The sequence below is a fragment of the Ranitomeya imitator genome, chromosome 1 (assembly GCF_032444005.1).
Source record: "Ranitomeya imitator isolate aRanImi1 chromosome 1, aRanImi1.pri, whole genome shotgun sequence".
NCBI classification, from domain to species: domain Eukaryota; kingdom Metazoa; phylum Chordata; class Amphibia; order Anura; family Dendrobatidae; genus Ranitomeya; species Ranitomeya imitator.
The window spans coordinates 549,244,769-549,356,096 of NC_091282.1; the positions used below are offsets into that span (position 1 = coordinate 549,244,769).

At 45.6% G+C, this 111,328-nt stretch overlaps 1 protein-coding gene and 1 long non-coding RNA gene across 2 annotated transcripts; both read right to left on the reverse strand.

Moving 5' to 3' along the window:
* Nucleotides 1-11,665: 11,665 nt before the first annotated feature.
* On the reverse strand, nucleotides 11,666-69,362 carry NDUFA13 (NADH:ubiquinone oxidoreductase subunit A13). The gene is made up of 5 exons (XM_069767692.1): nucleotides 69,159-69,362; nucleotides 52,325-52,403; nucleotides 50,680-50,751; nucleotides 25,048-25,117; nucleotides 11,666-11,833 (listed from the first exon to the last, which is right to left on the reverse strand). Exons 1-5 carry the CDS (start codon nucleotides 69,250-69,252, stop codon nucleotides 11,714-11,716), a joined length of 435 nt encoding a protein of 144 aa, XP_069623793.1. The 5' UTR covers nucleotides 69,253-69,362; the 3' UTR covers nucleotides 11,666-11,713.
* An 11,074-nt stretch (nucleotides 69,363-80,436) lies between these two features.
* Nucleotides 80,437-88,007, reverse strand: LOC138657929 (uncharacterized). The gene is made up of 3 exons (XR_011317257.1): nucleotides 87,878-88,007; nucleotides 82,319-82,405; nucleotides 80,437-80,562 (listed from the first exon to the last, which is right to left on the reverse strand). It is a non-coding gene; the product is annotated as an uncharacterized lncRNA (long non-coding RNA).
* Nucleotides 88,008-111,328: the final 23,321 nt, after the last annotated feature.

The window sequence follows — 111,328 nt, forward strand, 5'->3', positions numbered from 1 at the left end:
CGCAGGGGTTTTGTATGGATCCCAAGAAGGTGCAAGCTATTATACAATGGGTCCAGCCTTAGGAACTTAGTGGACTCCAGCGTTTCTTGGGACTCGCAAATTACTATCGCAGGTTTATCAAAGGTTTTTCTCAGATTGTAAAACCACTCACGGATCTCACATGTAAAGGGGCAGTTGTCAGGAACTGGTACCCAGCAGCCAAACAATCTTTTTTAACTTTGAAAAATTGTTTCACATCTGCTCCTGTTCTGGTGCAACCTGACTCATCCAAGCCGTTTGTGGTTGAGGTTGATGCTGCAGAAGCGGGGGTGGGGGCAGTGTTGTCGCAGATACCTAGTTCTCTGACTAACTTCCAACCTTGTGCCTATTTCTCGAAAAAGTTCTCTCAGGCTGAGAGGAATTATGACGTTGGGAATCGAGAACTCCTACCAATCAAGTTTTTCTAGGGGGCGGATCACCCCATCACGGTCATCACTGACCACAAAAAGCTAGAGTATATCAAATATGCTGAGACTGACTCCTAGACAGGCCCGTTGGTCACTTTTTTTTTCTTCCAGATTTCAGTTCTCAATAACTTTTCATCTGGGGTCTAAAAACATGAAAGCTGATGCTTTGTCACGTAGTTTTGAGCAGCTATCCGCCCCTGACCTGCCGCCCCCTCATTCTTCAACCAAATATCATTATAACCGAAGTGTTGTCGGAATTGGAGCAGGAGATTGTGGGGGCTCAACAGTAACTGTTTGTTCCTCAGCAGTTACGCACCAAGCTCCTGCGAGAGTTCCATGATTCAAAACGGAGTGCTCACCTGGGCATTTTTGCCACACAAGAGGCTGTAGCTAGAGTCTTTTGGTGGCCTTTAATGGCTTTCGCTATAAAGAAGTATGTCGCTGCGTGTGGGGTATGCGCCCGTTCTAAGAGCTGTCATTGCCAGCCTGGGAATTGGTGCCTTTGCCAATTCCAGGGAGACCATGGACCCATTTTGTCCATGGACTTCATTACCAACCTTCCTTCATCCCGGGGTAACACGGTAATCTGGGTAGTCGTAGACAGGTTTTCTAAGTTAGCGCATTTTGTACCTATGGCAAGTCTACCTTCAGCAGAGACCCTCGCTAAGCATTTCCTCTAGCAGATTGTAAGGTTACATGGGATACCTATGAACACTGTGGAGCCCCGAAGGTGCCAGAACAAAAGAAAAAAACAAGTGACCCCATTGTAGAAACTGCACCTCTCATTGAATTCATCTACGGCTACAGTGACCATTTTGTAACATCCACGCCAAGCTTTTTTATGGAGAATTGCAAAAATAGCTCCCCCATAGATTTTTCAAACACAAAATGAACAAAAACCAGCAATTCAGTAAAAGTGATAAGACCCATTTGTTCGTCAGGTCGGTATGATTACACCGATACTGTGATTTTTATACTTTGCTATTTTTACACACTAAACAATATTTAACAAAAATGAATTTGTTTTGCATCGTCATATTCTGGAAGCTGTAACTTTTTTTATTTTTTACCGAATTAGCTAATATTAGGGCTTGTTTTTTTGCGGGACAGTTTGGCACTTTCATTTATACTTTTTTTTTTACATACTACTTTTTGATTGCTTTTACTCACTTTTATATGAGTCACTGTCATGAAAAAATGACATTTTTGGCATGTTTTTTATTTTTTTACAGCATTCTCCAAACTGAATCGGCGATACTGACGGTGTTTTTTTTGTTTGTTTGATCACAAATGCTGCGTCTTGTGTGGTTAAATGGATTTTCGTGATTTCTCTGCACTTTTTACAAATTGTATTTTACTTTTTTCTTCTTTTTCACTAAGCCTTACTGTAGAACATGTATAATTTTCAGTTTGATCACTGGTCTAATACAGCATTCGTGTACTACAGTGCATGAGATTGTCAGTGTCTCACTGTCACAGCCTGTCATACCCAGTTTATAGCTGGATCTCACAGACCCCCGTACCCTGGGGTCATCACATGACTTTAGGGTGCCATGGTAATCATCGGGACATGTGATTCTCATCTCATCGTGACCCCCCTTTCAACAACTTAAATACCACTGTCGCGATTGACAGTGGTATTTAAAGGGAACCTGTCACCTCAAATTGGCGGGATATTAAAATTATGTTACCGGTCCGATGGGCGGCATATCCTCTTCATTTCTCCACCCAGTCTGTCCTGTTTTCCGCAATATTTTAGGGAATAAGAGTATGCGTGCGCCATGCAGTCTTCGGTGACGCATGTGCAGTATGCTTTGCCCTACTGCGGGCAAACCTGAAAAGCATTACTGCCGGCAGTAGGGCAAAGCATACTGCACATGCGTCACCGAAGACGCATAGCGCACGCGCCAACTATGGCGCACGCATACTTATTCCCTAAAATATTGCGGAAAACAGGGATGGATGAGGTGGAGAAATGAAGAGGATACGCCGCGCATCGGACCGGTAAGAAATCATTTTAATATCCCGCCAATTTGAGGTGACAGGTTCCCTTTAATGGAATACTCAGCCCTGATTGGTCACAAACCCCACAAATTCTGATACTACAGGGTGTCAGCTGTTATATATATCTGGAATTCTCAGATCTTATAGCAATCTTAGCTAAACAATCTTTTTGTTTCAACCTTTTTAGTTTTTTTCAAAGGCATCTTTTATAAACTGATTGGGGTATCCCTTTTCCAAAAATCTTCTCCTCAATATCCTGCGTGCATTATAAAATGAATTCTGGATTTTTAAATTCTCCCCATTAGTTCCTGAAGGATTGAATGAGTGTATGGCTGAATATTGATAGATTGTTATCTGTTTGTTATTGTTAATCGTTCTGTTTAATATTTTGGGGTATATGTTTATAATCATGTGTGATTGCATGGTAAGGGTTAAATAATTAATTTAAAACCCTACACCTAGTCTATGTGCTTATAAGAATCCAATTGACTCTCTATGTATGTTTTTAGTTTTATTTGTACCTGAGGAAGGGAATGGTCCACTCTAGAAACGCATTGTTTTATTCATAATAACAGAATGTTATACTATATCCGGTGAGACAGCATTTTCAGATCATCATGCTTTTCCTTCCTGTTCACTGGTTAAAAAAAAAAAAAGTAAAGGTGCAACACAGTAGTGTGGCACTACGTCCAGAGCCAAAAAGGGTCTAGTCTTCATGGAGGTCAGGCTAGGTAGAGACGACAGGTAATGTCAGGCAACTCCATCAAAGGGAAAAGATGCCAACAATGAGCTATTATTGGTAATTATTGTTTATTCTGCTTATGGTGGATTCACTTGTAAGGCCTGCAAGGTAATATTACTATTATATGGAAACTACTCACAATTTGTCCTTACTTTTGTTCAGGAAATACTGAAAGCCAGTTTGATCATGCCATTGGGCCCAATTAAGACTGTTGTTTTGTATTCCACTCTTAGGCCGGCGTCACACTAGCGAGTTTTACGGACGTATGAGCGCATAAAATACGTCCGTTAAAAACCTCCTAACAAACGTCCCAATTATTCTCTATTCCCCTGCTCCTATCTGCTGTATTTTACTGATCAGTATTATACGGCTTTCTACGGCCGTAGAAAATCGCAGCATGCTGCGTTTGTCACCGTGTTGCGCAAAAAAAAAAAACGCCAATGAAAGTCTATGGAAGCCAGAAAAATACGGATTACACACGAACCAGCAGTGTGACTTGCGAGAAATACGCAGCGGTGTTAGAGAGAAAAGCCGGCAATTCAGTGCGGTGTACAGTAAAATCACACTGACAGCTTACAGTAGAATAGGTAGAATAAATGTGTACACATAGAATAGGTATATATATATATATATATATATATACACAGTTAGGTCCATATATATTTGGACAGAGACAACATTTTTCTAATTTTGGTTATAGACATTACTGCAATGAATTTTAAACAAAACAATTCAGATGCAGTTGAAGTTCAAACTTTCAGCTTTCATTTGAGGGTATCCACATTAAAATTGGATGAAGGGTTTAGGAGTTTCAGGTCCTTAACATGTGCAACCCTGTTTTAAAGGGACCAAAAGTAATTGGACAATTGACTCTAAGGCTATTTCATGGACAGGTGTGGGCAATCCCTTCGTTATGTCATTCTCAATTAAGCAGATAAAAGGCCTGGAGTTGATTCGAAGTGTGGTGCTTGCATTTGGAAGGTTTTACTGTGAAGTAAACATGCGGTCAAAGGAGCTCTCCATGCAGGTGAAACAAGCCATCCTCAAGCTGCGAAAACAGAAAAAACCCATCCGAGAAATTGCTACAATATTAGGAGTGGCAAAATCTACAGTTTGGTACATCCTGAGAAAAAAAGAAAGCACTGGTGAACTCATGAATGCAAAAAAGACCTGGGCGCCAACGGAAGACAAGAGTGGTGGATGATCGCAGAATAATCTCCAGGGTGAAGAGAAACCCCTTCACAACAGCCAGCCAAGTGAACAACACTCTCCAGGAGGTAGGCGTATCAATATCCAAATCTAACATAAAGAGAAGACTGCATGAAAGTAAATACAGAGGGTTCACTGCACGGTGCAAGCCACTCATAAACATCAAGAAGAAAAAGGCTAGAGTGGACTTTGCTAAAAAACATCTAAAAAAGCCAGCACAGTTCTGGAAGAACATTCTTTGGACAAATGAAACCAAGATCAACCTCTACCAGAATGATGGAAAGAGAAAAGTATGGTGAAGGCGTGGTACAACTCATGATCCAAAGCATATCACATCATCTGTAAGACACGGCGGAGGCAGTGTGATGGCTTGGGCATGCATGGCTGCCAGTGGTACTGGGTCACTAGTGTTTATTGATGATGTGACACAGGACAGAAGCAGCCGAATGAATTCTGAGGTCTTCAGAGCCATACTGTGTGCTCAGATCCAGCAAAATGAAGCAAAACTGATCGGTCGTCGTTTCATACTACAGATGGACAATGACCCAAAACATAAAGCCAAAGCAGCCCAGGAGTTTATTAAAGCAAAGAAGTGGAATATTCTTGAATGGCCAAGTCAGTCACCTGATCTCAACCCAATTGAGCATGCATTTCACTTGTTAAAGACTAAACTTCAGACAGAAAGGCCCACAAACAAACAGCAACTGAAAACCACCGCAGTGAAGGCTTGGCAGAGCATCAAAAAGGAGGAAACACAGCGTCTGGTGATGTCCATGAGTTCAAGACTTCAGGCAGTTATTGCCAACAAAGGGTTTTCAACCAAGTACTAGAAATGAACATTTTATTTAAAATTATTTAATCTGTCCAATTAGTTTTGGTCTTTTTAAAAACAGGGTGGCACATGTTAAGGAGCTGAAACTCCTAAACCCTTCATCCAATTTTAATGTGGATACCCTCAAATGAAAGCTGAAAGTCTGAACTTCAACTGCATCTGAATTGTTTTGTTTAGAATTCATTGTGGTAATGTCTATAACCAAAATTAGAAAAATGTTGTCTCTGTCCAAATATATATGGACCTAACTGTATGTCATTGAGACACACATATGTATATATATTAACATTTCATACAGCGCTAGATAGCTTTAAAGCCGGTAATTCAATTGCCGGCTTTTGCGATCTCCTTCCTAAACCCGACATGATTTGAGACATTGTTTACATGCAGTAAACCATCTCTTATCCCCATTTTTTTTGCATATTCCACACTACTAATGTTAGTAGTGTGTATATGCAAAATTTGGCCGTTCTAGCTATTAAATTAAAGGGTTAAATGGCAAAAAAATTGGCGTGGGCTCCCGCGCAATTTTCTCCGCCAGAGTAGTAAAGCCAGTGACTGAGGGCAGATATTAATAGCCTGGAGAGGGTCCATGGTTATTGCCCCCCCCCCCCCCCCGGCTAAAAATATCTGCCCCCAGCCACCCCAGAAAAGGCACATCTGGAAGATGCGCCTATTCTGGCACTTGGCCACTCTTCCCATTCCCGTGTAGCGGTGGGATATGGGGTAATGAAGGGTTAATGCCACCTTGCTATTGTAAGGTGACATTAAGCCAAATTAATAATGGAGAGGCGTCAATTATGACACCTATCCATTATTAATCCAATACTAGTAAAGGGCGCCTCACCGCAAATGAAGGTAAATATCGGTCATTGACCTACTTTACCTTCATTCCCCGGGGTTTTGCAGCCACGAGCACCGCTGCATTAACAGAGCTCCTGGCTGCAAAATATTTTAACCCCTTCAGATGGATTTACATCGTGGGACCTTACAGATCTTCGGAAAGTATGTATATTGTTGGTTTATTATTTTTTCTTTGTTACAGAGCGAGGGTCTTCAGATGGATTGAGTGTAGAATAAATTATTACAACCTTTGTTTTTAATTAAATAATTTTTAATGTGTTGGTGTTTTTTTTAACCCTTTACTAGTATTGGATTAATAATGGATAGGTGTCATAATTGACGCCTCTCCATTATTAATTTGGCTTAATGTCACCTTACAATAGCAAGGTGGCATTAACCCTTCATTACCCCATATCCCACCGCTACACGGGAATGGGAAGAGAGTGGCCAAGTGCCAGAATAGGCGCATCTTCCAGATGTGCCTTTTCTGGGGTGGCTGGGGGCAGATGTTTTTTAGCCGGGGGGGGGCAATAACCATGGACCCTCTCCAAGCTATTAATATCTGCCCTCAGTCACTGGCTTTACTACTCTGGCGGAGAAAATTGCGCGGGAGCCCACGCCAATTTTTTCTGCCATTTAACCCTTTAATTAGCTAGAACGGCCAAATTTTGCACATACACACTACTAACATTAGTAGTGTGGAATATGCAAAAAAAATGGTGATATGAGATGGTTTACTGTATGTAAACCATGTCTCATATCATGTCGGGTTTAGGAAGGAGATAGCAAAAGTCGGTAATTTAATTACCGGCTTTAAAGCTATCTAGCGCTGTATGAAGTAATAAAATATATACATATATATATATGTCTACTGACAGATATATATATACTAGCTATTGAACCCGTTCTACGCCCAGGTGGCGAGCATTTATATTGGTATATGGTCTCCATCATGTGCTGCTGCCATCCTGCGCCTGTTCTGTCATGCGCTGCTGCCATCCTGCACCCATTCTGTCATGCGCTGCTGCCATCCTGCGCCCGTTCTGTCATGTGCTGCTGCCATCCTGCGCCCGTTCTGTCATGCGCTTCTGCCATCCTGCGCCCGTTCTGTCATGCGCTGCTGCCATCCTGCGCCCGTTGTCATGTGCTGCTCCCATCCTGCGCCCGTTCTGTCATGTGCTGCTCCCATCCTGCGCCCCCGTTCTGTCATGCGCTGCTGCCATCCTGCGCCCGATCTGTCATGTGCTGCTCCCATCCTGCGCCCGTTATGTCATGCGCTGCTGCCATCCTGCGCCCGTTCTGTCATGCGCTGCTGCCATCCTGCGCCCGTTCTGTCATGCGCTGCTGCCATCCTGCGCCCGTTCTGTCATGCGCTGCTGCCATCCTGCGCCCGTTCTGTCATGCGCTGCTGCCATCCTGCGCCCTTTCTGTCATGGGCTGCTGCCATCCTGCGCCCGTTCTGTCATGTGCTGCTCCCATCCTGCGCCCCCGTTCTGTCATGTGCTGCTCCCATCCTGCGCCCCCGTTCTGTCATGCGCTGCTGCCATCCTGCGCCCGTTCTGTCATGTGCTGCTCCCATCCTGCGCCCGTTATGTCATGCGCTGCTGCCATCCTGCGCCCGTTCTGTCATGCGCTGCTGCCATCCTGCGCCCGTTCTGTCATGCGCTGCTGCCATCCTGCGCCCGTTCTGTCACGTGCTGCTGCCATCCTGCGCCCGTTCTGTCACGCGCTGCTGCCATCCTGCGCCCGTTCTGTCATGTGCTGCTCCCATCCTGCGCCACTATTGTATTATATGCCCCCCATAAGACGCTCCAGTGTGTATGCCCCTGTATGCTGCGGCCATATAAAAAAAAAAATACCATACTCACCTATCGTCCGGCTCCACTGCAGGTGTGTCTTCAAGAAAATGGCGCCGGAAAGCGCGGACTGCGCAGGCGCCGATTCCGGCAGCAGGAATCGGCGCCTGCGCAGTCCGCGCTCTCCGGCGCCATTTTCTTGAAGACACACCTGCAGTGGAGCCGGAGTGTGTCTTCAAGAAAATGGCGCCGGAAAGCGCGGACTGCGCAGGCGCCGATTGCGGCAGCAGGAATCGGCGCCTGCGCAGTCCGCGCTTTCCGGCGCCATTTTCTTGAACACACACTCCGGCTCCTCTGCCTGTGACTGGACTCTGTCACAGCAGAGGAGCCGGGAGACGGAGCCGCACGCAGCGCTGGAACGGAGGACAGGTGAATATACTTACCCTCCCTCCTGGCGCGTCCACGGTCCCTGACTCTCCGGTGGGGATCGCGGTATGCGTTTCAGTGCTTACGCATACCGCGATCTCCTGGGAGCGTCACTCTGTGGGGGCCAGACTGCGCCGGCGCTTGCGCCTGCGCAGTCTATAAAGGCTTCGGACAGAGTGACGCTCCCAGCGTTATATTATAGATATACACAGTGTATATGTTTTGTTTTTTTACACATGGATCCCTTGTATAGCCGTATGTCGGTTTTGCAAGCCTGCAAGAAAAACACGCAGTACGGATGCCATACGGATTACATACGGAGGATGCCATGCGCAAAATACGCTGATACACCCTGCCTACGGAGGAGCTACGGACCACTATTTTGGGGACTTTTCAGCGTATTACGGCCGTAATATACGGACCGTATTGTCTTACGCTGAGTGTGACGCCGGCCTTAATGATGGGCGTGCAGGCTTAAGGCTCACCCAATTCATAACATTTAATGAATTAGGCACATCTTGGTATTCCAGTCAGGTACTGGAGTTCATTTCTGGCATAAGTTACGCCATTGAAACTTCTGAAGAATTTGTCGTCAGGTAGGCTTCATGCTCCTGCAGGAGATGGACATTACAACCCACACAAGTGGCTCAGGTAGTGCAGCTCATCCAGGATGGCACATCAGTGCGAGCTATGGCAAGGTTTGCTGTGTCTGCCAGCGTAGTGTCCATGGGCGCTATCAGGAGACAGGCCAGTACACCAGCAGACGTGGAGGGGGCCGTAGGAGGGCAACAACCCAGCAGCAGGACCGCTACCTCAGCCTTTGTGCAAGGAGGAACAGGAGCAGCACTGCCAGAGCCCTGCAAAATGACCTAAGGCAGGCCACAAATGTGCATGTGTCTGCACAAACTGTTAGAAACCGACTCCATGAGGATGGTCTGAGTGCCCGACGTCCACAGATGGGGGTTGTGCTCACAGCCCAACACCGTGCAGGACGCTTGGCATTTGCCACAGAACACCAGGATTGGCAAATTTGCCACTGGTGCACTGTGCTCTTCACAGATGATAGCAGGTTCACACTGACGTGAGTCTAGAGACGCCGTGGAGAGCGATCTGCAGCCTGCAACATCCTTCAGCATGACAGGTTTGGCAGTGGGTCAGTAATAGTGTGGGGTGGCATTTCTTTGGAGGGCCGCACAGCCCTCCATGTGCCCGCCCGAGGTAGCCTGACTGTCATTAGGTACCGATATGAGATCCTCAGACCCCTTTGTGAGACCATATGCTGGTGTGGTTGGCCCTGGGTTCCTCCTAATGCAGGACAATGCCAGATCCGATGTGGCTGGAGTGTGTCAGCAGTTCCTGCAAGATGAAGGCATTGAAGCTATGGACTGGCCCACCCGTTCCCCAGCCCTGAATCCGATTGAACACATCTGGGACATCATGTCTCGCACCATCCACCAACTTCACTCTGCACCACAGACTGTCCAGGAGTTGGCGAATGCTTTAGTGCAGGGGTGTCAAACTGCATTCCTCAAGGGCTGCAAACAGGTCATGTTTTCAGGATTTCCTTGTACTGCACAGGTGATAATTTAATCACCTAAACACATAATGATTACAGCACCTTGTGCAAAGCTAAGGAAATCTTGAAAACACGCATGGTTTGCAGCCCTCGAGGAATGCAGTTTGACACGTGCTTTAGTCCACGTCTGGGAGGAGATCCCTCAGGAGACCATGCACCGCCTCATCAGGAGCATGCCCAGGCGTTGTAGGGAGATCATACAGGCACGTGGAGGCCACACACACACTACTGAGCATCATTTGTCTTGAGGCATTTCACTGAAGTTGGATCAGACTGTAACTTCATTTTCCACTTTGATTTTGAGCATCAGTCCAACTCCAAACCTCCGTGGGATATTCGTTGTGATTTACGTTGATCATTTTTAGGTTTTATTGTTCTCAACACATTCCACTATGTAATGAATAAAGATGTACAACTGGAATATTTCATTCAGTGATATCTAGGATGTGGGATTTTAGTGTTCCCTTTATTTTTTTGAGCAGTGTATATCCATACTTCAAGCGGGTGTTGTGCCTCAGTTTGCACAACCGCATCAGGTGAGCAATTTCCTTTACTCACATTTTCAATTGATTGAATCTTACTATGCTTTTGATAGCGCCACGGTTTTTCTCCTTTAAGAACTTTATCACTGCTTAGATCTATATCTGTTTGTTTTTAGGCTGGGCTGCTGTCAGTCACTAAGGAAATGCTTTTCGTAATAAAAAAAAAAAAAAGGTTTTGCATTGCTATATTTTGAGAGCTAAATTTTGGTATATTTCTGCTGACCGTTACATGACAGGTTGTCTTTTGCAGTATGAATTGACGTTTTTATTGGTACCATTTTTAAGCACATTACATTTTTTGATCGCTTTTTATTTAATTTTTGGGTGGCAGAACGAAATGATACGACAACTGTTTTGCGGCTTTTACACAAAAACTTTTTATAGAAAAACATTTTTTGCTTTGATACATTCTGAGAGGTATAGCGTTTTTATTTCTCCACTGACTCAGGTGTATGACAGCTTGTTTTTGTATGACAAGAGAATGCTTTCAGTGATATTTTTATTTACATTCTTCTACTGAATTGCATTTATCACTTTTTTAGCGGTATAATGAAAAAACCTTAAAAAAAAACGAATGTGGCAAAAAGAATGCTTTTCTTTTTGCCACGTTTATTTTTTTTACGGTTTTCATTGAAGTGGTTAACTACTGTCAGTTTTATAGATTACATCGTTTGGAGATGGAGATAGTAGATACAAAAGGTTTTTTTGTTTTTACATAAATATATGTATTTATTGGTATATTTTTTTAATTCTGTGATTTTGTTTTATATATTTTATTAACTTTTGTGTATTTCACTGGTCTCATGCATTGCAATACACATGTACCGGAATGCATGAGACCTGTCAGCCTTATACTGGCAGATCATCTGTTAGACCCTACTTCTGACTTGGCCTAACAGGCCACCATAGCTGGCAGACCTACAGGTCATCATTTGACTTCCGGCTGCCAAAGAGGTGAGATAGGGAGCCACCTCCCTCTAACAATCTTGTAGCTATTGATTGTGGCCATCTAGAAAATTAGACAGGGATAACATCATCGGAAACAGTCAATCAGATCCCGATAATGTTGTGGGTCAGAGCTAGCCTTCTGCACCGGAATCCCAGCGCTTGCAGGACTCTGGGGGTCCATAGAGCAACATAAGGGCTGCACAAAGCCCAGCAAATTCCAACATTTATTTACAGTCAGTCATCAGTCGGGAACAGGTTAAACTGATTATTTGGAAAGAGATTATTTTAATTGCAAGAAAAAAACAGTTTAAAGGTGGTTTTATTTTTAAATACATTTTCCAGATACAGCTCAAACATGCCAGTTAAAATCATATGCTGCCTTATTCAACTCCTTCCGAGGACGGAGGTTGTAAAGTTCATTTAGTATAGGAGTCACCCAGCGGTCTGTGTGAAATGTAGATTCTCCAACCTGGCAAAACAAAACAGAACACACATTATGATATGACTACAAGCATGACGAGGATGACAAGTACTGAAACAATATTAAAAACAATTTAGCATAATGGGAAAGAATAACAAAAAAATTGAACAACATCTACCAGAATAAATTCATACAAGGTTGTGGAAGACGCTATTTTTATTATAATGGGATATGAATACTTTACTCCTTAACCCCTTTACCTCCAATGGTGGTTTGCATTTACAATGACCATTGTCCCTTTATGAAATAACTCTGGAACGCTTCCATGAATCCCAGTGATTCTGACACTATTTTCTTGTGACATATTGTACTTCATGTTAGTGGTAACATTTATTTGATATGACTTGCGATTATTTGTGTAAAAAATGGAAATTTGGTGAAAATTTTGAAAGTTTCACAATTTTCCAACTTTTCATTTTCATGCCCTTTAATCACAGCGATATGTCACACAAAATGCAATAAGTAACATTTCCCACATGTCTACTTTACATTAGCACAAATTTGGAACCAAAATGTTTTTTTGTTACGAAGTTATAAAGTTAAAGGGAACCTGCCACCCCCAAAATCGAAGATGAGCTAAGCCCACCAGCATCAGGAGCTTATCTACAACATTCTGTAATGCTGTAGATAAGCCCCCGATGTATCCTGAAAGATGAGAAAGAGGTTATATTATACTCGCCTGGGGGGCGGTCCGATCCAATGGGCGTCGCGGTCCGGGGCCTCCTATCTTCATAGGATGGCGTCCTCTCCTGGTCTTCACGCTCCAGCGCAGGCGTACTTTGTCTGCCCTGTTAAGGGCTAGAGCAAAGTACTGCAGTGCGCAGGCGCTGGGCCTGTCTGACCTTTCCCGACGCTTGCGCACTGCAGTACTTTGCTCTGCCCTCAACAGGGCAAAGAACGCCTGCGCTGGAGCCGCAGTGTGAACACAAGAAGAGGACGTAAGCGTAAGAAGATGGGAGGCCCCTGAACAGACAGCGACGCCCATCGGACCGGACCGCAGCAGCGGGACCGCCCCCTGGGTGAGTATAATCTAACCTCTTTTTCTCATCTTTCCGGATACATCGGGGGCATATCTACAGCATTACAGAATGCTGTAGATAAGCCCCTGATGCTGGTGGGCTTAGCTCATCTTTGATTTTGGGGGTGACAGGTTCCCTTTAAACAGTTAAAGTTAAACAGCGATCTCTCATTTTTACAACATCATTTTTTTTTATGGACCACCTCACATTTGAAGTCACTTTGAGGGGTCTATAAGATAGAATGGTGTCACTTTTGGGTATTTTCTAACAACGGCACCCCTCAAAGTGCTCAAAACCACATTGAAGAAGTTTATTAACCCTTCAGGCGCTTCACAAGAATTTTTGTAATGTATATAAAAAAAAAAATGAACATTTAACTTTTTTTCCCAAAAAATATAATTCAGACCAATTTTTTTTCATTTTACCAAGGGAAACAGGAGAAATTGGACCTCAAAATTTGTGCAATTTGTTCTGAGCATCCTAATACCCCATATGCGGGGGGGAACCACTGTTTGGGCACATAATAGAGCTTGGAAGGGAAGGAGCGCAGTTTTATTTTTTCAATGCAAAATTGGCTGGACTCAAGATCCGACGCCATGTCGCGATGGGAGAGCCCCTGATGTGCCTAAACAGTGGAAACCCCCCCCACAAGTGACACCATTTTGGAAACTAAACCCCCTAAGGAACTTAACTAGATGTGTGGTGAGCACTTTAAGCCCCCAAGTGCTTCACAGAAGTTTATAACAGAGCCATAAAAATAAAAAATTATTTTTATTTATTTTTTTCACAAAAATTTATCTTTTTGCCCCCAATTTTTTATTTTCCCAAGGGGAACAGAAGAAATTGGACCTCAAAAGTTATTCTGCAATTTGTCCCGAGTATGCCGATACCCCATATGTGGGGATAAACCATTGTTTGGGAGCATGGCAGAGCTCAGAAGGGAAGGAGCGCCAGATTTTACTGTTATGGTTTACAGGTGCCATGACCCAGTGGGAGAGCCCATGAGGTGCCAAAACAGCAGAACCCCCCCATAAGTGACCCCATTTTACAAACTACACTTCTCAATGAATTCATCTACGGGTGCAGTGATCATATTGACACCATGGGTGTGTCACAGAATTTTATACCATTGGGCAGGGAGGACAAAATATCTACATTTTTACCACCATAAGTTTGTTTCAGCCAAAGATTTTACATTTTCACAAAAGAAGTGGGTAAAAATGACAACATTTGTCCCACATTTTTTACTGAATGTGGCAATACCCCATATGTGGCTGTACAGTGCTACTTGGCCATGCGGAGAGACTCGGGAAAAAACGGAGAAGCTATTTGCCTATTCAAGTGAATTGGTCTGTGCACATGTCCGTGTGTTTCCACAGACCGTATGTCAGTGTGTTTCCAGGGACAGTGAGCAAAACACGCTGACATGTCCATTTTTTAACGTCAGCACGGGCCATAAAACGTCCCGCACACCTGCATACACAACACACATGGATGTCATCCATGTGACACGCATTGGCGCCGGGGAAGAAGCATTACAGTAAGCGCTGTTCCCCGGCGCTGGGTGCTGATCGCGGCTCTCCTTATTCTTTTACTCGGCATGAGCAGGAAAGAATGATGAGTTACACTTAAGTAATAAAAGAGACAACAGGCTCTTACTATTACTCCCATCCAGCCTACACCTGCTGCTGCTAATAACAGTGACAGCAGGAGCGGCAGATGGGAGTATTCATCTGCTTCTTCTTGACTGTAAATAAATATGGTAATCTAGAAAAAAAAATGGTGTGGGTTCCCCCCTATCTTTGATAACCAGCCAGGCAAAACTCACAGATGAGGGCTGCAACCTTCAGCTGTCAGCAAGGTTGGATATCAAGGATAAAAGGAGACCCTACAGCATATTTTTTATTTAAACAAATAATTAAAAAAAAAAAAAAACTGCGTGGGGTCCCCTACATTTTTGACAACCAGCCTTGCTAAAGCTCACAGCTGAGGGCTGGTATTCTCAGGCTGGTAAGGGGCCATGGATATTGCCCCTCCGCAGCCTAAAAATAGCATCCTACAGCTGCCCAGAAAAGGCACATCTATTAGATGCGCCAATTCTGGCGCTTTGCTAGACTCTTCCCACTTGCCCTGTAGCAGTGGCAAGTGAGGTAATAGTTGTGGGGTTGATTTCACCGGTGACATCAAGCCAATGGCTTAGTAATGGAGAAGCGTCTATAAGGCACCTATCCATTACTAATCCTATAGGTGTATGGTAAATAAAGACACAGCAAGAATTATTGGTGGCTTTCTATTTCGATTTTCGGGAGGCACAATCAACAAAAAACAACAGTTAAGGAACTCCTTTTCCGTTCACAGAGTGGTAAAAGTGATGACAGCTTTATTCTTCAGGTCAGTACAATTACAGCGATACCACATTTATATACATTTTATATTTTGAAGCTTTTACCCAATTTAAAACTATTTTATCGAGAAAAAAAAAGAATTGTTTTTGCATGAATACATTCTGAAAGCTAAAACTAACTGAAGGAGCTCTATGCTGGCTTGTTTAAGGAGTGCCAAAATTAAGTTTTTAGTGATATTTTTATTTCCATTCAACTTTTTGATCGCGTTGTATTCCACTTTTTGTTCAGCGGTATGAAGAAAAAGTATAGTTTCTTTGCCACATCTAAATTTTTTTATGGTTAACTAATGTAACAGTTTTATAAGTTAGTGTTTTTATTTTATTTTTAAAACTTTTTTTTTCCCTTTTACTTAGTCCCTCTATGGGCTTTATACCTGTCAAGTGATGCACTGACAGAAACCTCTTGAGCATGGTCTAACAGGCTTGCTGTACCTGGGTGACCCGGAGGTTGTCCCCTCCCTCTATCAGCCTTTTAAATGCTGCAATCTAAATAGATACTTTTCCAACCACTGATGCTGTTACTAATAGGGATTTCTGCATTAGCCTCTTGAGTAGCTTGTCAAGCACCAGCGGCTCTCTGTACTCTGGAAATACCCCTCACCACTGCTCAGCCCTTTTGGTTTTCTTTCACTATACACACTATGTATATGATAGCTCTGTAAGGCGGTTTATTTTACCTGTCACCTCAGTCAGCAAAAAATCTTCTGACAGCCACACTTGTATTCTACAGAATATTTATACTCTGCCTTGGAGGGGGATCCATTTCATGCGGCATATATACCATTGTGTAACATTCCTTATTTATTTGATTGGCTCTTCTCTCCCTTTACCACTTGGAGGTCCCATTTATGTCTTTTTGTGTCCCCTTTGTTTTTTATTAATTTTTTGTACCAATAAATAGTTATTTTAATGTTTACTCTTGTTCTTTTCACTTCTTATCCTCTGCCTGGTATACCCCATAGAGGATTATGGTTGTTGTGTAATCTAAATAGATAACAGCATTTAAGGGGGTCAAAATTCCAGGGGCGATGCTCCTGGCAGTGACTGCCAGATCTCGGCTTTAACCTAACCGGTGGTGATCGCACGGGCGAATCGCTGAAGAGAGGTCCAGATTTATAATTTCCTTCCTATTTTTAAAGGGAACCTGTCACCCCCAAAATCGAAGGTGAGCTAAGCCCACCAGCATCAGGGGCTTATCTACAGCATTCTGGAATGCTGTAGATAAGCCCCTGATGTAACATGAAACATGAGAAAAAGAGGTTAGATTATACTCACCCAGGGGCGGTCCCGATGCGGTCTGATCCGATGGGCGTCACAGTCCGGTCTAGGGCCTCCCATCTTCTTACAATGACGTCCTCTTCTTGTCTTCACACTGCGGCTCCGCTGCAGGCGTACTTGGTCTGCCCTGTTGAGGGCAGAGCAAAGTACTGCAGCGCGCAGGTGCTAGGCCTCTCTGACCTTTCCCGACACCTGCACACTGCAGTACTTTGCTATGCCCTCAAAAGGCCAGACAAAGTAAACCTGCGCCAGAGCTGCAGTGTGAAGACAAGAAGAGGACGTCATCGTAAAAAGATGGGAGGCGCTGGACCGGACCGCAGTGGGACCGCCCCTGGGTGAGTATAATCTAATGTCTTTTTCTCATCTTTCAGGATACATCGGGGGCTTAGCTCACCTTCGATTTTGGGGGTGACAGGTTCCCTTTAAGGTTGAATCCCTCCATATTGTACCCACAAAAGTGGCAGTCATCACTTAGATTTTGCAGTTTCTTCCAGTTCATACGCCAAAATGAAAGCTCTTTCTTTCCTTTAGAGCACTTTTGTAGTTGTTCTACACCAGTGTTCCCCAACTCCGGTCCTCAAGAGCCACCAACAGGTCATGTTTTCCAGATTTCCTTAGTATTTCACAGGTGATGGAATTATCACCTGGATAATACTAAGGAAGTTCTTAAAACATGACCTGTTGGTGGCTCTTGAGGACCGGAGTTGGGGGACACTGTTCTACAAACAACACACTACATGTGGAGCCCACAACTTTTCCTGATCACCTAGTTTTACTCCAAAGTACGCATAATACACTTTCCTAACGAAATCCGTAATGTTCCTTTGTTGTGTCTTCTCTACAAAACAACCGCAAATATAGCAAAAAGTTGACGGGTGAATTACGACACCCACTTATAGCAATTTTGATCACGTTGTTAGAAACAGAAGCTTAATCCACCACAACTACTAAATACTGGAAGGAATCATAGTAAGCACACCACCACACTTTTATGAACTCTGTTTAAAAGAAAATCTGCCTTTTCTCCCCAAAGCCACCAATCACAGTGCAGCTTTCAGTCCTTAAACTGCTAAGGTAAAATGGAAGATATGCCATGATTGGATGCTATGGACACCACCACACTCTTTGGAAGCTGGGTTAAAAAGATTTTTTTTTCTGCCCACAGCAGCCAATCACAGCACAGCATCGATTAATTTCTAATTTTCTAATGACACCAAAATCATCCATAAAAGGTCACGCAAAGGGGTAAAAGTATGGTGCAAGAAAAAGTCTATGGAGTTAGTGTTTGAGAAAAAAAAAATCTGTACGTCATTTTTTTGGAGTTCAGGGATCAAAAGTATAGAAATCACCTGTTACTTTTCAAAAATTTACCCTTGCAGACCTGCGCTATTAGGGTATGTGCACACGTTACGGATTCCCTTGCAGATTTTTCGGTGCGGATTCTGCAGGTAAAACGCCCTTTGTTTTACCTGCAGATTTCGTGTGGATTTCAACCGTGTTTTTACACCTGCGGATTCCTATAAGGGAACAGGTGTAAAACGCTGTGGAATCCGCACAAAGAATTGACAGGCTGTGGAAAATAAACAGCAGCGTTTCTGCGCGGAATCTTCCGTAGCATGTGCACTGCGGATTTGGTTTTCCATAGGTTTATATGGTACTGTGCACCGCATGAAAAACTGCTGCGAATCCGCAGGGCCAAATCCGCAACGTGTGCACATAGCCTTAATCTAATATATAAAGCTGAATATGTGTATGTGTGTGTGTGTGTGTGTGTGTGTGTGTGTGTGTGTGTGTGTGTGTGTGTGTGTGTGTGTGTGTGTGTGTGTCCGGGATTGGCATCTGCACCGTCGCAGCTACAGCCACCAAATCTTGCACAGTCACACGTCTGGACCCTGAGAGCGTCATAGGCTATGTTGTGAGGCGAAATTTTAACCCCGCGCGTTCCAATTCACCAAACAATTTTGCCCCTATTTACATAATGGGGAAAAAAGTGAAAGGAAAAGTGTTGGAGGCGTCGCAGCTATAGCTACAAAATTTTGCACAGTCACACGTCTGGACCCTGAGAGCGTCATAGGCTATGTTGTGAGGCGAAATTTTAACCCCGCGCTTTCCAATTCACCAAACAATTTTGCCCCTATTTACATAATGGGGAAAAAAGTGAAAGGAAAAGTGTTGGAGGCGTCGCAGCTACAGCTACAAAATTTTGCACAGTCACACGTCTGGACCCTGAGAGCGTCATAGGCTATGTTGTGAGGCGAAATTTTAACCCCGCGCTTTCCAATTCACCAAACAATTTTGCTCCCATCTACACAATGCGAAAAATTGAAAGGAAAAGTGTAGGAGGCAAATTGACAGCGGCCAGATGTGAACAAGGGGGACTTAAAGAATGAGAGCGATGGCGCCAAAGAGTATATACCGTACAGTTGCTAAGGTGGGGCCCCGACATGGGATACTCACCACACACGGGGATATAAACACACACACAAAATGCGCCACACACTACCACTTGCTTGAACACATTACCCTCAGCACACATTTCACCACAAATACACCAATCTCGCCACATAAAAGTCGAAACACAAAAGTCGCCACTCAAAACTCGCCACGTGCAAAAACTAGGCTCTTGCAAAACTCGCCACAAGTGCAAAACTCGCCACACGCAAAACTTGCACACGCGGAAAAATTGCCACATGCACAAAAGTTGCAACACATGCAAAAGTTGCCTCACACAAAACTTTCACATACTCAAAAGGCACCACACAAAACTCGCCACGCGCAAAACTTGCTGCACACAACTTGCTACACTAACCTGTCACATGCAACTCGACACACAAAAAGTTGCTACACGCATGTTGCCACACAAAACTCATCTCACAAAAGTCGCTACATGCATGTCGCCACACGCATGTCGCCACACGCAACTCAACACACACAACTTGACAAACTAAACTCGCCCTAAAACACACACAAGTCTGGTATTATCCTTCAAAAATAAAAATCTGATTAATAAGCAGACAAACTACAACAAATCTACCATATAGGAAATACGGCAGCTGTCAGTCACATGACCTGTCTATTATGTGTATGTGTGAGCTAATATATACTGCCAGGGGCAGGGCTTCCTGTTGGCTGGGGATTTATCAGGCTGCCAATTTAGCTTACAAATACTGAGGTAAAAATACTGAGCAAATAACGTGTGAACGAGGTCTAATACAGGAGGAGATGACACACAGGTATATACTATATACAGGGGAGATGACACACAGATATATACTATATACAGGAGAGATGACACACAGGTATATACTATATAGAGGAGGAGATGACATACAGGTACATATATATACAGGAGGAGATGACATACAGGTATATACTATATACAGGAGGAGATGACACAGGTATATGCTATATATAGAAGATGACATGCAGGTATATACTATATACAGGAGGAGATGACACAGATATATACTATATACAGGGGAGATGACACAGGTATATACTATATACAGGAGGAGATGACATACAGGTATATACTATATATAGAAGGAGATGACATTCAGGTATATACTATATATAGGGGAGATGAGACAGCAGGTATATACTATATACAGGGGAGATGACACAGGTATATACTATATACAGGAGATGACATACAGATGTATACTATATATAAGGGAGATGACAAACATGTATATACTGAGGTGATGAGGTGAAAATGAGAGGTGTGAGGTGAAAATGAAAAGGTGTGAGTGCAAAATGAGAGGAGTGAGGAAAAATAGTGGAGTGATCAGAAAATGACAGATGTCAGGTTGAAATGACAAGTGTTAGGGGGGAATGAGAGGAGTGAGGGAGAAAATGAGAGGTGGGAGGGGGAAAATGAAAGATGTGATTGGGAAAATGAGAGGCGTGATGGGAAAATAAGACAAGTGAGGTGCTATAACTAACCACAGATATTTACTATGCCCAGGCAAAGCCGGGCTCTTCAGCTAGTGAGCAAATAAAAACCATATAATTTACTGCTTTTTATAAAGATTATAAAAAGAATAAATTACACTGCTGCTGTTATTCAGCCTTTGCACCATGACGAACAGCTTTCCCCATACAGTATGCTGGGTCCATAGCTCCCTACAGAATATGCTGGACCTCACAGCATAATGCCCACACACTATGCTGCCCAAAGCCCCCCAACACAGTAAGACTGCCATCATAGCCCACCACACAGTATGATTCTACACAGTTTTATGGCCCTCACAAAGTATGAATGCCCCACAGTAAACCACTCAGAATGATACCCCACGGCCCTTTAATACGATATGATGGCTCCCACAGCTCCATACACAGTATGATGAGACCCCAACAGCCAACCAAAAAGAATGATCCCTCACATAGCATATTCCCCTATAGCTGAATATACAAAATGATCCCCCATAGTCTCCAACACAGTATAATGAACACCACAGCCCCTATACACTGTATCGTGGTCCCAACAGCCCCCAAAGTGTGATGGCCCACGCGCACAATATAATGGCTCCTAAAGCCCCTCCACAGTCCCCCCCCCCCCCGATAGTATGATAGTTCACAAAGCTTCTCAACAAAGAATAATTATGCATATGTGAATGACTTTAAAAAAAAAAAAAAAAGTACTTGCCCCTGTAGCTCTGGCAATCTGCTTGCAGTATTTGCTCTGTGCACACACACTCCACAACAGGCGCATTCTACTGACATAATCGCACCTGCGGTGCCGAGAGGTTCTGTCAAATAAGCGGACTGGCGAATTAGGGACCAGACTGCGCTCTCCTCCACCTTTATACTCACCGGGTGTGTATTCGGTTAAAATCGAATCAATGTACAAGGGAGGACAGTGGCCATGACATGCATCTCATTGGCCACAGTTTCCGGATCTTTTGCTGCCCTAGTGAGTGAGCTAAATACGAACTGCCAAAGGACCAGATGTGGCCCTTGTGCAGTAGTTTGCCCAGGTCTGATGTATAGGGTTTTACAGCAGTCATTAAAGTATATATGTCTGTCTTTTTATGGCAGAGCTTCAGACAAGTGGTCTATGGTGCTCCGCGCAATCCCACTGGAATCAGAAGCTGATTCCCCAACCTACTGTCTCCTTCCCCATAATCCTGTAGAATGTAAGCCCGCAAGGGCAGGGTCCTCGCCCCTCTGTATCAGTCCGTCATTGTTAGTTTGTTTACTGTAAGTGATATCTGTAACTTGTATGTAACCCCTTCTCATGTACAGCACCATGGAATCAATGGTGCTATATAAATAATAATAATAATAATAATAAGATACCAATAAAGTTGGTCTGTTATCATTTAACCCAGGTGCATGGAGCAAGATCAAGACCTGAACCCGCTCAGTACAGCTGTCAGTCATTGACATTGGATTTTAAAATGGTTCCATTGCTGATGTACACAATCCGGAACCCATGTTCCCACCTCACACTAACGCAATCAGCAGATGAGTGCCTACTGAAGTTCTTCATGATTGCCAGATTTGTACGCACATCAAGCCCAGCCTGCAGCAGAGCATCACATGAGACTGTTGTATTGCAGTATGTAGCACTAACAGTTTTATCCAACTCTTTATAATATACCACCATATACAGGGTTCTCCGAGAAACGTACATTGGATCCACTGGAATTAAAAACCATCCCAAGGCACTTTAAGTTGACCCCCAACTGAGATCCCACAGAATTTATGGTTTGAGGGATAGACATGGGGGAATACGCTGTGGGAATATAAAGCACCTCCTTGCAAGATGGGAATTACAATGGATCATTAGGCTGGGAACCATGAAACCTGATGGTTTAAATGAATAATTGAATTTTGCACCCTTTTTTATGAAGTAGCTGTAAGTGGTCACCCACTCCATCTGTATCTTTTAATTGTTTTTAATTTATTATTTTGCTATATGTTAATTTTTTTATATATTTGGTTTATCTAATTTTAGTCTCCTGAGGATTGATGGACGGATATTATCTCCATTGTCAAATGTCTAAAATGTTATGTGACTACCATCTATGGCTAAGAAGAACTTGTCTCAGCACATGATATTGATTACCTGTGAAGAGGAATATTTGTGGGGCTTTTATACTGTAATTGTTTTAATATTATTGCATTGACTAGGTATATGTTTATAGTGTCATACACAGGTGATATCTCCCACACATATATTCTCCAGGCTCCATGGTGGTGGTGCACGTGCGCCGGCTTGCCTAGCGCTGATGCCCCTTGCTATCCAGCAGCTTGGCGTCTCGGACACCTGACTGGGGACTTTAGCAATTGCCGCGCCCCCACTCGTGGGTCTGGGACGTTTTCCGGGTGGCATGGGTGAGGCAGTGTTTTGGCCGCGGGCGCATGCGCCGTTAATACATTACCACGTAATGCCGGTCATGTGATTATCACGACTTGTTGCTATAGAGATGAAAGATCCTGCAGTTAATACATTACTATGTAAGGCCGGTCATGTTATCACATGACTTGTTACTATGGAGATAAAAGGTCCTGCAGCCTGCTTAAGAATAGTACTCCCCCTTGAGGAAGCAGAGTCAACGGACAGCGAAACGCGAGTCTGGGTTTGGGTGCTGGTGTTTTTGTACCAAGTAAGATGATTTTATGACTGTGTATCATACAAATGAATTTGGGGAACCTTTGATGATTGTAATGTCAGATTGGTTTTAGACCTTGGGCTCTTGACCACAAACCATGCAACCCTGGGCATTAGTATAGACATAGGAATAGAAGCAATGGGATGAAACTGAATGGGAGGAGACACAGATTAGATATTAGAAAACACTTTTTGACAGTTAGGGTGATCAAAGAGTGGAACAGGCTGCCACGAGAGGTGGTGAGTTCTCCTTCAATGGAAGTCTTCAAACAGAGGCTGGACAGACATCTGTCTGGGATGATTTAGTGAATCCTGCTTTGAGCAGGGGGTTGGACCAGATGACCCAGGAGGTCCCTTCCAGCTCTACCATTCTATGAATAGTATAATGACCGATGGCACTTTTTGCTTACAGCAGGGGGCATTGTAACGTGACTCTCTGACCTCAACAAGCAAGTCCTCATCTTACGATTACCAAGTATGTTACTGTGATTTCAGATATACTTTGTACTAAACGCCACCACTTTTTGTGGTGTCCTTTATAGCACATCTTTTTATCTGTTTTTTATCTGTGTCAATAAAGATTTTTGTACATTTAAAAAAACAAACTCCACGCCCTCCTTTTTGAGATCTGTATATACAATGTCTATAGACAATGAGCTGCTTATCACAGTGGGAGGGAGCGTTGCTGGACTAGGTCCAGCAATGTTATCTCTGCGTGCTAAATCCTTCACAGTTAGGGTACCGTCACACAGTGCCATTTCGATCGCTACGACGGTACGATTCGTGACGTTCCAGCGATATCCATACAATATCGCTGTGTCTGACACGAAGCAGCGATCAGGGATCCTGCTGCATATCGTACGTCGTAGCAGATCATTTGGAACTTTCTTTCGTCGCTGGATCTCCCGCTGGCATCGCTAGATCGGTGTGTGTGACACCGATCTAGCGATGCGTTCGCTTGTAACCAGGGTAAACATCGGGTTACTAAGCGCAGGACCGCGCTTAGTAACCCGATGTTTACCCTGGTTACCAGCGTAAATGTAAAAAAAAACAAACAGTACATACTTACATTCCGGTGTCCGTCAGGTCCCTTGCCGTCTGCTTCCCGCACTCAGTGACTGCCGGCCGTAAAGTGAAAGCAGAGCACAGCGGTGACGTCACCGCTGTGCTGTGCTTTCACTTTACGGCCGGCAGTCACTGAGTGCGGGAAGCAGACGGCAAGGGACAGACACCGGAATGTAAGTATGTGCTGTTTGGTTTTTTTTACGCTGGTAACCAGGGTAAACATCGGGTTACTAAGCGTGGTCCTGCGCTTAGTAACCCGATGTTTACCCTGGTTACCCGGGGACCTCGGCATCGTTGGTCGCTGGAGAGCTGTCTGTGTGACAGCCCCCCAGCGACCACACTACGACTTACCTACGATCACGGCCAGGTCGTATCGCTGGTCGTGATCGTAGGTAAATCGTATAGTGTGACGGTACCCTTAGTAAACACTAGCACACACTTTGACAAGTCACACATCCCCGAATTCTGTGTTTCAGCCTTTATCTCCTGCTATCTTCAGATTACATAGCAAAAATCTGCAGATTCCCTTTAACCTTATACAGGTTGATATGCTATATTTTATGGTCCTCAATGCGTAGACACATCTCTCGACTCAAGCTTCTGACAGTGTAACACATGCTTTCTACTGATTTGGGGAAACTAACATGTGTAATATCAAGAGAACTCAATACATGATAAGTTCAGGTTCACTGCAGAATGCATTATAAAAACACTGATCTACATACCAACACTCATCCAATTACACATATTAAAGCATCTAATTATTTGATTTTATATTTTATCATAAACATTTATTGGAACTATTGCATGTTCTTACCTTCCAGTCTGGGACATCCTTCATGATAATGGCCTCTTGCTCCAAGTTCTCTCGCAAAATACGTAATGTCCTTTTAAAAGATGAACAGGCAAGTAAACTATGCTGGACAGATTGAATAGTATAAGCTTTAGGAGCTGGCTGGCAAATTTTAACTTGGGGAGAAGGCAATCAGAAAGCAGTGGTTCATTTTAATCTTACTTGCCTCTGGCTGCTACATAAAAGCAGTATAAGTACAAGAGTTTAATAAACGGGGCCGTTTTGATATTGGGATCACATGCATATGTACAATCCTAGATACATCATCATCTGTATGGCTTATGAGAGGTCACTGATCCCTCAGTAGCCTGTCCCTCATGTTACATACTGAATATTTAAAATAAAAACAAAGAACCCCATAAGTTCACATTCATCAGGCAGGTGCCGGTACATGATAATATGCATATTTTTAGCTTCTGTCGCAGTCCAATATATGCGACTGCACAGATGCCGCCACCAGCGCCATTTTGGCAGAGAAAAAAAAAATTAGGCTTCATCAAGATAGCTATCAGAACGATGCTACTGCACAGGTGGAGCTGGTGCCATCCTGATGAAGCCTATTTTTTTTCTCTACCAAAATGGCGCCGTCTGCACAGTAGTATGAATTTAAAAAAGACCAAGCAATAAATGGTTTGCACTCAATGATCAAATATATAAAATCACAATTTATTAGGGAAACAACACTTAAATCTTAAAAACCATTTAAAAATACATGCAAAATCAAATCACAACACCCCTGGTCCAATATGCATGTGTAATGATAATACAACCTCCAATTGCACTAGAACACTGGTATATGAGAACATGATTCGGGTCGGTTTTTGCCGACGCCCAAGTTAGGCCGGCGTCACACTGGCGTTTTAAACGGCAGAGTGCAATACAATTAAAAAAAAAAAAAAAAAATCGCATTGCACTCGGACCAATATTAAGCTATGGGGCAGCTCCCAGCAGCTGACTTTTTATCGTCCGTTTTCCTCAGTCCGAGACAATCGCAGCATGCTGCAATTGTCTCGGACTGAGGAAAACGCTCGGCTCACTCGCACCCATATAAGTCTATGGGTGCGAGTGAGACAGCGCACACCACTCGGATATCATCCGAGTGATGTGCGTTATAAGCGGACCCCAGCAATGGAGGAGATGGAGAAATTCATTTCTCTGCCTCCTCCGCAGCTGTGCTCTGATCCTCCCTGTGCGAGAGAATCGGAGCACACACGCATGACACTCGGCTCCTGCTCTGCTGCGAGCAGGAGCCGAGTATCATTAGCATATCGCATCCGATGCTCTCGCCAGTGTGACGCCGGCCTTAACCGTTTACCGGCGACCGCAAGAAAAAAAAAAGCGCGATCTGCCATTTAATTTCTCTGTCCTCTGATGTGATTGCATCTAAACCCTTCCCCCCCCCCCCCCCCAGCCACCCCCCGATACTTACCGGTGGCTCCCAGTGTCTGTGGGTCCTCCCGCTTCCTCCCCTATGGGCGCCGTCATCTTTTCCTGCAAAAAGATGGTGGGTGCATGCGTGGGGGATAGCCGAGACCCCAAAGAACATAATTCGGGTCGGTTTTTACCGATCCGGTTTTGCGATCGCCGCTACTAACAGTGTAGCGGTGGCCGCAAAAAAAAAAAAAAAAGTCTGATGTGCCATGTCATTTCTCTCTCCTGTGATGTGAGGGTTGGAGTTAGAATTGGGGGTTTCCACTGTTTAGGTACATCAGCGGGTCCCCAAACGCGCAATGGATCCACAATTGATTCCAGCCAATTTTGCGTTGAAAAAGTCAAATGGTGCTCCCTCCCTTCTGAGCTATGCCGTGCACCCAAACAGTAGCTTACCCCCACATATGGGCCTACAGCATACTTAGGAGAAATTGGACAACTTTTGGGGTCCAGTTTCTCCTGCTACCCTTGGGAAAATTAAAAAAAAAAAAAAAATAGGGGCTAAAAAAAAATCATTTTTGTGGAAAAAAAGTTTGTTTTTTATTTTCACGGCTCTGCGTTATAAACTTCCGTGAAGCAATGCATTCTGCATTCCAAAACATTACTACATCCATTTCGAGCTCTGCCATGCACCCAAACAGTGGTACCCCCCCCCCCCCCCTCTCATATGGGGTTTCAACGTACTCAGGACAAATTGCACAACAACTTTCATGGTCCAATTTCTCCTGTTACCCTTGTGAAAGTAAAAATTTGGGGGTGAAAAGATCATTTTTGTGGAAAAAAATGATTTTTTATTTTCACGTCTCTACATTAAATTCTGTGAAGCACTTGGGAGTTCATAGTACTCACCACACATCTAGATAAGTTCCTTGGGGGGTCTAGTTTCCAAAATGGGGTCACTTGTGGGGGATTTCTATTGTGTAGGTACATGAGGGGCTCTGCAAACGCAACATTACGTCCGCAGACCATTCCATCAAAGTCTGCATTTTAAACGCCACTACTTCCCTTCCGAGCTTCGCTGTGTGCCCAAACAGTTCTCCCCCCCCCCTTCCCCACATATGGGGTATCGGCGTATCCTGGACAAACTGGACAACAACTATTGGGGTCCAATTTCTCCTGTTACCCTTGTGAAAGTAAAAAATTGTGGGCTAAAAAATTATTTTTGAGGGAAAAAAAAGATTTTTTATTTTCACGGCTCTACGTTATAAACTTCTGTGAAGCACTTGGGGGTTCAAAGCGCACACCACACCTCTAGATAAATTCCTTAAGGGGTCTAGTTTCCAAAATGGTGTCACTTGTGGGGGAACTCCTATGTTTAGGCACATCAGGGACTCTCCAAGCGAAACATGGCGTCCGATCTCAATTCCCGCCAATTCTGCATTGAGAAAAGTAAAACGGCGCTCCTTCCCTTCTGAGCTCTACCGTGGTATACCCCCACATTATTGGGTAACGGCGTACTCAGGACAAATTGAACAACAACTTTTGCAGTCTAATTTCTCCTGTTACCCTTGTGAAAATAAAAATTTGGGGGCAAAATATCATTTTTGTGGAAAAAATTTGATTTTTTTATTTTAACGGCTCTACGTTATAAACTTCTGTGGGGTTCAAAGTGCTCACCAAACATATAGATAAGTTCCTTAAGGGGTCTACTTTCCAAAATGGTGTCCTTGTGGAGGGGTTTCCACTGTTTAGGCACATCAGGGGCTCTAAAAATGCAACATGGCGCCCGATCTCAATTCCAGAAATACATCTAGTGAGGCTTTGCCCTTTTTAGAATTTGTTGTTTACCATATTCATGACCTTGCGATTTTAAGGTTTTTGCACTTTTAGTTTTTTCCTCCCCTTATTCCATAACTTTATTTTTACGTCCTCATAACCGAATGAAAGCTTGTTTTTTTCAGGATGAGTTGTACTTTTGAATGACATCATTTTATCATATGATGCACTGGAAAGTGTAGAAAAAAAATTCCAAGAGCGTTGAAATTGCAAAACACCAAGGTTACTTACCGATAGCCGTTTTTTCCGGAGTCCATGACAGCACACCTGAGACAGGGATCCGCCCAGCCAGGACAGGCGACCTACTGAAATAAAAGGGCGGTACCTCTCCCTCGCTTTAGTTGGTTTTCAGAGCATGAGAGGCCCCCCTGGTTAGTACACATGGCAAACTACCACCACATCATAATAATAAAAAACAAAAAACACCCAGCTAAAAGTGCACACCAAAGGGTGAAAAAAAAGGGGGGGAAATATACAGAGGAGCTGTCATGGGCTCTGGAAAAACCGGCTACCGGTAAGTAACCTTGGGGTTTTCCCTTCCCCCATGACAGCACACCTGAGAGATTTTTGGAGAAAGGAACACCTTAGGGAGGGACCACCGCTTGCAGCACCCTTCTACCAAAAGTAAGGTCAGTCGAGGAGGATAGATCAGTCGGTGGTGTTTAAGGAAGGTAGACGGTGAGGACCAGGTAGCAGCTTTGCATATCTGATCAATTGATACCTCTGCTTTCTCAGCCCAGGAAGTAGCCACAGCTCTGGTGGAGTGAGCCTTGATGCCTTCGGGGACCGGGGCGCCACACGCAGCATAGGATAAGCTAATGGCCTCCCTAATCTATCTAGCAATAGTACTTTTAGACACCCCATATCCTTTCCTGCTACCCTGGAAAGCTACAAATAGGGACTGATCCTTCCTCCACTGACTGGTTAAAGATATGTACTGTAACATAGACCTTCTTACATCAAGTATGAAATTTTTCCTCTCCTGGATTTCTAGGATTATCACAAAACGAGGGTAATACAATCTCCTGACTCCTATGGAATTTAAGAACTACCTTAGGTAGATAAGCCGGATTTGGTCTTAGAACCACCCTGTCGTCATATATCCATGTGTATGAAGGGCAAAAAGACAGGACTTGCAAGTCACTCACCCTACGTGCTGATGTCAAAGCTACCAGTAGCACTATTTTAAGAGTGCAAGAATTATCAGCAAAACTTCTCAAAGGTTCAAAAGGACCCCTAGTTAGAGCTTCTAAAACCAGATTCAAATCCCAAGGGGGAATTTTCTGAATTACGACTGGTCTAGATCTACTACATGATTTAACAAAACCGGACACCCACCTATTGGAGGCTAAATTACAATATATAATGCTCATAAAGCCGATACTTGTACTTTGAGTGTATTGGTTGCCAACCCTAGTTGTAAGCCTGCTTGTAGAAACTCTAAAATAGCACCCACAGGAGCCTCGTCTCCCAAAGGTCCCAAAAACTCCAGGAACCTCTTCCATGTCCTACTATAAATTCTTGATGTGATCGGTTTTCTACTTTTCAACAGGGTGGAGACTAGCCCTGGTGAGAATCCCTGCCAGCTTAGTAATGCCCTATCAAATTCCAGGCTGCCAGATGGAAGCCCTTCACTTGAGAGTGGCATACTGGTCCCTGGGTAAGCAGGTCCAGAACCTCTGGTAGAATCCATGGATCGGTTACCGTCATCTGTCTTGGGAGGGAGAACCATGGTCTTTTCAGCCAAAATGGAGCAATCAGAATCACCCTCGCTTGCTCCATTCTGATCTTTCTTACTACTACAGGAATTAATGCTATTGGTGAAAACACGTAAGAGAGGCTGAATTTCCACAGTATTTGAAGGGCATCTACCGTAAACAGGTTCCCTCTTGGGTCTAACGAGCAGAACCTACCTTAACAGTGGCAAATAAGTCTATTACCGGTTTGCCCCAGGCCTGTACTATCTGTTGGAATACCCGGAGATTCAGTGACCATTCTCCCTGTCTTAGGGTACCGTCACACAGTGGCATTTTGATCGCTACGACGGCACGATTCGTGACGCTCCAGCATCGTAACAATATCGCTCCAGCGTCGTAGACTGCTGTCACACTTTGCAATGTACGACGCTGGAGCGATAATTTCATGACGTATGTGCGATGTAGAAGCCGTTGGTTACTATGCGCACATCATATACAATATCGTGCACACCTTTGTTACACCATGCGATCATGCTGCCACAGCGGGACACTAGACGACGAAAGAAAGTTTCAAACGATCTGCTACGACGTGCGATTCTCAGCGTGGTCCCTGATCGCAGGAGCGTGTCAGACACAGCGAGATCGCTGGAACGTCACAGATATATCGCTCGAACGTCACAAATCGTGCCGTCGTAGCGATCAAAATGCCACTGTGTGACGGTACCCTTAGCCTTTTGCAACTTAGGTAGTCTGCTTTCGTGTTTTCAACCCCCTTTATGTGCAGAGCTGTGAGGGACAATAGGTGACTTTCTGCTAACTGGAGAAGGACAGATGTTGCTCACATAACGGAAAAGGACCTTGTTCCCTCCTGGTGGTTGATATCAGCTACCACTGCAAAATTGTCAGACATAATCCTGGTATGACGACCCTGAAGGATAGGGAGGAAATGTTTTACAGCCCTTTCTACAGCCCATAACTCTTACGTCTGATGTGTTTCTGGTTGGGACCAGGACCCCTGTATCGAGAGGGTCCTTAGATGTGCCCCCCATCCCGTACCGCTTGCGTCCGTTGTGATCACGTCCTCTATCGGAGTTAGCCACTGAACCCCTGACACCAAATGATCCCTTACAGACCACCTGATTAGGGAATCTCTCACGCCTACTGAAAGGTGTACTTTTCCCTCAAAATGCCCTTTTAACAATTTTTGTGTTGACAGGACCTCCCACTGTAATTGTCTCAGGTGAAATTGTGCCCATTTTACAGTGGGTATACAGGATGTTAGTGATCCTAACAGGGACATTGCCTTTCTTAGTGTCATTACAGGCTGCTGTATTGCCAATTCCACAAGACTCTGTATTTTGATTATTTTGTTCTCCGGTAGGAGACAGAGCTGGCGTGTGGAATCTAGAACCAACCCTAGGAAGGACTGAACTTTCTCTGGTGTTAATCTTGACTTGATGACACACCTTTCCACCCCAATACTGCTAGAGTCGTAGTTACTTCCTCTATTTGTGCAAGACAGTGATCCACCGATCTCCCTATTATAAGGAAGTCGTCTAGGTATGGGACAATGACTAGGTCTCGAGAACGGAGGAAGGACATGACTTCTGACATTAATTTGGTGAATATTCTTGGCGCTATCGAGAGACCAAACTGGAGGGCAGCATACTGGTAGTGCCTGAGTTGTCCTTGGACAAATACTGCTACTATTAGAAATTTTTGATAGTCCCAATGGATTGGGACATGATAATAAGCGTCTTTTAAGTCTATAGCTGCCATGAAGCAGTTCGGAAACAACATCTTAATCGCTGTATTTACCAACTCCATTTTGAAGGAGTAATTTATCACTGACGGATTGAGTTTCCTCAAGTTGACAATAGTCCTTAGCGAACAGTCCGGTTTCCGAATCAAAAAGAGAGGGGAATAAAAACCTCTTCCTTCCTCTTCCCTCGGAACTTCTACTAGAACCCGCTTTAGTACCAACTCCAGTACCTCCGCTTCCAAGGCTAATTTTTCCTCCGGAAATTTCCTGTGGGGGTCAACACAAAAGTCTGTTGAGGTTGATGAATAAAGTCTATCTTTAGGTCATCTTTGATGACACTCAATGCCCAACGACTGGGGGAAATATTTACCCAGGTGGGGAAAAAGAAAGTCTTCCCCCTACTTCTGGCCCGGTGTCATTGGGAGGGCTTTTTTGCTGATGTGGAGGGTCCCTTAAACATGTACCCAGATCCTTTTCTGTCTCTAAAGTCCCAGTTTCTTCTATCTCCCGGGGGGGGGGGGGAAGCGACCGCTATTATACTTTCCTCTCCGAAAATAAGGCCTTCTAATATCCCCCGGAAAGCGAGGGAAACCCTTTTTCCTATCGCCTGCTTTCTCTAAAATGTCCACCAGCTTCTGAAGAGGAATTTGCCCTCACACGGGATGGAACAAAGTCTATTTTTAGAGGGCAAGTCACCCGGGCACCCCTTTAACCACTAGACAAACCTGCTGCCCTAGCAGCTAGTCTTACAGAGTCTGGTGAGGAATCTGCTATGAAAGCTGCCGCTCCTTGTACCACTGCCATGTTGGCTAGGACCTTGTCTCTTGGCACCTTGGATTTTAATTGAGCCTCTATTTGTTGCAGCCAGACTATAAGGGAGCGGGCAACAAATGTCCCAGCTATTGCCGATTTTAGACCTCCTGTGGCCGCCTCCCAGGTGTGTTTTAAGAACGCATCTGCCTTCTTGTCTAATGGGTCTCTTAACATGTTTGAGTCCTCTAAGGGTAGGGATGACTTTTTAGAGGATCTAGCCACCGCACCATCAATTTTAGGGACTTTATCCAACACTTCTGAATCCTTCTCCTCGAAGGGATACCGTCTCTCCTTCTCTATAAGGGCCTTTACCCCAGCATTTACTGGGAAAGTACGCTTCCTTTTCTCCTCCAAACATAACATCTTCTACAGATTTAGTCGCTTTTTCATCTTTTAGGCCCATTGTAGCCCTGACTGATTTCACCAGTTTATCTGTGTTTTCAGTTAGAAAGCATGGACGGCCCCCAACATCACTATCTGAAGAGGAGCCAGAGGACATGGAAGAGGAGGGAAAGGGAGACAGAGGTTCCTCCGGATATTCCTCGCCAGACTGAGAGGCATCAGAATCTGAAATAGGCTCTAGACTTTTGCTACTCCTCTTCTTAAGGACTGATTTTAAAGAGTCCTTAACCTCTGCTCTAATCATGGCCCTGAGGCTAGAGGCAAAGTCAGGTGATTCATCCTGTATAGTCTTTTGAATACAGTCCGTGCAGAGGATTTTCTGCCACTGGACTGCTAGCGGGACCTTACAGAGGGCACATTCTTTATTCTTTGACTTGGTACTAGCCTTCCTCGGCGCCTGGCAAGTAAGCAGAAAATGTAGCCCATTACCACCAAGGTGACATTCATGAAGATCATTCACCACCCGCTGACAATAAGGCCGGCGTCACACTAGCGAGTTTTACGGATGTATGAGCGCATTAAATACGTCCGTAAAACACGCATTACACACGGCCCAATTATTCTCTATGCCCCAGCTCCTATCTGCCGTATTTTACTGATCCGTATTATACGGCCGTAGAAAATCGCAGCATGCTGTGTTTGTCACCGTATTGCGCAAAAAAATAAAAATAAAAATAAAAAAAAATAAAAAAAAATAAAAATCGCCAATGCAAGTCTATGGGGGCCCGAAAAATACGGATTACACACGGACCAGCAGTGTGACATGCGAGAAATACGCAGCGGTGTTAGAGAGAAAAGCCGGCAATTCAGTGCGGTGTACAGTAAAATCACACTGACAGCTTACAATAGAATAGGTGGAATAAATGTGTACACATAGAAAATATATATATACAATATATCCCCTATCATTGAGACATATTATATATATATATATATATATATATATATATATATATATATATATATAAATATTTCATCCAGCGCTAGATAGGTTAAAAGCCGGTAATTCAATTGCCGACTTTTGCCATCTCTTTCCTAAACCCGACATGATATGAGACATGGTTTACATACAGTAAACCATCTCATATCCCCCTTTTTTTTTTGCATATTCCACATTACTAATGTTAGTAGTGTGTATGCAAAATTTGGCCGTTCTAGCTATTAAATTAAAGGGTTAAATGGCGGAAAAAATTGGCGTGGGCTCCCACGCAATTTTCTCCGCCATAGTAAAGCCAGTGACTGAGGGCAGATATTAATAGCCTCGAGAGGGTCCACAGTTATTGCCCCCCCCCTGGCTAAAAACATCTGCCCCCAGCCACCCCAGAAAAGGCACATCTGTAAGATGCGCCTATTCTGGCACTTGGCCACTCTCTTCCCATTCCCGTGTAGTGGTGGGATATGGGGTAATGAAGGGTTAATGTCACCTTGCTATTGTAAGGTGACATTAAGACAGATTAATAATGGAGAGGCGTCAATTATGACACCTATCCATTATTAATCCAATTGTATGAAAGAGTTAAAAAAAAACACAAACACATTAAAAAGTCTTTTAATGAAATAAACACCGTTTATTGTAATATTTTATTGTACGCTCAATCCACTGGCTGAAGACCCTCGCTCTGTGACAAAGAAAAAGTAATAAACCAACAATATACATACCTTCTGTAGATCTGTAACGTCCCACGTTGTAAATCCATCTGAAGGGGTTAATTTTTTTTACAGCCAGGAGCTCTGCTATAATGCAGCTATGCTCCTGGCTGTAAAACCCCAGCGAATGAATGGAAACTAGGTCAATGACCTGTAGTTACCTTCATTCGCGGTGATGCGCCCTCTGCTGGATGTCCTTCGAGCGTGGGAAAAATTCAGAAAAGTTCCGAGGCTCGAGTTCATATGAGGACAACCAGGAGAGGGTGCATCACCGCGAATGATGGTAACTACAGGTCATTGACCTAGTTTCCATTTATATATATTGACCTAGTTTCCGATATATAGATAGAGATATATAGATAGAGATATATCTCTCTCTATATTATATATATACACACATATATACACATATATACACATATATACAGATATATACAGATATATAGATATATACACATATATACAGATATATAGATATATACACATATATACAGATATATAGATATATACACATATATATATAGATATATAGAGATATATACATATATACATACATATATACATACACATATATACACACATATATATATATATATAGATATAGATAGATAGAGATAGATAGAGATAGATAGAGATAGATAGAGATAGATAGAGATAGATAGAGATAGATAGAGATAGATAGAGATAGATAGAGATAGATAGAGATAGATAGAGATAGATAGAGATAGATAGAGATAGATAGAGATAGATAGAGATAGATAGAGATAGATAGAGATAGATAGAGATAGATAGAGATAGATAGAGATAGATAGAGATAGATAGAGATAGATAGAGATAGATAGAGATAGATAGAGATAGATAGAGATAGATAGAGATAGATATAGATAGATATAGATAGATAGATATAGATAGATAGATATAGATAGATAGATATAGATAGATATAGATAGATATAGATAGATATAGATAGATATAGATAGATAGATATAGATAGATAGATATAGATAGATATAGATAGATAGATATAGATAGATAGATATAGATAGATAGATATAGATAGATAGATATAGATAGATAGATATAGATAGATAGATATAGATAGATAGATATAGATAGATAGATATAGATAGATAGATATAGATAGATAGATAGATAGATAGATAGAGATAGATATAGATAGATATAGATAGATATAGATAGATATAGATAGATATAGATAGATATAGATAGATATAGATATAGATAGATATAGATAGATATAGATAGATATAGACATATAGACAGAGATAGATAGAGATAGACAGAGATAGATAGAGATAGATAGAGATAGATAGAGATAGATAGAGATAGATAGAGATAGATAGAGATAGATAGAGATAGATAGAGATAGATAGAGATAGATATCTATCTATATCTCTATCTATCTATATATCTATATCTATATATACAGTATATATGCTTTTATTATTTTTTGAGCACATGGATCCCTTGTATATCCGTATGTCGGTTTTGCAAGCCTGCGAGAAAATCTCGCAGTACGGATGCCATACAGATTGCATACGGAGGATGCCATGCGCAAAATACGCTGACACACCCTGCCTACGGAGGAGATACGGACCACTATGGGGACTTTTCAGCGTATTACGGCCGTAAATTACGGACCGTATTTTTATACGCTGAGTGTGAGGCCGGCCTAAAGGGTACCAGATTTTTAGGCTGATCAGGAGCACGGACAACGTCCCTCCTGGAAGTTGAGGAGTCCCGCGACCTCCGGTCAGGGCGACTGACGCTTCTTCCACTTGAGCGGCTACTCCTCTTAGTATGCTGGTGACCAGGCAGAGCACCTGGTAAGGGTTCTTGCGGCTGCTGCTGCTGCTCCTGCAACATACAATCCTCCATCATGGAGAGCTCTGTTATGTTTGCTAATGACAGGTGTTATGAAGGCAATCCAGAAACACAGTGTGCTTAGCGATCAGAGCGCACACAGTGATCTGACAAATACCCAAAAATACAAGAACGAGCTCTGAGACGTGGAAACTCTGTAGACTGCACACCTGATCCTATCCTAAACACAACTAAAAGCGGCTGTGGATTGCGCCTAACAACTACCTAGGCAACTCGGCACAGCCTAAGAAACTAGCTAGCCTGAAGATAGAAAAATAGGCCTGACTTGCCCCAGAGAAATTCCCCAAAGGAAAAGGCAGCCCCCCACATATAATGACTGTGAGTAAGATGAAAAGACAAAACGTAGGGATGAAATAGATTCAGCAAAGTGGGGCCCGATATTCTAGGACAGAGCGAGGACAGTAAAGCGAACTTTGCAGTCTACAAAAAACCCTAAAGCAAAACCACGCAAAGGGGGCAAAAAAAAACCCACCGTGCCGAACTAACGGCACGGCGGTACACCCTTTGCGTCTCAGAGCTTCCAGCAAAACAAAAGACAAGCTGGACAGGAAAAAAGCAACAAAAAGGCAAAAAGCACTTAGCTATACAGAGCAGCAGGTCACAGGAACAATCAGGAGAAGCTCAGATCCAACACTGAAACATTGACAAGGAGCAAGGATAGCAGCATCAGGCGGAGTTAAGTAATGAAGAAGTTAACGAGCTCACCAGAACACCTGAGGGAGGAAGCTCAGAAGCTGCAGTACCACTTGTGACCACAGGAGTGAATTCAGCCACAGAATTCACAACAGAGCTCTATACATGTGAGCACTTACTCTGGATCCACCACATTTTAAGGGGTGATCCACCCTGCTCACTGCCTCATCCGGTAGTCATTTCGCTCCTCGCCCCCCCCCCCAACCCCTCCCCCCCCCGCACCCCACCGAGAACCGCCAAAAGGCCCTGTATCCCAGACGGCGTCTGTACATGGGCACCGCTATCTTGGTTCCAGCGCGCAGCACTGACGTCACGCGGACACGCCCATTCCCAGTGTGCCTTGCACGTGACACCCGCCGTGCACCCGGAAGCTAGGCCTGGAGCCGAAGGAGGCCGGCAGAGGGGAGAGAGAGCAGCGTGGCAGCTGCAGAAGAGCCCCACGACCCTGGACTGCGCTGAGCCAACGTCCGCACGTGCGCGAAAGCCCCACAGGACCTGCGAACGGCGCTTCCACAGCCTGAAGGACGGCATACAGGCACCCTACCTGTTCTTCCAGTGGCGGGACAGGAGTGGGTGAATGGAAATCTTCATATATAAAACCGCCGTGATTCCAGCACTAGGGCTCCCATCAGGACAGGAAACCCAACTGAAGCGAGGGAGAGGTACCGCCCTTTTATTTCAGTAGGTTTCCTGTCCTGGCTGGGCGGATCCCTCTCTCAGGTGTGCGGTCATGGGTGAAGGGAAAATAAAAGTGGAATTCCACAATTGTTTTTCTGTACTTTTATTTTCCATGTTCACTATATGGTAAATCTGCCCTGCTAATAGGATTACCCAGGTCAGTACAAGTATAGTTTTTTTTTTACCCAATTAAGAAAAAAAAATTTCACTTATGTTCGCATTTTCCGAGACCCCTTTGTGGTTTTATTTTTAGGGATATCGGGCTCTGCGATTGGTTATTTTTTGAGCTCTGAGCCAATGTTTTTATTGATAACATTTCAAAAGTAGATACAATATTTTTATAGCCACTTATTGCATTTAATTACAATGTTGCTGTAGACAAAAAAAAAAAATTCTGGAGTTTTGATTTCTCGTTACATCGTTTACCTATCGGATTAATTTATTTTATATTTTGATAGATCAGACTTTTATGAATGCAGTGAAACCAAATATATGTTTTTAATTGTTTTATCTTTAATGGGGCAAAAAGGGGGGAGATTTGAACTTGTGCTTTTTTCTTTTCCATATTCTTGAAAAAAATTTTTTTTTTTTACACTTTTCACTGAATTAAATAGTCACCCTAGTAGACTTGAAGCTGCAATTGCTTGTGCTATACATAGCAGAAATCATGATTTCATATGAAGGCCGGCCACAGGCTGGCGCTCAGATGAGGATGGCAAAATGACAGGCACAGGGTTATCAGCAGACCCCCAGCTGTCAGGCCACGATCACATGATGGGCGCAGATGGGCGGGATAAATGACGAGCTTCCGGCATGTTAAATCCTGAGCTGACATCAAAAGCAGGGATACAACCTTTGACGTAAATAAACGTCAAAGGCCGCTAAGGTGTGATTACTAATGATTTTTTTTTTTGCTTCTTAAATACCTAACAATTTTTTTTTTTTTCAATCTTATACAGGATGAATTTTGCATGCCAGCCATGTGTGCCGAACATCCCAGACTGGGATTGAAACACATTAACAGATTGTTGTTGTTTTTTTTTATTTATTTCCTATCAAAGAACACTGGGAGGGAGATTCTCTGGAACCATAGTCATCAGGACCAGGTTTCAAGACGTTTTAAGGTACCTTCACACATAACGATATTGTTAACGATATCGTTGCTATTTGTGACGTAGCAACGATATCGTTAATGAAATCGTTATGTGTGACAGCGACCAACGATCAGGCCCCTGCTGGGAGATCGTTGGTCGCTGAACAAAGTCCAGAACTTTATTTCGTCGCTGGACTCCCTGGAGACATCGCTGGATCGGCGTGTGTGACACCGATCCAGCGATGTCTTCACTGGTAACCAGGGTAAACATCGGGTAACTAAGCGCAGGGCCGCGCTTAGTAACCCGATGTTTACCCTGGTTACCATGCTAAAAGTAAAAAAAAAACAAACACTACATACTTACCTACCGCTGTCTGTCCTCCAGCGCTGTGCTCTGCACTCCTCCTGTACTGGCTGTGAGCCGGAAAGCAGAGCGGTGACGTCACCGCTCTGCTTTCCGGCTCCCAGACAGTACAGGAGGAGAGCAGAGAAGCAGAGCGCAGCGCTGGAGGACAGACGGCTGTAGGTAAGTATCTAGTGTTTGTTTTTTTTTACTTTTAGCATGGTAACCAGGGTAAACATCGGGTTACTAAGTGCGGCCCTGCGCTTAGTTACCCGATGTTTACCCTGGTTACCGGCATCGTTGGTCGCTGGAGAGCGGTCTGTGTGACAGCTCTCCAGCGACCAAACAGCGACGCTGCAGCGATTCGGATCGTTGTCGGTATCGCTGAAGCGTCGCTAAATGTGAAGGGGCCTTTAGTTTTATTGTCTCTCAGTGATGCATTTCTTCACAGATAAGATCCCAGACACGTCAGCAGCTATTCCAGTCCAAGGATATTGGTATTGTCAACAGGATATCCTAAATTACCAAGCCCACTCACTATACAATTGTGTTATATGTAGCACAACTCTTTCAGTTTAGTAGATTTTTGGTAACCTGATTGTTGGAACCAGAAATGTCATGAAATTTTGCTCTAGGGAGCTGTTCCTTACTGTATTTTATCATCTTATATTTATTAATATGCCAGAACAGTCGTGGCCAAAAGTTTTGAGTCTGACGTACATTTTGTTTGGTTTTTCACAAAGATTGCAACTTCAGTAACATCTAAAAGATATAAAAAGTACTAGAGGGACAACATTTTATAAGTAGTTCTTATACTGACAAATACATCAAGTTTATGTAGAGACTCAATATTTATAGTGTTGTACCTTATTTTTCAAGATTTTGGTAATTCGTCCTGTCATGTTGGGTATCAGCTTCTGGGTGAAATCCTGACTGATGACAGCCCATTCTTGTCTAATCAGTGCTTGTTTGTCAGAAGTTCTGTGTTCTTGTTTGCCCACTTGTCTTTGAGGATTATATCATATCTAACGTCATATTTAAAGGGACACTGTCACCTGAATTTGGAGGGAACTATCTTCAGCCATGGAGGCGGGGTTTTGGGGTTTTTGATTCACCCTTTCCTTACCCGCTGGCTGCATGCTGGCTGCAATATTGGATTGAAGTTCATTCTCTGTCCTCCGTAGTACATGCAATCTTGCCTTGTGCAGGCGTGTACTATGGAGGACAGAGAATGAACTTCAATCCAATATTGCAGCCAGCATGCAGCCAGCGGGTAAGGAAAGGGTGAATCAAAAACCCAAAAACCCCGCCTCAATGGCTGAAGATTGTTCCCTCCAAATTAAGGTGACAGTGTCCCTTTAAGAGACAGAACATTCAGTGTCTCCCTCTCCAACACCGCCTCCTCACCTCGCCCCCTGTCTGTCGGTGTTCCTCAAGGCTCAGTTCTAGGACCCCAACTCTTCTCCATCTACACCTTCGGCCTGGGACAGCTCATAGAATCCCACGGTTTGCAATATCATCTCTACGCCGATGACACGCAGATCTACCTATCTGGACCTGACATCACCTCCTTACCAAAATCCCACACTGTCTGTCTGCTATCTCAGCCTACTTTTCTGCTCGCTTTCCGAAACTGAACATGGACAAAACAGAATTCATCATCTTTCCCCAATCTCACTCTACCCCTCCACCCGACCTATCCATCAATGTCAATGGCTGCTCACTTTTCCCAGTCCCACACGCCCGCTGCCTCGGGGTGATCCTCGACTCTGCCATCTCTTTAAAGCCACATATCCAAATCCTTGCCTCCTCCTGCAAACTACAACTCAAAAACATTTCCCAGATCCGTATATTCCTTAACCAAGAAACGGCAAAAACGCTCATGCACGCCCTCATCATCTCCCGCGTTAAATATTGCAAACTCCTACTCTCTGGCCTCCCCTCTAACACTCTCGCACCCCTCCAATCTATCCTAAACTCTGCTGCCCGACTAATCCACCTGTCTTCCTGTTATTCTCCAGCCTCTCCTCTGCCAAGCCCGTCACTGGCTTCCTATAGTCCAGAGGCTCCACTTCAAAACTCTTACTATGACATACAAAGCCATCCACAACCTGTCTCCTCCATACATCCGTGACATGGTCTCCCGGTACCTACCTACACGCAACCTTCGATCCTGTTAAGATCGTCTTCTCTACTCCCCTCTTATCTCTTCTTCCCACAACCATATACAAGACTTCTCCCGTGCTTCCCCCATACTCTGGAACTCTCTACCCCCAACACATCAGACTCGACTACCACGGAAACCTTCAAAAGGAACCTGAAGAATCACCTCTTCCGACAAGCCTACAGCCTGCAGTGATCCTCAACCTACTGAATCGCCGCACAACCAGCTCTACCCTCTCCTAGTGTATCCTCACCCATCCCCTGCAGACTGAGTCCTTGTGGGCAGGGTCCTCTCTCCCTCTGTACTTGTGTGTGACTGGTATTGCTCATGTTTATTGTACTTGTCTATTTATGCCCCTTTTTTCACATGTAAAGCGCCATGGAATAAATGGCGCTATAAATAATAATAATAATAAATAAATTATCCACAGGTTCTCAGTGCAATCGAATCTGGGGAGTTTCCTGGCTATGGACCAAAAATGTAAATGTTTTTTTTCACCAAGTCATTTAGTTATCACTTTTGCTTTGTGACATGGTGCTCCTTCATGCTGGAAAGAGCATTGTAACTCAGCAAATTGCTCCTGGATCATTAACCCCTTAACATCAGCCAATAGGCATTAAAACAGCATTTGTTAAGGGGCCTTAGTCCTCACTGCCGTTTTAAAACAGCAATCAGGAATAAGTGAATAGAGCCCCCCTCCGCGGGCGCAATTCCCATGAGTAGCAGCTGACAGTCTGTGGTATCAGCTCCGGACGGTTTTGGTACCAATTGGGGCAGATTAACCCCTTAAATACCTATGTCAAAATGTGACAGTGGTATCTACGTAGGTGAGAGGGGTTAAAAACCCTCTATGGCAGGCTTGAACCCCCGCAAGAGTAATCGCCGATTGTTGCCATCTGATTACAGTACCGTAATGCACGAGATCAGCGATAAAAAGTAAAAGATATACATGTCCCACAGTTGGGACTAAGTGAAAAAGTAAAGAAAAAAAAAATTACGTAAAATGTGTAATAAATCACGAAAAGTCATTATTCTACTAAAAATGTAGCCAAAAAAAAGCGATCAGAGTCATATGAAACAAACAAAAAAAACAAAAGCTATAAATCTGGTATCACTAATCTTACTGACCTGACAAACGAATCAGTCTTATCACAAGGTGAACCGTGCATGAAACACTACACTAATTGAAGTGTATTTTGTTCATCCTGTGTCTAAAAGAAATCAGAAGTGTTGAAAAAAAAGTTATGATCCCAACAGTAGCGTAGCTACCAGGGGGGCAGAGGGGGCGGACGCCCAGTGCTCTGAGGGGGCCCACTCAGAGCTACGCTACTGTTCGGGCCGGCGTTAGGGGCCCCTGCCTCCGGTCAATGTTTATCTTTAGTTTCCCCTGCGTTTGTACTGTGTATGTAGCTAAAGTCCATGCACGGTACAAACGCTCACAGGGAGTCAGCAGAGAGAAGGAAGAGAAGGCCTCCAATTAGAGTGCAGGGAGTGAGTCATGTGACCGCTCTTCTGCAGTCTGTGGAGGATAGGGGAAGGGAGGTCACTCACCACTCACCCAATCCTGGCTGAGCGCGCTCTGCTTCAAAGCTCCTGTGCTGCAGAGAAGTGATCAGCTCCAGCAGCAGCCGCCGGGGACGCAGGGGGACTCTGCCTCTGCCTGTGACCTGAGCTCACTGCCTACACATGATGTCTGCATCTGACTGGCAGGAGCCGGAGGAGCAGCCCCCAGGACACTCTCCACACAGCATGATGAGTATCTTGGCACTTGTCATTTGCTATTTGATATGTCTGATCTGTTGCCTTGAATACATACATACAGGCACAGTATATAAAGCAATGAAGGTTCTTAAACTTGTAGGTCTTGTTTATCCTGCAATCTGGACAGACACTGAAAACTGGCATGTGATCGATAAGTTTCTTGGCACATAATTTATTTACTGCTGATTAGCTTATGAGAAGGAGAATGATTATTTTCTTAGGGTATGTGTCCACGTGCAGTAAACACTGCGAGTTTGACGCTGCGCAGAGCCGCAGCGTCAAACCCGCAGCGTCCAGATGTTACAGCATAGTGGAGTTGATTTTATCAAATCCTGTCTCCACTATGCGTGGTAACACGCACCCGGCGGCCCTGCGCATCTTTTAAGATCGCAGCATGTCCGTGTACCTTGCTGCGCCGCCACAAGGTAAAACACAGGGCCCTATGTGTGGGGTGCGATGATGCCGGATTTGTGCAATGAACACATCCGGCATCATCGCATCACAGAAGAGGGCGGAGTGGGTTTTGCCGCTCCGTCCAAACCACCGGCCATCCTGAAGGTGGACACGTACCCTTAAGTTTGCTAGCGGCTGGAATCTTGCAGGACGGCTTTTACATGTGGAAGCCTGTCACCATATAAGGTCCAGCATCTGTACGCCCTCACATAGTGTTCTTGAATGCTCTCTATGTCCCCAATCCTCTATGCAAGGCACAAAAAAGAGCTTTTATTATACTCACAGACAGCGCAGTCCGGGCGTCACTAGTCTTGATCCAGCACCGTCCCTCTTCCTGTGATCGCTGTCCCGCTTTGCGTGGAACATGCGTCCTACATCATGCATTCAGTGTCCTCTATCGCACTCCCGTGCAGGCGCACTTCTCTTTGCCCTGCTGAAGTCAGAGCACAGTATTGTAGTGCGCATGCGCCGGCTTTATTTCCAGGTCATAAGCGCCCTTTGGCCTTTCCCAGCACATACGCATTACAGTACTTGACTCTGCTTTCAGCAGCCCAGAGAGAAGTGCGCCTGCACAGGAGCGCGATGGGTAACACTGTGTGGATGACGTAGGATGTGTCATCCAGATGAAGCCGTAATGAAGGATGGCGATCTTAAGTCAAGACCAGCTATGCCTTGGTGAGCGCCGTTGGTGAGTATAATGAGGTCATTTTTATGCCTTGCGGAGGGGATTGGGGACACATTTACAGCCTTCCTTATAGAGGCTGCCCATGGGAGCTGCATTATACTATATGGGGAATGTATTATACCATATTGAGGACTATCTCGTGTATTTTGCTATATGGATGCCATCTAGAGGGCCATCATTCAGTGTGGAGATTACAGTGACGGGGCCATCATACAGTGTTGTGATATTAAGGGGTCAGTATATACAGTGAGGGGGCATCATACTGTGCATAGGGGAGCTGTACAGGGGGGAGACTCTGTACTTTATTAAATGTAAAGTGGGCACTTAGTCACAGTAAATTGAGTTCCCTTATAAGAATATCAAAGGGTTACACACAGAGGGCATTATTACTTTGTAGGGGACAAAATGTGGGCACTGTTTTCTAGGGCACTTGCACCCGTCATTACTATATTATAGAGGGGTGCTTTAGAATTTAGAGGGTACAGAGAACCACACAGCAGTAATAGGGACACATACGGCAGCAGTGGCTCAGTATTGGAGTATCAGGTGCAGTAATAGGGACACATACGGCAGCAGTGGCTCAGTATTGGAGTATCAGGTGCAGTAATAGGGACACATACGGCAGCAGTGGCTCAGTATTGGGGTATCAGGTGCAGTAATAAGGACACATACGGCAGCAGCGGCTCAGTATTGGAGTATCAGGTGCAGTAATAGGGACACATACGGCAGCAGTGGCTCAGTATTGGAGTATCAGGTGCAGTAATAGGGACACATACGGCAGCAGCGGCTCAGTATTGGGGTATCAGGTGCAGTAATAAGGACACATACGGCAGCAGCGGCTCAGTATTGGGGTATCAGGTGCAGTAATAGGGACACATACGGCAGCAGTGGCTCAGTATTGGGGTATCAGGTGCAGTAATAGGGACACATACGGCAGCAGCGGCTCAGTATTGGGGTATCAGGTGCAGTAATAGGGACACATACGGCAGCAGCGGCTCAGTATTGGGGTATCAGCAGGATGAGGAGTTTGTGCAGGTTGGGAATAGATGGTGATGGCTGGAATGTGAGAAGTGAAATGTGTCTTTGTTGTATTCTCTGCAGATGAGTTATAGCTGGAAGAAGTTGTTATGTCGGTCTGGGCCAGATGGAAAAGACGGGAAAAATGAACAATTCTATCAGAAAGAACATCAGAGGTAAGTCATTATCTGTAACTGTGCAGTGATCTGTTATATGTTCTGTAGGACTGGTATCTACCACTGACCATATGGCGGTAATATCAGTGTTGGTCTTTATATAGAGATTATCTTCAGTAACAGTGCTGTCATCTGCTGAGGTTCTCCTCTACTATTAGGGCGCATCACCGAATTGTAATGAAGCTTACATGGTTAGGGGCCCACTCAGAAGCTTCGCCCCCCCTGGACCAAAACCCTAGCTACGCCTCTGGATCCCAACAATGATACCAAAAAAACTCTCCAACTTGTCACACAAAATGTAAGTCCCTATACAGCTCTGTTTACCAAACATAAATAAGGTTACAGATCTCAAAATATGGTGACAAAACAAAAACAAACAACTTTTTTTTATTAAAAAACTAATTTTTTTTTACTGTGCAGCAAAAACAAAAAAACCTATCTAAATCGGGTAATCGCACAGACCTGAAGAATAAAGCTGTCTTATTACTTACACTGCAAGGTGATCCATTCAAAAAAAAAAAAAAAAAAAAAAACTACTCTTGCACTGCTGTCTGCATGTTCATTCCACCCCCAAAAATCAAAATAAGGCTCGTTTCACATTTATTGTGCAAACTCAACTGAATGCTAGGGTCAGGGTTTCCATGTAAATCCCCAAAACCACGATTCAGACAAAACCCCCGAGGGAACCACTCACTTTAACATCAAAAGACTGACCAGCACATCCAAACAGAAAACAGGTGTGAACAGGTGCTTACTAAGAGTAGCCTTCTGTTGGTATGTGTTGGTCAGTCTTTTGTTATTTGTATACAGTTAGGGCCAGAAATATTTGGACAGTGACACCATTTTCGCGATTTGGGCTCTGCATGCCACCACATTGGATTTGAAATGAAACCTCTACAACAGAATTCAAGTGCAGATTGTAACGTTTAATTTGAAGGGTTGAACAAAAATATCTGATAGAAAATGTAGGAATTGTACACATTTCTTTACAAACACTCCACATTTTAGGAGGTCAAAAGTAATTGGACAAATAAACATAACCCAAACAAAATATTTTTATTTTCAATATTTTGTTGCAAATCCTTTGGAGGCAATCACTGCCTTAAGTCTGGAACCCATGGACATCACCAAACGCTGGGTTTCCTCCTTCTTAATGCTTTGCCAGGCCTTTACAGCCGCAGCCTTCAGGTCTTGCTTGTTTGTGGGTCTTTCCGTCTTAAGTCTGGATTTGAGCAAGTGAAATGCATGCTCAATTGGGTTTAGATCTGGAGATTGACTTGGCCATTGCAGAATGTTCCACTTTTTGGCACTCATGAACTCCTGGGTAGCTTTGGCTGTATGCTTGGGGTCATTGTCGATCTGTACTATGAAGCGCCGTCCAATCAACTTTGCAGCATTTGGCTGAATCTGGGCTGAAAGTATATCCCGGTACACTTCAGAATTCATCCGGCTACTCTTGTCTGCTCTTATGTCATCAATAAACACAAGTGACCCAGTGCCATTGAAAGCCATGCATGCCCATGCCATCACGTTGCCTCCACCATGTTTTACAGAGGATGTGGTGTGCCTTGGATCATGTGCCGTTCCCCTTCTTCTCCAAACTTTTTTCTTCCCATCATTCTGGTACAGGTAGATCTTTGTCTCATCTGTCTATAGAATACTTTTCCAGATCTGAGCTGGCTTCTTGAGGTGTTTTTCTGCAAATTTAACTCTGGCCTGTCTATTTTTGGTATTGATGAATGGTTTGCATCTAGATGTGAACCCTTTGTATTTACTGTCATGGAGTCTTCTCTTTACTGTTGACTTAGAGACAGATACACCTACTTCACTGAGAGTGTTCTGGACTTCAGTTGATGTTGTGAACGGGTTTTTCTTCACCAAATTAAGTATGCGGCGATCATCCACCACTGTTGTCATCCGTGGACGCCCAGGCCTTTTTGAGTTCCCAAGCTCACCAGTCAATTCCTTTTTTCTCAGAATGTACCCAACTGTTGATTTTGCTACTCCAAGCATGTCTGCTATCTCTCTGATGGATTTTTTCTTTTTTTTCAGCCTCAGGATGTTCTGCTTCACCTCAATTGAGAGTTCCTTTGACCGCATGTTGTCTGCTCACAGCAACAGCTTCCAAATGCAAAACCACACACCTGGAATCCACCCCTGACCTTTTAACTACTTCATTGATTACAGGTTAACGAGGGAGACGCCTTCAGAGTTAATTGCAGCCCTTAGAGTCCATTGTCCAATTACTTTTGGTCCCTTGAAAAAGAGGACGCTATGCATTACAGAGCTATGATTCCTAAACCCTTTCTCCGATTTGGATGTGGAAACTATCATATTGCAGCTGGGAGTGTGCACTTTCAGCCCATATTATATATATATAATTGTATTTCTGAACATGTTTTTGTAAACAGCTAAAATAACAAAACTTGTGTCACTGTCCAAATATTTCTGGCCCTAACTGTATATAGGTCTCTCTGACTGAGCACTCAATCCCTCAGCATGAGGCATTTTTTAATTACAGCAGGGTCCTACCTTCCCATAGAAATGTAGGCTTTAGCCTAAAGGTACCTTCACACTGAGCAACTTTACAACGAGAACGACAACAATCCGTGACGTTGCAGCGTCCTGGATAGCGATCTCGTTGTGTTTGACACGCAGCAGCGATCAGGATCCCGCTGTGATATCGCTGGTCGTAGCTAGAAGTTCAGAACTTTATTTGGTCGCCAGGTCGGCGTGATTCGTCATGTTTGACAGCAAAAACAACGATGCCTGCAATGTTTTTACATGGAGCTAACAACCAGCGAGAACGAGAAGCGAGTCGCCGTTACGTCACTGGATCGCTCCTGCATCGTTATGGAGTTGCTGTGTTTGACGTCTCTATAGCGACCTAAACAGCGACGCTCCAGCGATCTAGTTTAGGTCGGCTCGTTGTCTATATCGCTGCAGCGTCGCTGAGTGTGACGGTACCTTAAGAGACGTTTCACACAGGCAGGTTTCTCAGCAATGAAAATCGCCTAATCATGGCAGCTGGGTACACATAAATTGACCAGTTTATGGGCTAAGTATTTCAGTTTTTCCTACTTTCTAGAGCAGTAATGCAACTCAAGTTTCATGTTTGCATGCTATAGGGCTACAGAGTGCTCACTCACTATAATAAGGCAGACAGTCGCATTGCACTCGATCTGATCTCTGGTGTCCTATCATTTTATTCAATTTAGTGCACAAGTGTAGTTGACCACAGCTTTGTGCACAGCTTAAAAAAAAAAAAAAAAAAAAAAGATGGACACCACTAGAACCGAACGGTAAGCAGAGTTCAAAGTGTCTCCATCTGCCTCATTATGGTGAGTGGTTCGTCAATCTCATTTGTGGTATTTACATGGAAACCCCATTGTAGAACACAAGGATGTCATCCCACCCTTATACTGGAAGGGATACAAAAAAGTTATGTACTCCAAAATGTTACCAACAAAACCCCTTACATACTCTGCACAAAACCAGCCCTATTCAGCACATCATCTGTAACTGGAAATTATAGGGGGTTCCCACATTACTAGTAGAACAAATACACGTCTCCAAGACCCCCTCAAATAAAATCCAGTGAATTCTGTGCTCCCAAATTCAAATCCCCCCTCTCCTGAGCCCCACTGTGCCTAAACCACAGGAAGCGGCCACATATTTGGCATTATTGGAGACGGGAGAGCGCACTTCATTTGCGTGTCGCCAGAAGCACAGGCTGGGCACAATGTTTCGGGGCACTACACTGTATGGGAACACAATGTATAGGCACTAAACGCCATATTTGTAGTTCTCCAGATTAAAGCCTGGCATGGAGGTTACCAAATAGACACTGCAGCCGTAGATGACATCATTGACAGGTACAGTTTCTACAATGCCGTTATGGCAACTATGTGCAAGTATACCTAGAAGAACTGATGCGGGTATGAAGGCAATGGAAGTCACACAAGCTAGTGACTTCATTTAGATTTCTCTTTAGTTCACCACTTAACATTTTGGTAATTGATAAACACAGACTACTAACACTTCTATTTTTGAACACGTTCTTACTTTCCAGCATTCATTCCACACCTGCCGAGGTACTCAATCTTAGAAATGTCTAAAAGATCTAAAAATACATAAGCTGCAAACTTTGTGAAGACCAAAACTCGCGTCAGTCTCAAAACTTTTGTTCAGGTACATCAGCTATTAGATACATTAGCTTGTATAGTAATATTACACAGGGACCAGAAGAACCATGAGCAGTGACACTTATTTAAAAGTTCAGTATGGGTCACATCCGCAGTGTCATAAATCTCTGTAAGGCCACGTTGACACTACCAGTAAGCCAAAACCAGGAGTGGGTGATAAATGCAGAAGTGGTGACGCGTTTCTATTATACTTTTCCTCTATTTGTTCTTCTCCTGGTTTTGGCTTACAAATACTGATGTAAAATACTGACCAAATACTGATAGTGTCACCGCAGTCTTAGGCTACTTTCACACTAGCGTCAGTACGGGGCCGCCGCCATGCGTCGGCCCGACGTACCGACGCAAACTGCAAAAATAATGAACAATGGGGGCAGCGGATGCAGTTTTACAACGCATCCGCTGCCCCATTGTAAGGTCCGGAGAGGAGGGGGCGGGGTTCCGGCCACGCATTCGCGGTTGAAAATGGCAGACTCGACGCACACAAAAAAATTACGTGTAACTTTTTTGTGCCGACAATGCGCCAAAACACGACGCATCCGTCGCACGATGGATGTGACGTGTGGCCATATGTCGCAATGCGTCGCTAATGCAAGTCTATGGAGAAAAAACACATCCTGCAGGCACATTTGCAGGATGCGTTTTTTCTCCAAAACGACGCATTGTGACGGAGGCCAAACAACGCTAGTGTGAAAGTAGCCTAAGTAGCCGCTTTGTGTAACCCACCAGCAAACTAGTTTAGTCTCTACATCAGTTGAAAGTGTGAAAATGTGTATTTTACACATGAAAATAAAAAGGCAGAACAAACTGTACATATTTTAGCAAACTCCAGTACAAACAGATCACTCAGGTGGCCCGGCAGAATTGTACAAGAAATATAAAGAAGTAATCTTGTTACCTTCGATCTGACTCAGCCTGCAAGAGGGGTAGCAATGCCAAACGGGTCTCTAAGTCTTCAATAAGTAGCCGCCTGTAAAATAATGGAAACCATAAGAATGTTATCCTTAGTAAGTGACAACACTATTCTTTTAAGATGTCAAATATAAGTAAACAAGCTGGAAATTAAAAACATTCAACATTATAGATATAAAGGCAAACAAATTGTGTTGTACCAATTACATGTACACTGATTTTTTGTCCCCTTCTTCCAAGAGCCATACCATTTTTATTTTCCCATCAATATACCGTATGTATGCATGACATATGTATTTTTCCATGAATATCTTTTTTGTGAAACGACTTGTAGTTTTGAATGACACAATCCATTATTCCATATATTAGACTGAAAAATGGGTGGGGGGGGGGGGATTCCAAGTGGGATGAAATGGCAAAAAAAATGTATTTCCAAAGCATTCATTGTGATGTAAAAATGACCTAGAAATATGATTTGCCACCACAGCCATCCAATTACAATGGTAACAGCTAGGCATGGATGAAAAAAAAATGTTTTGCTTTGTGTCATCCCATTTTGTGAGAACTAACACTGTAATTGTTCTGTTGGTAGTTCTGAATGAAGGCTTGAATTTTGCCAGGTGAGCTGCAGTTTTTATTGATACCAATTTCACGTGCTTTGGTTGCTAATTGCATTTTTTTTTTTAAAGGAGATTAGGAGTTGACTTCCAGCTGAATGGTCTCCAAAATATCAACCAAGGGTGAACACCTCCCCCAGGATATAAAACGATTCTTCCTGCAGGAGTGGAGGCAGAATCTGTATAAATACAAGACCCACGGTCATGTGGTGAAGAGACTAGTACTCGGACACACTGAGCCCAGTCACCAAGACACGGCAGCGTGATCCTGTTTGCATCGTCTGACAATCTATCCGTGATACAAGATTCACTCCCCTCTTCAAACAGTCGTCTCATTTGGTGAGAACGTTCCTTTTACTATATTCTCACATCTGACTATGTGTCTATTAACTATTACTGGTGGGGAGTGACACATTGTTGCTATAGATGGTATACCAATTTGTTTACATGCAAACAGGATCACCCTGCCGTGTCTTGGTGACTGGGCTCAGTGTGTCTGAGTACTAAATTCTTCACCACATGACAGATTCTGCCCCCGCTCCTGCAGGAAGAATCAGTTTTATATCCTGGCGGAGGTGTTTACCCTTGGTTGAAATTTTGGAGACCATTCAGCCAGGAGTCAACTACCCCCTTCAGAGATGGCACTTTTTTTATTTGTTCTTTTTTTTGTAATAGGTATATTAAGAGTTCTAGTTTAATGCTAGAATTCTCACTTTATGCTAAATTCCTTATTGGTGAGATCTGCATCTTAACGTCTTGCTGATTGACAATACTCCTGCCACTTGCTTTTTTCATCTAAGGAGATTAGGACCAAAACAATGCAATTGTTGTATTTTGATTTTTATCTCTTAAAGACACTTACAGATAAGATTAATACCATATTTTAATAGACTTTTGTAAACATGGTAATACCAAATATTTATTTTTTCCTTTAAAGGGGAAAGGAGTGGGGTGAATTAAAAATGTTTAATGTTTTTTCCTTCACAATTTTAATATGTCACAACATTAAGACACCTTCTCTCTCTGTTCCACATGCCAATTCTCCAGTAACCAAACAGCATCGCACCGATCCCAACAGCGAACATGGTGTACCCTGTAACAAAAGAAAAGAAGAAAAGTCACTTTCATTACCAGAGTTTCTAACTATAAGGAACCGGTCAATTTGGAAATTCCGTGCAATCTACAGGCACCATTTATAGAGTAGGATAAGCTTAGCAGATTGTTGTATAGGTTTATGGAAAAAAAATAATGGTATTTTATTCATCAACATCCATGCTCATTTTGGGCTTGGAAGTCCACTGAGGGGCCCTAATCCGTGACTGACGGTTAATACAGGATAAAATTTGCCCAGAACAAGCTGGGATATCAGTGAAGAAAACACAAGTTGGCCCCTAGGTGCACACTTAGTCTAGAATGTATGTCGGGAGCTTTTCTGGAATTATACAGCAGTCACCATAGGCCTCCACTCTCCAAACTGGGGCCAGAAGTGTGCTCTTTCGGCTACCATCTGGCAGATATGTGCATCTATACGGATTGTTAACCCCTTAAGCCCCGAGGGTGGTTTGCACGTTAATGACCGGGCCAATTTTTACAATTCTGACCACTGTCCCTTTATGAGGTTATAACTCTGGAACGCTTCAACGGATCTTGGCGATTCTGACATTGTTTTCTCGTGACATATTGTACTTCATTTTAGTAGTAACATTTATTCGATATAACTTGCGTTTATTTGTGAAAAAAACGGAAATTTGGCGAAAATTTAAAAAGTTTCGCAATTTTCCAACTTTAAATTTTTATGCCCTTAAATCACAGAGATATCTCACGCAAAATACTTAATAAGTAACATTTCCCACATGTCTACTTTACATCAGCACAATTTTGGAACCAAAATTTTTTTTTGTTAGGGAGTTATAAGGGTTAAAAGTTGACCAGCAATTTCTCATTTTTACAACACCATTTTTTTTTAGGGACCACATCTCATTTGATGTCATTTTGAGGGGTCTATATGATAGAAAATACCCAAGTGTGAGACCATTCTAAAAACTGCACCCCTCAAGGTGCTCAAAACCACATTCAAGAAGTTTATTAACCCTTCAGGGGTTTCACAGGAATTTTTGGAATGTTTAAATAAGAATGAATATTTAACTTTTTTTCACACAAAATTTATTTCAGCTCCAATTTGTTTTATTTTACCAAGGGTAACAGGATAAAATGGATGCCAAACATTGTTGTACAATCTGTACTGAGTACGCTGATAGCCCATATGTGGGAGTAAACCACTGTTTGGGCGCATGGCAGAGCTCGGAAGGGAAGGAGCGCCATTTGACTTTTAAATGCAAAATTGACAGGAATTGAGATGGGACACCATGTTGCGTTTGGAGAGCCACTGATGTGCCTAAACATTGAAACCCCCCCACAAGTGACACCATTTTGGAAAGTAGACACCCTAAGGAACTTATCTAGATGTGTGGTGACCACTTTGACCCACCAATTGCTTCACAGAAGTTTATAATGCAGAGCCGTAAAAATAAAAAATCATATTTTTTCACAAAAATGATCTTTTCGCCCCCAATTTTTTATTTTCCCAAGAGTAAGAGAAGAAATTGGACCTCAAAAATTGTTGGCCAATTTGTCCTGAGTACGCTGATACCCCATATATGGGTGTAAACCATTGTTTGGGCGTATGGCAGAGCTCGGAAGGGAAGGAGCGCCATTTGACTTTTCAATGCAAAATTGACTGGAATTGAGATGGGACGCCATGTTGCGTTTGGAGAGCCCCTGATGTGCCTAAACATTGGAACCCCTCACAAGTGACACCATTTTGAAAAGTAGACCCCTTAAGGAACTTATCTAGATGTGTGGTGAGCACTTTGACCCAACAAGTGCTTCACAGAAGTTTATAATGCAGAGCCGTAAAAATAAAAAATCTTATTTTTTCACAAAAATTATCTTTTCGCCCCCAATTTTTTATTTTCCCAAGGGTAAGAGAAGAAATTAGACCACAAAAGTTGTTGTGCAATTTGTCCTGAGTGCGACGATACCCCATATGTGGGGGTAAACCACTTTTTGGGTGCATAGCAGAGCTCGGAAGGGAAGGAGCGCCATTTGACTTTTCAATGCAAAATTGACTGGAATTAAGTTGGGACGCCATGTTGGTTTGGAGAGCCCCTGATGTGCCTAAACATTAAAACCCCCCACAAGTGACACCATTTTGGAAACTAGACCCCATAAGGAACTTATCTAGATGTGTTTTGAGAGCTTTGAACCCCCAAATGTTTCACTACAGTTTATAACGCAGAGCCGTTAAAATAATTTTTTTTTTTTTTTCGCAAAAATTATTTTTTAGCCCCCAGTTTTGTATTTTCACAAGGGTAACATAATAAATTGGACCCCAAAAGTTGTTGTCCAATTTGTCCTGAGTACGCTGATACCCCATATGTGGGGGGGAACCACTGTTTGGGCGCATGGCAGAGCTCGGAAGGGAAGGAGCGCCATTTGGAATGCAGACTTAGATGGATTGGTCTGCAGGAGTCACGTTGCATTTGCAGAGCCCCTGATGTACCCAAACAGTACAAACCCCCCACAAGTGACCCCATATTAGAAACTAGACCTCCCAAGGAACTTATCTAGATGTGTTGTGAGAACTTTGAACCCCTAAGTGTTTCACTACAGTTTATAACGCAGAGCCGTGAAAATAAAAATTCTTTTTTTTTCCCACAAAAATGATTTTTAGCCCCCCAAATTTTTATTTTCCCAAGGATAACAAGAGAACTTGGACCCAAAAAGTTGTTGTCCAATTTGTCTCGAGTACGATGATACCCCATATGTTGGGGTAAACCCCTGTTTGGGCGCACGGGAGAGCTCGGAAGTGAAGGAGCACTGTTTTACTTTTTCAATGCAGAATTGGCTGGAATTGAGATCGGACGCCATGTCGCGTTTGGAGAGCCCCTGATGTGTCTAAACAGTGGAAACCCCCAATTATAACTGAAACCCTAATCCAAACGCACCCCTAACCCTAATCCCAACTGTAACCCTAACCACACACCTAACCCTGACACACCCCTAATTCTAATCCCAACCCTAATCCCAACCGTAAATGTAATACAAACCCTAACCCTAACCCTAGCCCTAACCCTAGCCCTAACCCTAATGGGAAAATGGAAATAAATACATTTTTTTTAATTTTATTATTTTTCCCTAAGGCTAGGTTCACATTGCATTAGGGAAATCCGTTTAGCACTAGCGGATTGCGCTAACGCAATGTCTTTTTAGGTGTCGTGTTTAGTGGTCGCGTTAACGTCCCCGCTCTGGAAGATCGGGGATCGGACCTCGGGCGCGCCGCGGACGCTGCAAGCAGCGTCTGAGGCGCGCCACAAAAGAACGGCACCTTGCTAGCGCGAGCCGAAAATGGCACGCTCTAGCGATGCGCTACACCCGAAAATCACATTGCTGTCAATGGTTGTGCTAACGGACCCGTTGCACGGCGTTAATTGTGACATTTTCGCCGTGCAACGCTGTCCGTTAGCGTTAACCCATTAACGCAATGTGAACCTAGCCTAACTAAGGGGGTGATGAAGGGGGGTTTGATTTACTTTTATAGCGAGTTTTTTATATCGGATTTTTATGATTGGCAGCCGTCACACACTAAAAGACGCTTTTTATAGCAAAAAAGTTTTTGCGTCTCCACATTTTGAGACCTATAATTTTTCCATATTTTGGTCCACAGAGTCATGTGAGGTCTTGTTTTTTGCGGGACGAGTTGACGTTTTTATCGGTTACATTTTCGGACATGTGACAGTTTTTGATCGCTTTTTATTCCGATTTTTTGTGAGGCAGAATGACCAAAAACCAGCTATTCATGAATTTCTTTTGGGGGAGGCGTTTATACCGTTCCGCGTTTGGTAAAATTGATGAAGCAGTTTTATTCTTCGGGTCAGTACGATTACAGCGATACCTCATTTATATCATTTTTTTTATGTTTTGGCGCTTTTATACGATAAAAGCTATTTTATAGAAAAAATAATTATTTTGGCATCGCTTTATTCTCAGGACTATAACTTTTTTATTTTTTTGGTTATGATGCTATATGGCGGCTCGTTTTTTGCGGGACAAGATGACGTTTTCAGAGGTACCATGGTTATTTATATCCGTCTTTTTGATCGCGTGTTATTCCACTTTTTGTTCAGCGTTATGATAATAAAGCGTTGTTTTTTGGCTCGTTTTTTTTTTTTTTTTCTTACGGTGTTCACTGAAGGGGTTAACTAGTGGGCCAGTTTTATAGGTCGGGTCGTTACGGACGCGGCGATACTAAATATGTGTACTTTTATTGTTTTTTTTGTTTTTTTTTTATGTAAAGAAATGTATTTATGGGAATAATATTTTTTTTTTTCTGCTTTATTTAGGAATTTTTTTTTTATTTTTTTTTTACAAGTGTGGAAATTTTTTTTTTTACTTTTTCACTTTGTCCCAGGGGGGGACATCACAGATCACCGATCTGACAGTGTGCACAGCACTCTGTTAGATCGGTGATCTGACATACAGCCGGGCAGGATTAGAGCTGCAGCTGCAGCCTGATCCTGACCCGGAAGTGCTCCCTGCAGGACCCGGATGCAGCCCGGCGGCCATTTTGGATCCGGGGACTGCAGGGAGAAGACGCTCGGTACACGGTGAGCACATCACCGTGTACCGATCGTCTCAGGGAAGCCCGCAGGGAGCCCCCTCCCTGCGCGATGCTTCCCTGCACCGCCGGCACACCGCGATCATCTTTGATCGCGGTGTGCCGGGGGTTAATGTGCCGGGAGCGGTCCGTGACCGCTCCTGGCACATAGTGCCGGATGTCAGCTGCGATAGGCAGCTGACACCCGGCCGCGATCGGCCGCGCTCCCCCCGTGAGCGCGGCCGATCGCATATGACGTACTATCCCGTCCATGGGAATTAAGTCCCAGGTCACCTGGACGGGATAGTACGTCATATGGGATTAAGGGGTTAAAAAGTACATGAGTGAGCAGCAGTGAGTATACAAATATTAGTCCATAACACATTGACCAGGTCACACTCCGTACATTAGATACCGAAACAAGAGCCCAGATCAAGTCTGGAAAAAGGAGTGTCTATATCCATATGTGAGACCTCTATTCTACGTATGAATGTAGACACTCCTTTTTTCCAGACTTGATCTGGGCTCTTGTTTAGGTATGAATGAGCAGCAGTCTGTGCTTTTCAATAATGCTGGGTGCCCACGATCCGGCACAAGCAGCACTTTGGACACATGGCATGTTCGCTGCATCCAAAGCACTGCCTCCTACTGAACGCAGGTAAATCAGCTTGTGTTCACATTTTATTGAATAAATGATATTGCTTTAAATTAAGATGCTGCAGTCTTGATAGACGCGTCGCATGTCAGTGTCCGCGGGTGATCTGCAGGCGCACAAATCCCATCCACCATGCTGTAATATCTGGCTGTTGCGTAAATATAGTTATACGCAGAGGAGCTCGAATTAAAAATAAAAAAAAATTAGAGAATATATATATATATATATATATTCTCTATCACACACTGTACATATACATAGTGCTGTGTAAACATTTTAGGCAAGTATGTAAAAATGCTGCAAGGAAAAAATGCCTTAAAAATAGAAATGTTAATAGTTTATTTTTATTAGTTAACCCCTTTCTGACCTCGGACGGGATAGTACGTCCAAGGTCATATCCCCTGCTTTGATGTGGGCTCCGGCGGTGAGCCCACATCAAAGCCGGGACATGTCAGCTGTTTTGAACAGCTGGTATGTGCCCGCAATAGCAGCGGGGTGGAATCGCGATTCACCCGCCACTATTAACTAGTTAAATGCCGCTGTCAAATGCTGACAGCAGCATTTAACTAGCACTTCCAGCCATTGGGCCGGAAATGCGAGCATCGCCGACCCCCTTCACATGATCGGGGGTCAGCGATGCATCGGCATGACAACCAGAGGTCTATTGAAGAACTCTATGGTTGTTGATGCTGGATTGCTGTGAGCGCCACCTTGTGATCGGCACTCATAGCAATGCAGCAATTCTACTACATAGGATAGATCTGAGCTTCGCTCCTAAGTAGCTGAGCCAATCGAGTTGTGCCAGCTTCTAACCTCCCATGGAGGCTATTGAAGCATGGAAAAAGTAGAAAAAAAGGTTTTAAAAAAATGACAAAAAATAAATAAAAACTTTAAATCACCCCCCTTTCGCCCCATTCAAAATAAAACAATAAAAAGACAAATATACACATACTTGGTATCGCTGAGTCCAGAATCACCCGATCAAAAAAAAAAGGATTAACCTCAGCGTAGAAAGAAAAAAAATTAGAAATGCCAGAATTACGGTTTTTTGGTTGCCGCGACATTGCATTAAAATGCAATAACGGGCGATCAAAAGAACGTATCTGCACCAAAATGGTATAATTAAAAATGACAGTTCCGCACGCAAAAAATAAGCCCTCACCTGACCCCAGATGACGAAAAATGGAGACGCTACGGGTAACGAAAAATTGAACATTTTTTTTCATAGCAAAGTTTGGAATTTGTTTCACCACTTAGACAAAAAAGAACCTAGACATGTTTGGTGTCTATCTACTATATAATTGTCTAAGGGTCACTTCCGTCTGTCTGTCACGGGAAATTCATTGGTCGCGGCCTCTGTCTGTCATAGAAATCCAAGTCGCTGATTGGTCGTGGCAAAACAGCCACGACCAATCAGCGACGGGCACAGTCCAGCGGCAAAATGGCCGCTCCTTCCTCCCCGCAGTCAGTGCCCGCTCCATAATCCCCTCCAATCAGCACTCACACAGGGTTAATGGCAGCGTTGACCGCGGTGTAACGCACTCTGTTAACGCTGCTATTAACCCTGTGTGACCAACTTTTTACTATTCATGTTGCCTATGCAGCATCAATAGTAAAAAGATATAATGTTAAAATAAAAAATAGTTATATACTCACCGTCCGTCGGCCCCCCGGATCAGGAACAGGCCTTTCCCGCTCCTCGCGACGCCCCGGTGACCGCTCCATGCATTGCAGTCTCACGAGACGATGGATGGAGTTGATGGATGAAGAAGAAGAAGAAGAAGAAGAAGAAGAAGAAGAAGAAGATGAAGTCTCGCGAGACCGCCATGTCATCATCTCGCGAGACCGCAATGCACTCTTCAGACCGGAGCGCGTGAGGAGCGTCGGTAACCGCTTCGATCCGGGGGGGGCCGACGGAGGGTGAATATATCACTATTTTTTATTTTAATTCTTTTATTTTTTTTTTTTAACAGGGATATGGTGCCCACATTGCTATATACTGCGCCGGCTATGCAATGTACTGCGCTGGCTGTTCTATACACTACGTGACCTGTGTTATACACTATGTGGCCTGTTATATACTGCGTGCGTGGTACTATGCGGGCTGTGCAATATACTATGCGGGCTGCGCAATATACTACGCGGGCTGTGCAATATACTATGCGGGCTGCGCAATATACTACGTGGCCGGCCGCGAACAATCAGCGACAGGCGCAGTCCGGCTGCAAATTGGCGCGGGATTTGAACCATGCTTCGCTAATTGGTCGCAGCCGGCCGAATCCTGTGTATTCAATTATTCTAAAATCTTCATAAATAAACTACATACATATTCTAGAATACCCGATGCGTTAGAATCGGGCTACCATCTAGTGAACTCACAATGACCTAGAGAATCAATGGCAGGTCAGTTTTAGCATTTACTGAACCTAGGAAAAAAGCCAAACAAAAAAACAGTGTGGGATTGCACTCTTTTTGCAATTTCACTGCACTTGGAATTTTTCTCCCATTTTCTAGTACATGACATGCTAAAACCAATGATGTCGTTGAAAAATACAACTTGTCCCGCAAAAAATAAGCCCTCACATGGCCAAATTGATGGAAAAATAAAAAAGTTATGGCTCTGGGAAGGAGAGGAGTGAAAAATGAAAAAACTAAAATACCCCGGGTCTTGAAGGGGTTAAGCAAGTGCAAAGTGAATGAACAAAACAGACATATCAAATCAATATTTGGTGTGACCCTCCCACCATTTGCCTTCATAAAGCTTCAATTCTTCTAGGTACACTTGCACAGTATCAGGGCTTTTGTAAGATTATTGTCAGGTGTATGAGTAACTAATTATACCAAACAAGTGATAATGATCTATTTTCATATGTAGGTTGTGACAACAGACAGAAGTCTGGCCAGAAATGGTCTCAGTAAAAGAAGATTGTCCAAAAACCATACTTTCCACACAGAAACAAGGCCAAGTGTCTCAACCATGGACGAAAACATAAGAACTGGGACTGATTTGGAATCTTAGGCTGTAACAGAAGGCAATTTGTTCACTTGCAGACGGAAAGTGGTACAATAATGAGTGTCTGCAGGCAACAGTGAGGCATGGTGGAAGGTCCTTGCAAGTTATGGAGCTGAATTTCAGCAATTGAAGTTGGCAATTTGATCAGGATTAATGGTGTTTTCAATGCTGAGAAATACACGCAGATACTTATTTATCATGTAATATCAGAGAGGCATCTGATTAGCTCCAGATTTATTTGGCACTAAGACAATGAACCAAAACATAACAGCGTCATTAATATCTTCACTGTAAAGAACAAGCAAGGAGTCCTAGAATTGATGCTATGGCCTGAACAGAGGCCTGATATCATCGGGTCTGTGAGAGATTTCATGAAGATACAGAAGGATAAGCACAAGTCTACATCTACAGAAGATCTGTTGCTAGTTCTCCAAGATGTTTGGAACAACTTCCCTGCTGAGTACCTTCAAAAACTATGTACAAGTGTAAAAGAATCAATGCAAAGTGTGATTACACCAAAGATTGATTTGATTCTTTCTCTTTTCACTTAATTTGCATTTTGGTAGGTGATAAAAAATAAACTAGTAACACTTCAATTCTTCAAAGCTTTCACAACTGACTCGAACTTTTACACGTGCACCGAGATTTTAACATTATATATATATATATATTATAATTTGTCTAAGGGTCATTTCCGTCTGTCCTGTCTGTCACGGATATTCATTGATCGCGACCTCTGTGTCATGGAATCCAAGTCGCTGATTGGTCGTGGCAAAACAGCCACGACCAATCAGCGACGGGCACAGTCCGGAAGAAAATGGCCGCTCCTTACTCCCCGCAGTCAGTGCCCGGAGCCCGCATACTCCCCTCCAGTCACCGCTCACACAGGGCTAATGCCGGCGGTAACACACTCCATAACTGCTGCTATTAACCCTGTGTGTCCCCAACTTTTTACTATTGATGCTGCCTATGCGGCATCAATACTATAGCAAAAAAAATGTAATGTTAAAAATAATTTAAAAAAACTGCTATTCTCATCCTCCGTAGTCCGCCGAGCCTGCCGCCATCTTCCGTTCCTCGCGAGACCACTAAGTCATCTGGGTAATTTCGCAATGCATCCTGTGAACGGTCATCTGGGTAATTTCGCAATGCATCCTGTGAACGGAAGATGGCGGCAGCTGTGCGCGTATCGCCGGAGCTTCGCTGGATCCCAGGGGTGAGTATATAACTATTTTTTATTTTAATTATTTTTTTTTTTTAACAGGGATATGGTACCCACACTGCTGTATACTACGTGGGCTATGTTAGATACCGCGTGGCTGCTATATACTACATAGGCAGTGTTATATACTATGTGGGCAGTGTTATGTACTGCGTGGGCAGTGTTATATACTACCTGGGATATGTTCTATACTGCGTGCTATATACTACGTGGCCACTGTTATATACTACGTGGCTGCTATATACTGCGTGAGTAATGTTATATACTACGTGGCTGCTATATACTGCGTGAGCTGTGCTATATATTACGTGGCCAGTGTTATATACTGCGTGGCCACTGTTATACATTGCGTTGCCTGTACTAACGCATCGGGTATTCTACAATATGTATGTATATAGCAGCCACATAGTATATAGCACAGGCCACGTAGTATTTGTCTGCTATATACTACATGGCTCCTATATACTACGTGGCCTGTGCTATATACTATGTGGCTGCTATATACATACATAAATACATATTCTAGAATACCCGATGCGTTAGAATTGGGCCACCATCTAGTATATATACACACATACTGTCCATAGAGCCTCTCCCCCCCCCCACGTGTTGCTGTAATTGGAGAGGGACATTTTAGAGGAGCTCGAGTGCGGCGTAATTGGGGGGGGCGCTCTACACAGGAGCCTAAGTGCGGCGATAAATGGAGGGCCGCTCTACACAGGAGTTCGAGTGCGGCAGTACTTGGAAGGCCGCTCTACGGGAGCCTGAGTGCTGCGTTAAATGGAGGGACGCTCTACGGGGGCCCGAGTGCGGCGGTAATTGGAGGGGCGCTCAACGGGAGCCCGAGTGCGGCGGTAATTGGAGGGGCGCTCAACGGGAGCCCGAGTGCGGCGGTAATTGGAGGGGCGCTCAACGGGAGCCCGAGTGCGGCGGTAATTGGAGGGGCGCTCAACGGGAGCCCGAGTGCGGCGGTAATTGGAGGGGCGCTCAACGGGAGCCCGAGTGCGGCGGCAATTGGAGGGGCGCTCAACGGGAGCCCGAGTGCGGCGGCAATTGGAGGGGCGCTCAACGGGAGCCCGAGTGCGGCGGCAATTGGAGGGGCGCTCAACGGGAGCCCGAGTGCGGCGGTAATTGGAGGGGCGCTCAACGGGAGCCCGAGTGCGGCGGTAATTGGAGGGGCGCTCAACGGGAGCCCGAGTGCGGCGGTAATTGGAGGGGCGCTCAACGGGAGCCCGAGTGCGGCGGTAATTGGAGGGGCGCTCAACGGGAGCCCGAGTGCGGCGGTAATTGGAGGGGCGCTCAACGGGAGCCCGAGTGCGGCGGTAATTGGAGGGGCGCTCAACGGGAGCCCGAGTGCGGCGGTAATTGGAGGGGCGCTCAACGGGAGCCCGAATGCGGCAGTAATTGGAGGGGCGCTCAACGGGAGCCCGAGTGCGGCGGTAACTGGAGGGGCGCTCTACATGGGAGCCCGAGTGCCGCGGTAACTGGAGGGGCGCTCTACATGGGAGCCCGAGTGCAGGGGCGGTCTACATGGGAGCCCGAGTGCAGCAGTAACTGGAGGGGCGCTCTACATGGGAGCCCGAGTGCAGCGGTAACTGGAGGGGCGCTCTACATGGGAGCCCGAGTGCAGCGGTAACTGGAGGGGCGCTCTACATGGGAGCCCGAGTGCAGCGGTAACTGGAGGGGCGCTCTACATGGGAGCCCGAGTGCAGCGGTAACTGGAGGGGCGCTCTACATGGGAGCCCGAGTGCAGCGGTAACTGGAGGGGCGCTCTACATGGGAGCCCGAGTGCAGCGGTAACTGGAGGGGCGCTCTACATGGGAGCCCCAGTGCAGCGGTAACTGGAGGGGCGCTCTACATGGGAGCCCGAGTGCAGGGGCGGTCTACATAGGAGCCCGAGTGCAGCGGTAACTGGAGGGGCGCTCTACATGGGAGCCCGAGTGCAGCGGTAACTGGAGGGGCGCTCTACATGGGAGCCCGAGTGCAGCGGTAACTGGAGGGGCGCTCTACATGGGAGCCCGAGTGCAGCGGTAACTGGAGGGGCGCTCTACATGGGAGCCCGAGTGCAGCGGTAACTGGAGGGGCGCTCTACATGGGAGCCCGAGTGCAGCGGTAACTGGAGGGGCGCTCTACATGGGAGCCCGAGTGCAGCGGTAACTGGAGGGGCGCTCTACATGGGAGCCCGAGTGCAGCGGTAACTGGAGGGGCGCTCTACATGGGAGCCCGAGTGCAGCGGTAACTGGAGGGGCGCTCTACATGGGAGCCCGAGTGCAGCGGTAACTGGAGGGGCGCTCTACATGGGAGCCCGAGTGCAGCGGTAACTGGAGGGGCGCTCTACATGGGAGCCCGAGTGCAGCGGTAACTGGAGGGGCGCTCTACATGGGAGCCCGAGTGCAGCGGTAACTGGAGGGGCGCTCTACATGGGAGCCCGAGTGCAGCGGTAACTGGAGGGACGCTCTACATGGGAGCCCGAGTGCAGCGGTAACTGGAGGGGCGCTCTACATGGGAGCCCGAGTGCAGCGGTAACTGGAGGGGCGCTCTACATAGGAGCCTGAGTGCAGCGGTAACTGGAGGGGCGCTCTACATAGGAGCCTGAGTGCAGCGGTAACTGGAGGGGCGCTCTACATGGGAGCCTAAATGCAACGGTAATTGAAAGGGGCGCTCTACATAGGAGCCTGAGTGCAGCGGTAACTGGAGGGGCGCTCTACATGGGAGCCCGAGTGCAGCGGTAACTGGAGGGGCGCTCTACATGGGAGCCCGAGTGCAGGGGCGGTCTACATAGGAGCCCGAGTGCAGCGGTAACTGGAGAGGCGCTCTACATGGGAGCCCGAGTGCAGCGGTAACTGGAGGGGCGCTCTACATGGGAGCCCGAGTGCAGAGGTAACTGGAGGGGCGCTCTACATGGGAGCCCGAGTGCAGCGGTAACTGGAGGGGCGCTCTACATGGGAGCCCGAGTGCAGCGGTAACTGGAGGGGCGCTCTACATGGGAGCCCGAGTGCAGCGGTAACTGGAGGGGCGCTCTACATGGGAGCCCGAGTGCAGCGGTAACTGGAGGGGCGCTCTACATGGGAGCCCGAGTGCAGCGGTAACTGGAGGGGCGCTCTACATGGGAGCCCGAGTGCAGCGGTAACTGGAGGGACGCTCTACATGGGAGCCCGAGTGCAGCGGTAACTGGAGGGGCGCTCTACATGGGAGCCCGAGTGCAGCGGTAACTGGAGGGGCGCTCTACATAGGAGCCTGAGTGCAGCGGTAACTGGAGGGGCGCTCTACATAGGAGCCTGAGTGCAGCGGTAACTGGAGGGGCGCTCTACATGGGAGCCTAAATGCAACGGTAATTGAAAGGGGCGCTCTACATAGGAGCCTGAGTGCAGCGGTAACTGGAGGGGCGCTCTACATGGGAGCCTGAGTGCAGCGGTAACTGGAGGGGCGCTCTACATGGGAGCCCGAGTGCAGCGGTAACTGGAGGGGCGCTCTACATGGGAGCCCGAGTGCAGGGGCGGTCTACATAGGAGCCCGAGTGCAGCGGTAACTGGAGGGGCGCTCTACATGGGAGCCCGAGTGCAGCGGTAACTGGAGGGGCGCTCTACATGGGAGCCCGAGTGCAGAGGTAACTGGAGGGGCGCTCTACATGGGAGCCCGAGTGCAGCGGTAACTGGAGGGACGCTCTACATGGGAGCCCGAGTGCAGCGGTAACTGGAGGGGCGCTCTACATGGGAGCCCGAGTGCAGCGGTAACTGGAGGGGCGCTCTACATAGGAGCCTGAGTGCAGCGGTAACTGGAGGGGCGCTCTACATAGGAGCCTGAGTGCAGCGGTAACTGGAGGGGCGCTCTACATGGGAGCCTAAATGCAACGGTAATTGAAAGGGGCGCTCTACATAGGAGCCTGAGTGCAGCGGTAACTGGAGGGGCGCTCTACATGGGAGCCCGAGTGCAGCGGTAACTGGAGGGGCGCTCTACATGGGAGCCCGAGTGCAGGGGCGGTCTACATAGGAGCCCGAGTGCAGCGGTAACTGGAGAGGCGCTCTACATGGGAGCCCGAGTGCAGCGGTAACTGGAGGGGCGCTCTACATGGGAGCCCGAGTGCAGAGGTAACTGGAGGGGCGCTCTACATGGGAGCCCGAGTGCAGCGGTAACTGGAGGGGCGCTCTACATGGGAGCCCGAGTGCAGCGGTAACTGGAGGGGCGCTCTACATGGGAGCCCGAGTGCAGCGGTAACTGGAGGGGCGCTCTACATGGGAGCCCGAGTGCAGCGGTAACTGGAGGGGCGCTCTACATGGGAGCCCGAGTGCAGCGGTAACTGGAGGGGCGCTCTACATGGGAGCCCGAGTGCAGCGGTAACTGGAGGGGCGCTCTACATGGGAGCCCGAGTGCAGCGGTAACTGAAGGGGCGCTCTACATGGGAGCCCGAGTGCAGGGGCGGTCTACATAGGAGCCCGAGTGCAGCGGTAACTGGAGGGGCGCTCTACATGGGAGCCCGAGTGCAGCGGTAACTGGAGGGGCGCTCTACATGGGAGCCCGAGTGCAGAGGTAACTGGAGGGGCGCTCTACATGGGAGCCCGAGTGCAGCGGTAACTGGAGGGGCGCTCTACATGGGAGCCCGAGTGCAGCGGTAACTGGAGGGGCGCTCTACATGGGAGCCCGAGTGCAGCGGTAACTGGAGGGGCGCTCTACATGGGAGCCCGAGTGCAGCGGTAACTGGAGGGGCGCTCTACATGGGAGCCCGAGTGCAGCGGTAACTGGAGGGGCGCTCTACATGGGAGCCCGAGTGCAGCGGTAACTGGAGGGGCGCTCTACATGGGAGCCCGAGTGCAGCGGTAACTGGAGGGGCGCTCTACATGGGAGCCCGAGTGCAGCGGTAACTGGAGGGGCGCTCTACATGGGAGCCCGAGTGCAGCGGTAACTGGAGGGGCGCTCTACATGGGAGCCCGAGTGCAGCGGTAACTGGAGGGGCGCTCTACATGGGAGCCCGAGTGCAGCGGTAACTGGAGGGGCGCTCTACATAGGAGCCTGAGTGCAGCGGTAACTGGAGGGGCGCTCTACATAGGAGCCTGAGTGCAGCGGTAACTGGAGGGGCGCTCTACATGGGAGCCTGAATGCAACGGTAATTGAAAGGGGCGCTCTACATAGGAGCCTGAGTGCAGCGGTAACTGGAGGGGCGCTCTACATGGGAGCCCGAGTGCAGCGGTAACTGGAGGGGCGCTCTACATGGGAGCCCGAGTGCAGCGGTAACTGGAGGGGCGCTCTACATGGGAGCCCGAGTGCAGCGGTAACTGGAGGGGCGCTCTACATGGGAGCCCGAGTGCAGGGGCGGTCTACATAGGAGCCCGAGTGCAGCGGTAACTGGAGGGGCGCTCTACATGGGAGCCCGAGTGCAGCGGTAACTGGAGGGGCGCTCTACATGGGAGCCCGAGTGCAGAGGTAACTGGAGGGGCGCTCTACATGGGAGCCCGAGTGCAGCGGTAACTGGAGGGGCGCTCTACATAGGAGCCCGAGTGCAGCGGTAACTGGAGGGGCGCTCTACATGGGAGCCCGAGTGCAGCGGTAACTGGAGGGGCGCTCTACATGGGAGCCCGAGTGCAGCGGTAACTGGAGGGGCGCTCTACATGGGAGCCCGAGTGCAGCGGTAACTGGAGGGGCGCTCTACATGGGAGCCCGAGTGCAGCGGTAACTGGAGGGGCGCTCTACATGGGAGCCCGAGTGCAGCGGTAACTGGAGGGGCGCTCTACATGGGAGCCCGAGTGCAGCGGTAACTGGAGGGGCGCTCTACATGGGAGCCCGAGTGCAGCGGTAACTGGAGGGGCGCTCTACATAGGAGCCTGAGTGCAGCGGTAACTGGAGGGGCGCTCTACATAGGAGCCTGAGTGCAGCGGTAACTGGAGGGGCGCTCTACATGGGAGCCTGAATGCAACGGTAATTGAAAGGGGCGCTCTACATAGGAGCCTGAGTGCAGCGGTAACTGGAGGGGCGCTCTACATGGGAGCCTGAGTGCAGCGGTAACTGGAGGGGCGCTCTACATGGGAGCCCGAGTGCAGCGGTAACTGGAGGGGCGCTCTACATGGGAGCCCGAGTGCAGCGGTAACTGGAGGGGCGCTCTACATGGGAGCCCGAGTGCAGGGGCGGTCTACATAGGAGCCCGAGTGCAGCGGTAACTGGAGGGGCGCTCTACATGGGAGCCCGAGTGCAGCGGTAACTGGAGGGGCGCTCTACATGGGAGCCCGAGTGCAGAGGTAACTGGAGGGGCGCTCTACATGGGAGCCCGAGTGCAGCGGTAACTGGAGGGGCGCTCTACATGGGAGCCCGAGTGCAGCGGTAACTGGAGGGGCGCTCTACATGGGAGCCCGAGTGCAGCGGTAACTGGAGGGGCGCTCTACATGGGAGCCCGAGTGCAGCGGTAACTGCAGGGGCGCTCTACATGGGAGCCCGAGTGCAGCGGTAACTGCAGGGGCGCTCTACATGGGAGCCCGAGTGCAGCGGTAACTGAAGGGGCGCTCTACATGGGAGCCCGAGTGCAGCGGTAACTGGAGGGGCGCTCTACATAGGAGCCTGAGTGCAGCGGTAACTGGAGGGGCGCTCTACATAGGAGCTGAGTGCAGCGGTAACTGGAGGGGCGCTCTACATGGGAGCCTGAATGCAACGGTAATTGAAAGGGGCGCTCTACATAGGAGCCTGAGTGCAGCGGTAACTGGAGGGGCGCTCTACATGGGAGCCTGAATGCAACGGTAACTGGAGGGGCGCTCTACATGGGAGCCTGAGTGCAGCGGTAACTGGAGGGGCGCTCTACATGGGAGCCTGAGTGCAGCGGTAACTGGAGGGGCGCTCTACATAGGAGCCTGAGTGCAGCGGTAACTGGAGGGGCGCTCTACATAGGAGCCTGAGTGCAGCGGTAACTGGAGGGGCGCTCTACATGGGAGCCTGAGTGCAGCGGTAACTGGAGGGGCGCTCTACATGGGAGCCTGAATGCAACGGTAATTGAAAGGGGCGCTCTACAGCAGTAAGAATGTCGCTGCTTTAATTGCGTCTCTATGGGAGTCTGAGCACAACTGTAATCGTTCCATAAAGTCCCCCAGTTACAGGAACACTTGGACCCTGCAGAACCACCCCACATTATTACAGGACTCCCCTAATTACAGCGGGACTATGGAGTCTTATAGAGCAGTAACACTATGGAGTCCTATGTGTGCTTCCTGTGATGGCTGGGAGTGACATATTATTCATCAGCAGATACTCTCCATAGAGGAAGCATTTAGATGGCCGCGCACCAGCATGGCAGCATAACCCGGCTCTCTATCCCCAGACACCCACCGCTGAAACCACGACGGGGAAGGTTCCTCTTATAATCCACCGGACCGTAACCCCCGGGAGGAGGCATGTCCTGCTTCACCTTGGACGCCGCCATCTTCCCTAGCAGCGGACCGGAGTCTGGGCAGTGGGCACTGGAAGTGGAAACCTTACGCTGACGATGACGCAAACAAGGATAGAGCGTCCGTACGTATCCGCCATCTTTTGTGTGGCACTGTGCAAAGCGACGCATCCAAGAAACAAACGTGTGTTCCACATGTGACCACCAGAGGGAAGCAGTTTATTCAACTCGTGCACTCAGAAAGGTGACATAGACGTGGACTGAGGGATACAGAGAAGGTGAAGAAATGGGAGCAGTAGCAGCAGCCATAGTGAAAGCAGATGATAGACAGTGTGAGCGACTCTGGTGTGGTGCTGGAATACAGGGAGCATCAGTGCTAAGCAAAGCCACAGCGTCATCTAGTGGCCTAAAAGTAAAATGGCCTTTACTTATAATAATTTTATTTCTATAGCGCCAACATATTCCGCAGCACTTTACATTTTAGATTTTGGGGCAGATTTATAAAGACTGGTTTTCGTTGTCCATAACAACCAATCCCAACACAGCTTTCATTGTGTACTGTGCTCCTGGAAAATATAAGCTGTGCAGTGATTGGTTGCTATGGACAACGAAAACCATACTTTATAAATCTGCCCCAATAGCCATGTCAGGTTTTAGGTCTTGGCCGGGTAAGTGTATGTACACACGTCACCTTCCCCAGACGGGCGCGCCTGATGAGTTTTTCCAAGGGGAAGAAGTTTCAGGATTTCAGAAGATCTATTTTTTAACGTTTCCTGATTGCTTTTTCACCACATTTTTGACAGCGCAGTTTTTTAAGATTTTTTTTGTATCTTTTTCTTTACTGGTGTTTTTTTCTGTTTTTACTCCATCACACAAAGAAAACAGGAAACCCTCAAGATGTCTAGGTGTCTTCCGCGCCTTCCTGCTGACCTGCATTGTAAAGTATAGAGTCTTCGGTGCGGTAAAAATCAGCTAACTTCCTTGAACTGGTTGGCTTCTTTGGTTATAAGACGTTCAAAAGCCTGAACACATGGACGAGTGTTCCTTCCATTGAACATATTCATGTCTTTCTGTAACGGGCTTCGTTAGGTGACGCTACGGACCCCCTGAGGCGGTCGCCAGACTTCATACAGGCGGATCACAATCACCTCATGTTCCGTATTGTACATTTTTTCCTAGCAGCATTAGACCAATGTTTGCATTCACCAAGTACAAGAAGAGAGCACGGCACTCATCGTCCCGCAATGTCCTTTTATTTTGGATACATGTAAAACAGAGGCAGGGAGGCTTTCAAGTGGAAACCGTGTAAGCAGGTTGCGCGATGCAGTGACGGACGGGAGGCAGAGCAAGGGTTAACAGGTCTATTTACAGGGGATTACTCCACGCAGGGAGATAGAGGGTTAAACAAGGATAACAAGGGTACAATGAACATAGGAGAGTCCAAGAATAAGAATGACGGCTCAGGTAACAACAGTTCCTGTGACGAAGTTGTCAGAAGCTCCACAGACTATAACTTCTACTGAGGACTCAATGGCGCCAACAATGGCTGGCGCGGTATCTTTACTAGTGGAGTTCAGCAAACAGCAATACCTCGTATTTTGGTGACAGTAGTCGGTCTCTGGTACCTTTCACTGCCCCTAGTCCATATACTGTAGTGGCTACTTTACGGTGAGGGCCACAGTCCTGTACGAGCCCAGCGTGGCTCTGCTAGCATACGCTGGCGAAGTCAGGTCACAAGTCTCTGGGCCGACATTCTCTACTACGGTCGGGATGTAAGTAACGGTCACGCTCCGAGTCTCCTTCAGGTGGCACACGCACAGTACTCATGATCCTAAAGCGTCTGGCAACTGGCTTTACAACGGTCACCGGGCACACACTGCCCGTCTCTCTCTCTGTTCCCCGCTGTTGAGGGGAGGCGGTAGCGGTCACTGGTCTGTGTGGCTCTGATGCTCCTCGGACAGAGCACACCTCTCTCTGGCTACTGCAGCACCCGGCTTGGCTCTGCTCTGCGGGCACGGCTCTGTTCCTTCCATACAGCCTGTTGCCACGCCAATACTCTCTGATGAGGGAAGCAGAGCACGCCACTCACCGTTCTGCACGCTGCACCCTAAGCTGCACTCCTCATTGCTCTGAGCCGGCGCCTGACTGACTTGCTTCGCGCGCTTTTTCTTTTTACGTCTCCGTCGCTGCATGCCCTTTACTGGCTCCGCCCACCCTCCTGCGTTCAAGGGTTGGTCTGGCTCCCTCAGCCTTCCCCCAAGCAACCAGGGAAGGTCCGGCTCTCTTAAGCCTTCCCCCGGAAACAGAGGATGCAGCCCCTTCAGTTCCAGACCCGAACACAGGTACCTTCTGCCTCGTCGACCCCCTTACAACCGCACCAGACAACGGCCGTTTCACGCTCAAGTTGTGCTTCTACGGGTCCCATAGAAGCGCAAGTTGAGCGCGCAACGGCCGTCGTCCGGTGCGGTTTCCACTTGAAAGCCTCCCTGCCTCTGTGTTACATGTATCCAAAATAAAAGGACATTCTTTGTGGAACGGTGAGCGCCATGCACTCTTCTTGTACATGGTGAATTTGGACACATGCTTGATTTTCTGCTGATTGGCACTGTGTCCCCGGAGTTTTAGGTTATGTGCACACTTTGCGGATTTGCGTGCGGATTTTGAAAAATCCGCAGGTAAAATGCCTTGCGGATTTACAGGGGTTTTCATGCTTTTTTCGTACGGATTTCACCTGCGTTTTACCACCTGCGGATTCCTATTGAGGAGAAGGTGTAAAACGCTGCGGAATCCGCACAAAGAATTGACATGCTGTGGAAAATAAACCGCAGCATTTCCGCACTGTATTTTCCACACCATGGGCACTGCGAATTTGGTTTTCCATAGGTTTACATGGTACTGTAAACCTGATGGAAAACTGCTGCAAATCCACAGCGGCCAATCCACTGCAGATCCACAGGCAAATCCGCAACGTGTGCACATAGCCTTAACAAGGCCTCATGTCCTCGAAGTTGCATAGTGGTGCTGTTTATCTTTCTTTTTCTGCATGCATGAGACCAATGTTTCAGTTTGGGAGGTGTGGACCCCATCTTTTTACCTACAGTACTGCATATCCCATGGTCTGTACCCTCTTTTTCACTTGGCCCAGCACTCATCCTCACATCAAAGGGGCTCACAGCCTGATGACTTTTTCACATGTCCATGTTTATCCCCTTCCTGACATTTGAATTATATATACGTCATGGAAGGGAAGGACTTCCTGACCAATGACTTTAGGCATGTCATGTGTATTCATGCGATCACATTGACTAAACTCATGGTGACCGCATGAAGGTGCCTGCTGTTTCTGACAGCAGACCACTGGGACTCATGGGGGGGGGGGGGTGTCCCCCTCCCAACTACAATTGCTGTGATTAGTTGTTCCATTCTGGACATCCAATCACAGCGATTACAGTGTTTCAGGCAATGAAATTGTCTGAAACACTGATGTCCAGCCTATGATCGTTGCTGTAATAGCACCGATCATAGGCTGGAGCCTAGCAGGGCCAGCTGTGATTGGTGCAATTAGACGATGACGTTGATTGCACCAATCAGACTGCACAGAGTATATATGACCTCAGTATGACCACCCTACACTTCCTCACTCTACCTTCATACGTGTGCAGTGTGGTCATACTGTCGCTCTGTATGACCACACTGCACAGCTGCTGCTGTTGAAGAAAGAAGACATTCCTGATTGTTCCCTCATCTTTCCTAATCCTCCTCTCCCCTTTTCCCCCCTCCACCTCTCTCTAACCCACTCCACACCCACCCCGTTCTGCCGTTGAGCGCTGATCTGTACTTGATCGCTCTATTTTTGGCAATTTTTTGTTTGTGCGTAGTGATGAGCGAGTATTCTCGTTGCTCGGGTTTGCCCGAGCACACTCAGGTGGTCTCCGAGTATTTGTGAGTGCTCGGAGATTTAGTTTTCGTCGCCGCAGCTACATGATTTGCGGCTACTAGTCAGCTTGATTACATATGGGGATTCCCCAGCAACCAGGCAACCCCCACATATACTCAGGCTGGCTAGTAGCCGTAAATCATACAGCTGCGTCAACAAAAACTAAATCCCCGAGCAGTCACAAATACTCAGAGACCACCGGAGCGTGATCGGGAAAATCCAAGCAGCGAGTATACTCGCTCATCACTATTTGTGCATTCTGCAGCAGACTAGCGCTGATCAGTGATGCAAATCACTGATCCCCTTCCATGTTTACTGTTTTCCAGAACTTTTTTCGTTCCTGAGCTCTGATCAGTGACACAAATCATTGACTAGCATCTTGTGCTCACTATTGGACTTTTTTTTTTCTAACTCTCTATGCACCACCTCAGAGCATGCATCTTACAGCTGCTGAGCAGCTGATTTGACACACATCACCAATTGGCACCCGTGCTCACTTTTGGCCCAGACATCTGTAAATGTACGAACGTACGTACACACACACACACAATATTGCAGCCCCCCCACACACACACAGTAAAATGCAGTCCCCCACACACACACAGTATAATACAGGCCCCACACGCACACACAGTATAATACAACCCCCCCTCACACACACAGTGTAATGCAGCCCCCACCACACACACACAGTATAATGCAGCCCAAACGCACACAGTATATTGCAGCCCCACCACAAACACAGTATATTGCACACACAGTATAATGTAGCCCCCCCACACAGTATAATGCAGCCTCCACCCCCACCAGTGTAATGTAGCCCCCACGCACACAGTATAATATAGCACCCCCCACACACAGTGTAATGCAGCACCCATCACACACAGTATAATGCCACCCCCCACACAGTATAATGCATACACACACAGTATAATGCAGCCCCCACACACAGTATAATGCGGTCCCCACACATACACAATATAATGCAAGCCTACACACATAGTATAATGCAACCCCCCCAAACACAGTATATTGCAGCCCCCACACACATAATGCATCTTCACACACAAACACAGTATAATACAGCCCCCCACACACAGTATAATGCAGTCCTCACACACAGTATAATGCAGCCTACACACACACAATATAATGCATACACACAGTATAATGCAACCCCCACACACAGTATATTGCCCCCACACACACACAGTAAAATGCAGTCCCCCACACAAACACAGTATAATACAGACCCCCACACACACACAGTATAATACAACCCCCATACATGCACAGTATAATGCAGCTATCCTCACACACAGTATAATGCAGCCGCCACTAAACACAGTGTAATGCAGCACCCAACCACACACAGTATAATGCAGCCCACGCACACACAATATGATGCAGCCCTCCATGCACAATATAATGCAGCCCCCCCGAAACACACACATAGTATATAGCAGCCCCCACCACACAGTATAATGCACACATGCAGTATAATGTAGCCCCCCCACACACACTGTAACACAGCCCCCACGCACAGTATAATGCAGGCCCCACACACACAGTATAATGAAGCCCCCACCCCCCACCACACAGTATAATGTAACCCCCCATGCACATACAGTATAATACAGCACCCCCACACACAGTATAATGCAGCACCCATCACATACACAGTATAATGCAGCCTCCCACACACATACAGCATAATGCATCCACACACACACAGTATAATGCAGCCCCCCACACACATAGTATAATGCAGTCCCCACACACAGTATATTGCATCCCCCACACACAGTGTAATGCAGCCCCTCCACGCACACACAATATAATGCAGCCCCCACACACAGTATAATGCTGCCCCCACACACACAGTATAATGCATCCACACACACACCATATAATGCAGCCCCCACACACACTCATTATAATGCAGTCCCCCCACATATACACACAGTATATTGCAGCCCCCACACAGTATGATGCATCCACACACATAGTATAATGCAGCCCCCTACACACACATTATAATGCAGCCCCCCACACACACAGTATAACGCAGCCCCAAAACACAGAGTATAATGCAGCCCCCCACGCACACACAGTACAATACAACCCACATGCAGAGTATAATGCAGCCCCCCCACACTGTGTAATGCAGACCTTCCCACTACACACAGTATAATGCAGCCCCCCCACACACACAGTATAATGCAGCCCCACAGTTAATAGTATTAGACACACAGTATTATACAGCCCCCAACTACACACAGTATAATACAGCCCCACAGTCAAGTAGCAGGGCTGCCTTCAGGGCAGTGATGCCCTCACTGGCATATGGGGCCTGACAAGCAGAGTGGCCTGTGGCAGGCCCCCTCTATTTTGCTCACCGGGCCCCAGTGGCAGGATTCTGCTGGTTCAGTAACTGAATGTGGGTCTGAGGATGCAGGTTCAGTTAAAATCTATTGCCGTGTGGAAGGATATCCATGGGGGTGCATTATATTGGTATATGTAACTATGGGGGTGCATTATACTACTATATATGACGTGGGGTGCATTACACTAATATGGGATGCATTATAATACTATATATTGTATAATAACTATGGTGTGCATTATACTACTATGTATGACTATGGGGTGCATTATAGTACTATGTATAACAGTGGGATTCATTATACTGCTCTCTATATCTATGGGGGTGCATTATGCTACTATATACTGTATAATTGCAGGTGCATTGTACTACTATGGGGTGCATTATACTACTATTTATAACTATGGGGGTGCATTATACTACTATATATAACTATGTGGTGTATTTTACTACTCTGTATGACTATGGGGTGCATTATACTACTATAGGAGGCTATTGGGTGCATTGTATTACTATATATGACTATGGGATGCATTATACTAGTATGGATGACTATGGGGCAGTATGGAGAGACATGGGGGCAGTATGGAGACATCAGGGAGAATGGAAGGACATGTGGGGTCCAGAATGGCAGGACACTTGGGGTCCACAATGGAAGTACACTGTCACGGGTGTATCAGAGGCTGCAGACAGTCGCACAGCATCTGGCTCAGTAGGTCTCTGCAGTTGAATTTGCAGACGCCTTCCTAGTCTTTCTGATTCTTTAACCCAGTGGCAACCTCCCCCGGCTCTAAATGACACACTTGGACCTGGGTGTTTATAGACTTCTTGGCTGCTTCTGGGAATCACCTGTGATATTTCCATTTCCCCCTGTTGAGGCTTGGAGCTATAGCAGTTGGCCATCTTCCTCTTTGGCGCTGTTGGAGGATGTCTGTGTTTTCTCTCTGTGTCAACTCGAGATAAATGTTCCCCTCGTTTGTCTATCCCATCTGTCCTTAGTTGTAGTGGGGACTGACTAGTGTTTACCCCGTCCTTCCCTAAGCAGGGCTTATTGCCAAGGTCAGGCAGGGATTAGGTTCCTGCTCGGCAATAGGTGCAGAACCTATATAGGGACGTTTAGGGCAGACAGGGTGACTTTAGATCTGCCTAGGGGTCTCCACTCCCTTCTTCCCTAGTGTTGGGCTCCCTACCCCTCATCACTTTGTGTTGCTTAGTCTTTCCCTCACTGTGCGTCACAGACACATGGGGTCCAGAATGAGAGGACATGTGGGAGCAGGATGTGAGACATTATTACTGTAGGGGTTAATTAAAGGATATTATTTTTGAGGATACTGTTTTCAGTGTGGGGGAGGAGAGGTCCTGTTACTATGCAGGGTGACATGGTAGCTTTTTTCTTCATCTGGCACAGTGCAGAGGTTGGAGAAAAATTGGGGTATGTGCTGTAGATCAGGGCCGGCGTCAGCACCCGGCACAGCGGGCAAATGCCTGGGCCTTGGGAAGAAAGGGGGGCCCACTAGCAGCTGGGAGAGCAGAGCAGGAGATAACATGCTCTCTCCGCCCACAAAGTCACTGCTGGCTGCGTTCTCTTAACCCCTATGTGCCAGCTCTGACACAAGCATCTTCTCACTCAGTCAGTGCAGCCAGGCAGGCACACATAGGGGTTAAGAGAAGGCAGCCAGCGTGACTGTTTGTGGGCGGAGAGAGCAGTTCTCTGCTCTGGCCCCTGGCTGGCTGCAGACAGTGCTGCTGAGCTGAACTTATCAGGAAGATTCCGGAGGAGCTAGTCCTACCAGAGTGCAAAGGTATCCAGCAATAATTGCAGTTGGTCCTGTGGCTCAGTCTGCTGCTGTCTGTCTCTGCTGCCTAAAAATGTGGGTGATGTCTGGAGGAGCAGCTGGTGGGGTGCAGCCTGCAGCCACCCAGCTCTCCCAGAACCCCAGAATACATGCATGCTGCACCAAACCTGCACCAGTGGGGTAGGAAGAAGCTTAACCCCTTCCCATCTGTATGAAGGTTATTGCTAAACCTTAAATATAACAATCTGACCCGCATAAATGGGGTTAACCAGATGCCAGGAGGAAGGGGAGCTGCTGCCATGTGGGCTGTAGGTTGGGGCCCCGTGGCCCCATGCTGGTGACTGGAGGGACTCTGCCCAGTGCTGGCATGTGGGTGATTTCTGCTCCGGAGTCTCAGCTTCTCTCCTCCAGGTCACACTGTGCAGTCACAGCAACATTGGTTGTCTCTGTCCAGGTCCCAGCAGCTGCCACTGCTCCCACCAAGGACATGGCATCACTTAACCCTTCCCCTGCAGCCACCGGCAACAAATCCACATTATTCCTTGATTAAATCAGGTTCCAACCCAATAGAGGAGCAGACATTTCCTGCTGCCATTAGGGTCCGGGAGGGGGTGACATTGGCTGCCCTGCTACTCTGTAGTGGGGGGTGACAAGTGTAACATGGGGTAACGATGAAGGAGAAATGCACAGGATAATAGTGAGAGCGACAGAGGGCAGTGTATGGTATGGAGCAGTCACGGGTGGGCTGCAGGATCCCCCCATACTGTACATGATTGCTCGGGACAGGGAGGCGTTTAATGAGCTTCTAATGACGGGGCACTAATTGGGTCATTAGGGCTTGTGGAAAGGATTCAGCATCAGGTCCCTCATTAATGCCCGAGCGATGTTACTTTGTAGCACAGATCTGTTAGGGCCGCAAAACCAAACAACGTTGTTTATGTAGAAAAGTCTTTGTTTCATAGAAAAACTCAAAACAGAAAAGATTTTCTGATACAACAACGCCCTGCTCACGACACTGCACAGCACCTATCCTGTATATATACACTGCACAGCACCTTTCCCCCTGTATATATACACTGCACAGCACCTTTCCTCCTGTATGTATACATTGCACAGCACCTCTCCTGTATATATACACTGCACAGCACGTTTCCTCCTGTATATATACACTGCACAGTACCACTCCTCCTGTCCTGTATATATACACTGCAGAATTTACAATAGCTGTCACTCATGTAAGTGAAATCTGGCATTGTACTATACATTTCTCTGCCGTATCTGTGCATCATAAATCGGGTATGTGTTAAAGGGGGGGGGCCCACTGAGACTCTTTCGCCCGGGGCCCTCAAAAACCTGGAGCCGGCCCTGCTGTAGATAACTTATTTTCTGCAGAGAGGAGTCCTGGCTGGAAGAAGTGATGGCAGTTTCTGCTGGATGAAGATGAAGGACTTCAACTGCAGCTGTCACCGGTGAGTCAGTGTGTTACCTGTACACTGACACTACACTGTATACAGAGCTCCGGTGTATAAGGTCATTGGTGATCACTGTATTATTTGCACACTGACACTACATACAGAGCTCCTGTGTATAATGTCTTTGGTGAACATTGTATTACTTGTACACTATATGCTATATGCTATATACAGAGCTCCTGTGTATGTCACCGGTGATCACTGTATTACGTACACTGACACTATACATTGTGTACTATATAATAATCTAATAATTTTATATAGTGCCAACATATTCCGCTGCACTTTACAGTTTGCACACATTATTATCGCTGTCCCGGATGGGGCTCACAATCTAACTTCCCTATCAGTATGCCTTTGGATATACAAAGCTCCTGTGTATAATAGTACTTACGGTAAAATTAGTATTTTTTTTAATTAATGATCAGTATTGTAGTATTTGGTCACTATGTGGTTGTAATATGTGGCCTGATCATGGTGTGGTGGTATTTGTCCCTTGCATGTGGTATTATTGGTCACTATGTGGTAGTAATACGTGGTCCGGCCATGGTGTGATCGTATTTGTCCATTCTATGTAGTATTATTAATTCACTATGTGGTGATATGTGGTCTGGTCATGATGTGGCAATATTTTTTACTTGTATGTGGTATTATTTAATCACTATGTGGTAGTAATATGTGGTCCGGCCAGGGTGTGGCCGTATTTGTCCCTTCTATGTAATATTATTCATTTTATGAATAAACTTCATAACTTCTAGAACTTCTAGCCCAAACAGTAGTTTTCCCCCACATATGGGGTATCAGTGTACTCAGGGGAAATTTGTTAACAAATTTTGGGGTCTATTTTCTCTTGTTAACCTTGTAAAAATAAAATATTTGAGGCTAAAAGAACATTTATAAATTATAAATATAAGTTATAAATTTCTATGAAGAATCTGGCTGTTCAAAGTGCTCACCACACATCTAGATAAATTCCTTAGAGGTGGGGATTATAGTTTCCAAAATGGGGTCATTTGTGGGGGGCTTCCATGGTTTAGGCACATATGAGGTATTGGGGTACTCAGGAGAAATTGCACAACACATTTTTGGGTTTATTTTCTCCTGTTACTCTTGTGACTCTTGTGAAAATTAGGTTTAAAGTAAAAATTTTGTGAAAAAAAAGTTAAATGTTCATTTTTCTTTCCATGTTGCTTTAGTTCCTGTGAAGCATCTGAAGGATTAATAACCTTTTTCAATGTGGTTTTGAGCACCTTGGGGGGTGCAGTTTTTAGAATGGTGTCATTTTGGATATTTTCTGTCTTATAGGCCCCTCAATATCACTTCAAATGTCATGTGGTCCCTAAAAAATGTTTTTGTAAATTTTGTTGGAAAAATGATAAGTTGCTGGTTCACTTTTAGTCCTTCTAAGTTCTTAGCAAAAAGTCATATCGAACAAATGTTACCACTATCATGAAGTGTACTGGGGTACAAGAGCATGGGGGCAGTTAATCTCTCTGATCAAGTCCTCCAGCCGTACAGTGCCGTGAGAAAAGCCAAGGTTTGGTACAAGAAGCTGGCCGTGCACATAGTATAGATGGCAATGTACAACGCTTTTGTGCTTTCGTAATGTGCAGGCCAGACCGGTACGTACCTTCAGTTCCAGGATGTTGTAATCAAGGCCCTAATATTTGGCAGTCAGGAGGTAGCAGGTCCCAGTACTTCCGGAAGGTGCTTGTGGTGTACAAGAAAAACATTTCCCCAGTGAGGTCCCTTGAACTGAGGAAGGTTGCAAAAAAGGTGAAAAGTGTGTTACAGAAGGGGGGTATAAGCCAGGACACCACTTATAAGTGTGACACCTGCCCCGACAAACCTGGTATGTTTATGAAAGACTGTTTCAGAGTCTGCCATTCATCCATAGATCAATACATTTATTTCTGACTTACACAACTCACATATGCCACTCTGATGCACTCTACACTACTCCTGTATGCCACCCTGATGCACTCTACACAACTCACATATGCCACCCTGATGCACTCTACACAACTCACGTATGCCACCCTGATGCACTCTACACAACTCACGTATGCCACCCTGATGCACTCTACACAACTCACGTATGCCACCCTGATGCACTCTACACTACTCATGTATGCCACCCTGATGCACTCTACACTACTCATGTATGCCACCCTGATGCACTCTACACTACTCATGTATGCCACCCTGATGCACTCTACACTACTCATGTATGCCACCCTGATGCACTCTACACTACTCATGTATGCCACCCTGATGCACTCTACACTACTCATGTATGCCACCCTGATGCACTCTACACTACTCATGTATGCCACCCTGATGCACTCTACACTACGCATGTATGCCACCCTGATGCACTCTACACAACTCACGTATGCCACCCTGATGCACTCTACACTACTCATGAATGCCACCCTGATGCACTCTACACAACTCATGAATGCCACCCTGATGCACTCTACACAACTCACATATGCCACCCTGATGCACTCTACACAACTCACATATGCCACCCTGATGCACTCAACTCACACTCACGTATGCCACCCTGATGCACTCTACACTACTCATGTATGCCACCCTGATGCACTCTACACAACTCCCGTATGCAACCACATAAAAAAATTCACATACCAGGAAAACACTGGATCAATTCCAATTTTGGGGCACTAGTAGGCAGTTTGCACTGTTCAGGCACATCAGGGGCTCTGCAAACACGACATGATGGCCACAGACCATTCCATCAAAGTCTGCTTTCCAAACGTCACTCCTTCCTTTCCGAGCCCCGACGTGTGCCTAAACCAGGGACTGACATTCAGCCCTGGCATTTTAAAGCACACAGGCCCATGCTGTCCCTGCCCCGAGCCCTAGATGGGGATATCTATTACTAATATTACCCTGCCTGGGATAATCATGATTTCCAATATTTCTATTAATACTGCTATATAATATTGAATAATAATAACAATACTGCAATAACTATATTGCAATATAACAAATATAAACAAACATAACAAAATATTACCAAATATAAAGTACTGATAATACTACCATACTTATCACTGATCGTTAAAGAGGTTGTCCAATCTTGGGAGCTGCCGTCGTGACTACAACTATGGGATTTCCGCACCTTTTCCACATCTCATCTAAACGTACTCTGCTTTGGTAAATTCACTTGTTTTGAGTGCGGCCATGCTCGTTTAGTCAGCACATGACAGCGTTAATTGAAATTGCATACTTGTGGTCACATGACCGGCCACTCCCAGCACCGGAGAATCCTCACAGCGCATGATGCACCAGTGTCAAGATTCGGAAGTCTGTAGTCATACCGAGTCATTGCAGACTTTAATATCAAACCTGTTCAACGCATTTAACCAAAATCACTGTACTGGAACTGATATCACCACCATACTGTGACCATATAATGGTTATATCAGTTCTACACCAGTGCTCTGCAGACCAGATATGTGTGTATTGTGCGACTACTCACCAGTGCCATTCACACTAATTGTTATCATTCGGTTTCCCTTTTCTTTTTCATCCGGCCATCAATTCTTCTTCCGTCCATAATTTGTTCCTGTAAAATATAACACAGACATCTTCACTTTACTGCTTTTCCAAGACCCTCCTCACATTCTACCACCTCTACACAAACCACAACTTGTGCTGCCTTAGGCCGGCCTCACACTAGCGTGTTTTACGGACGTAAGAGAGGTGATGAAAATACGGATTACACACGGTACAATGCTTCTCTATGGCCAAGCTCCTATCTGCCATATTTTACTGATCCGTATTATACGGTCTTCTACGGCCGTAGAAAAATCGCAGCATGCTGCGTTTGTCACCGTATTGCGCAAAAAATACGCCAATGAAAGTCTATGGGGGCCAGAAAAATACGGATTACACATGGACCAGCAGTGTGACTTGCGAGAAATACGCAGCGGTGTTAGAGAGAAAAGCCGGCAATTCAGTGCGGTGTAGAGTAAAATCACACTGACAGCTTACAATAGAATAGGTAGAATAAATGTGTACACATTATATATATATATATATATACATACCTATTCTATATATGTCATTGAGACACATATGTATATATATTAATATTTCATACAGCGCTAGATAGCTTTAAAGCCGGTAATTCAATTGCCGGCTTTTGCGATCTCCTTCCTAAACCCGACATGATATGAGACATGGTTTACATACAGTAAACCATGTCATATCCCCATTTTTTTTGCATATTCCACACTACTAATGTTAGTAGTGTGTATGTGCAAAATTTGGGTGCTCTAGCTATTAAATTAAAGGGTTAAATGGCGAAAAAATTGGCGTGGGCTCCCGCGCAATTTTCTCCGCCAGAGTAGTAAAGCCAGTGACTGAGGGCAGATATCAATAGCCTGGAGAGGGTCCATGGTTATTGCCCCCCCCCCCCCCCCTGGCTAAAAACATCTGCCCCCAGCCACCCCAGAAAAGGCACATCTGGAAGATGCGCCTATTCTGGCACTTGGCCACTCTTCCCATTCCCGTGTAGCGGTGGGATATGGGGTAATGAAGGGTTAATGTCACCTTGCTATTATAAGGGTATGTTCACACGTTCAGGATTTCCATCCTTTTTTTTTCCTGACTGTTTTTTAAAAAACTGCAGCTCTTGGCAGAAAACGCAGGTCCTTTTTTTGGTCCTTTTTTGGTCCGTTTTTGATGCGTTTTTTGATGCGTTTTTTTATGCTTTTTTTGATGCAGTTTTCTAGCCAGAGTCTGTGTGTTTTCTAGGAATTTTTTTAGGGTTAAAATGGCTGAAAATACCCTAACCCTACCCCTACCCCTAACCCTACCCCTAACCCTAACCCTACCCCTAACCCTACCCCTAACCCTACCCCTAACCCTAACCCTACCCCTAACCCTAACCCTACCCCTAACCCTACCCCTAACCCTAACCCTACCCCTAACCCTATTCTAACCTTAGTGAAAAAAAAAAAAAAATTCTTTATTTTTTTTTATTGTCCCTACCTATGGGGGTGACAAAGGGGGGGGGGTGTCATTTACTATTTTTTTATTTTGATCACTGAGGTTATATCTCAGTGATCAAAATGCACTTTGGAACGAATCTGCCGGCCGGCAGATTCGGCGGGCGCACTGCGCATGCGCCCGCCATTTTGCAAGATGGCGGCGCCCAGGGAGAAGACGGCCGGACGGACACCGGGACGCCGGGTGAGTATAAGGGGGGGAGATTAGGGCACGGGGGGGGCATCAGAGCACTGGGGGGGGGGCATCAGAGCACTGGGGGGGGCATCGGAGCACGGGGGGGCGGGATCGGAACACGGGGGGGGCAGCCACACTCCGCCCACGCACTTCCGCCCGCTCCCCCGCACTTCCTGCTGCAGCGGTTCTGCACATCAAACCGCAGTAAAACCCGCAGATATATTTTTGATCTGCGGGTTTTACTGCGGTTTGGACCTCACAATGGAGGTCTATGGGTGCAGAACCGCTGCGGCTCCGGAAAAAGAATTGACATGCTCCTTCTTTTTTCCGGGAGCTATTCAGCGCGTCTTTTTTTTTACAATTTCCGGACCATGTGCACAGTGTGTCCTGTTTTCCATAGGGTACAGTGTACTGTACCCTGCATGGAAAACAGCTGCGGAACCGCAGCGGCAAAACCGCCGCGGTTCCGCGGTAAAAAACGCACTGTGTGAACATGGCCTAAGGTGGCATTAAGCCAGATTAAAGCTATGTGCACACGTTCAGGATTTCTTGCAGAAAATTCCTGAGAATTCCGGACATTTTCTGCAAGAAATCCGCAAGAAAACCGCATGCGTTTTTGCCGCGATTTTGCCGCGGTTTTGATGCGTTTTTGCCGCGGTTTTGACGCGTTTTTGCCGCGGTTTTTTCCGGACACTTCCCAATGCATTTTGGAGTGGGAAATCCGCAAAAAAAAAACGGAAAATTAATGAACATGCTGCGTTTTTTTGCCGCGATGCGTTTTTTTCACGGAAAAAAACGCATCATGTGCACAAAACATGCGGAATTCATTCTAAATGATGGGATTCTTATTGTATGCGGTTTTTTTGCGGTTTTTTCGCGTTTTTATCGGGAAAAACCGCGAAAAAACCGCAACGTGTGAACACAGCCTAATAATGGAGAGGCGTCAATTATGACACCTATCCATTATTAATCCAATTGTCTGAAATAGTTAAAAAGCACACACATTATTACAAAGTCTTTTAATGAAATAAAGACACAGGTTGTTGTAATATTTTATTAGACTCTTAATCCACCTGAAGACCCTCGCTCTGTAACAAAGGAAAAATAAAAAAACAACAATATCTCATACCTTCCGATGATCTGTCACGTCCCACAATGTAAATCCATCTGAAGGGGTTAAATTATTTTACACCCAGGAGCTCTGCTAATGCAGCTGTGCTCCTGGCTGTAAAACCCCAGCGAATGAATGGAAAGTAGGTCAATGACCTGTAGTTAACTTCATTCGCGGTGATGCGCCCTCTGCTGGTTCTCATATGACCTTGAGGCTGGGATTATATTCTGAAAAGTTCCCACGTTTATTTCATTAAAAGACTTTGTAATAATGTGTGTGTGTGTGTGTGTGTGTGTGTTTTTTAACCATTTCAGACAATTGGATTAATAATGGATAGATGTCATAATTGACGCCTCTCCATTATTAATCTGGCTTAATGTCACCTTACAATAGCAAGGTGACATTAACCCTTCATTACCCCATATCCCACCGCTACACAGAAATGGGAAGAGAGTGGCCAAGTGCCAGAATAGGTGCATCTTCCAGATGTGCCTTTTCTGGGGTGGCTGGGGGCAGATGTTTTTAGCCAGGGGGGGGGCAATAACCATGGACCCTCTCCAGGCTATTAATATCTGCTCTCAGTCACTGGCTTTACTACTCTGGCGGAGAAAATTGCGTGGGAGCCAATTTTTTCCGCCATTTAACCCTTTAATTTAATAGCTAGAGCACCCAAATTTTGCACATACACACTACTAACATTAGCAGTGTGGAACATGCAAAAAAAATGGGGATATGACATGGTTTACTGTATGTAAACCATGTCTCATATCATGTCGGGTTTAGGAAGGAGATCGCAAAAGCCGGTAATTGAATTACCGGCTTTAAAACTATCTCGCGCTGGATGAAATATTAATATATATATACAGTGGGGCAAAAAAGTATTTAGTCAGTCAGCAATAGTGCAAGTTCCACCACTTAAAAAGATGAGAGGCGTCTGTAATTTACATCATAGGTAGACCTCAACTATGGGAGACAAACTGAGAAAAAAAAATCCAGAAAATCACAGTCTGTTTTTTTATCATTTTTTTTGCATATTATGGTGGAAAATAAGTATTTGGTCAGAAACAAACAATCAAGATTTCTGGCTGTCACAGACCTGTAACTTCTTCTTTAAGAGTCTCCTCTTTCCTCCACTCATTACCTGTAGTAATGGCACCTGTTTAAACTTGTTATCAGTATAAAAAGACACCTGTGCACACCCTCAAACAGTCTGACTCCAAACTCCACTATGGTGAAGACCAAAGAGCTGTCAAAGGACACCAGAAACAAAATTGTAGCCCTGCACCAGGCTGGGAACACTGAATCTGCAATAGCCAACCAGCTTGGAGTGAAGAAATCAACAGTGGGAGCAATAATTAGAAAATGGAAGACATACAAGACCACTGATAATCTCCCTCGATCTGGGGCTCCACGCAAAATCTCACCCCGTGGGGTCAGAATGATCACAAGAACGGTGAGCAAAAATCCCAGAACCACGCGGGGGGACCTAATGAATGAACTGCAGAGAGCTGGGACCAATGTAACAAGGCCTACCATAAGTAACACACTACGCCACCATGGACTCAGATCCTGCAGTGCCAGACGTGTCCCACTGCTTAAGCCAGTACATGTCTGGGCCCGTCTGAAGTTTGCTAGAGAACATTTGGATGATCCAGAGGAGTTTTGGGAGAATGTCCTATGGTCTGATGAAACCAAACTGGAACTGTTTGGTAGAAACACAACTTGTCGTGTTTGGAGGAAAAAGAATACTGAGTTGCATCCATCAAACACCATACCTACTGTAAAGCATGGTGGTGGAAACATCATGCTTTGGGGCTGTTTCTCTGCAAAGGGGCCAGGACGACTGATCCAGGTACATGAAAGAATGAATGGGGCCATGTATCGTGAGATTTTGAGTGCAAACCTCCTTCCATCAGCAAGGGCATTGAAGATGAAACGTGGCTGGGTCTTTCAACATGACAATGATCCAAAGCACACCGCCAGGGCAACGAAGGAGTGGCTTCGTAAGAAGCATTTCAATGTCCTGGAGTGGCCTAGCCAGTCTCCAGATCTCAACCCTATAGAAAACCTTTGGAGGGAGTTGAAAGTCCGTGTTGCCAAGCGAAAAGCCAAAAACATCACTGCTCTAGAGGAGATCTGCATGGAGGAATGGGCCAACATACCAACAACAGTGTGTGGCAACCTTGTAAAGACTTACAGAAAACGTTTGACCTCTGTCATTGCCAACAAAGGATATATTACAAAGTATTGAGATGAAATTTTGTTTCTGACCAAATACTTATTTTCCACCATAATATGCAAATAAAATGTTAAAAAAACAGACAATGTGATTTTCTGGATTTTTTTTTCTCAGTTTGTCTCCCATAGTTGAGGTCTACCTATGATGTAAATTACAGACGCCTCTCATCTTTTTAAGTGGTGGAACTTGCACTATTGCTGACTGACTAAATACTTTTTTGCCCCACTGTATAGATAGATAGATATATTGTGGAGATATAGCTCATCAGGGATCTCTGCTTTGGCCCAAGCAGGTGGCTATGGAGTCACAACGGACAATAGCAGGCTACCGAGTTCCACACAGGTATGTGTCAGGTGTATTTATTGTACACATTTGCCGTACAATGTTACACGTGCCAAACATGAAATAAAATGTCTAAGGCAGTCTGGCCACGAACTAACAACAAGATACTAACTGCAAAATAAACCTACACAACAAGAAAGAAGTTTGTGCAACCTTACCGTGTCAGCTTCCCAGACCAGCAGATGAGAGAGACTGAGATCCCAGCAGTTCCTGATTATATCAGCTGAATCAGACAGGAGTCAAAAACTGGATTGAATGTGTGGAAGGGAAGCACCAGTCCTTTCAAGCTGATCACTAAAGAAAACCAGGACCGGATTACAGAGAAATAAACAGCTTCACAATCAATACCGTGATACATATGAAATGAAACGGGGAGAAACATATCTGTTTTCTAGTACTTCTCCCCTTGGCACCTCACATACCCCCTTCCTCTGTTCGAGCCCGTGGGGTCGGACACAACGAGCTGCCAAGCAATGTGTCCTTGACAACGCATCTGCATTCCCGTGCGCTGCGCCTGCCCTGTGCTCAACGGAAAAGTTAAAAGGTTGTAATGCCAAGAACCAGCGTGTCACCCTCGCATTGCCCTCTTTTGCGCGGGACATCCATGTTAGGGGTGAATGGTCCGTTACTAGCCTAAATTGGTGACCTAGTAAATAATAGCGTAAGGTGTATAGGGCCCATTTTATAGCCAGGGTTCCCGCTCAACCACGCTATAATTCTTTTCTGCCCTAGTAAGCTTTCTGCTTAGATAGACCACTGGGTGTTCCTCGCCATTCACTTCCTGTGATAATACTGCACCGAGGCTGACACCAGAGGCGTCCGTTTGGACAATAAACTCCCGTTTAAAGTCAGGGGCAACCAACACTGGTTGGTCACAGAGGACCGTTTTTAAATACTGAAAGGCCTTCTCTGCTTCTGTGTTCCATTTTATTGTGATAGCCTAAGGGCTCGAAATCTACGTTTTGCGACGCATGCATCCTTTTTTGCCAAATTTTGGATGCAAAAAAAATGCATCTTGCTGCGTCCTCTGTGCCCTGACGCGTGCGGCAAAAAAGACGCATGCATCACAAAACGCAGCACAACGCATGTCCATGCGCCCCCATGTTAAATATAGGGGCGCATGACGCGTGCGTCGCCGCGGCTGCGCCCGACGCAGCCCGGCGCAACGCAAATCTGAACGTAGCCTTAGTAAGATCTGTGAGAGGGGCCGCGATGGTGGCAAAATGTTTGATGAAGCGCCTATAATAACCAACGATCCCAAAAAGGCTCCGACTTGCTTTTTGGTGACCGGTCGTGGCCAATTCTGAATAGCGTCTGTCATGATCCCAATGGCAGGGGATCACAAAAGGACAAGCACAAAAACAAAACAAGCTCTAGGGTGATGGAACCTGAGCTGACCGCGATCCTGAACCTAAACACACAACTAGCAGTAGCCGGGGAACGTGCCTACGATGATTCCTAGACGTCTCGCGCCAGCCGAAGGATTAACTTCCCCTATCAGAAGAAACACAGACCTCACTTGCCTCCAGAGAAACACCCCACAGAAATAGCAGCCCCCCACATGTAATAACGGTGAAATGAGAGGAAAGCACATACGTAGTTATGAAAATAGAATCAGCAAAAATGAGGCCCGCTAAAGCTAGATAGCAGAGGATACAAAAGTGAACTGCGCGGTCAGCGAAAAACCCTTCAAAAAACCATCCTGAAATTACTTGAACTCATGTGCCAACTCATGGAACATGAGGAGTAATTTCAGCCCACTAGAGCAACCAGCAGCAAGGAATCACATATCTGCAAGCTGGACTAAGACAAAAATTAAGCAAAACATGGAACAGGAAAATCAAAACTTAGCTTGTCCTGAAGATAACAGACGCAGGGAGCAAAGGTAAAAAGACACGCTGATTACATTGATAGCCGGCGAGGAAATGACAAAAAAGCCAGGTTAAATAGGAAACTCCCATAACCTGATGGAACAGGTGGACACCAGAGACCGCAGAGAACACAAGTCACCCAGTACCATCAGTAACCACCAGAGGGAGCCCAAAAACAGAACTCACAACAGTACCCCCCCCTTGAGGAGGGGTCACCGAACCCTCACGAGAACCACCAGGGCGACCAGGATGAGCCCTATGAAAAGCACGGACCAAATCGGCAGCATGAACATCAGAGGCAATCACCCAAGAATTATCCTCCTGACCATAACCATTCCACTTGACCAAATATTGGAGTTTCCGTCTGGAAACACGAGAATCCAAGATCTTCTCCACAACATACTCCAATTCACCCTCCACCAGCACCGGAGCAGGAGGCTCAAGCGAAGGAACAACAGGTACCTCATACTTCCGCAACAACGACCGATGGAACACATTATGAATAGCAAACGATGCCGGGAGATCCAAACGAAACGACACAGGGTTAAGAATTTCCAAGATCCTATAGGGACCGATGAACCGAGGCTTGAACTTAGGAGAAGAGACCTTCATAGGAACAAAACGAGAAGACAACCACACCAAGTCCCCAACAAGAAGTCGAGGACCCACGCGGCGACGGCGATTAGCAAACTGCTGAGCCCTCTCCTGGGACAACTTCAAATTGTCCACCACATAACTCCAAATCCGATGCAACCTATCCACCACCATGTCCACTCCAGGACAATCAGAAGGCTCCACCTGACCAGAGGAAAAACGAGGATGAAACCCCGAATTACAAAAGAAAGGAGAAACCAAGGTAGCAGAACTAGCCCGATTATTAAGGGCAAACTCGGCAAGCGGCAAAAAGGAAACCCAGTCATCTTGATCAGCAGAAACAAAACACCTTAAATAAGTTTCTAAAGTCTGATTAGTTCGTTCCGTCTGGCCATTCGTCTGGGGATGGAATGCAGACGAAAAGGACAAATCAATGCCCATCTTAGCACAGAACGTCCGCCAAAATCTAGACACAAACTGGGATCCCCTGTCAGAAACGATGTTCTCCGGAATGCCATGCAAACGGACCACGTTTTGAAAAAACAGAGGGACCAACTCAGAGGAGGAAGGTAACTTAGGCAAGGGTACCAGATGAACCATCTTAGAAAAGCGGTCACACACAACCCATATGACGGACATTTTTTGAGAGACAGGGAGATCCGAAATAAAGTCCATGGAAATGTGCGTCCAAGGCCTCTTCGGGATAGGCAAAGGTGACAACAATCCACTGGCCCGAGAACAGCAAGGCTTAGCCCGAGCGCAAACTCCACAAGACTGCACGAAAGAACGCACATCCCTCGACAAGGAAGGCCACCAAAAAGACCTGGCCACCAAGTCTCTAGTACCAAATATTCCAGGATGACCTGCCAACACAGAAGAATGGACCTCGGAGATGACTCTACTGGTCCAATTATCCGGAACAAACAGTCTTTCCGGCGGACAACGATCAGGTTTATCCGCCTGAAACTCCTGCAAAGCACGTCGTAAGTCTGGGGAGACAGCCGACAAAATCACCCCATCCCTAAGGATACCAGTGGGCTCAGAATTTCCAGGGGAGTCAGGCACAAAACTCCTAGAAAGAGCATCCGCCTTCACATTCTTTGAACCTGGCAGGTATGAAACCACAAAATTGAAACGGGAGAAAAACAGTGACCAACGAGCCTGTCTAGGATTCAGACGCTTGGCAGACTCAAGGTACATCAGATTTTTGTGATCAGTCAAGACCACCACACGATGTCTAGCACCCTCAAGCCAATGATGCCACTCCTCAAATGCCCACTTCATGGCCAAAAGCTCCCGATTACCAACATCATAATTCCGTTCAGCGGGCGAAAATTTTCTAGAAAAGAACGCACATGGCTTCATCACTGAGCCATCGGAGCTTCTCTGTGACAAAACCGCCCCCGCTCCGATCTCGGAAGCATCAACCTCAACCTGAAAAGGAAGCGACGTATCTGGCTGACGCAACACAGGAGCAGAAGAAAACCGGCGCTTAAGTTCCTGAAAGGCCTCCACAGCCGCAGGAGACCAATCAGTAACATCAGCACCCTTTTTAGTCAAATCCGTCAAAGGCTTAACAACACTAGAAAAATTAGTTATGAAGCGACGATAAAAATTAGCAAAGCCTAAGAACTTCTGTAGACTCTTAAGAGATGTAGGCTGCGTCCAGTCACAAATAGCCTGAACCTTGACGGGATCCATCTCAATAGTAGAAGGGGAAAAAATATACCCCAAAAAAGAAATCTTCTGGACTCCAAAGAGACATTTAGAACCCTTTACAAACAAAGAATTGGCCCGCAGGACCTGAAACACCTTCCTGACCTGCTGAACATGAGACTCCCAGTCATCAGAAAAAAACCAAAACATCATCCAAATACACGATAATAAATTTATCCAGATATTCACGGAAAATATCGTGCATAAAAGACTGGAAGACAGAAGGAGCATTAGAAAGTCCAAAAGGCATCACCAAATACTCGAAATGGCCCTCAGGCGTATTAAATGCGGTTTTCCACTCATCACCCTGCCTTATCCGCACAAGATTATACGCACCCTGAAGATCAATCTTAGTGAACCATTTAGCCCCCTTAATGCGAGCGAACAAATCAGTCAACAATGGCAAAGGATACTGATATTTGACTGTAATCTTATTCAAAAGATGATAATCTATGCAAGGCCTCAAGGAACCATCTTTTTTGGCCACAAAAAAAAAACCTGCTCCCAAAGGGGACGAAGATGGACGGATATGTCCCTTTTCCAAGGACTCCTTAACATAATTCCGCATAGCAGTATGCTCTGGCACTGACAGATTGAACAAACGACCTTTAGGGAATTTACTGCCAGGAATCAAATCTATAGCACAATCGCAATCCCTGTGAGGAGGAAGCGAACTGAGCTTAGGCTCCTCAAAAACCTCCCGATAATCAGACAGAAATACCGGAACCTCAGAAGGAATAGATGAAGCGATAGAAATCGGAGATGCATCATCATGAACCCCCTGACATCCCCAGCTTAACACAGACATTGTTTTCCAGTCCAGGACTGGGTTATGAGTTTGTAACCATGGCAGACCAAGCATTAAGACATCATGTAAATTATACAGTACCAGGAAGCGAATCACCTCCTGATGAACGGGAGTCATACGCATGGTCACTTGTGTCCAGTACTGAGGTTTATTCATAGCCAAAGGTGTAGAGTCAATTCCTTTCAAAGGAAAGGGAACTTCCAGAGGTTCCAGACTAAACCCACAGCGATTGGCAAATGACCAATCCATAAGACTCAGGGCAGCGCCTGAATCCACATAGGCATCGACGGAAATGGATGATAATGAACAAATCAGCGTCACAGACAGAATGAACTTAGACTGTAAAGTACCAATGGCAACAGACTTATCAACCTTTTTTGTGCGTTTAGAGCATGCTGATATAACATGAGCTGAATCACCACAATAAAAACACAATCCATTTTTCCGCCTATAATTTTGCCATTCACTTCTGGACTGAATTCTATCACATTGCATTGTCTCAGGTGCCTGTTCAGAAGACACCGCCAAATGGTGCACAGGTTTGCGCTCCCGTAAACGCCGATCAATCTGAATAGCCATAGTCATGGACTCATTCAGACCTGTAGGCGCCGGGAACCCCACCATAACATCTTTAATGGCCTCAGAAAGGCCATCTCTGAATTTTGCAGCCAGAGCGCACTCATTCCACTGAGTAAGCACCGACCATTTCCGAAATTTCTGACAATATATTTCTGCTTCATCTTGCCCCTGAGAGAGAGCCAATAAAGCTTTTTCAGCCTGAATCTCTAGGTTAAGTTCCTCATAGAGCAAACCCAATGCCAGAAAAAACGCATCCACATTGAGCAACGCAGGATCCCCTGGTGCCAATGCAAATGCCCAATTCTGAGGGTCACTCCGCAGGAAAGATATAACAATCTTGACCTGCTGAGCAGGGTCTCCAGAGGAGCGAGATTTCAAGGAAAGATACAACTTGCAATTGTTCCTAAAATTCAGAAAACTAGATCTATCTCCAGAAAAAAACTCTGGGATAGGAATTCTAGGTTCAGACATAGGCGTATGTACAACAAAATCTTGTATATTTTGAACCTTAGCAGCAAGATTATTCAGGCTAGAAGCCAAACTCTGGACGTCCATGATAAACAGCTGAGGTCAGAGCCATTCAAGGATTAAGAGGAGGAAAGAAGCAGCCAAGCTGCAATTAAGGCTAGGCAGCAAACACTGAGGAGGGGAAAAAAAAAAAAAAAAACTTCCTCAGACTACTTTTCCTCCTACTTCAGCCAAAACGATGACCAATTTTTTTTTTTTTAGTCCGGCTATACAGTCATGATCCCAATGGCAGGGGATCACAAAAGGACAAGCACAAAAACAAAACAAGCTCTAGGGTGATGGAACCTGAGCTGACCGTGATCCTGAACCTAAACACACAACTAGCAGTAGCCGGGGAACGTGCCTACGATGATTCCTAGACGTCTCGCGCCAGCCGAAGGATTAACTTCCCCTATCAGAAGAAACACAGACCTCACTTGCCTCCAGAGAAACACCCCACAGAAATAGCAGCCCCCCACATGTAATAACGGTGAAATGAGAGGAAAGCACATACGTAGTTATGAAAATAGAATCAGCAAAAATGAGGCCCGCTAAAGCTAGATAGCAGAGGATACAAAAGTGAACTGCGCGGTCAGCGAAAAACCCTTCAAAAAACCATCCTGAAATTACTTGAACTCATGTGCCAACTCATGGAACATGAGGAGTAATTTCAGCCCACTAGAGCAACCAGCAGCAAGGAATCACATATCTGCAAGCTGGACTAAGACAAAAATTAAGCAAAACATGGAACAGGAAAATCAAAACTTAGCTTGTCCTGAAGATAACAGACGCAGGGAGCAGAGGTAAAAAGACACGCTGATTACATTGATAGCCGGCGAGGAAATGACAAAAAAGCCAGGTTAAATAGGAAACTCCCATAACCTGATGGAACAGGTGGACACCAGAGACCGCAGAGAACACAAGTCACCCAGTACCATCAGTAACCACCAGAGGGAGCCCAAAAACAGAACTCACAACAAGCGTCCACCTTATTGGTCTGTGGCTTTACGACTCCTCGCCCTATGCTATATCCCAGATAGCGAGCTTCTTCCAATCCCAAAGTACATTTCTTAGGATTGGCAGTTAACCCAGCAGCTTTTATTGAGTCCAAGACGACTTGTACTTTTGACAAATGTGTGTCCCAGTCATCACTAAAGACAATGATATCGTCCAAGTATGCGGACGCATACTGGACGTGAGGTTTTAGGACAATATCCATTAGACGTTGGAAGGTGGCTGCAGCACCATGTAACCCAAATGGCATATCACGGTACTGGAACAGTCCCTGGGGTGTTACAAAGGCCGTTTTCTCTTTGGCTGAATCCGTGAGGGGAATCTGCCAATAACCTTTTGTTAAATCGATAGTGGATATGTACCTGGCCGAACCCAGTCTCTCTATAAGTTCATCAACTCTCGGCATCGGGTAGGCATCAAATTTCAATACCTCATTTAATTTCCGAAAATCATTACAAAATCGAATAGTCCCATCGGGTTTGGGCACCAGCACAATTGGGCTAGCCCAATCACTCCGGGACTCTTCAATGACTCCAAGTTCTAACATTTTCTCGACTTCCTGGGCAATGGCTTGTCTCCGAGCCTCCGGAATTCGATATGGTTTTAGTCGTACACGGCCTGTGGATCAGTAACAATGTCATGTTTAATTAAGTGAGTACGGCCAGGAAGCTCTGAAAAAACCTCTGCGTTTTTCTGTATAAATTCCTTGGTCTCTCCTTTTTGACTTTCGGATAGTGTCTCTGCAATACCCACCTCTGGCAATGCTACCTGGGGGTCATTTACCACAGATGGGGGTGTCCTACGAGGTCCATCATTAAGGGTGGCTTTTGTCATTAGACTCTCCCTATCCCGCCAGGCCTTAAGCAAGTTTATGTGGTAGATTTGTTCGGTTTTCCTCTTGTCTGGTTGATATATTTTATAATTCACTTCACCTATTCTCTCCAACACCTCGCATGGGCCCTGCCACTTCGCAAGAAATTTATTTTCTACAGTAGGTACTAATACTAACACCCTGTCTCCAGGTTGAAAGACTCGTGTTTTAGCCGCTCAGTTATATACCGTGCTTTGGGCCTGTTGCGCACGTTCTAAACATTCTTTAACTATTGGCATGACCGCCTCAATTCTATCTTGCATAAGCATTACGTGTTCAATTACACTGCGATAAGGAGTCACCTCTTGTTCCCAAGTCTCTTTAGCAATATCTAACAGGCCTCTAGGACATCGCCCGTAAACTAACTCAAAAGGCGAAAAGCCTGTGGAGGATTGTGGTACTTCCCGTATAGCGAACAGGAGATATGGTAGGAGAGCATCCCAATCCCTCCCGTCCTTATCTACTACCCTTTTCAACATTCCCTTCAGGGTTTTATTAAATCGCTCCACCAACCCGTCAGTCTGAGGGTGATATACTGAAGTACGCAAGTGGGAGATTTTTAGTAGCTTACACAAGTCCTTAAGTATTCGAGACATAAAGGGAGTTCCCTGATCTGTTAGTATTTCTTTCGGAATGCCGATGCGAGAAAACATATTAACAAGCTCCTTTGAAATTGCTTTTGCATTGGCATTACGCAGAGGCACTGCTTCAGGGTAACGAGTGGCATAATCTAGTACTACCAAAATGTACTGATGTCCCCTGGCAGATTTAACTAATGGACCCACTATATCCATTGCTATCCTCTCAAAGGGCACCTCTATTATTGGTAAGGGCACAAGGGGGCTTCTAAAATGTGACATAGGTGTGGTCAATTGACACGTAGGACAGGACTGACAATACCGGGTCACGTCCCCCCCTAGACCCGGACAAAAGAAACGTAGAATACGGTGTTTTGTTTTTCTCCGGCCAGGTGTCCCCCCAAGGGATGTTTATGTGCCAGTTCCAAAACTACCTGGCGAAAGGAATTGGGCACCACTAGTTGCTCTACCACCACCCCTCGCACTTTGTCTATGTGATACAGCATACCCTGTTGCACAGCTAGATGTGGGAACTCATTTTGAGCCCCTGGGTACAATGGTCTTCCCTCAGAGACCTTTACATTTTCCCATGCCCTTGCCAGAGTAGGGTCCTGGTGTTGAGCGGTCCCGAACTTACCACGGGCCACCTCAAGACCTGGCATTTCTATAGCCTCCTCTAGTTCACTTGCGTCGCCTGCATATACAGCCAGAGGTGAGTCTACAGATTCCGGAGTTACCTCTGAGATGGACTCCCCCCCCCCCCTCTTGCTGCAATAGCTCAGGGGTTAGCCCCACGGCACCCTCCTCAACTAGAGTGCTCATGCCATTTTTAAGGCTCCACAAGTCCCAAAATAAAGGAAAGTCTCTCCCCAATATTACATCATGTCCCATAGACTTTAGGACTGCCGCTTGATGTCTTTTGGTTCCTACTGGTGTGGCAAGGGTGACCCAGGCAGTGGGGTAGTTTTTTATATCGCCATGGATGCAACTAATACCCAGGGTTGAGTTCATTAGGGCTCTAGGGTCCACCAAACTGGCATGTACCAGAGTTACTTGACTGCTGGAATCCAAGACGGCATTCACACTATGGCCGTCGACCTCGAGGCAACACACGTGTCGTTCATTTCCTGTGAGGATCTCTGCAACACAGACCGACTGTACATATAACGAAAGGCGTCTCATAGCGTTACAGTCCATTGGCTCTGTAGTCATTGGGCAATTAGCTGCTACATGGCCAAGCCCGCGACATCGCCAACATTGTATAGGTCCTTGCTTCCTCGCCAGAGACGCCTGATAGGGTCTGCTGAATTGCTGTGAGACTGTACCGCCTCCATAGTTCTTTGTGGGTCTGCTACCCTTTATTGCAACGTTCTCTTCTTTTGAAGATGAAGTAGGTTTTGAAGTATTTTCTGGCGATTTTTTGGGAGCCCAGCGAGGTGATAACGTCCCTTGGAGTAGGCTTTCGGAAGCATTGTAGCGTTCGACCATATTCACCGACTGGTCGGCTGTATATGGGTCACCTTGTCCAACCCATCTCTGTATCTTAGGGGGCAAGGACCGCAGGTACTTGTCTAAAACAACACGTTCCATCATCTCTGCAGATGTCAAAATCTCTGGTTGCAGCCATTTTTTTACTAGATGGATAAGATCATGCATTTGTGAGCGGGCTGGCTGATCTTCCACAAAAGTCCATAAATGTATCCTCGGTGCTCGTACATATGTGTTTACTCCCAGCCTTGCCAGGATTTCGCCTTTTAATTTGGTATAGTCCATAGCATCCACTCCACTTAGATCGTAATAGGCCTTTTGTGGGTCCCCGCTCAAAAATGGCGCAACCACTTCAGCCCACATGTCCACCGGTAAATGCTCACGTTCTGCAATACGTTCAAATACGGTGAGATACGCTTCTACATCATCGTCAGCAGTCATTTTAAGCAGGGTTTTTTGTACGGCTTTCCGTGCACCAGCAACACTTTGTGCATGATCTCTCTCATCTCGGGGCTGCCGAATCAAAGCCTGCTTTATTGCATTCAACTGCTCTTGCTGAATCTGGTTTTGCTGGTCCAGGGCTTGCTGGAAGTAAGTATTGGTCTGCTGTTGTTGAACATTTGCCTGCAATAACTGTTTCACTAGTTCCTCCATATTACTGGACTCTTGGCTCTTCAAAAGCACCGGAGCTTTCAGCCAGGACATACACAGAGCACTTTATCTGCAGTCACAGTCCAACAGCCACTATGCCCGCATTCTCAAAACCATTTGTGGAGATATAGCTCATCAGGGATCTCTGCTTTGGCCCAAGCAGGTGGCTATGGAGTCACAACGGACAATAGCAGGCTAGCGAGTTCCACACAGGTATGTGTCAGGTGTATTTATTGTACACATTTGCCGTACAATGTTACATGTGCCAAACATGAAATAAAATGTCTAAGGCCGTCTGGCCACTAACTAACAACAAGCTACTAACTGCAAAATAAACCTACACAACAAGAAATAAGTTTGTGCAACCTTACTGTGTCAGCTTCCCAGACCAGCAGATCAGAGAGACTGAGATCCCAGCAGTTGCTGATTATATCAGCTGAATCAGTCAGGAGTCAAAAGCTGGATTGTATGTGTGGAAGGGAAGCACCAGTCCTTTCAGGCTGATCACTAAAGAAAACCAGGACCGGATTACAGTGAAATAAACAGCTTCACAATCAATACCGTGATACATATGAAATGAAACGGGGAGAAACATATCTGTTTTCTAGTACTTCTCCCCTTGGCACCTCACAATATATATAGACAGTACATATGTTTTTATGATTTTTGGAGAACATGGATCCATTGTATGTCCGTATGTCGGTTTTGCAAGCCTGCAAGAAAATCTCGCAGTACGGATGCCATACGGATTACATACGGAGGATGCCATGCGCAAAAAACGCTGACACACCCTGCCTACGGAGGAGATACAGACCACTATTTTGGGGACTTTTCTGCGTATTACGGCTGTAAATTACGGACCGTATTTTTATACGCCGAGTGTGACGCCGGCCTTATAATCCCTCTGTGCCTCCTTTAATACTCCCCTTGACGCCTCATAATAATTCTCCTGTGCCTCCTTACAACTATACAGCAGCATCTATATACATAATTGTCTAAGGGGTACTTCCGTCTGTCTGTCTGTCCTTCTGTCACGGTTATTCGTTCGCTGATTGGTCTCGGCAGCTCCCTGTCATGGCTGCCGCGACCAATCAGCGACGGCCACAGTCCTCCCCTACTCCCCTGCACTCACTGCCCGGCGCCCGCTCCGTAATCCCCTCCACTCACCGCTCACACAGGGTTAATGGCAGCGGTAACGGCCCACGGTGTAACGCACTCTGTTACCGCTGCTATTAACCCTGTGTGTCCCCAACTATTTACTATTGATGCTGCCAATGCGGCATCAATAGTAAAAATATGTCATGTTAAAAATAATTTCAAAAAACCTGCTATACTCACCCTCCGCCGCCTTTCTCGCTTCTCTCCACGCTCCCGGGACCGCTCCATTGCAAGCGGCAGCTTCCGCTCCTGTCCCAGGGCTGGTGTGCGACAAGGACCTGCCGTTACGTCACAGTCGGTCATGTGACCACGACGTCATCATAGGTCCTGCTCACACCAGCCCTGGGATGGGACCGCAAGCTGCCGCTTGCAATGGAGCGGTCCCAGGAGCGTAGCGAGGAGCGGGAAAGGCGGCGGAGGGTAAGTATAGCAGGACTTCAACGGGCTATAGGTGAGTATATGTTTATTTTTATTTTTTTTAAGTCTCTATACTATGTGGCTCTGTGCTGGGCAATATACTACGTGGCTCTGCTATATACTATGTGGCTGGGCAATATACCGTACTACGTGGGCTGTGCTATATACTATGTAGCTGGGCAATACGCAACTGGGCAATATACTACGTCGCTGGGCAATATACTACGTGGCTGGGCAATATACTACGTGGCTGGGCAATATACTACGTGGCTGGGCAACATACTACGTGCCTGCGCAATATACTACGTAGCTGGGCAATATACTACATGGCTGGGCAATATACTACGTGGCTGGGCAATATACTACATGACTGGGCAATATACTACGTCACTAGCCAATATACGTCGCTGGGCAATATACTACGTGGCTGGGCAATATACTACGTGCCTGCGCAGTATACTACGTGGCTGGGCAATATACTATGTGGCTGGGCAATATACTATGTCACTGGGCAATATACTACGCGACTGGGCAATATACTACGTCACTAGGCAATATATTACATGCCTGCGCAATATACTACGTGACTGGGCAATATACTACGTGGCTGGACAATATACTACGTGGCTGGGCAATATACTACATGGCTGGGCAATATACTACATGGCAGGGCAATATACTACGTGGCTGGGCAATATACTACGTGACTGGGCAATATACTATGTCACTAGGCAATATACTACGTCGCTGGGCAATATACTACGTGGCTGGGCAATATACTACGTGCCTGCGCAGTATACTACGTGGCTGGGCAATATACTACGTGGCTAGGCAATATACTACGTGCCTGCGAAGTATACTACGTGGCTGGGCAATATACTACGTGGCTGGGCAATATACTACGTGGCTGGGCAATATACTATGTGGCTGGGCAATATACTACGTGGCTGGGCAATATACTACGTGGCTGGGCAATATACTACGTGGACATGCATATTCTAGAATACCCGATGCGTTAGAATCGGGCCACCATCTAGTACAGTAATAATGTCCCCTTGTGCTGCCTTATAATAATTTCCTTTTGCCTCCTCATAGCTATACAACTGAGCACCATATTAATAATGTCCCCTTGTGCTACCTTATAATTCCCTAATGTTTCCTTACAGCTATACAGCATCATACAGTAAAAATGTCCCCTTATGCTACCTTATAATAATTCCCATGCCTCCTTTAATAATACTCCCATTGGCCCTTTATAGTAGTGAACCTGCACCTCCTTATAATAATACAAACACCCCTGTCCTCTCTTATAATAATAATAATAATAATAATAATAATAATATAAAGCCTCCTTGCTTCCCCATAATAACAGCCCCCAATTATGCCTCCTTATAATAATGACCCTCAGTGCCTCTTTATTATAATAAGGCTCCTAAGCAGGGGTGTATATAGAAATAACAGGTCCCATAGAAAAAGTCCTATCACATCATTGTCAAAGAAGGGTATATCTCCCAACGTTCTAAGAAATGGACGATGTGTAACATTTATTTTTCCTCTACTAAAGTCCCTAAGTGGTCTCACCCACATTGATATCTCTTTCATGACCCCTGTAGATTATTATACGCCACACACCCTATACAAAGCATGATGCCCCACAGCACCCCACACAGTAAAATGGTCACCATAGCCCCCCTTATATTATGGTATTTACCAAAGTCCCCAATGTACAGTGTGAGATGCACCTCAAATCCCTATATAAAGTATCATGTCCCCATAACCACCACATACACTATGAAGGTCACCACAGCCCCCTCACATAGCATAATGTACCCCATAGTCCTCAACACAGTATAATGTCCATTACAGCCCCCGCACACTATGAAGATCTCCACAGACCCTTATACAGTATGATCTTCCCCTAATAGATGCCTATATAGTATGAAGATCCCGACAAACAGCCCCACATATAGTATGATGGTCCCCCACAAGCAGGCCCCCATATAGTATGATGACCCCCACAAACAGCCCCCTATATAGTATGATGGTCCCCCACAAACAGCACCCTATATAGTAACATAGTTTTTAAGGTTGAGGGAAGACTTTAAGTATGATGGTCCCCCACAAGCAGGCCCCCATATAGTATGATGACCCCCACAAACAGCCCCCTATATAGTATGATGGTCCCCCACAAACAGCACCCTACATAGTAACATAGTTTTTAAGGTTGAGGGAAGACTTTAAGTCCATCTAGTTCAACCCATAGCCTAACCTAACATGCCCTAACATATTGATCCAGAGGAAGGCAAAAAAAAAACCCATGTGGCAAAGAGTAAGCTCCACATTGGGGAAAAAAATTCCTTCCCGACTCCACATATGGCAATCAGACTAGTTCCCTGGATCAACACCCTAAAGGTACCGTCACACTCAGCGACGCTGCAGCCTTACGGCGCGCGAATTTTTGCCTGTAGGACATTATTGCAAGAAAGCTTGGCTGAGTAGATTACACAAGAAGGAAAACACACAGCAAGTCAGCAGGATCTAGGAGCAACATGGCAGATGTGACAACCTACATGGTGAGCTGCAGCATGTGCTACATGTTCACAGATCGACCAGAAGAAGAATCCAATTTCACCTGTCAGAAGTGTAGGCTAGTGGCCCTTTTAGAAGAAAAGGTGCGGGGTCTGGAAGAAAGAATAGCAACTTTGAAACTCATCAAAGAGAATGAAGACTTTCTAGACAGAACAGAAGCATCTCTACTGGTCACAGAAGGTGCAAAAAGTGTCAGAGAACCTCCAAAAGCAGATGAGTGGAAGCATGTGACCAAAAGAAGCAAGAAGACCATGGAGAAATCACCAACCACACAACTGAAGAACCGATATCAAATCTTTGTAGAGGATGAAGATGGCACACCTAAGAATGAAGCAATACCAGCAAGCAAAAAAGAAAAGGGCACACAGCAACAAGTGACAGCAAAAAGTACAGCCAAGAAGCAACGAAGAGTGGTGGTGGTGGGAGACTCACTACTGAGAGGCACCGAAGCAGCCATCTGCAGACCGGACATAACTGCAAGAGAAGTATGCTGCCTTCCAGGTGCGATGATCAAGGATGTGACCGATAGGATACCAAAGCTCTTCAGCTCCAAGGACGTCCACCCATTTCTTCTGATACATGTTGGCACCAATGACACGGCAAGGAAGGACCTACCGACAATCTGCAAGGACTTTGAAGAGTTGGGGAAGAAAGTAAAGGAACTGGATGCACAAGTAGTTTTTTCTTCTATCCTTCCAGTAGACGGGCATGGCACCAGGAGATGGAACAGGATCCTTGATGCAAACAACTGGCTAAGACGATGGTGCAGACAACAAGGATTTGGATTCCTGGACCACGGTGTGAATTACTGGTATGATGGACTCCTCGCCAGAGACGGACTACACCTCAACAAACCTGGGAAACACACATTCGCCAGAAGACTCGCTACACTCATCAGGAGGGCGTTAAACTAGAAGAAGAGGGGACGGGAAGAAAAACATTAGACTCGAACAAAGACGACCCAGGAAAACATACTCAGAAGGGAGGTAAGAACATTTCTAAAACAATCCACAGTGAGGAGATTGGAACAAAACAAAATCCTCTAAACTGCATGCTCGCAAACGCCAGAAGCCTGACAAACAAGATGGAAGAACTAGAAGCAGAAATATCTACAGGTAACTTTGACATAGTGGGAATAACCGAGACATGGTTAGATGAAAGCTATGACTGGGCAGTTAACTTACAGGGTTACAGTCTGTTTAGAAAGGATCGTAAAAATCGGAGAGGAGGAGGGGTTTGTCTCTATGTAAAGTCTTGTCTAAAGTCCACTTTAAGGGAGGATATTAGCGAAGGGAATGAGGATGTCGAGTCCATATGGGTCGAAATTCATGGAGGGCAAAATGGTAACAAAATTCTCATTGGGGTCTGTTACAAACCCCCAAATATAACAGAAACCATGGAAAGTCTACTTCTAAAGCAGATAGATGAAGCTGCAACCCATAATGAGGTCCTGGTTATGGGGGACTTTAACTACCCGGATATTAACTGGGAAACAGAAACCTGTGAAACCCATAAAGGCAACAGGTTTCTGCTAATAACCAAGAAAAATTATCTTTCACAATTGGTGCAGAATCCAACCAGAGGAGCAGCACTTTTAGACCTAATACTATCTAATAGACCTGACAGAATAACAAATCTGCAAGTGGTTGGGCATTTAGGAAATAGCGACCACAATATTGTGCAGTTTCACCTGTCTTTCACTAGGGGGACTTGTCAGGGAGTCACAAAAACATTGAACTTTAGGAAGGCAAAGTTTGAACAGCTTAGAGATGCCCTTAATCTGGTAGACTGGGACAATATCCTCAGAAATGAGAATACAGATAATAAATGGGAAATGTTTAAGAACATCCTAAATAGGCAGTGTAAGCGGTTTATACCTTGTGGGAATAAAAGGACTAGAAATAGGAAAAACCCAATGTGGCTAAACAAAGAAGTAAGACAGGCAATTAACAGTAAAAAGAAAGCATTTGCACTACTAAAGCAGGATGGCACCATTGAAGCTCTAAAAAACTATAGGGAGAAAAATACTTTATCTAAAAAACTAATTAAAGCTGCCAAAAAGGAAACAGAGAAGCACATTGCTAAGGAGAGTAAAACTAATCCCAAACTGTTCTTCAACTATATCAATAGTAAAAGAATAAAAACTGAAAATGTAGGCCCCTTAAAAAATAGTGAGGAAAGAATGGTTGTAGATGACGAGGAAAAAGCTAACATATTAAACACCTTCTTCTCCACGGTATTCACGGTGGAAAATGAAATGCTAGGTGAAATCCCAAGAAACAATGAAAACCCTATATTAAGGGTCACCAATCTAACCCAAGAAGAGGTGCGAAACCGGCTAAATAAGATTAAAATAGATAAATCTCCGGGTCCGGATGGCATACACCCACGAGTACTAAGAGAACTAAGTAATGTAATAGATAAACCATTATTTCTTATTTTTAGTGACTCTATAGCGACAGGGTCTGTTCCGCAGGACTGGCGCATAGCAAATGTGGTGCCAATATTCAAAAAGGGCTCTAAAAGTGAACCTGGAAATTATAGGCCAGTAAGTCTAACCTCTATTGTTGGTAAAATATTTGAAGGGTTTCTGAGGGATGTTATCCTGGATTATCTCAATGAGAATAACTGTTTAACTCCATATCAGCATGGGTTTATGAGAAATCGCTCCTGTCAAACCAATCTAATCAGTTTTTATGAAGAGGTAAGCTATAGACTGGACCACGGTGAGTCATTGGACGTGGTATATCTCGATTTTTCCAAAGCGTTTGATACCGTGCCGCACAAGAGGTTGGTACACAAAATGAGAATGCTTGGTCTGGGGGAAAATGTGTGTAAATGGGTTAGTAACTGGCTTAGTGATAGAAAGCAGAGGGTGGTTATAAATGGTATAGTCTCTAACTGGGTCGCTGTGACCAGTGGGGTACCGCAGGGGTCAGTATTGGGACCTGTTCTCTTCAACATATTCATTAATGATCTGGTTGAAGGTTTACACAGTAAAATATCGATATTTGCAGATGATACAAAACTATGTAAAGCAGTTAATACAAGAGAAGATAGTATTCTGCTACAGATGGATCTGGATAAGTTGGAAACTTGGGCTGAAAGGTGGCAGATGAGGTTTAACAATGATAAATGTAAGGTTATACACATGGGAAGAGGGAATCAATATCACCATTACACACTGAACGGGAAACCACTGGGTAAATCTGACAGGGAGAAGGACTTGGGGATCCTAGTTAATGATAAACTTACCTGGAGCAGCCAGTGCCAGGCAGCAGCTGCCAAGGCAAACAGGATCATGGGGTGCATTAAAAGAGGTCTGGATACACATGATGAGAGCATTATACTGCCTCTGTACAAATCCCTAGTTAGACCGCACATGGAGTACTGTGTCCAGTTTTGGGCACCGGTGCTCAGGAAGGATATAATGGAACTAGAGAGAGTACAAAGGAGGGCAACAAAATTAATAAAGGGGATGGGAGAACTACAATACCCAGATAGATTAGCGAAATTAGGATTATTTAGTCTAGAAAAAAGACGACTGAGGGGCGATCTAATAACCATGTATAAGTATATAAGGGGACAATACAAATATCTTGCTGAGGATCTGTTTATACCAAGGAAGGTGACGGGCACAAGGGGGCATTCTTTGCGTCTGGAGGAGAGAAGGTTTTTCCACCAACATAGAAGAGGATTCTTTACTGTTAGGGCAGTGAGAATCTGGAATTGCTTGCCTGAGGAGGTGGTGATGGCGAACTCAGTCGAGGGGTTCAAGAGAGGCCTGGATGTCTTCCTGGAGCAGAACAATATTGTATCATACAATTATTAGATTCTGTAGAAGGACGTAGATCTGGGTATTTATTATGATGGAATATAGGCTGAACTGGATGGACAAATGTCTTTTTTCGGCCTTACTAACTATGTTACTATGTTACTATGTTACTATGATATAGACAACAAGCTGATCGCTGCAGCTTCGCTGTTTAGGTCGCTGTGGAGACGTCAAACACGGCAACACCAGAACGATGCAGGAGCGATCCAGTGACGTACTTATCGTTCTCGCTGGTTGTTAGCTCCATGTAAAAACATTGCTGGCATCGTTGCTTTTCCTGTCAAACATGACGATACACACCGAACTGACGACCAAATAAAGTTCTGGACTTCTAGCTCCGACCAGTGATGGCACAGCAGGATCCTGATCGCTGCTGCGTGTCAAACACAACGAGATCGCTATCCAGGATGCTGCAACGTCACGTTCTCGTTGTAAAGTTGCTGAGTGTGAAGGTACCTTAACAAGGAATCTAGTATATATACTCTGTAACATTATACTTTTCAAGAAGGCATCCAGTCCCCTCTTAAATTTAAGTAATGAATCACTCATTACAACATCATACAGAAGAGAGTTCGGGTATGTGTTCACGTTCAGGATTGCATCAGGATTTCGTCAGGATTTTTCATCAGTATTTGTAAGCCAAAACCAGGAGTGGGTGATAAATGCAAAAGTGGAGCATATGTTTCTATTATACTTTTCCTCTAATTGTTCCACTCCTGGTTTTGGCTTACAAATACTGATGAAAAATCCTGACGCAATCCTGAATGTGGACACATACCCTTCCATGTCTTTCTTATGCACCGGAGACCAGAACGGTACACAGTATTCTAAGTGTGGTCGAACTAGTGACTTGTATAGAGGTAAAATTATGTTCTCCTCATGAGCATCTATGCCTCTTTTAATGCATCCCATTATTTTATTTGCCTTTGTAGCAGCTGCCTGACACTGGGCACTAAATGTGAGTTTGTCATCCACCCATACTCCCAGGTCTTTTTCATTGACGGTTTTGCCCAGAGTTTTAGAATTAAGCACATAGTTATACATCTTATTACTGCTACCCAAATACATGACCTTACATTTATCCCCATTAAAGCTCATTTGTCATTTATCAGCCCAAGCTTCTAGTTTACATAAATCATCCTGTAATATAAAATTGTCCTCCTCTGTATTGATTACCCTGCAGAGTTTAGTGTCATCTGCAAATATTGAAATTCCACTCTGTATGCCCCCTACAAGGTCGTTAATAAATGTTAAAAAGAAGAGGGCCCAATACTGACCCATGTTGTACCCCACTGATAACCGTGACCCAGTCCGAGTGTGCTCCATTAATAACCACCCTTTGTTTCCTATCCCTGAGCCATATAGTATGATGGTCCCCTAAAAACAATCCCCATATAGTATTATGGTTCCCTACATACAGCCCCCATATAGTATGATGGTCCTGCACAGACAGCCCACCATATAGTATGTTGGTCCCCCAGAAATAGCCCCCATATGCTATGATGGTCTATAACAAATAGCCCCTATATAGTATGATGGTCCCTCACAAACAGCCCCTATATAGTATCATGGTCCCCTACAAACAGCCCCTTATATTATTATGGTCCCCCACAAACAGTCCCCACATATTATGGCCCCCCACAGCCTCCAAAAAAAAATCCTTATACTCCCCTAACCCTGGCTACGTCCTCCACAGCGTCCGTCTCCTTTTCTGTCCCGGCTTTCAGTGGAAACTGGCGGTGCGATGCAGTAAAATCATCACACCGCCGATGTCAACTGCGTTCGATTGCCTCCAGTGGCCCTTGGCAGATGGGATGCCGGTAGCCTGCGGCCTGCCTGGGTAAGTGACCTGCGTGTGACGGCCTCCAAAAGGCCCCCAGCAGAAGAGATGCCTGCAGCCTGCCTGTGTAAGTAACGGAGCCTGTGTTTTTTTGCTCCATCACAATCAATAGCAGGTAATGCGGCCCACGGCTGAACCATCTGGCATTTGCTAGAACTCCCAGATGGCCAGTCTGGCTCTGACCCAAGCAGTAGTTTTCCCCCACATGTGGGGTATCAACATACTCAGGAGAAATTTCTCAACAAATTTTGGGGTCCATTTTCTTGCTACCCTTGTGAAAATAAAAAAAATTGGGACTAAAATTGCATTTGTAAATTATAAATATAAGTCATAAATTTCTGTGAAAAATCTGGCCTCTCAAAGTGCTCACCACACATCTAGATAAATTCCTTGGGGGTGGGGGGTCTAGTTTCTAAAATTGGGTCATTTGTGGGGGATTCCTTGGTTTAGGCACAACAGGAGCTCTACAAACGTGACATGGCATCTGCTCTCGATTCCATACATTCTTGCGTTCAAAAATTAAACTATGCTCCTTCCCTTCCGAGCCCTGCCACGTGCCCAAACAGTAGTTTTCCCACACATATGGGGTATCAGCATGCTCAGGAGAAATGTTCATTTTTTCTTTCCACGTTGCTTTAGTTCCTGTGAAGCATCTGAAGGGTTAATAACCTTCTTAAATCTTGTTTTGAGCACCTTGAGGGGTGCAGTTTTTACGTTTGGATATTTTCTGTCATATAGACCCCTCAAAGTCACTTCAAGAGTAATGAGGTCCCTAAAAATGTTTTTTTTGTAAATTTTGTTGGAGAAATGATAAATCGCTGGTCAACTTTTAACCCTTCTAACTTCTTAACAAAAAGTCATATCGAACAAATTTTTCCACTATCATGAAGTATGTCACGGGGTTACTGCAACTGAGCTGAGCCAGAAGACTCCAGCGTCTGGTTGCTCCTACTCCACCGCTGAGAAGAAGCCCTTCTCCAGTATATTAAACGTGTTTATTTCTTCCAGCAGAACACAGGGGTTAATCGGCCATGTTGGAAATTCCTGTTCACAGATGTGCTCAGTTTAGCCACTTCTTTTCCCTATAAAATCTGGGCTCTATTACCTGGGCTCAGTTTAGCAATTAATTATAAGTTTGTATGAGAAGAAGTGCTGGAGGAGTTATAAGTGACTGTTGTTTGGTTTGTATGCTTGATAATCCCTTATCCTTCCCTGTTTTGCTTTCTTCCCCTACTTGCACACCCTGGTGGATTCCTCTGTATATGTGAGTGAATATTTTCTGTGTATGGAGTTTTCAGTTTCCCCTTGTCTTTGTTGCCATATTTGTTGGGTTGGTGTGCTGCGGTGCACAGTAACGCCCCCTCTTCCCTGGGTGGAGGAGGAGAACAGATGAAGGGCTAACTTAGGAGATAAGGCAAGGGCGGAGGCCCCGGCATCTTCGTCATCTAAAGTATCCCACGAAACAGGGCGAGCTAGGTTGCCCCCTAGTGTTAGGGCCAGGAAAGGAGCCCCTGGTCCCAGGTTACTCGACAGCTGTGTCATGACACAGGGCCAGCGTCAGCACCCGGCCCCATTCATGGTACTGGAAAACACTGAGGCTCTGGGGGGCCCCTGCAGGCAGGGCTGGCGTTAGGGGCAGGCAGCTGCCTAGGGCCCCCACTCCACCAGGGACCCTCAGCTAGCGGCACATCACGCAGCCACTATGGGGGCCCTGTGAAGCAGGAGGGCCCGCCTGCCACCAGTGCTGACTCCCCCACCGCCGCATTGAACTATACCAGTGTCTGCCAGTACAGTTCAAAGCAATGATGGAGGAGAGAACATCAGCTGATGCTCCCTCTCCCATCATTCCCCGCTCTGCCTCTGACACTGCGGGTGCGCGGTGATGTCACGAGGAGAGGTGAGGAGTGTTTTTTTTTACTATAACAGCGAGTACTGGACTGTAGGGCCATTCTTGGGGGGGGGGAGATGCGGGCTCTGTTATATACTACATGGCTGTGTTATATGCTACGTGGGCTGTGTTATATACTACGTGGGCTGTGTTATATACTATGTGGCTGTGCTATATTACGTGGGCTGTGTTATATACTACATGGCTGTGCTATATACTACTTGGCTATGCTATACACTACGTGGCTGTGCTATATACTATGTGGGCTGTGTTATATGCTACGTGGGCTTTGTTATATACTGCGTGGCTGTGCTATATACTACTTGGCTATGCTATATACTACGTAGGCTGTGTTATATACTACGTGGCTGTGCTATATACTGCATGGCTGTGTTATATACTACGTGGCTGTGCTATATACTACGTGGCTGTGCTATATACTACGTGGCTGTGCTATATCCTACTTGGCTGTGCTATATACTATGTGGCTGTGCTATATGCTATCCATTTTGCACTTTTACAAATGTTCTACGTTAATACTTTCTTATGTTTACTTTAAAAGGTTTTCCTTTAAAAAATTGTCATATTCAATGTATGCAGTTTTTTCTTTGCAGCAAGTTCAGCTAACAATAATATGCCAACTGGTAACTGAGGAAGAGGGAGTAGGTCACAAAAATTGGCATATAAGGGGTTGACTTATATAAAGCCCCTCTGCTTTATGGTATTGTAGAATTTACAATAGCTATCGCCCATGCAAGTGAAATCTGGCATTGTACTATACCTATATTTTTCTGCTGTATCTGTGCATCATGAATCGTGGTATGTGTTAAAGGGGGGGGGGCCCCACTGAGACTCTTTCGGCCGGGACCCTCAAAAACCTGGAGCCGGCCCTGTCGTGACATATAACATGTCACAGGAAAACACTCAGAATCACTAGAATCCGTTTAAGCGCTCAGAGTTATTACCTCATAAACTTACACTGGTCAGATTTGTAAAATCTGGTCAGGAAGGTGAAAACAGGCTCAGTGGTGAAGCGGTTAAACACGTACGTGAAAAGACAGTAGTGGAGCCATCAGTGTTTACCATCAGTGTATGGTCCGTGTGTCTGTTTTTACCATCAGTGTCTTAGTGTGTTTTTCCGCTTTGGATAAATAAAGAAATAAGTTACAAAGCTTCCCCTATGCATTGTAAGGATAAGCATGTAC

What these genes read in the sequence shown, in the direction of transcription:
- NDUFA13 (XM_069767692.1), bottom strand. Translation starts at nt 69,252, where the DNA reads ATGGCGGCGTCCAAGGTGAAGCAGGACATGCCTCCTCCCGGGGGTTAC. An exon ending in TCCCCGTCGTGGTTTCAGCG is followed by an intron (nt 52,404 to 69,158) that starts GTGGGTGTCTGG and finishes CTTTTGTTACAG; the next exon opens with GGTACACCATGTTCGCTGTT. An exon ending in CAGGCTGAGTCAGATCGAAG is followed by an intron (nt 25,118 to 50,679) that starts GTAACAAGATTA and finishes ATCTTTTAAAAG; the next exon opens with GACATTACGTATTTTGCGAG.